Source organism: Fusarium poae (assembly GCF_019609905.1).
Source record: "Fusarium poae strain DAOMC 252244 chromosome Unknown contig_6, whole genome shotgun sequence".
Classification (NCBI taxonomy): Eukaryota; Fungi; Ascomycota; class Sordariomycetes; order Hypocreales; family Nectriaceae; genus Fusarium; species Fusarium poae.
The window spans coordinates 1,103-140,407 of record NW_025408663.1 but is presented as its reverse complement, the minus strand read 5'-3'; the positions used below and the strand labels follow the sequence as shown (position 1 = coordinate 140,407).

Here is a 139,305-nt window from a genome sequence, read left to right as displayed (position 1 = left end):
GTATGGCATCAATGCTCAGCATCTTGAGTATCCCAATGATCCAGAGACTCAGAAGCTCGGAACAACTTTTGTTGTCAAGAAGTTGACTGGGTAAGGGACTCGATTTGGAAGGGGAATGTTTATTTGTGTATCTAGTGTCGGGAATGGCGATGTACATAGTGTTTTGAGTTGTTCAGAAGTTGAGTGGGTTGTGTCGCGTACCCACTTTCCGCGCACCCCCACCGTCTGCGCACTCCCTGCGACCGTAATTTCCCAACCCCTTTTCTGTAAATATCATCACAACACCATTAAATAATATCAGAAAGAAATCCAAATTTTTAATATGAGTACTTCTGATGACGCTCGACATTGTGGTCAGGAAGAAATCCGTGAAAGAATCAATAGTGGCGAGTCAATTCGCAGTTGCGCAAAATTTTACAGGAAACGCGAGTCCACGCTCCGTGGTCAATTGAAAGGCGCGTCACAACCTGAGTCTGAGCCCGAATCTGAACCTGATCCTGGGGGCGCTATAGCTATATATATGAGAATGCAGTGTAAGGTCAGGGACCTTACATCCTAGTCTTTTGCCGTATAGCGCAGCAGGGGTCTATTGGTCAATAACTTACGCAATTGTTTCACGGCAATGATTAACATGTAAGCTCAACTGTTTAGGTCAAACGCATTTGATACATTTACCTAGTTGCAAAATTGTGACGGTTGGGGTTCCCAAGGGATAAACTAGTCCGTACTAGGTTTATGTTGGCAGATGCGTAGGGCGTTGTGATACTGAGCGTTGCGAAGTGTCACGTCTCTTAATACTGAATAAAGCGGGTAAGGCGTATTCAGGTAAAGATGTTTTATTGATAGCTGGTGAGCTAAGTTATATCTAGTGCTAAAGGAATGTATATATACTTGATGGTATGCAAGTCGTATGGCGTGCGTTCGACTTCTACAGGGTAGGTAACTACTTATTGGTGCGAAAAATGGGGATGTCCACCTTACGTGCGTGACGACTTGTTGGGTCGTAACAAAAAATCTTCTTATCTTACACTGAGAACACTCCGTCTCCTGCGACTTGTTTCACTCCTCCTCTTGCTTAGGGTTAACAACATCGGCAATCTCCTTGATTGCCTCGCTCAGAGACCGCATTTTCAATCTGCAGCACTAAGATCTCTTCCTTCAGAGTCTTGATCTCAGCGTCCTTCTTCGCAAGTTCAGCTTCATAATCTTTCTTCTGACGCAATGCCTCTTGTGTCTTCCTGGAGAGTTGTTCTTCCAGGTCTTTAGCCTCCTTGAGGTGGGTTTGGTGGGAGGGTCGACGAGATGATGACATGTTTATTTAGTTGTCGAATTGCTTAGGTGCTGGTGTCTGGAAATGATACTGCATCCCTTGGGGTATTTATACACATAACTGATTGACCCCGCAGAGCATTCATATAGCGATGTTGGGGCTCGGGATGACCGGCCGTTCAGAGAACAGAATTTTCAGAGAACGGCACGGAAGTGATACCGGGATTAAAACAGAATTTTCGTAGGTCGTTGAGACCAGTCCCATATTTTTTACTACTTTGTGGCATGAGTTATGAGAGAGTTTGAAACAATCATCTGATTGACACAAGGAAGTCTTGGCTCAGAAAAAAACCCAAACAGAAAAAGCGCGGATCCACTATAAAGCCTTGGCACAGGGCAAAATCGAAAGCGGAATGGTGCAGTCCCGCTTAAAATGTCTTGGCTCAGAAATATTCAAGAAAGGAATAGCTTGGCTACCCCGTATCGTATCGGCTTGCGAAGAGGCGATAGTAATGTAACGGAGCCATAAATGATACATTGATTCATCGATTCATCACTTTATTAATTGAAGCGACCAGCTCAACAACAACCGATTCTGCAATAGTGCACAGACCCCGCCCACGGACTTCCAGGCGAACAGCGCGTTGAAGCTTCCCAGCAAGGTTTGGACAACGTCCATATCTTTCCATTGTCCATGGAGAAGGCCTTCATTTCGAAGGGCATTATACAGATGTGCAGGGTACGTGATCGAGCCCCAGGAGTTCATGATGGCAATGCCAAGATTATACATCTTAGATCGAAAGTGGTATAGCACAAGCCCGCAGAGTATTGGGGAGTGAACAAGTACGCGGTGTCTTCCAGATTCCATGGCTAGGCTTCCAGCTCCTTGCGAGACTCTTTATTTGGCAAGGAAGACTGGATCTAGAGCCAACCATTGTAAGGAATTCTTAAACACGCGGAGAGCGCGCTCATTTGAAGCAGGTCAGTTTTTAATTCTCAAGTTCTCATGAAACTCGATATGGCTACTCAGCTCGCAAGCCATCGCAATCGTGTGTTTGAGCAGACTGTCTAATGCACTGGATGCGTGATCTCTGATGATGTGATGAACGTCCAAGAGGATTTGGTCGGCGTAGACAAGGTGGAAAGGTACGTTTCCAGTGGCATCCAACTCTCGGATTCCTCGAATGAAGTTGTCTTCAACTGGGTAGTTAGGAACAAGACGAGCGAGCGTGGCGGCCTCGGTGAAGAACTCGGATAGGATGATCTGATCCTCTTTGAATTCGGCTCGACCTTTCTTGGACGTTCGATCACTCTGGGGATCGTACGTTCCAAAAATGCCTTCCTTGTAGATTGGTGAATCATTTGGAGGTAAAACCCTAGCCAGGCCATCAAGCAACAGACTGGCATTCAGGTAGGTTTTGTCCGCGACCTCATAAATATTTTCATTTTTACCGGCTGGGCCCCATGAAAGAATATCATCCTGTGAAAATCTATCTCGTCTACGACAGATAAAAGAAAACTTCCCCAGCATAGTACTGGTACCACCATGATCTTTAAAAATTGAGAGGACTTGCTCAATAAGATTGCGTGCCAGATCGATCCCAGTATTCGTGGCAACAGCATCGTTGGCGAGATCGAAACATCCATCTCGGTAATTGGACCAAATCCATCCGATGTAGGACCTAATCTGGTTGAGATCGTTCACCATGATTGTGTACGCTACCAAAGCATCTTCATCTCCCTGTGCGTTCTTGGGACGCTCGATATCAGGGACATCTAGAAACTCTGGGGACGATTCGAAAATTTTGAGACTGCTGAAGCCAGTGATCAGAATGGTCTGGTATGAGTTGGTATTGGTATGGTAAATACCGCCAAGACTTGGTATGGTTTGAAGAAATCTCAATACCATGGTATTACCGGTATACCAAGTCATACCAGTAAGGCTAAAATGGGCTAAAAATAGGCTGAGTTGGTGGCGCTAGGCGGTTGGGTTAAGGACCAAACTGGCTAGCGCCTCAAGGTCAAGAATTTTCTCGGCTTAAAATTACAATCCTACAACACGTAGTTGACCTATTTACGGTATTGAGGTATCACATATGGAATATCCAGTTCCAACCTCGCCGTCCTCTCCGGCTACGAGCTCAACGCCATTATCCTTCAAGACTCCTACACCGTCGCCTGCTCCCACACTACTTGTCTCGACGCCATCACCTGCTCCCCTTCAGTATCCCGAGCCTCCAGACGAATTTGTACAAGACAACATCACGTACTTGAATCGCGAAAAGACCACAAAGAAAGCAGCCCGTCTGGGCTCATCATATGTATGGAAGTATGGTCTTCGCTACATCCGAGACAGTGATAAGAAAGAAGTGTATTACTGCCACGAGTGTGCAGCCGGAAAGCATAAGCAAGAGCTATTTATTATCAATGGCAGAATCGATTCCCTGAAGATACTGACCTTCCACCAGCGTACTATGCAGCTCAGATACTCGACCCATATCGAAAGTGGGCATGGTTCAGGCAAGAATGGGTACTCCAAGCCGGAAAAGAAAAACAAATGTAGTTTGATAACGCACAATCTGCGGTGAAGCAGCTCTGGGAGACAGGGTATAACAGACTTGCGTATTTTGATATGCTAAAGTGATATCACACTGTGCTAAAGTGCTAAAGTGATATATATCACCGTGAATATATATCACACTTTTTTCAGCTAAATGTGATATCACGATAGCTAAAATGCTATCGGCCGTGTGGCATGCTTATCCGATAAGATTAGATAATCTTATCTACTTTTGTTGGATCTACTCTAATTAGCTTTTGCAACACCCCTATTGGCTTGTGTCATCGTGCACAGACCATCGAGGCGCACAACGCGACATTTCCAGGTTGAGGATACACGAGACATGTGAGACTCCAAGGTCGAAATGGTCTTCTGACCGTGAGAACATTGGCACGGATAGAAAGCTCCTGACGGGAGATATCTAAACGGGCCAGTTTTGTTTGCATTACTTCCAATCTACGGAAAATCAGCATGTTTTGAAGTTCATCGTGGAAGTTTTTTACAAGACGGGCCTACCCTATATCTCAGTGCTTGAAAGATACCAGAGTGCTCACGTATTCCCCCACACTTGCGCAAGTACCCTCTAAACAATATTAGTCGCATTTCATGGTCACAAAGATTCGCTTTTCAACCTCCCCCACGCTGGACATAGTCCTTATGGGAATTGGGAAATGGTCTCATTCAATAAATTACCGTTGAAATTTAGAAAGCAGTCGTTTATGGGCTGCGGGGAAATATGATTGCTGCAGTTGCACGATACTTATCCTGACGTGTAAGCTCTTAATATGAAATATGTAGTTAAAGGGGTTATAAGAATACTAAATGTTCTAACGTGGTTGATAAGCGAGTAGGTCAGCGCACTGTATACCTAAAAATAGCCTACCCTATAAGACCTAGCTCCTTTAAATAAAATAGCTCAAACGAACTCTCTCCTGTAAAAATTTTTCCTTGCCACCCGCTGTTAGCGTTCTGCTAGGGCAGAAAATTACAGGCCAAAATGGCAACAAAAGCAGCTGTGGGACTAGCGGGACCCTAACAGCCGCCTGAAGAAAGGGATTCAGAGAGTTGACGTTTCTTCGTGACATGTGTCTTCAACGACACTGAGCTTCGCGAGCTCTTGACACCGCCTCCGGGCACTATTTCATTTGTCTTATCTGCGACTTCTTCCCACCTCGTCATTTCGGGGCCAATGACCCCCCGGACGAAAATATACATAACATAATATAACATGATAGACCAATCAGAACATGTTCCGATCATCTCAGCGAACTTCATGCTAAGACGGTTTGTAATCTGTGTTGTGCGAAACCCTGACGTACAGAACTAAATGGATGGGAGCTGCGACAATGCGGCAGTGGCAATTCGGCCAGCGAGGATTAGAGAACAGCACTGAGTTCGTGTCTTCTATTTACAGTTGAGGCTCGTGGCTAAGAGCTTAAATCAGCAGACAGAACTTAGAGTTCGCGTCTGCATAATTTCTATCATGTCTTATGCTATCGAGATACAGACCTTTCCAATAAAGCCTTGCTCGCTGATATGTGTAAACGCAGCAGGTGCGTCTTCAAACTTGAAAACACGATCAACATATGGCTTAATATCATGCTGCTCAATAGCCTCCTTCATTTGCAGCAAGTGCTCCAGGCTTCCACAGTGGATAGCACGGAACGTGGCCATGTTGAAATACATGTCAACTGTTGTAGGCTGTTGCTCTGCGAGGCCAGCGATGAAGCCCACAACTGCCACCAGACCATCCGACTTAACAGTCTTCAGTGCCTGAGACGCGATAAGTTTCTGGGAGTAGGATAGAAGAGCGAGGGAACCCACCTGAGTCATAGTATTGCCGCCAACGACGTCTACAACGAGATCCACACCTTTCTTTCCGGGGGTTTCACTCTTGACAGCGTCAGACCACTCGTTCACCTCCTTATAATTGATAACATGATCAGCACCAAGCCTCGACAGCACCTCGGCCTTTCTGGCGGAAGACGTAGTGGCGATGACTTTTGCTCCTCCAGCTTTTGCAAACTAGAAAAAGACTTCGGTAAGCATAAAACAGATAACTAGATGGGGGTTTGGGCGCTCCTAACCTGTAGGCTGAAAATGCTCACGCCGCCCGTGCCCTCAGTTAAGACGCACTGGCCTGGTCGGAGCTGATGATCGGGCAATCCATATAGAGCATTCCAAGCGGTGACCCCGGCAACGGTTAGTGTACTGGCTTCGATGAAGCTCAAGTTACTAGGCATAGGGGCCCAATATTCCTCATCAAGCACGACGTACTCTGAAAGGATGCCTGGGACGTCGGGGCTTGCAAGGTTTGAAACCTCAAACTCCCGCTGAAGACGGCCGGAGCGCCACATAGGCTTGAAGACTGAAAACACTTTATCTCCAGGCCGCAGACTCCTCACTCGTTCTCCAATAGCAACAACCACTCCAGCACCATCCGAGAGTGGAACAAAAGGCAGCGGCAATGGTACTGGATACAGACCCTAGCGGACTTCAGTGTTTGCTCAGAATCCTCAAATAATCAAGTCAATGGGCCATACCTGAGACAACGCGAGATCGCGATAATTCAGGCTCCAAGCAGCCACTGGAGAAAACAAAAATTAGTTTCTAATGCGCTCTTGCGGAATGGATCATACTCACTCTTGACGACAGCCTGGTTAGGTGCAGGAGGAACAAGATCGACAGATTCAAGCTTCAAAGATGACGGGCCATCGAGTGACGGCAGTACCCATCTTCTCGTAGTCTTCGGAATCGTCATCATCTAGATGATAATAAGCACGTAGAATAAACGATGTTGTTAGCAAAAATGGTTGGTAGACTGATAAGAAAAGAAAAGACAATTGTTAAAGCAAAAGTAGAACTTATACTTCTTTCTCAGTGCCTCTCAACTAATACATTGATCCGAACTCTTAGACACAACATTCCGGGAATCATGAAATTCTATTGGCTCGGGTTCTGCGAATTCCCCGTTGAATACGCGGACCGGGGGAACTGCCGCCCGGTACTGTATAAAAAGTCGCCGAAACTCCACAACGTTGTGGTTTAAGCTTTCGGCGATAGCGCATGACATCTAAACTCCGTCAAGAGCAGAGTGGAGGGACTGCAAGGCTTGAGTCTGAAGGTTGTAATTCAGAGAGCCAACTCAGGTGATTGGACACGGCAGTTCTTACGGCATGGTGACCTAGACAAAGCCGCAGATCTTGTAAGAAGTATAAATCTCGCTCCCAGCATCCTCCCCCCTCGCAGATTAATTACCACAAAATCACACAGTCCTACACCAGGTGCATCTGTTTGTGCGTACAAGATCTCATTCTCAATCCAATATAAACCCAGCAACTCATTCCCCTTTTAGTACACCACATCCCTTGTTAGCTAGTCGGACTAGAACTAACGTTTTCCCTTTATACATACCTACTACTAACATCACCTCAACTGGCAAGTCGGAAATATGTTTGGGGGGAGCACCAGCATCAACTTCAATCCTGATACGGATATCCCTGCATTGACGGGTAAGGTGATCTTGGTCACAGGAGGCAACAATGGACTCGGCAAAGAATCAATCTTGCAGCTAGCAAAGAATGAGCCTGCTGAGATCTGGATGGGGGCCCGCAATGCCGAGAAAGCACGCACGGCCATCAACGACATTCAGAAGGAGATACCTAAAGCAGTGTCTATCAACTTCCTCCATATGGACCTGGGATCCTTTGCAAGTATCTCCAAGGCCGCAAACACCTTCAGAAAGCAAGCATCGCGCCTGGACATTCTGATGCTAAATGCTGGCATCATGATCACGCCTGCTGGATTGACCGAAGATGGATACGAGATCCAATTTGGCACCAACCATATGGGGCATGCCTTACTCACCAAACTATTGCTGCCAACTCTTATCAACACTGCCAGCCTGCCAGACTCCGACGTTCGCGTTGTTGTGCTTTCATCCGAAGCCCATAACATGGCGCCAAGCGAAGGCATACTATGGGAGACACTGAAAACAGAAGCCAATGGCATCGCTACCCGCGCTCGATATGGACAGAGCAAATTGGCAAATATCCTTCACGCCCGGGAGCTCACTAAGCGATATCCCAAAATCAAGGCCGTCTCTGTCCACCCCGGCATGGTGAAGACAAACTTGGGCCATGAAACAGCCAGCCAGAGCATTGTGATAAGAACCGCCCTAACTGTTGCTAGAGCAGTTGTTGGCGTAGACGCCGCTACTGGAGCGCTGACTCAGCTATGGGCAGCGACAGGGAAAGGCGTTAAGGCTGGAGAGTATTATGAGCCTATCGGTATTACAGGCCGTGGCAGCAAGTGGACCACGGATGAGGAACTAGGGGTTAAGCTGTGGAAATGGACCGAGAGTGAGATTGAGGATTATAAAGTGGAGAAGTAATCCCACGTCCAGTAACATACGGTCAAGCTTTCAGCATAAAGGTATCCAGGATGAACGGGTCGAGTGGCTTTAATAAGTGTGAGGTACGACATATCAAGGGCCAATCTCTACAATTGTATAGCAATTCTATACGCAAGGCAGCATCTGTGTTGATAATTACTGGTCATAGGTCTAAATTGAGTGTGTTGATAAAAGTCAATATCAAAATTAATGTTTGCCTCCAGGGTGGGGAATCTATTTACCAATATAGACGAGATGTAGATAGATGTAAATCTACATCTATCTATCTACCAGGGGGCCATATGGGTCATCTATCTCAGCGTTCGACATAAGTAAAGTAATTGCAAGTAAGTAACCAAGTAAGTAAGTAATAAGTAAGTAAGTAAGCCCGGCAGCGAAGTAAGTAAGTAAAGCCTCTAAGAAGCAAGTAAGTAAGTAAGATCTAAGTAAGTGGGGCAAAACCGCAAGCACCGTGCGAGCGGATGTGAAACGCGGCCCATACGTTGGGGTCATGTATCCGGTTTCACATCCGGTTTGTCGCATCAAGTGCTCCAATCCTAACGACATGAGCTTAAATAGCCATACCTGAACACATGGCTATTCAAATTTCTTTTATTCCTAAGATATTTCTCATCAATTAACTGGTGCCATCTCTGATCCCTGTAGAGCCAATTGTCTGACAGGATTCCTTCCCACAGTTGGTCCTTATCGCGCAACAATCTGCTGCAGCAACGCGACAGTGCATTGACGCAGCTGATATCCCCGAACCTGGATACCGCATTTCGCTCTATTTTCGAGATGCCTGACAAAGAATCCATTGCGGGAACTTCCTCTTCCTCCTCCTTCGAGACGACCCAGTCCGTGGCTGGCAATAGTGCCCTTTCGAACCTTCGGCGCACGAGAAGCATAGCAAGCCAACTGGCGACCGTTCGGCCTGAGCATCTCGACGTCGCTCAACCTTCTTCACTCCCTTCGCTATACATCGACGGTCTCCGATATGTCCTAGAGGACTGGATACACAAAAGCGAAGGAGAAGCCTTTCATGGATCCTTCGGTACGGCAAATACGTCATCAGGCTTAGCGACGACGGTACAGCAGGTGGCCGATACTGGGTTTGTGGTCTATGTGACCCACGGAACCAGGTTAAGATATTGGAGGCTAAGGCAACCAGGGTTCAAATCCACGACACTCCACGACACATTTGTGAATATGGCGTGGATATGGATGCTGACTAATAACTTCGATGTGGAATGGGTGGAAATGGATCCATTATGGAAATGAATCCATATTGTGGAATTTGTGGAATGAAACCTACTTTGTCCAACAATGGTAATTAGTGGGCCGCATCCAGGTCTTGGTCGTCGACGTTTTTGTCACTCGTCCATTAGAATCCTATCTAGCGACCCGATCAAACCGGCACGCAACCAACTCCGTAGTGTCTGACAAAGCCCAATTGTACTGGCATCTAGCCTATTGCGGCTCTTGGTAACCATGCGGCCAGTGGTCGAGAATAGCCTCTCACACTCGGCTGACATTGGTGGCACAGTAAGCAGATCCAAGGCCATTCTAGACAACCGGGGGTATTTGAGCCGCCTTATGTGCCAGTATTCGTAGGGATCTGTGACAGAAGCATCAGCATCCTCGATATCACGCTGCCACTGCTCGTATTCATCAAGATCCAGACCGCCAACCGAGGACCTAGGGGATTGAGCTGGGGATTGAATTGGCGACTCGGTAACAGAAATCCCTCCAGCCGTCAGTCCTCGCTTCTTTGTGCGCCACGCTGTGAACTTGTTTCTTGAGGTCTTCAGCCGCTTATTGGCAGGCAACTCAATCTCTGGGTCATCAACCTCCAGGTCCCTATACTCTCTCTCCCAGAGATCCTGGACCATCTCCTTCGCCTTGGTAATCCACAACTGTCTTTCGTCGTCGTCTCCCCACAAATCGTCAAACAGTGCCCACCGGTAGGCAGGATGAAGAACTGCGGCGCCATAGATCAGGGGGCTGTCGTTCAGATGCTCGTAGTATTCGTTCAATTTGAGCCAGCCCAGGTTGATGTTGACAGCGAGATGATGGCCGTCCGGAAAATTGGCGACTGCTCTTTTCCCGGATTCGAGGGTTTCGAGAAGAAATTCGTACGCGTGAATAAGATCCCAGCTTGTTCCTGTACAAGTCAGCTGTTAAAATAGGAATCAGGCCGCTTTTGAGAAGTCTAAGGCTTACCAGACAGTGGAGGGTCGATCTCGTTTTCTTCGACCTTTCTCTGGTGTTTTCCCTGTCCATCACCCTCAAGGCCTCTCACAACCAGCTGGAAGTCAAGCAAAATGTCGTAAAGAGTCCCGAGCACATGCCAATCATCAGCTGTCATGCGATTCTCTTCCTTCAGGAAGAAGGGCAGCTTGGAGCCCTTTTTGATGTGGCCAGCTCTCGTCAAGTTGACCTTCTCCCACTCGTTTGATGCTCTCTGGACAAAAGAATTATAAAATGGCCTCAAGGCGAGAGCGCGCTCAATCATCGAGAATTGAGAAAGCCACCGGGTAGCATTGTCGACCACAACTCCAACTGGACGGTGTTTCTTGAGCTGAGCATCATCAGAGAGTTGGCTCTCGACAGCTTGTACCTTCTTGAGCATATCGGTCCACGTGTCCGATCTGCTCACCTCCTAGGTCTTCGTGAGTATAACAAATAAAGCAGGTGACTCAGCCACCTACAACAGCAAAGTTATGCCATTTTCCAACAGAGCCTCGCCTCCTCCAGACTTCATGCTCCTTCGCTGCCGTGTGAAGTCCTTCGAAGACCTCTTTCTCGAAAGCATCCGGGTTCTTGCCATACAGCATCTGTTTCACTACTATGTTGACAACGTGGCCAACGCAGCGAACCCATCGCTTCGCCCAGTCGAAACCAAATTCTAATCCAATCTCCCCCATCGAGGTTTTATTGTTACCGGCATTATCCAGTGTAAAATATCCGAGTTTATCGCTGATCTCGTACTCCCGAATGATCTCGATAATTTGCCCGGCGATATTCTCGCCTGTGTGCCGCTCCGTAAGCTCAGGCAGTCCGAGAACGCACTTCTGCGGCCGATTGTTTGAATCCCGAAACACACATGTGATGCCGTATAAGGCGTGTCGGTTACCAGACTTCCAGCCATCGTACTGGATATGGATCTGTCCCGGACTCTTTCGCAAAGCATCCTTCACTCTTTCCATATTGTTGGTAAATTCTCGTTCTGCGATGGCACGCACGGTCACGTCAGTAATGTTAGCTTTTGTGATCTCAACAGATGGATTGAGGTAGTTGAAGATGTCTCGAAGATCTTGATCGTTGACGATCGAGAAGGATTGGTTAGAATTGACAATCCAGTTGACAAGTTTCTGCTGGAATACAGTTTTGTCGAAACGTTTGATCAAGGTATTGATCAAATCTTGTTCCTTCGGCTCCTTCGGGTTCAACTGTAGGATTGTTGCAATGGACTGATGTGCTTTCTCGGATGCCTTCGCAGGCTTTTGCCTCTTGCCTGTCGGATCCATGATGCCATTGTGGTCCGTGTACAGGTGACCCTCAGCGTTCTGCAACCCTTTGATGGCATAACTCTTTGGCCTCGGCCGCTTTTGCTTGATGCAAAGGCAACACACCCATCGGCGTTCCCCCTTTTGGGCATGCTGGATATCGTAGCCGAACTGATATACCCATTGACGCACTTGGCCGTCTCTCTCCGTCAAGGTCCAGCCTTTGTAGAGCTGGAAGAGTCGTTGATTGTCTTCTTCTGTACGTTCTGGAACGGGTGTGGTTGACTTGGTAGGATGAAGGGTGGCCATTTCGATTTGGGATAGTAAGGGCGTGAGTAATAGTAAACCGTCCTAGAATAGACTTGTTTGAACTTTGTGTACGGGTAAAACGGAGTGGAAAATTGTTGCTGTTGCGTTGTTATTGCCGATGGAAAGTACTTAGGGTATGCGCTATTTCATAAGGAAATCCAGGTATTTTCAAACCCCACCTAAATTTCCATTCCTTGCCACAATTTCCACATGTGGAACATGTGGAAGGGATTCCGTGGCGTGGATATGGAAATGCTGAAGCCTACGTGGAATGGAATGGAATGGATATGGATCCACATTATGGATCCATATGTGGATTTCGTGGTATGGATTTGAACCCTGGGTGGCGGTGTCGCCTGCGCTTCGACTACCCTATACCCGAATATTCGGCCGCGATGTTGGCGATCGGAATATCTTCACACGGCTTGCCGGCAACTTGACGACCTCGCAAAACCTCTCTACCTCGCCGGGCGGTAATGTGGCCGTTAAAAAAACCTTTTGCACACCCCATTCGTTCAAAACCTGACCCAACTCCATCATCTGCGGTCGAAATCGGGCGGTGCTGTCCAACATTGTGTGGCACTCATCCACTACAACTCGTGTGGCACTCATCCACTACAACTCGGTCTAATGCACACCGTGCTTGTAATCGGTTTACGAAATCGCCAAACTCCTTCGTCACCGCTGACTCGGGCGTCACGAATATAATTGGGGCAATCTGGTGTCCCTCGCGGCTCTTCCAACTATATGTCCCGATTTTGCTCTTATCACAACGACCGTGTAAATCATCCCGTAATGAAATCAACGGCACGATCACGATTGTCGTCCCGCCGTTGTCGTTGGCACAATATGCTGGTAATAAAAACGACATACTCTTGCCCTCACCTGTGCCTGCGATCTGGATAATCGGACTCTCGCCCCGTATGATCGCCCGGATCACCGTCTCCTGCTGACCACGGAACGCCGCCGACGGCCCCATCATCTGCCGTAACTGACCGGCAATATCGACCTGCTGCAATCGTCTGAACCGCTGCATCCGATTATACTCACGCTCCGTGTCATACGGGGCTCGTTTTCGCCGGGTTGCGGCCGACGCCCCACTCTCCTCGCTGTCCTGGAACTCGAACAAACGGTGCCACTGCCTGCTGACGGCTCGGAACTTGTCCCGCATCGATGCCGTGCTGAACAATCCCTGCTGCAACTCGCGTGCGTATACCATGCCCGCCACGTGCGTTGCGTGCCCGGCTTGCAAATCCACCGGGTTGTCATCCAAATCGTCATCTTCATCCTCCCCATCCAATGTCGACTCTTTAAATGCACCGTTCAAATACCGACGGGCTATGGCGATCGCAATCTGCCTCCATGAACTGATACCTAACGTCACGCCTAATAATCGCCTGCTGTGCCGTTGGATGATTCGACGGACCCGGTCTGATGTCCACTTCCGCTCCTGCACCCAGCTCTGGAACCCAATATCATCGGCGTTCGCGGGGTTATCGGGGTCATGCGGGTTCTCTGTACTACCTCCGCTGTTATCATCGTCTTCTTCATGCATGCCGCCGCCATTCTGACTGTGCCTCTCCAATGCCGCTCGTCTTGCCTCCCTCTCCTCTACGATACTGCCTTCTGCCTTGCGTACCACTTCATCCGGCCACATGAACGGGCTGCGGATACCGGCATCTTTGACGATACCCTGAACCTGCTGCCAAAATGGCAAAACCAACCATAAATACCACACCAATAACTCTCCCACGGCATGCGGTAAATACCGGTGAATCACCTTGGCCTGACCCGTCAACCGGAATCCCTTGTGATATAACGTGACCACGCACATCATGCCGTTGTGCGCCAATATGTTCCTGACCCCTCCATTCATGGTGTTCTGGTGCCGGATGCCCGACATCTCGGGTATCCGTGCTGGCTGGCTCATCATGTACATCAACATGAACATTCGTTCCATGAACCCGTTGAATGTCTGGCCATATGACTGTACCGCCCGGGCCTGGAATGGCTTTCCGTCCCTTCTGCCGTTGTCGATCCACACCTTGCGTCGTGCCTGGCCCTGCCCGTCCGGTTGTGTATCGGTGATCTGGTTCATCACCCAATTCTTACCTCTCTTTACCCACTCGCGGTTCCGTTCATCGGTCAAAAATGAATACCCCATCCGGTCCTCACTGTGATCGTCCTCCACCTCCTTCCACGGGATTCGCGGTAACTGGTCCACGTCTTCCACCATCGTCAACGTCGCTAAATGCTCCCTCGCCTCCCTCGTCAATGCATGCAACATCTCGGTCAACGCGGCCATCCGGAACCGTGTCTTTCTATACGTGATATGGTCGCCATCCCAATCCACGGTTCCGCCTGCTGGCGTGTTGAACCGAATATACATGCCGTACGTGCGTGCCTCGTATATCCAATCCATCGGCGTCGGCTCGGCGTATGTCTCCTTCGATGTCACCGTCATGAACCTCTGCACCTTCTCACGCACGATCCGGAACATGCTGGTCGCCTCCTCCTCGGCCTCTTCCTCACCTAAACCCTTCTCCTGCTGTAATCGGGCCACCTCTTCCTTCCTCTCCCGATACGACTGATACACGACCATGGCCCGCGCTACTTTGATCACGGCTGAATACATGGGCGTGTAATCCATCACATCCATCCATCCACCGTCTTTGCGGATGCCCAGCACGGCCAACCCACTGATAATACCACTGCGGTATTCACCTGCCGTTAACCTGTGATCCAACAATGCCATAACGACCTGCAGCGTCAACTCGTCCACGCGCTCCTCATCTAATGGATTGGCTTCGGGGTCTTCAACATACTCCTCTATTAACTCCGTCAACTCGTCCATCGTATCCCCCTGTCGTTTCGTTAATCGGAACCCGGGCCTCTCGTTGTCCTCCATGGTCTCGGCACGGTATACATAACATATCAACTTGACCCAAACTGCTGTGTACCGTGCCCATGTGTCTTCTTCGACTCGGTTGTCGAATGGCCGCCGCGGCTTCTTGTCTACCTCCTTCCGTTGTACTTCGAATAATGCCTGGCTGCCGACCGTGCTGGGCGTGGCTGTAATCCGTGCCTGCAACATGACCCGCATGATACTGTCCTGGATCAACTGTAAAACATGCTCTTCTTCGCCGACCGGGTCTGTCAACTGTCTCATGGCTTCCGGATCTAAACCCTGCAAATGGTCGGCCCATCCTACACGCTCTAACCACGCGTTCGCATCTGTCTTTGCGTCGGCGGCTTTGATGCACTCTCTATCCTCTCGCTCGAACTGCTCTTGCTTCTGCTCCATGGCACGCACCGCCCGCTCCATCATGGCGGCCTCATCGGCCGTCTGGGTGGCCGGCGCCCCAAACCCGACCTCGAACCAACTACTGGCCGGCCCGTTGCTGAAAAACCGCTGGCTTTGGACGCCGGTGCGCCATGGGACCAGCTGGGCCTGTATCCTCCGCGTTTGCTGACTTCCGCCTCTCCCGCGCGGGTTACTCCAACCGTGTTCCTTACGGTAATGCTCCTGCATGCCTCGCGGGGTGTCAACCACGGTCCAACACCCTTCCTCGCCACAACCTAAGTTATCGGGGACCGGCGGGTGGATATATGGGATCGGGTCGGTCGTCGGCGGTGGCGTTGGCCACGTTAACAACCCTCTTCTGTCATCAATCATGCCGGGCAAATCCCTGACTTGCTGGGTAATCTCTCTTCTGACTGCTGCTTTGATGCTCTTATGGTGCTTCTTTAAATGCGATTCAACCTCCTTGGTGACATATGCATAACGGCATACTGTACAAATCACAAATGGGTACTCGGTTAATTTAATAAATGGTAACATTGTGGCTGGATGTCTTTGGTTTTTATCTGATATGGATGGCTGGTTGTTTTTCTAACTATTTACTTATCCTCCTTGGACCCCTGTTAAACTTACCTCTGCTGTTGCTATGATACAAAACCTTAATTGTTGTCTGCCTCTTTACCCTTGCCTTGACCTCATGGATGACTAATGGCTACTGCTGAACCTTGGCTGTGTCTGATGACTAATGTGGCCTGCTGGATCCCGGTCTGTTAACTTCAATTGATCAATTGACTCAAACTTCAAACCAGTCGCAATGCCGCAAAAATGATTTTCGAAGGCTGGCAAGCCATATATAAGCTTCCCTCAAAGTAATAAATCGATGCATCTACTTGAAATGCATTTTACTGATAAAAACTTATGGGTGACCTGAATCCGTTGGGGTGCAATGGATTCAGGTCGTCATTTCATTAGCGTCTTTTTTTTTAATATGGGAAAGCCATTGGATTCAGAGCTGTATCCGCCATGCAGCTGGGATAGGGCATGGGGGTTGTTTCATCAACTGTGGCGTGAACTCTGACATCAAGTCTTCGAGTAAACGTGCGCTCAATACTTCCTCGGCGCATGAACGAATTTGTTGAACCTTTTCCGTCCTGCAACTGAATATCGCGGCAGGCTCTTGGCTTGCTGTAGTGATTAAATCCCTGACGACCTCGTCAATAGCTTCGAAAGTGCAGCATGTATGGGTCATGTCAAGGGCCTCAAACGTAAGAAGACGCAAAACCTCATTGACGAAACCACATGGTGAGGATGACGAATCAAGTATTGAATGATGAAAAACAATATGCCGCAGTACATCGAAATCCATTACTATTCCAGGCCGGCGATCGTCAAGATGAGATTTGAGAAGTAGCTTGGTGGGTGAGCATCCATGAGTTGTCGCATTACACCAGTGATCGGAATGGTCTGGTATGGTCTGGTATGGGGGGTCAAACCAAACCATACGGCGGCCAATACATGGGCACCTAGGTGCCCAAATAAAGTTAAGCGCACCCAGGTGCGCCGCCTGACTAAGCGTGGCACCAATACATAGCCTACAACAGGACGGTTAGGGCTACTTTGGAGAGCTGTTGCGGGACAGATAGGCGGGGGATGAGCTCAAAGATACAGCTGTAGCCTAACTGTGGGTTAATGGGTGATTAAAGTCTTGAACACATTATTTTGCGGTGAACACGATTCTATAGGTCCACGGAGCGTTGCAGAGTCGACAGCATGAAAACTGATCCAAAGACCGCCCTGTGAGGAGTAAGAGCACAGCACACATGTCAATCCAGCGCGCAAAACGACTTGATTATTAGATAGGAAGTGACTATATTCTTTGGTCCATATACGTTTAATTCCAATGCAATATCATCTCCAGGTATCAATGACGGTGTTGTAGTTGAGTCGATGAAGCAAATGTCTTAACACAATCTCAGGTGTTAGTGCTGTTGTACCTGCCGTACGAGTCATGAAGGCCGGCTGAGGCTTTAGTGCTTTGTCAAAGTGTGGGGAATTTTGAGCCAATAATATTGCGTGCCCTAGGGGGGATGCCCAAGGTTATTTGGGCACCTAGGTGCCCATCATGTATTGGCCGCCGCTCTACAGGGGCTGATGACTAACCTGGCGGGCCAAATCCTGGTCTCGATTCAACTTCAATCGATGAATTGAATTGAACTTTGAACCGGTCGCAATGCCACAAAATTGACTTTCGCAGGCCGGCAAGCCAGACATAAGCTTCCCTCAGTATAATGAATTAATGCATCCACTTGAAATGCATTTTATCGACTGAAGCTTTAGGGGTGCAGCGATTCCGTTTATGTTAAATGGAATCGCTATACTTTCATTAGTGCCCTTTTTCTTAACTATGTGTTTGCAATTAGAATCGCTGGCATTTCTGCCTGGATGCTAAGATAGGGTTAAAAATGCAGTGTAGATGGATTACAGATCAGCCACGGACAGTTAAACCTGGGGGTCGTAAATGTTACAGTTGTCGTAGAATGTAAATGTTACAGTCGCGTCACGTAACCCCAAGCTGACGCTAGCTAACCCCAAGTGTGGGGTTGGGGTTATTTTAACCAATTAGCTACTCGATCGAGCCTCAGACGATCCAGCCTAAAAGTTTAAGCGAAAATCTCCATTTTGGTGAGCGATTCATGATGAATCGCCTCTTAATCGCCTGTCACAGATGGCTCTCGATGTGCTCTCCGTCCTTCCTATGTCTGCCGATGTTGAGAGGCTCTTCTCAACGTGTGGTCGAATGGTTCGTGACGATCGTGCCAGGCTGGACGCTAGTACGATCGGGATGACACAGACGGTGAGGTCATGGCATTGCGGAGGCTATATGAAGAGCACTGAGAAGCTCCTTGAGGATATAAAGGTGCCAGGGACTGATGTGTTAGCTGAAATGAGCTTTGCAGAGGCCCGGGAGGCAACAGGTGGGAGGATCACGTGTATTGTCCCTTTATAGCGTCCACGCATTTCCATTTCCACGTCCATCCATTCCACGGGCCCACTCTTAGCGTCCATTTCCATCCATTCCATCCACGGTGGGCCTACATGGACGCCCATCCATTCTACAAGAGGCTGCGTGGATGGAAATGGAATGGACCGCCAGCCTGTTTTCACATTTGGTGTGATATCGATTCTCATTATTAAAAACTATCACGGTTCGTGCGAACAATATTCGAATTAAACCAAAGTTTTAAATCATGCCTGAGACGTTTGAGACCTTTCACCATGCCAGCCCATGTCTATATCCCTCATAGGCACAAGATGCATCTCATCCGTTTGGCCATATTCCACCTCATATGTGCGGTTGCAAGTAATACCAACAGGGTCGATACTTGATGGAGGTGTTTTGTCGACATGAGAAGTTGTACCAAATTGTGCTCGCAAACGGGATCGGCTTGCATTCGTACCTCCATTAGTAGGCTTGTTGCTGCCATACTTATCATAGGCTTGGTAGCCGCGCCGAGATGTGCCAAACACCTTGGGGAAGATTTGGACGAGAAGCATACGGAGAGAGGGCATGCAGGCGCACATAATTCCGACGCTGCATTCGATAGTAGACCATTTGGTAACAGCAAGGTATTCCCATGTCGGGTTATTTGAGCCCATCCCTGTGCCCGCTCGGATGGTGGCGGTAAGCCGAAGGATGCTCATTATGGTGACGCTTGGGAAAGGTTAGTGATAAATAAAACAGATACGAGGAACACTTACATAATGCCAATGCTAAACATAATACCTACGCCAATTTTCTTCCTCGAATCCAAATTCATCTTCTTCAATTGTGAAAGAGGAATAGCCAAGATCCAAATGTCAAGCGCAATGTTGATAGATGCGCTAGACCATGTGATAGTGTTCATATGAATACAGGTTCCAGTATGTGTGTGATCCCACTTTGTCCAGAAATAGCTGATAGGCCTGCACTGGAAGATAGTGATAAAGACGTAAACCAGGCCAAAAATCGATGTAAATATGACCGTGGCCCAGAGACTTTTTCGAACGCCTTTTGTGGGGAAGATCCGCAATAAAAAGAAAATCATAGACAGCTTGAGGAAGGTCTGTAGGGAAAAATATAGGATAGCCATGATATAAAAATACCGGCCAAAGTTAGTGACTTGCTGGGGTGTTATAGTCCAGATATCGCGGCCTATGCCATTAGGAGCCAGACCGTATGCGTTGATGATATTAGACGGGACAGCAGCACACATAACCAAGACAATAAATAGATCATCGAGGCCAAGAGGGAGATTAATGAAGAGCTTCGTTAGGAATCGTTGGAGCACAAAGAGGCCTGAAAAGATCCCCATTACAGCATTCAAGGAAACGAATTGGTTTCTGCGGTTTCGAACAGGCGCGCTGCATGCTGTTAAGGTGGTGTTCTTGGTACCTAGATGATGTGAGTAGATGTATTATACATTGACTTCTGGACATACTCATAGATTCCGAGACTGTACAAGATGACAAGACACACTTTTCAACTTCTGCTTGAAGCGCAGCATTCGTGCATGTACATTTTGTATCCCCGAGTTCACAAATTGAGGCTTCGATTGAGTTAATCATGCATTTTAGCTTGGATGTTAGCGATTCCCAAGACAAGAAAAATGAGCGCTTACAGCACATTCCGGCAGTGTTGACAATGCAGAAAGGGCATAGTCCCGAGCCAAAGCCAAAGGCAATGTTGCCACAAGGCAGGCCAAAAGACTGCGAAACAGCATCATTGTAATGTGACAAAAACGACAAGTCAAGCCAGACGGGGACAGAAGGCTTGTTTACGATACATGCAGGAGACACACCTTCCTCTTAACCTTCCCAAGGGGGCGGTCGTCCCCAGATATATAATGATATCATCTGCAGGGACACTCGACGTGACACCATGACACTTGAACACTTTCAGCTTTAGAATCCAGTCAGTGCACGTCTGATCGCGAGACTAACTATACTAAGTGTTTCGGACCACAAGGGTTACGAGGTTTAGTACCCGCTATAACCCTCACTAAGATATTGCAGAGAAGCCACTTGTAACGCTCGGCTGATTCGTTGGCTGTCCATAGACTTCCCCTCGCCCGCCCGAGAGTCCGGTTAAACGGCAGTTTATTCCAAAAGTTTAATCTAGTTAACACGTGGGCTCGTAAGCCCAACCAAGACTCGATTGGGAAAGTCTGCTCCCGCCTTAACCCTGGAAGATCGGCCAATCCCGGCCGTGTCAATCAGAGTGATGAGCAAACATTCAGAATAACTTTCATTGACCAATCACAGTGAAGCATATATCCTGAAACAGAAACTGTCTGCGAGTGACACGGATTCTTATTATCAAACCGTCTACGCCTGGAATGTGATAATTCAATCGACAATCATTCGTAAATAGATGTCCAGATCCTCGGAGTCGGTCTATCAGTATGCGCATGTACCCACAGTCTGCAGATCAGATCTTCACTAGTCGTGTCTCAAGGAACAAAAGAGTATTACCTAGCTACAGCGGGGAAAAGGAAAGAAAAAAAAGTGAAGCTTGTGGAGACATCCCTTCCCCTCATAGTGGATCTCAAGCAAAACTCAAGACTGAATTAATGTAAACATTTCATCAGCACAAATAGCGCCTTGGCCTGACCCAAGCAAGAACTTGACTGGGTCTAGATAGACCACCCTAAGCAGTTATTTCCGTTTGCTATTTGTTATTTTTAGATACTATAATAACCATCGGAGCCAACAACCAACGGCTTATTATTAACCAGCGAGTAGCTTCAGCTTTCCAAGACAAAGAGACAGGTGGAGAAAAGCCCCTGAGCCGAGAAAGACTTTATCGGCGCTAGAACAACACTTAACTCGTGTGGCATCAGACTTTTTCCCAGGTCAAACTTTAACCTACCTTGGCATACATGATTCATCGAGTGTTTGTGCGCCTGTGGGTGGAACTCTTGAGTCAAAGTGATGAGCGAGACCTCCACAGTGACGAATACGATCTTTTCGCTCTTGCTTTCACTCCTATTCTTCTGTCTCTCTCATGCTAGCCGGCCTCTTAGAGTCCAGAGGTCTGCTCATAGAAATGTGTATTGGGCTTCGAATTCGTGCATCTACATATTTGGAATTATAGGTGGCCTCGCTACAGGGCTCAGAAACGATATATACGCGGTCACTTGCTTCGGAAGGATCGCAGCGCTATTGTCCGCATTGAGTTATGAGGTATATACTACCCCCCTTTGCTGTTGCTGTTCATCCGCTTATATACCGACAGATAATCTATCTGATCTACCCGCTTCGAAACAAGCTTAATAACAATTTTTATATTGTCCTCTTCCGATGGCGGGTCATCACATCCTTGGGTATTATCGTCTTTTGGGTTCTACTCTTTTGTCAAATCGCCATATTGGCCGTTGGCACTTGGGTTTTGGCCAGCCGTGAGGTCCAGATTGTGTTCTCGGTTGCAACCTGCTCGCACCTTAACTTCTTTTCGTCACTGTACAGTTCTTCCTCGCTCAGTATCTGCAACAGGACGGCGAACGGAGCCCTACTGCTACAGTCGTGAGACTCTATATGCGGGTGGCCTACATCTGGCCTATGATCGGCTTCTTAAGCCTCTTCTTTTCTCTCCTATTACTGGTACTGGAAGCGACGGGAAAGAAAACCTACCTGCCAGCATCTTGGCAGTGTCTCATCATCTTTATAAAAACCCTCACCATATGGTTAATGACGTGTAAGGAAGACAAAGGAACGCGAGAATTAATATTAAACGCCGAATCTCAACGAGGGGACGATATCGAACCAGGTCAGGGCGGCGTGGGTGTGGGTATTTCTCCTTTAAAACCCGTTGGGACAAGTATTGTCGTATAGTCAGCCGTATATTTTCACTACTGCCGCGTAAGTCCTGAAGTTAGGGTATCTTCTACCGGTCCCAGGCACTAATCGTCGTGTTTGTGCGAATCGCCTGTATTGTATTTATTTACTAGCAGTGCCTTCATAACACCTAACCCCCTGCGATAACTGGCAACAGGCCTGGTCAATATAAGGATGAGGGGAGGGGAATAAGAAGTCATTCAACCAGACAATCGTGTGCGCACTAGAGTTCTCATATTGCTGTGTGACACTGAAGCCAGCCGGTCATCCAAGGGTCGACGCTCTACTTATAAAACACTCGACCGCTTGCATGACCTAGATGGTCAGCAGCGCCTTGTGATGTTAAAATGGCGTGAAAGGCTTATAAAGCTTTGAGTGAGCTGCTGATTGATAACGGATGGTTGGGTCCATAGCAAGTCAGGCAGGGGTCCTTTAAGCTCTTGGTGATTTCCAACTGGCCCGGGGCTTAATGCCTGTTATTACATCTATTCAGCTCATCGAACTATGCTAGACAGCGCATTTATGCGAAGTTGCCTTTTAGCCAGCCACAGATTGGCCCGAATGACTCCTTATTGTCCTAAATTCACACCATCTCCCAGCCTCGCTTGTCCCTGCGACAGGCCTGCTTGAAGGCCAACTTCTCCAAGTGTCCAGCGTCCCATCTTCAGCGGCTGAAGCCTGGTTTATCACACCAGAAAATGTTGATTGTGAAATATACGATACTATCGCTGTATATTACACGGAATTGTTCTTCCCGAGAAACTGATTCCGTAAGTAGTAACAAAAAACAAAACTGCCAGTACCGGCATTGGCTTTGTAGTGTCTCCGACATATTTCGGCTCTGCACTTGTCAGATATTAAGGTGAATCGTGTGTATTCCTTCATCCTCTCGAAATCGAAGGACTATTGAGACCTTATATCTTCGGCTGGTTCCTTCTAGGACTTGAGTCCTAGAAAGTCCTAGATGAAAGTCCTAGATGAAAGTCCTAGATGAAAGTCCTAGATGAAAGTCCTAGATGAAAGTCCTAGATGAAAGTCCTAGATGAAAGTCCTAGATGAAAGTCCTATGATCTAAGTTTAGGATTTCAAACTTTAATCCTAAACCTTAATCCTAAAGCTGAGGGTGAACCCTCCAACATTCAACAGCACTGCTGATCCTTTCCTCTTGTTACCCTCCCCCATAACAGCTGGCACATGTCACGGGCTGGTCTCGGGAATACAGGAGGTGAACGGGGAACGCTTCTGGCGGAATCGGTTCTATTGAGATAGGCACTGCAGGCAGGTCAGGCTCTATTGACAAGACGTAGCTCGAGGAGCTACGTGAAGGTTCTGTCAGGCGGGGAGCTATATCTCTGGCGATAACGTATCGCCACGTGCTACGGATCCACCCTATACGACTATAGGGTAAGCTGTCCAGTCTTGGGCTGTGACAGCACAAGGATGAGGTTGTATCGCCGACTCAGCAAGATTGTGTCGGAAGTGACATACATAGATACATACATCATGTCAACCAGTGGGGTTGACGAGTTATTGGATGCGAATTTGCATGAATTTCAGAGGATTTGCAACGCTGAATCCTGATCGACTTGTATCCCTGGCTTGTTTGTACGTCGTTTGCCCACTGGTGGCATGTCTAAGCACGACCAACATTATGTGACCCTGAAAGTTTGCAGTACCTGTTGCTTCAGTTCCAGCTTCAGGCACAAATAGATATTTCCTCCAATGGCGTACGTGTTCCCCCTCTGTTTTCGAGACGCATGGAGCGGAAAAAAACCCGTGAGTTATTTGATGTTGCAATGCCGATCTCTCTCCACGGTAATCTCCTGGAGAGCCCACAAGGTGCTACCAAAGCACCAGGTGCACCGCCGTAGGCAAAAATTCGGCTGCAGGGGCAGAGGGGAGAAGGGGCATTGTAGTGTAGAGAGGCACAATGCATTCAAGCATTGGGATAGCACAACAAAACGAGTTTTGTGCTGCCATGAATACGTTTCCACGTATCACCATGTTTGAGTCAAACAGTGAGGACCTGACTAATGACTGTGCGCTCTGACTCTACTGTAGCATAGAATAGCCGTTATGTCAAAAGAGCATTGGGCAGCAAATGAGAAGACGGACGGACACGATGATGGAGGGTTTGACGCCGGTACAACAGATGACTGCTTCAAATAGGGCTATGACGACAAGACTTGTGTTGATCATCTTCTCCTTTAGCGCGTAGTTGTTTTAGACTGGGTCTTTTAATCTGCACTGGCGTGTTGGTAGGCTATCGAGAGTGGGTGATCGTAATAAAATCTGCCACAATCCAGCCAGACTGGGGTCTTTCTTTGCTAGACAAGACTCTAGGTGCGGACCACGTTGGCAGCTACTGTCAGACATGAAGTGGGTATCTTGAGTGAGGGGGAAAAGGAAGAAAAAAGAAAGGAGATGAACACCTGTTCTAATAATGACAGTAACAGATTTGAGACATGTTAGAGCGGATCATGGAACATAGTGATAGTGACAGAGGCTGGCTGGAAGTTACAGTGGCTCATATATACTGGGCCTTCCACTATAACTGTCCAATGTAACCCCTTGATCCACTTCAGCTGTTCGTCTATCGCGTTTCCGAGGAGATGCATACGGGGATGATAAAATGTAACCCCCGATAGATTTCGCAGTTGTTATTGCTTTTTCTGGACAATTACATCGATCAGAAAGTTAAACAGATTAAGTCATGTTACAGTCTCTGCCCATAACCAAACATCAGCTCATAACCTTATCCAGGTGAACCCGACGCCTGCAGGCCAGGAACCAACGGTGACTAGCCCAGTCCCAAGCTACTGTATTTAATCACAGTGGATACAGCGCCTAGTCCAGTAAAACATGCATCGTAGTAGGCCTCACTCACGTTGCCTCTCTTCAGTCTCTGTCACTCTGGATCGTGCAAGGGAGACGGAGAGTCATCTTCTGAAGTAAGGAAGATTGATAACAGAGAGCGGTGTCTTCTACTGTCAATTATCACCAGCCATCAACCACACCACGTCAAATACTGACCTAATCTTGCTTGACCTGGGAGACGTTTGTTTGTGACAGCTCAAGACAAGATCTTTCCGGCTGAGGGAGCATAACGCACACAAACACAAGCCTTTTTGTCTCTTACTTTACGACCGATTTAAAAGAAAGTTTACTAGCCTCGGTGGCTGCCCATCAAAAGACTAGATAGAGCCCCCAATCATTCTTCGTCATGGCTACAGTCACAGAAGGGTAGAGAGACACAAAATGTGGCCGATGACAAGACATGCATAATGACAGATCAAATGACGAGAACCGTCGATCTGCAATTTACAAACAAAGGAACCCATCTGTTCGCCAGGGTCCATTTCAATTACCTGACTACCTGTTAATCCATTCACGTTCAGTTCAATTCTGATGAACCAAGGACTACCTCCTGTTAGTGTACAGTAAAGAGCACGTTCCTCATCTGTGCACCGTCTGGTGAACAATTAATTCCGAACTATGAGTCGACCAATGGGGACTTGCAAGGTTCCTTACGTCCAGGATCAGAGAGTAGCCCTATCTTAGTAGGGCCAAGATCAACAATGATCGGACAGGCAGAGAGAGGAAGATCGACTGATCCGTAAAAGACTGCCGCTAGCACTACCTAGTGATCAGTCTCCCCTCCCCAAGCTTACCTAAGTGCCGAACCCCGACCTTGAATATTGTGTGCGCTGCCCGGCATCGTGCATTTCTTCCAACCATGTTCCTTACAAGATAAAAAACTATACTTGACTATATTATACTTCCCTTTCTCTCTAGTGTCGAACACACATCGATCCCTACCGCTGTTTCTTTTTTATCGTCGCTTCAACAATGGCTTACTCCTCTATGCCAGAGCCCAACCTCGATGGGCTGGGCATCTTCTGGATTGTCTGGACCTTCATCTGGACCTTCATCGTTGTCAGCGGCATGGCCTTCCTTTGGCGCCATCGCGACATGCCCATGCTTCGAATTCGCGACCTTCCACTTACCTTTGTCGCCATAATAATGCTCCACATCTACTGGGGCGCCGTTCAGACTGGTTATGTCTACTTCCCACTATTCACTCCCGGGGGCGAGTACTGGATCATGAGTATTTATTTCCCTATCGGTATCGCCTTGTTTCACGCCTCGAATAGCCGCTTTTTGCACGTCGCCAAGCACCAGAAGGAGCTATTCGCTTCGGATGAGAATACCTATAGCAGGCCTCGTGCGAGACGGGACTCTTGGCTTGGAAAATTTCAGGCCCTGGGTTACACCAAGAAGATTCTCGTGACAATTGGGTTGGGCATGATTGTACAGGTATGCATTCACCTCTATTCGCGACACCTTGTGTACCAAATTAACATGGACAGTTCATCCTCACAATCATCATGTGGTGCATCTCCAAGAAGTTCCATCCCAGCTGGGGTGTTGCAGGTACTGAAGTCCATCCGGGTTCTAAGGAGTACGAAAAGTCTCAGATGGGCAAAGGTTGGGAATGGTAAGCATACTCTCCTTCATTAAATGGCCTCCAATATACTGAACCTCTACTACTAGGTGGCCTTCTGTATTCTGGCAATTTGTCTGGGCATGGATCGTCGCTCCTTACATCCTCTGGCAGTCTCGTGGGATCAATGACACACAGGGATGGAGGACTCAGACCATTGCTTGTTGTATTGCCAAGTGAGTCACCCTTGACAAAAGTAATTAATCTAAACTCCACTCTAACCAAGACATAGCCTTCATGCCACTCCTATGTGGCTCGTCAGCTTGTATGTCCCAGCTATGGAACCTATTAACGCCTACTGGATTCCTCCCCAATGGTAAGTCCAAGCCACCTACCCCAGCCCCGTTTAACATCTCCTCCATAAGGACAACTCAAACTGACATCTACTTCGTGTAGGCTTGCCACCTCCATCATGGCCATTGAGATCTTCACAATCTTCTGGCCCTGCTGGGAAGTCCTCCAGCACCAAACCCTACGACAAGAGACTCTTGACTCCATTGCCCAGTGGCAGCTTAACAAAAGGCTGTCACTCATGGTGCCCAATCTGTTGCCACAGGATCCACGACCGTCGCTGCTTCAGCTCTCACCTCTTGGTCCAAGGGCGGCTCAGGCAAGAGCAGTACTTCAGGTGAGAGTATTCTCACCATGGAGGCTCTCGAGTATGTCCTTGAGCGAAACCCCGAACCTCTTCAGCAATTCTCTGCCCTTCGCGACTTTTCTGGCGAGAACATTGCCTTCTTGAGAGCTGTCACCGAGTGGAAGTCTTCACTACCGCCCTCGGTCCGCGACCCCGAGAACATCAAAGGGCCTGCTGTCCAAGAACTCGTCCGTGAACGCTTCAACAGTGCTCTACGCATTTACACCAACTTCATCAGCCCGCGCGACGCCGAGTTCCAGATCAACATCTCCTTCCAACAGCAGTGCAAGCTCGAGACAGTGTTTGAGAACTCTGCTCGTACCCTTTTCGGCGACAAGGGCACCGTCGACCCAGCTCTGCCATTTGAGACATTCCAGATGACCACAACAGCGAACAAAGCCAAGTCTTCTGGCGCTTCATTAAACGGTTCCGAGACTGTTATAATGTCTACAGAATCCGCCAACGACTCTGGAAGCTAGAGCGACAAGGCTCTCTTCTGGGGCGACATCCCCGAAGGCTTTGACGCGACCATCTTTGACGACTCGGAGGGCCACATCAAGTACCTTGTGCTAACCAACACGTGGCCCAAGTTTGTCAGAGACCGACAATGCTCACTTGACTCGAATGATACCCTCAAAGCTGGAAATGGAATCCCTGCCGGTCGATAGAAATGGTAGAATGGACATGGCTAAAGGATGTCACGGATTTAGTGGAGTTTGATGATTGCAAGTGATTCCTTATTACTCTTCACTTTTACTGGGAAGGCTTTCTATGTATCTATTTATGCAACCACGACGTACTGTCAATTCTTGAACAATGAATATTCAATTCCGATGAGTTCGTAGCATATAGAAATGGAGTGACAATGCGAACGCATCGGCTGTACGTCCATCTTGGGATTGTCAACTGCCATGCCTTCTCGCGATGCTTAGGAAAGCCACAACAGCTGACCCGTGCTGGTTTACAGAACACCGTCCACTAAATTCTGGCTTGAATAGCGGATGGTCCCGCCTGAATATCCCTGTAGCTTTAGCGCCATGGTGTCTCCGCCATAATATTAAAGCATTGATCAGGCCGGTGTGGGTGATCGCCTGTAAGTTTAAATGGTAAAATTTTGCCGCTATTAAAGATTCTTTCCAACAGCCTAGAATTGTCAGTTCGTGGCGTAGATCCGGTAATTTTTTCCGTGGCCAAGCATGGGGTTTTGCTTTGAGCCTGCACCAGCACAAGGACCTTGCTCAGGTGCCTTGTCCTGCTGAACTTGGCGTTGTTTATTACACTCTATTTTATAGCCTATTTCTGCTGGGAATCTTATTGCCCCTTTGACCGACTCAAATAAAAACACTGTGACGTCCTAGAAGCATCGGAAAATAGCGAACTGTTGTTAATTACTCGTGTTTCCAGTTGTAGTGAGGAGTTGTAGTGAGCAGTCGTCGGGGCAGGGGATCAATTGGCACGTTAATCTGATCAATTGTTATTGCTGCCCACGCCAACTTAATGCATTCCACCAACTTTGCCCTATCGACCTCGTTGTTTTTTCAAGAGATCTAAATAAGAGAACATGTTCCAGATATTAAGCTTTAATTGATTCTAAATATGCTCAATTGGGTTGAGATCAGGGGAGTGTGTAGGCTTGTCAATCTATCTAATTGCATGAGAAAGTAGCCACTTTGTTGTTGACTCCGGTGTATGAATACGGGCGTTATCCTGCTGGAAATTCGTCGATCTATCGTATATAGGAAGTAAACCCTCTGATAATGCCTATTGATAACTCTTAGAAGTATATCCCTTCTTTTCGGCGGTCTGGTCACGGATCATAATAACGATATCAGATTTTCCTCCTCTCTAGATCGCTCCCCATACCATAATAGATAACTTGGGCTTCCCGTGTATTGTAATGTTAACTAATTCCTTCATGAACTTCTCGTGAGGTTTCCAGAAGACCCAGCCTCGTTTATAATTTGGTTGGGATTGAACTAACGATTCATCGGGGAAAATGGTCTGAAGGTATCGAGAAGTCAGTACCTAGTGGATTCCTGTTGTGATGTGAATGATGAGATTGATTGATGTGTAGATTAGAAAAGACTAACTACTGACAAGAAACGTACGTCTAAGCTATATGACAGACGGATCGGACTATCCATGTACCATCCTTCATGTTCAATCTTCAACTTCAACACTCCCACTCGATCCAAAGTCATCTAGCTCGTGTATGTTCTATCTTCAATCTCAGTAAGTTCCAACATAGGACTGAAAACCCCAAATGAGAGTAAAAACACCTTCATGGGTGAAAGATATCTTGGGAAAAGCTTTCTCCTGTGTTGTCCAAGCAGTCAATTTGCCAGTCTGCTCCCACTGGTTCCATAGTCACATTCCCGGGTCAATCACCACTCCCGAGGCTTGTCTAAACTCCTCAAACTTCAGGTTAGATAGTCCTTTTGCCAGTCCGTCAGCAATTTGCTGGTGTGTCGGTACGTATGTAAACTTGACGTCTCCAGCCTCTGTGAGTTCCCTGCAGTAGTGATCCCTGATGGCCATGTGTGTTCCGTTCTTCCATGGTGTTGTGGGTTATTTTTGAGTGCAATAGTTCCTTGGTTGTCTCCAAAAATTATTGTTGCAGTTAGATCTGGTTGTTCTTCCGATTTAACAATTAAATCTTGTAGTATTTTTCGTAACCACATAGCTTCTTTTGCGGCATGTGTTTGTGCCAGAAGTTCGGCTTCACACGTTGGTAGGTAATGCAACGGTGTTTTGTCGTTTTGAACACTAGCTGATTGCACCACTTCCAAGATGAAAGACGTATCCCATAGTTGATCTTCTTGTCTCTGGGTCTGCTCCCCAGTCTGTATCACAGTACCCTGAGAGATTCTTCAGTTGTCCTTCAAACATCAGGACATAGTCCTCAGTTCCTTTGAGATATCTCAGGACACGTTTCACTCCTGTGATGTGTTCTTCTGTTGGATTCTTAAGATAACGACTCAGTAAAGAGACTACATATGCAATATCTGGTCTTGTTCCCAGCATTGCATACATTAATGAACCAATTGCTCTTGCATACCAGTTCTTGTTGTCATCTCATACATGGCTATATGAATATTCACACCGATTTTCTTATATTCATATTATATTCAACTTATCTACCAAGACACATATTCATAGAACATATTCATGCATATTCATATAAGGGTTCACGTAATGCCAAGCTAATTACCGCAGTGAAGTGAGAGGAATCTATTGGTGTAGTTATATAGCCCGAAAACTTCTCAAACGCTCCCGTTTGGCCTGTTCGCTATTAGATATCACACTCTATAGCCTCTGGATCACACGTGAGGCGTATCCCGCCCTCAGCTGACGGTCTAATATGTCCCTCTCGCAGCCATTTGCCGATACACTCAATCTTCTCAATGCTCTCAATCAGCAATCGTATCCTATCCCATCTAGCTGTGCGCCTAGCCCCTGAAAAGGTCCGCTCTGGCTCTGCTGATTTTGCTGGTACAGACAAGATATCGATAGCCATGCGGCTAAGCCGTGGATACGCTGTACTAACGTCCTCACTACACCGCCATTGAAGGGGCGTAGTATCCTCTGCAAGTGTGATAGGAGCCTCTGAGACAAAGCTATCGAAATCATCCTTGCCCCGTGCTCTCGCCATCGTCTTATTTCGCACCTCTAAGCGCATCTTTGAGAGCATCGTATCCTTCTTTCGCTTTAATAATGCAGGCACAGCCAAAGACTGCTCTGAGAGATGTATCTCGGCATCGTGATTGTATTCTTCCTTCCAGAGACTACGGGCTGCGGCAAACGCGCCCTCGTGCCATTCCTCGGGCCAACATTCTTCAATATAGCTCTTGCGTTTAGAAGGATCGAGAAGGAGGGCCGCGGCATATACGGGGACATCCTCGGTCATAGTGTACCTAATACTTATCGAGTATGAACCAGCACATATCGATAGAGTGAATTATCCCTCCAATTGTGGAGGAGCTCCGGCCAGGTCACGACAAGGGCTCCTAATAGTCCAGACTGCAATCCAAGATCAATGATCAATCCACGACTGGCGTTCATGGATCAATGACTAGGATGGTGCATCCCTTGAAACGAGCCTTATTGATCTGGATCGCACCAGTAAATTGATCAGGAATATCCAAAAACAAACGGTTGGCACAGCAACAACCATGGTTTTGTAACGCCATGCCAACAACCTAGCGTACTTAGCATCCACACCGGGCGTCCGTATTCCCTGCCTTGATCTGTAGTCTGGACTAATAGTCCAAACGGTCTGGACTATTAGGAGCCCTGATTCTTGACATTCTTCGTGCTCGACGCCGCCTTGTAGGAATCCTTCAGGCGCTTCCCTTCTGGAAGACTTGCCCATTCCACTCTACCCGCCCATCTGCGGCCAAAGCAAAGTTCCAATGGGCTGCTGCGATAAGCGGGGTTTCGCTGCCTTTGTCTGCCTGCAGATACCATGACCGGAAGCCATAGGCGTCACACGCGGTTAAGTACTGTTTCAGGACACTCAAAGCCGTTGTAGCGGAGTGGCCAGCATAGAACCAGATGATATTGCGTGAGTAGGCGTCGATTGCGGCGTATATCTCGAATCCGTATGCCTTCAGCTTGTCGTGACCGTCAATGCACCACTGATAGTTTGGTCCCGGCACAAGGAATTGCCCTTTTCCGCCGAAACATCCTTTTCCGGATCTCGACCTCATTCGGGAACATGAAAACTCGGCGGTGTCGGTTTCGAATCCGACTACCGCATCTCAAGGACAAGGATCACGACCATCGTGAATGGATGGCTTCACGGTTGGAATGAACTCTAAACCACGAGCAAATTACTGTTTAGACGATTAGCAGACTAAGCATGGGTATGAAAGGTCATCTCTCATCGCTCCTTTACATTAGAAAATCAAGCGGTCATTTACTCTTGGCTGTCCATACATGCATGCGGTACCACATGTGCAGTACCACGAGACCGCATCTTGCTTTGGTGGAACTGACGCGCAGTCTGTTGGTTCGGTGCGAACTCGCTGCTATGACAGCATCTTCCATGCGGCGCCCAGAATGTAAGAAATTTAAGCTGAGGTACAGAGTGCAATGTACTGCGGGGCCAAGTGACTATACCGCTAACCCAATTTAGCACATTAGCGGTGATTTTGGGGGGCTATGCAACAGTCACCTATACGGCAAAAGACTAGGATGTATGGTCCCTGACCTTACACTGCATTCTCATAGGTATATATAGCTATAGCGCCCCGAGGATCAGGTTCAGATTCGGGCTCAGACTCAGGCTGTGACACTACATAACCAATACGGAGGTTTTAGCACCGATTATTATATATTTTTACACGCTAAAATCGAACTCAGTATTAAGTCGGGTTTCTTAGATATTGCATAACGTATAACGAACTGGTATCCACATCACAAAAGAACTTCATAACGGACTCAGAAAATTAGTTAGTAATGTAGCGATAGAAGAGTAAAGTGTTTTATTCAGTGCCGAATTTAAGCCTACTTTCGCTGTTTAATAATATCGTCTGCAATCTTCTCCGCAAAAGCATAGATAGTGCTTTGCGGATGACCAGGAGGCAGCAATGCCATGGAACTTGCATCAACTACTCTCAATCCTTCGACACCAAACACACGGGCGAGATTATCCACAACAGCTGTTTCGTCTCCCTTTTTACCCATTTTACAGGTACAAGCAGCATGCCACACAGTCATGAGAGAATCTCGAACCATGTCTAGGACCTCTTCGTCTGTCTGTACCTCCTTTCCAGGCCAGTATTCGGAACCAATCGCAATTGACTTCAACTCCTTTGTTTCCCAGACGTCTCTCATTCTTCTAAACCACGCGATTGCGGCTTCTTGATCGGCTTTAGCTGTTAACCAGTTAGGGTTGATGACAGGCTTATCTAAGCCTGATGTTGATGAGATGGTGACATTTCCTCGGGAGACAGGAGCTACCATTGCACCGAGCATGGTTGCATATTGCTTTCCGTCTAAAGGCTGCTGGATAATGGGCCATTCGAAATTTCCAAGAAATCCATTCGCCCCCAGATACTCAACTTCAGGCCAATCATCAGGAAACTGAGCAAGAGCCTTTTCCGTTTCAGGCGAGAACTTGGTACGGTATTTCTTGGGCAGTTTCTCCCAGCCAATGAATTCGATGATGTTGGAGGTTAACGGGCCGCTCTTAGTGAGAGCATATTGGGTGACTGCTTTGACAAGAGAAAGAGGAGATCGCAGTACCGCATTCAGGGTTTCGAAGCTGACTTGATATGAAGGTCCGAAAAAGATGTGATCCCACATGTTTTGACCGACGCCCTCGAGGATGGACACAGGTTTGATGTCGAATTTATTGAGAGTCTCTTTGGGGCCAATGCCGGAAACCATCAAGAGCTGTGGCGACTGGAAAGCACCAGCACTAAGAACAACTTCTTTCTTGGCCTTGAGAGTGTATTTGACATCCATGAAGCTGACTTCAAGTCCGATGGCCTTCTTATCATCGTCAAAGAGCACCTTGGTAGCTTGTGTTCTGGTAAAAACCTTGAGGTTATCCAGGCCCTCGGACTTTGCCTTGTATATATATTCGTTGGATGAACTTCTCGTCGCTGTCTTTGGGTTGATTGTAGTCTGCGTATAATGATAGCCGAGCAATTCGCCGCTATTGAAGCCGGCAATGCTCTTCAGGCCGACAGCCTTCAGTCCTTTCTCTAACCAAGTTGCCCAAGCTGAAACCCAGAAGCTGTAGCTGACCTGCACAGGGCCGCCCTCTGGTATGGCCTTGAAGTCCTCGGCAATGTACTTCGTGCCGATGGTTGCGTTTGCTGGTCGCTTTCTTGTGTTGGGAGGAGTGAACGTCGTGCTGTTCTTGAAGTACGCTTGGAAGTTCTCCAGTCTGTAGTAAACGAGATTAGTACTGCGTCAGAACTGTCCAGGCAGGTAGCGTACCTATAGCTATCGTCACCCACAAGATCTGCCCATCGATCGTACGTGCCAGTTGATCCTCGATGGTAGATCATGAAATTCAAGGCTGACGAGCCACCAAGACATTTCCCACGAGCATAATGGAACTTTCTGTTATTCGCACCAGCCTGGGGTTCTGTCTCGAAAACCCAATCAACAGTTGGGATAGAATCTAATGTATTGAATCCAGTGCCAATGATATCGCCTCCCGGGGCAGTGCTTAACAATGGCTTACTGATTTCGTAGAAACCACCAGCTTCGATGATAGCGACTTTGTAACCAGCCTGAGCTAGACGTGTGCCCACGGCATTTCCTGCAGTACCGCCTCCTGATACTAAGTAGTCAAACTCTTGGTCTTGGCCAAGAACGCCACCAATCACTCCTAAAGTGGCTTCGGAAAGCCCGTCACCTTCCAGAAGAGAGCTAATGCTATCGTAAAAGGGGACAGGACAGAGTTGGTAAGGTCGAGAGTGGCAGCATAATGCACAAGCGCCAACGACGCGCACACCGAGAAGAAGGAACGCATTCCGGGATGTAATAGTACAGAAGGAAATCAAGGGTTAAAGATACACAGTTCTTCCATATGGATTTTCTTACATTTATATATAATCCATAGCAATAGATTAACCATTCCAGACTTTGCTTCTATATAGACATATACTTTTCTAGTGTCGTACTTAGTATTAAGTTCGGTCGATTATTATTTCGGCTGTTATTACCTTTACCCTATTATATTGGGATGTTTCTACGGCAGAGGTAATAACCAAGCCTACAACAGGGGTTTTCTCGTATTTATGGATATGTTAATAAAACCTTAGGTGATCTTAGCCCATTGCACGGACATCTAATCCCATTGGGGTAATTTGCTCGCGGGCTGTTAGTTTCAGGTCTGCTTCAATGTGAAAACAGCGCTCGGACTCCATACTAACTTAAGTTGACTCAGGGGTGTTGTTATATTGCGCAGTAGTGCTGGGTGAAAATATATTTTATTGAGCTTGATTGTTCATTATCGAGTTTATATCTCCAGATGATTCCATCTACGACTTTGAACTCTAAATCTAGGACTTTCTGACTAATAACAGTCTAAGCCCTGAATGGAAGGGGGATCCTCAGGTTTTTCCAACAAGGGGAAGACCAACCCCCGTAGAGACCGACCCCATGAAAAGATCTAATAATTACCCGTTGGCTCGAGGCCCGTGGGGCGGGGACAACTAAGTGTTGAACCCGATTGCTGGTCATTTATCTGTATTGTCTTGTGTCTTGGCCAGCGTGCTGGCACAACTTAGAACTGGAATTTGTTGAATGTTGGAGGGTTCACCCTCAGCTTTAGGATTAAGGTTTAGGATTAAAGTTTGAAGTCCTAAACTTAGATCGTAGGACTTCCATCTAGGACTTTCATCTAGGACTTTCATCTAGGACTTTCATCTAGGACTTTCTAGGACTTAAGTCCTAGAAGGAACCAGCCGAAGATATAAGGTCTCAGTAGTCCTTCGATTGCGAGAGGATCAAGCAATACACACGATTCACCTTAATATCTGACACATAGCCAGTAATCAGAACGTGAAGGTCAGAGTACTATATGCCCCTTCCAATATTCTTCATATAAAGGTGACTACCTTACTTCGTACTAGCAAAAGTCTTGTGGCTGACCCATGAAGCGTATCTATCGGCATCTCCCCAAAGTGATAGTAAAGGAGTTGCGGATTAGCCAATCGGACCTGAACACACGAAGAATGCTGGATTTGATGGCTATCAGCTCGATTAAGGGCGGAGGAATGCCACTGTATCTTCACGTTGTCAGTCGCATCCTACGTGATATGCGTATTGCACAGCAGCAAACCAACTCGGCCTTCAACTACAAAGCTTTTAAGACGGCTATTAGCACAGAACCCTTGACAGAAGGGCAGCTACTGCCATTGCAACAACGTCTGGAGACATTGGAAAGCTTCATGGTCGCAGAACAAACTTGCGCGAATGGTTCTGCTTCTAGATCGAAGGAAAAGGGGAGCACCTCTACTCAAGGTATAAAATGGGACTTGCTTGTGAGTCACTTTTATATCGTGAATTGGTATTTCACTAACACTTACCTAAATCATAGGCTGGAGAACTCACGATTGTCGATCTCTCATGTCCTCGTGTCACGGTTGAGACGGCTTGTTCGCTCGTTAACATTTGTCTCAGTTTATTTCTGGAACGAGAACATACTATCGGACGCGTCGTTGCTTTGGATGAAGCCCACAAATACATGAATGACAGTTCCGAGAGCCAGACACTGACAGAGTCCCTGCTTTCGGTCATCCGTCTAAAGCGCCATTTAGGCACCAGAGTTATTATTTCTACTCAGGAGCCCACTGTATCGCCCAGGCTCCTCGATTTATGCTCCACTGTCATTGTCCATCGCTTCACATCACCGACCTGGTTCCAGCGCTGCCCACAATTCAAGTTCAAGTAACTTTAATGCAAGAATCCGGATTTTTAATTGGATAACTTGAGATAATTGAATTGAACTTGATCAAGTTCTCCAATCATATTGCTGCATTTGGCCTTAAAGTTACTTGAACTTGAATTGTGGGCAGCGCTGCCTGGTTCGCCACTTTAAAGCGACATTTGGCTGGTGTTTACTTAGTTTCTGAGGCTAATATGAAAATCCGTGATCAAGAAATGGTAAACAACACAAACGCCGAGAAAGAAAATGACAGCCTAGGTTCTTTCCCACACCTGAACATCAAAGATGAAGATCTATTCTCTCATATCGTTGGTCTGGAAACTGGCGAAGCACTCCTGTTCTGTCCAAGTGCACTAGTCGACCTTCGTGCCCCTAGAGTATCGAACTCTAAATCATTGCTGATTCAGCTTGGAAGCAGCACAATGAAAGTACGCATCAGAAAGAGGATTACCGCAGACGGCGGTCAGAGCATGGCGTCGTCTAGGCGCACAGGACCTGTGTGCTCGGGGCACAGACCCCCTGTCAGCAGGCTAGGGGCACAGCCCCCTGACTAAGCATTTCCCGTTGAATTAGAAATTGACTGTGATTATTGAAATAGGGACGGGAAGGGCTAACCAAATTATACACAGCTATGACAGCCGGAGAATGTTCAATAGCTTTGCTACCGAGTGACCGTCTAACACCCATGACTTCCAACAATGATACAATCTTCTGTGCGCCCACTAGCTAAGTGCAAAGCTTCTTGTTCCCTACTGTCTGCTTCTATTCTCTCCCAAATTTCTTTGACGCCTCTTCTTCTATTGGCCAAAGGATTGTCTCCCATCTCCTCGGCGACCTGGGCTTCAATCCGCTCATCCTCCGCCTTACTCCAATCCAAATACGCCATCATCTCCTCTTTCGTCCATTCTCTTGATCCTGTTGACGTGATACAGCGCTTGGACATCTGTTTGTAGTCCAGGCACCACTCGTAGCTCTGTTTGTCATACCTGAGTGGGAGCCCCATCGCCCTGCGATATTGTTGGTTCGTCTTGATGCTGCCAGCTGGCTGCACTGCGTACCACGCGCTTCTTGCGGCAACATATCTTTCATATATTTCCTGTGGAGAATCGTACCTCGGTGGTGATGGCGATGGCCGGCCAAGCGAAGGGGTTGCTCATGAACAGGAGATTCCGGCCGCTGAGAGGCGCCACCGGGCGAGTCTTGCAAGGTCCCAGTCATAGTCTCCGGCTGAGAGGCGAGGACTGCCGGTGCCGCTGTCATTGCCGATGCTTCTGTTTCTGCCAGTGCCTTTGCCTCTGCTGCTACCTTTTCCAAGAGCTCTTGATGCCGCAAGGGACATGCCTTCGAATTCATTTGGTGACCGACTTCATGGCATTTGCTGCATTTTGGCGGGGCCTTTGCCCTTACCTTTCCTGTAGTCGCAGCGGCTTCAAAGGAGCTTGGTAGTCTTTTGTACTTGACTGTGGCAGATTTGATATAGTAGCCCTTGCATCTATGCGAGTGCGAGGCTCCAGAAGTAACTGTTGCTGCCCTGGGCGCTTCAGATGCCAATGCTTGTGGAAATGCTCAAGAAGAAGAACTTGGCCTTGTTCTTGTAAGGTCTGAAGTAGGTGAGCGCAAGGCAATCCCAGTGTACGCATAAAAATACCAGTACAGCGAGGCAGAGGGGTTTTTTATCCAAAAGCCGCTTTCGTTGCTCTTCAACCTTCCTCAACGCCTCAAAAGATACCCAACCTTGAACAGCACTATACAGAGCTATACGAAGCTCAATTGGTTGTCGAAGTTGCTGTTGGGCTTGATTTGACTGTAGCTGATGGACCTGATTGGTAACAGCTCGTGTAATAGCACCCCAAGCCTCAAATAGATCTAGTGTCGATGTATTTAGATAGCTTTTAAGTAGACTATGAATACCTTCCACACGAGAAGTAACGACAGTACCAAAGTGAAGATGCTGATCAACCCAAGCTTTTACAAGCTTCTCCTTGTGAGGGTTTAGCCACGTTGCATGCAAATATCCAATCTCATTGGCGTAGGCGGGTAGATATCGCTGCTCAAGCTGCTGAACCCGCTGATCAAAGGTTACCTGATCAGCTGATTGAATGATTAAATGCCACTGGTTATAGAACTCTTGCCAGCTAAGAAGCTCTGCCTCGATTGTCTTTGGATCTGTTCGGTGTTGAATAAAGGCCGGCCGACAATAAGCAAGGACTGCCTTATTAGCATGCCAAAGGCATAATAGAAGGACTGCAGATGGAAAGCAGATAGCAACTGCATTTATACAAGCTAAAGCACAGTCCGTAATAATGACAGATGGAAAGCTTGTATTGCAGACCTCATATAAAGACTTCAGTCGTTCGAGAGCCTATTGGTAGTCTAGTTCCTCTTCGCCGCTGAGGAATGCAAAAGCAATGCAGAATGATCGTTGACAGGCATCAACGCCGATAATGTCGAGAAGCGGCATGCCATACCGATTCGTCTTATATGTGCAGTCTAGAAGAAGAAGGTCAGGATATGCTTGCAGATAGGTAAGTGATTCAGGATGAGCAAATAAAACTGCTGTAACCCGTCCTACGCTATCTACCTGCATACGATTCCAAAAGCCTTCTTGATCTAGCTGGTTAATAAGAGCATGCATTGTGTTCTGGCCAAAACGAGATGATCGTCGAGCTTCTGCAATGCTGTTGGAGATATCCTTCTGAGTTGCAATGGAATTTGAATGTTGTCGAATATAGGTTCTAATCTCTTTTGAGCTGATTCCAGCCTTTGTAAGATTGCTGATTGTTGATTTATCGTCCTTCGAGAGCCTTCGAAGAACAGGATGAGCAGTGGGATGGGTGCTTGGCGTGTGGTTATGTGTAGCATATTGACTATCCGATCGATGTCGTACAACCCAGCCAGATGCATCGGGTAACTCCTTTGCGGTGATAGAGAAGGGGCAGAGGGTGCTTCGAGTGCAGGTTGCTCGAATACGGCTTCTTGAGTCGCTTGGAGGCCGACGGGCACGATCGCAAGTGAAGTAAACTGTAAGTCTCCCAGACTTGCCTTTGTTGGACCTTCCGGTAACAAAAGCATAGCCTCGTGGTGCTGCCCAGCGATTGATCGCTTGGAATAGATCATCTCGAGATGCATATGTATGCTCAGGAGGTAAGCAGTCATCCGGAAATTGATCCATTTAAGTTAATTAATAAAATGATACAGAGATCAAGATAAAGATGCTTAGCCCCTGAAAATCGCTCCCCAACATCCCATAAATGATGAATGCTTAGTCAGGGGTCTGTGCCCCGAGCACACAGGTCCTGTGCGCCTAGACGACGCCTCAATAAAGGACCGACACTTGCAGGACCGACGGCGCTCCAGGACCGCGTCGCTCCCACCACAACACCAGTAGTATATATACATTCGCTTAGCGCTAGATAGTACGATGGCCTACCAGCTATCAATAAAACTTCCTTACCTGAATACGCCTTACCCGCTCTATTCACTATTAGGAGACGTGACACTTCGCAACTGCTCAGTGACAACGCCCTACGACTCTGCCAACATAAACCAGTACGGACTAGTTTATCCCTTGGGAATCTTCACCCGTCACACAAAGTGAAAGAGCAGGCCGCTCCTTGCAGGGGTGTTTAGAGAAGCGGAGGATATCGACGCGGCTGTAAGGATACTCCAAGAAGATATAGAGATAAGTAAGGGGCAGAAAGTGATGGCGAGCCTAGGGAATTGGTAGTGTAGGTAGGCAGACAATGCCAAACATCTTTGGGGTACGGTACTTGGAGATAAGGTGCATATCGATGCCGAGCTTGTCAAAAAAATTGGACTGCAACTGGATATTGCTTCATATGAAACTGAAACCAGTTCATATGAAACTGAAACTATACTGACGTCCGGTGTCATGAAACTGAAACTCCCCCCAGTTTCAGTTTCATAGCGTGGCTATCCAACACTGTCTGCAGCCGACTTCTTTTTTCGTACGTACAACAAGGCATTCCACTCGTTCTCGCAGTATCCCTACTCTAATACCGGCCTGATCAGCATTCCAACACTCAGAAGGACCGATATTATAGTTAGCAATGACTTCGCGAAGTCTTTGAAACCACTCTTTGGTCTCTTCTATGCCTGCGGCTTCATATTCGGCACGAGAAACTTCCCTTGCCTTCAGTATCGATTTCTGAAGCTCAGGATGATTATCTTGGAAGCGGCTGTACCACATCTTGCTCAGAGGCTCTGCTTCAGGATCTCTGCGGCGGCGCAAGGTATTTGCTGCATCTTCAATCTCATACTTTGCGGCAGGCAATCCTGACCTATCCATCCATATAACGAAGCTCACGATAGCTTCTTCTTCTTCATCCGTCAAAAGTCGTGGCCGCCCTACGATTCCATCTACCAATTCCGAAGCATCAAGAGTATTTGCAGCTTCTAGCCGCTTAATCACACGTGAGATGCTCCCGCGATTAGAGCCGCGATATCTCTTTGCAGCTTCACGAACCGAGAGAGGCTGCTGCAGAGCTCCTGTAGCGCTACTAATCAGGCCCCTTCGGTGGCGAACGCGTGACCGAACAACGGCCTGACCGGCGAGGAGATTTACTTGTGAGGTCATATTGAAGGTTGGACAAATTTTCGTTATTTTCACTGATTTATGTCTAGCTTTTCATGTGTTTTTGTTTTGGTGCAAGAAGCCGCCAAAGTCAGACAGCCGGCCGTGCGGAGGTGTCACGCGATTGTGTTGGTGTCACGCGATTTTGTGGCCAACTAAGCTTACTTAGTTGGCCCCCAGCTCGAGCCAACGGGTAAAGCTATTCAAGATGCCAAAACCTCTTCAGGAATCACGAGTCCTATTACCAGCTACCCTAAATCCACCACCTTCAATCCATTCAATCAATGATAACCCAAAATGGATTGATGTTTATGTAATCCGTATTCGATGTTGATTGACGTTGAGTTGACGTTGATCGTCAATCCATTCAACATATTGAAATACGTTGAGTTGAGCACACCCTTGATTCTGACTGTTTAAGCGTTTTTCCTTTTGAAAAAAGGAGATATTCCAAAACTCCAAATCCAGAGCCATTCTTGGGAACTCGCCATGTCATGTCCCTTCTCCTCCGAGTCCTGCTCAATAGGACCAACCCTCGCCTGTAACAACACATCCTCCCAAATCGGCGGTTTACATCTCTTTCCAACGCCTACGGCCTCGGCTTCAACACCAAATTCCAAAAGCGCCTTTTCGCTACACCACTCCCCGTCGCCATCAACCCAACTGGTATTTTTCCAACCGTCTCTTTATCCGCTTCTTCACCCGCCCTCTCCTGTCCCTCAGGTATCACAAACCCAGCGGGAACGGATAGAGAAGGCATGCCGCATAAATTGGCCAGCCAGACATACGTCATACTCTCTATCGTGAGGTTTCCGTCATTCAGACCGCGCTTTAGTTCACTGGCTCCGCCGCGGATCGGAGCGCCAGGGCAGGCTGTTGTGGGGGTTATTATTATCATTCCTGGGTAGGTTTGCCATAGGTGGGAGAGATGTTGCATCAAGAGGTTGCGGAGCTTTTGGGCGAGGACATAATCGCCTGCTGGGATTGTACGGCCGATAGCGAGGAGAAGTTTATTTGCGGGAGTTATGTTGGCGGGTTTGGGGAGGAGGGAGGCTGCGTCGGCTAAAACGGTCATAGCGTGGGCGATTTGTCCTTCTTCCGTGAAAGGAATGCTAATAGGGACGATTGTGTAGCCATATTCCGTGCAGAGCTTTCTGATCATGGCTTTTGTTACACTCTTTACGCCGGGAGCTGCAAGGTCGAACCAAGGTTCGTAAATACCAAGCAGCTTTGTCCGTGGTCTTGAGGGCTCCTTGTATAGGTGTGGAAAAGTTGAGGTTGGGTGGGGATCCGAAATGACATTATAGACTGCTGTTAGAGAATACATGTCTGCTGCTATAGGTCCCTGCACACAGCAGGTTGGAGCTGGATTCGGTGTTGGGAATGATGAGAGACGCCCGTGAGTTGGTTTCAGACCGAATACGGAGCAGTAAGATGCCGGGATGCGAATACTTCCGCCTGCATCTCCACCAAGAGCAATGGGAATAAGACCTGCTCCAACTGCGTATCCTGAGCCAGATGAGCTACCTCCGGTGTAGTAGGTTGGATTGAACGGATTAAGTGGTGTGCCGTGATTGGGGTTGTTTCCGGTTGTATCTTTTACATCACGTTAGCGTACGCATCCAGATAACCAGATCTCCAACTTACCCATTCCAAATTCGTGCAAATTGAGTTTCCCCAGAACGATAACACCTGCCTCCTGCAGCTTTCTTACATTCCAATTTGTAATTGACCCAGTGCTGACTGTTTTGCCGGCATAGTTGGTCTTCGAACCCATTGTCATATCATACCCGTCCATATCAAAATCATCCTTGATAGCTGCGGGTACACCATCCAGAGGACTGAGAGGTCTACCCTCACGGTACCGAATGGTTGATTCCTTGGCAGCTTGCAAAACGAGATCGACTCTTGTGCTGATCCAGGCGGCTGAATGCTTTCCTGGAGGGCTGATGTCTCGACGAATGAGACGCAGCAATGTATTCGCGACATCTGTTGGAGTTGTTAAGCTCGACAGATACATATCTCTGTAATCAGCCACTGAATAATATGGCGTGTCAACTAGTAGTGATTCTATGACAGGAGTTGGTGGTGTTTCTGTTGGCCCCTGGCTCTCTTCATCCAGCTGAGTTGGAGTGTTTGATATGGGCACCACTGTTGGATCATATCGCGCCTCGTACAACTCCAACGATTCACGAATATTCCGTAGAGAACCAAAACCTGCATTGTGCCAGACGATTTCCCGAATGAACCGGATAAAATTGATGCTTGATCGGGTCAGTTAAGTCCAGGGATGTATGTAAGTTAAACTCACCTCAAAGCAACAAAGGCCAATAGACGGCCCCTCACAACTGGGTTGTCAAGCTTTCTAGGCTGTAACGGGGTATCCGGTCTTCTAAATGTTAGATCTCACTCAATAGAGTTACTAGTTTGTGACTGACCCTTGTGTCGGTTTTGGATAGTTTATAAAATGCTGGCGTTGGTCCACTAAGACGGGACTTGTTGTTGCTACCATAATCGTTCAAGATTCTTGATGGTGCGCGGAAGGTTCCAAGACGGGGTTGTGAGATATTGGCGAATTGAAGAAGCAAAACTCAAGAAGGGGCCATTAATTATCATGAAGAGATAAAGGGCTTTCAGTGAAGATATCAAATTTGGCCATCTGGTCGAGATGACGGAGCAATGGTATTTAACAAGAGCACTAACACGCTAGATAGGGCAGGGCGTCACAGACGTCACATGTGACGGCCTACCATGCCATGTGCCTTGAAGTGTGTCACGTTATGGCACTGGGCTCAATTAGGAAGTCAAATCGGCCACCAAAATGGGGTTGTGGGGAGCTGAAATTTGGTCCAAATCGCTTTGGTCGAAGCCGAGTCATTCATTGGCTGAAAGTAACCCCAATCCCACACTTGGGGTTAGCTAACATCATTGATTAGCCCCTCAGACTGGACACTAAATGTAGTATAAAACTTATCACTATATAAATACATACATTATAGCCTTTAGACTTAACTTATTTATATTCTTATGAGACTTTCTAGCTTGTTGTTGGTATATCCGTCTTGGAAGTTGCTGACCTCGTCGTCGGTCTCAAGCTTTGCAGCCAATCAGAATTTTGTGGTCAAGATGTGGCCGTTTTGGATATGTGGGGTCGTTACTCAGCCAATCATGAGTTTTGTGGTCAAGATCCATCCATTTTCAGAAGCGTATCACCGCTAACTCACGTAGGGTCTAGCGCAGCATTCAAAAAGCTAGGCCAAATGCGAGGGAGATCCGTTAATTGTCCTTCAATGTCTGTATGAGTTTTCTTGTCGGTCATGTTATTGCAGGAGTTAGAACATTAGAATACGAATCAGCCCAGGCTAATACTCTACTTCCTGCGTTATAAGAGAGTAGATGTCTATATTGTAGGTATACTTACTGTAGCTAATCTAGCCCGCCGTAAGAGGTATTCTCGTGTAGTGATGCAATTTCTTGTACACGTACGTACGTACGTACTGTATTTTAGCCGCTGTACGTACAAATATGTACCATACAAATTTCCCCCTTCCTTTTTAGGTAATACTGGTAACTTAGTAGGCTTTTCACGGTCCTCGTCTTGTGCCATTCTGGCCTCAAACCTCTGATTCTGTTGAACAGTAGGATGGCCGCACGGGGTATCGTGTGACCTATCGGTCAGCTGTCGGCGACCCTAGACCCATTCAGGAAAGCATAATAAGCAGACCTCTCTCCAAGGAAGGCGGGGGAAAAAACGTACGACAATACACATACAATTAAGGACATCAAGGCGCACGCGATCCGTTCAACAGATTCAAGTGCTCAATACTGTAGCAAGTAAAACTAACTGGAATTCAATTTCCCTCAATTTAACGTTTTACTAGTAGTTAATCAATAACGTTATTTCATTATTAATATGACGTCCGTCATATATTTGTATAGCCTTGACTCAATCTCACCATGTCATACAGGCTGGTCCTCTACAACAGGCTTTCTATCCATACTCCATACTCCATACAGTGCCTTATGGAATATGGAATGCAACCCATATGGAAACAAAGAAATGACGTCATTTATATTATTAGCTAAACCGAATCTGGGTTGGAGCTCTGCCAGTCAGCCGAATCATCTAACCCCTCTACGTTGTTGTCCATAATACCTTCCGCTTTAAGTAAATCTTTATCAATCATCTGGAGGATATCGACAAGATCCTTCCCAGAAGCCCGTATACTCTTAGCAGCTGGGTCAAAGAGAAGTGGCTTGGCGATAGCGGAAGACGCGTTTGGCTAAGGGAAAAGCTCCATTCCGCCAAAGGCAAGGTCCATATCTCGATGGATGCATGGACATCTGAAGAAGGGACAAACTATCTTGCCGTTGTCGCTCACTTCCTAGATGAGCGCCACAAGCTGCAGACAGCTCTTCTAGGCATCCGCTGGATCTCTGTGTATTTCATGATTGAACGAGCCCTGAAGCTCCGCCACGCCATTGATCTATTCTTTCTCAATTATCGCCACATCGGCGCCGAAGGATACGATATCTCACAAGATATCCTGACTGCGCAGGATTGGGTCGATCTCGACCACTTCCTCAATATCCTCAAACCTTTCAAGGATCTAACAAAACGCATGGAAGGTCGGGCGAACAGGGCTGGCTCGGAAGGATCACATGGCTCACTGCACGAGATTATCGAGTCACTAGATGTGCTTTTCAAGAAGTTCTAAGATGCTGGGAAGTTTGCAGATGATCACCCTGACGTAGCGTCAACATACTATTCCCATGCCATTGATGCTGCTCGTATCAAGCTTGAGGAATATTTTGGCCTTACTGATGCCACCCCTGTATACCGGTGTGTAGTTGCCCTGCATCCGGCCAACAAGTTTACTTATTTCGAGCTTGAATGGAGTTACAATAGGCAATGGGTCAGTGGTGCAAGGAGAGTGGTACAGGAGGTATTCGCACAATACGAGGCAGCAGCTGCGGAAGCGGATCTAATGGACAGAGCACGACAGGAGGAGGAGCCGGAGGAGCCGGAGGAGGAGGCTGTTGTTGGACAACAGTATGACTCTTGATCCACTTCAGCAAGCTCGTAAACGTCGTCAGAGGCTGGCTGTCACCGCGACGTCAGCTACGTAAAATTGACGTCTGAGCTAGATGAGTTCATGGCAAGGACTAATAAGGCTGATCTGGATGTTGAGGATCCTCTGGAGTGGTGGGTTCGCCATGCATCTGACTATCCTATCCTGGCGAAGATGGCGTTTGAGTTGTTCAGTTGCCCAGCAATGAGCGCTGAGTGTGAGCGCGTCTTCTCACAGACAAACAAGGTCACCGCGGATGAACAGAACCAGCTCAGTTCGGACACAGTGGCAGCGATTGAATGCCAGAAGCACTTGCTTCGAAGCGGAATGTTGGCTTAGACTCCCTACCGCCGTAGCCATACAGGGAATGGAAAATAGTCGAGTAATGTCATCTGGTGGACAAAAGATTAACCAGTGAACCGTGCGAGCGTGCATGTCCCATAAAAACACACCGTGCCACCCCTACTTCAACTCAATCAACACCCCAGATTGAGTTGATCGCCACCTATAATCGATTGACACGATTTTCTGCACCCTACACTCATCTGATCTGCCACAAGCCTAAATACCGATATATGACATATCATTGTCATCCTACAAGGGTTGTTTCTCAGCTTACGCCATGCATGCTTCAACGCTGATGTTGACTCAGAAAAGCACGAGACGTCCCTTTTAGTTAGGAAAAATGCCCCTCAAAGTAGAAAAGATCAGCACTATAGTGGCGGTTACAATCGCCACACCAGCCCATCATCTCTTTAGGACCCAAAGTTGTTCCTTTTAGCGTGTTTGATGACCGGACCTGCCTACCCTAGAGCTACAAGTGGATTAGATCACGTGGCGATACGTTATCGCTGAGACTTTAGTTCGCCGACTAGATAGATCCTGAACGGTAGCTCCTTGAGCTACGTCTTGTCAATAGAGCCTGACCTGCCTGCAGTGCCTATCCGTAGCAATAGAACCGATCCCACCAGAAGCGTTCCCCGTTCACCTGTACTACCGAGACCCGCCCGTGACACATATTGTATCATTTGTAGGGACATGACAGGGTTCTCTCGATTTTATAATGCATCGTATTGGCTATCCATGGACCTGGCAAGGTTCTCTTCGTTTTATACTTCCTCTCATTCGTTCATTTCGCAAGCCACTTATCAAGGATCGAGACTACTCTACGATAGGTCAGCCTATCTAGGTACTATTCACAGGCGATTCATCATAAATCGGCCACCAAAATGGAGATTTTCGCTTAAACTTTTAGGCTGGATCGTCTGAGGTTCGATCGAGTAGCTAATTGGTTAAAAATAACCCCAACCCCACACTTGGGGTTAGCTAGCGTCAGCTTGGGGTTACGTGATGTCACAGGCTGGTCTCGGGAATACAGGTGAACGGGGAACGCTTTAGGCGGAACGGGATCTATTGCTATGGATAGGCACTGCAGGCAGGTCAGGCTCTATTGACAAGACGTAGCTCGAGGAGCTACGTGAAGGTTCTGTCAGGCGGGGTCCCGTAAAAATGACTAAGCACAGTGCGTCTACCCCTTCCTGCACGCCACAACAAGTGGAATTAGACAATTAAAGCCGAATGCATGTTACAATTGTACTACAATACATCCCTCACTCTGCCCTTCGGCAGAATGACGAGCCTGCTGAGTCTCGCTGTCTTCCTCTATCCTTTTCCAGATCTCTTTGACGCCCCTCCTTCCATTTCTCATGGGGTCGCTCCCTACTTCTTTAAGTACCTGAGCCTCAATAAGATCGTTCCCATTGTTTGAGGATCACCGCTGAATGTCGTTCTTCGGTGAGCGCACTGTGGCCCAGCCTTCGCGTCCTGACGCGACGGCGTTAAAAAGCAAGACAGTGTGTTTTCATCGACTCGTAGGTTGAAATCAGGACTAGGCGCACTGTGCTTAGTCATTTTTACGGGACCCGTGAAATGAATAGAATCACGGGTTACCCGTGAACCTATTGGCTCCCGTCAACATCGTATACATAACGTAAGCTGAAAAATAGCCTTTGTAGGATGACAATGATATGCCGTGTCATATATAGCAGGCACTATTAAGAGGGGTATAGGTAAGTTAACTTATCAGTTAAACCAATAGGTGACCAGATTTAGCTTGTTAATACTGATCACTGATCGATAGCCAGGTAACATACTTTTAGCATGAGGGTGTATGTACTACGGTCCACTTACACTCAATGGGATAGAAGACATTCCAGTCCTTAAAATGCTCCAACAGATATTCCATTCCTATCAGCACCCCAGCTACTGGGTATCTTGTCAAAGAACTCCGCTGCGCCTCTCATATCACATCGATTGCAGCACCAGACGTGACCTGTCCATGTGCGTGATGAACACAACGCTAAGGCTTGGATTCCACGGGCCCACCCCTAGCGTCTATTTCCATTGGTGAATTGTGCTGCTTTAGTCATTTAGAGATCACCGTATCGGTCCATCACAGCCTAACCTCGATGGAAGAGCCAGCTGATGACCCTCGAGAATAAAGCCATCAGGAGATTATCAATTCTCACAATGAGACATTCGGCTGCATGTGGCCATTGTCTTAGGTATGAAGGGATGAACCAGCCTCACCGGAAGCGGCTATATTTTCAACCCTTGCAGATAACAATTGAGTCGTAGAGAAAAGTGGGCTCTTTGCAATTCAGATAAACAGTCGATATGTGATCACCGAATCTACTTATGTTTACACCAAAAATACACTAAAATCAAAGTATCCCTCAGTAATTTACCAACCAAAGCACACTTTGCTTCTCAGCAACCCCCTACCTGAGGTACGAGGGTTAGGGGGGTGAGATGAACCCCCTTAGTAAGGTTTAGGATTCAAGTTTTGTTGAATGTTGGAGGGTTCGCCCTCAACAATATGATTAAAGTTTAAAGTCCTAGGAGGAGCCAGTCGAGTATATAAGATCTCAATAGTCCTTCGATTGTGAAAGCATAAAGCAATACACACGATACACCTTCATATCTGACAGCTTTCTTTGTTGTCGGGAAGCCCTTCGTTATCTGTACTAGAACCGAATACCACTCGATCACACAGGAGATCAGGCTTTCGTCATGTCTCAGTCTGAAGATATTCTGAATCAAGACATCTGGAATAGCCGGAACGACATCGTGCCGCCTGCCTCTAACCATGATATCGCCATACACTACAAAAGGGCACAGTCAATTTGTGTCCAAAGTGGTATGCCAACCACACGTATTGGGAGAGATCCAAAAGCTGACGTTCAAGGCCTGTCACAAGATGATATCATGAACCTGACCCCGAAATATTGGGATTTCCATTTCGATTGTGAGTTCGATCACTTTTCGTAAACGTTTGTATAGTTGCTAAAACTGGCAACGAAGTGATTGCTGCTCGCGATATGACTGCGTACATCATCGCGATGATACACATCAATCTTTGCATCGGAACGTTATGCTCGTTCATTCCACATCGCCCCGATCTACAGCCCCTATTGGACAGACTCTTGAGATTTGAGGTCTGTGGGGGGTTTATGCTAACTGAGGTCGCCCATGGCCTGGATGCTCGGAACCTTGAAACAACAGCAACACTACTTCCAGATGGCTCGTACGATCTGCATACTCCCCATGCCGGGGCTGCAAAGGCAATGCCCCCAAATACGCCTTACTGCGAGATGCCCCGTGTGGCTGTAGTATTTGCTCGCCTTATGGTAGATGAGGAGGACCGCGGTGTGAAGCCATTTCTAGTGTTGTTGAGCGACGCAATGGGTATGCGACCTGGCGTCACATCCCTTATGCTTCCTACAAGGCCGGGCACAAAGCCATTGGATCATTCTTTGACCTCTTTCAATCACGTTTCCCTACCTTCGACCGCACTGCTCGGCTCTAGCTCTAAGCCAGAGAATGGCCGCATCGAGTTCCTGCGTCATATCCGGCGCGTGCCTGTGGGAACAGTGTCCTTTTCTATTCTGGGTATCTCGGCTATCAAAGTCGGGACACGCATCGCAGCTGTCTACAGCGAGAGGAGGACTATAGCATCGGTCGACGGCGGTAAGGGGCGGAAACGGATCATGGACTTCAGCACTCAGCAAGTTCCAATTGTTGAGGGATGGGTGCATGAAAAAGTCTTGAATGCGTTCGCTCGCTGGACTATAGACATGTGCCCAGATCTGACTGACCCTACACAGCATGCACTGGCTACCATTTTCAAGGCGACGGTGGTCAAGGCCTCTCAAGTCTTAAGGCCACTCGCCGAGAGGTGTGGATGGCAAGGCTTCTTTGCGTTCAACCAGATAAGCGAGCTGGACCTTACATTCCAAGGGAACACCGTCTCCGAAGGCGATACGTTGGTTCTATGCATCCGTACGTTCATTCGCATCTTAACATTGTTGATCAATTTGAAACTCTATAATGTGATAACTAACAGCTTGCTATGTAGGCTTCATGCCAGAAGTATTGGCGGGGAGTTTGGTCCTTCCACAGGCAATGAATAGATCATCTCGCTTAGCACAACGCGAAGAAGATCTAATTAGAGACATGAAATCGCGACTTGAAAGAGTCGGAGGCTACGACAATCATCGCGGTCCTGCCTTCGATCGCTACATTCTGCCTCGGTGCAGATTACTAGCAGAGGCCATTGGGAATCGTATGGCTTACGAGGCGGCTGAGAAGTCGGGCATCTCTTCGGGGTGCTCACGCTGTATGAGAGGATCTGTCTGTGTGAAGACTTAGATCCCCTACCCGCACTTGAGCCCTTGGTCCAGGCACGGGCGCCATCTCGGTCTTGCAGCTCATATAGCGCTGTCCTCGCCCAGATCAGATCAGAGTCTGTTACTCCATCTGAGGTAGACGATTACATAACAGCCCCTATCACCTCCGATAAGTCTTGGGAATCATTCATGAAGGGTCTTCAGATGCTTAAGAGCCCGCTAGACGTGCTGACCTCTCTTTCGAAACTATAGACAACTCCCGGTATATATCGGTATATATATATATATAAGCAGTCCCATCCGGGTCATCGTCAGGATGAAATTGGCTATGCAGACAGGCAGGCAGCACAGAAGCAGATCAAGGACAAAGAAATGCAGCAAAATTATAAATAAGATCAGATTTTAATACACTCTTCTATCAACATCTAATCAGGTAGTTAACTACTAGATTCCCAATAGTATAGCAATTTTAAGCTTAAGGAAAACATAGGAAATCAATACAAAGAAGGCAAGAGCAAGATTCAGGTCCAGTATAAGCGGCGGTCAATAGGCGGACGGGTACCCGTCCTTCTAAAATTGGACGGGTCCCGTCCCAATTGCCATATCTGGTATAGCTCACTCCGCTATCGGTCTCTTTCGCGCCGTTTCGAATGTCGCGTTTTATTGCACTCGTTGCTAATCGTGTCGAGACTATGGGCTTACGACGACTGCTTGGCTATGACCATCAACCAATCTCAAAGTCCAACACCGTTTCCTGACGATTGTCTCCCTCCCGAAGGCGAGTATGAGTCACGGGAGGCGTTATTCGAGGCAATTAACGCCTGGGCGGCGACCAGGGGCTACGCGTTCATAACTGGAAGGTCAACTAAGGAGAAAACCGGCAGGAGGACAATCACGTACATGTGTGATCGTCGCCGTAACCATCCGATCGTTTCGAGAGAACGTCAACGCAAGACAACAACTCGAATAACAGGCTGCGAGTTCTCTATACTGGCGAAAGAGAATAAAGATAGAAGTACCTGGACTCTGCGGCACCGTTCTGACAGCCGATTCTCACTACATAACCATGAACCAAGCCAAGATACCACTGCCCACCCAGTACTTCGAACAATGTCCAAGGAGCACCTGTCTCAACTGACTGGCCTTGCCAACGCTGGGATAGCCCCTAAAGAAATTAGAACGTACATGCGGCAGAACACCGACACGATAGCAACACAACATGACATCTACAATCGTATTGCAGATGCTAGACGAGAAGTGTGCCAAGGACAAAGCAGCATTAACGCACTTGCTGATCAGCTGTTTAGAGAAGGATTTTGGAGTCAATTTCAAACCGGTCCAGACGGTCGAGTCAAAGCTGTTCTATTTGCGCATCCCGAGTCAGTGGCATACCTACAGGCATATCCGGATGTCTTAATCTTAGACTGTACATATAAAACCAACAAATACGGCATGCCACTTTTGGACTTGATCGGTGTCGACTCTTGTCAACGTTCGTTCTGTGTCGCGTTCGCTTTCCTGAGTGGGGAATTTTTGGGCGTTAGATCGATTCCGATCGTTGTGCGAAAACCACAGGATTAGGCATCCCTCAGTCATCTTGACTGATCGCTGCCTAGCATGTATGAATGCTGTCGATACTTGCTTCCCATCGCCAAGGCCGCTGCTATGTCTCTGGCATGCTAACCAGAGACCCAAACAACTCAACCAACTCAACGGACGACCTATATTGAGTGAATTGGCTTAGTAATCGCCGACCTCTCGTTGAGTTGATTGACGTTGAGTTAGTGTGAGAGAGCGATCATGTGACTTTCATACTTTATGAATATTCTCACTTTATGAATATTGTGCAAATAGCTTAAGTCAGAGTTCTCATTAGGAATCTCTTTCTCTCCTCGTAAACAGTCATTTTACCCAAGTCGCACTCGACCTCGTTCGTGCTCTTGTCCCGTCCCAGTTGGCCTAATTGACGAGATATTCGCAACATGCCCCACCAACTATTCCCACCCTTTCTCCTCTTCTGCCAGCTCTCTCGCTCGGCCGAGAAATGACGCCATTGACTCTCTTGCGCCCGCCTCGCTTCTGGCGCTGCTCTCGACCTTGATTTGCGTGGGAACGAACAGAGGATCCAGGTCGTCGATTATCTTGGCTTGTATCCACGAACGCAGCACTAGACACATCCCGATTATGTCGACTTCAAGGCGGCTGCGCAGGGAGTCACCAATCGACCTGCGGCAGAAAAGAGCCTCTCGCACTCGGCTGACATCGGCTGGATCGTGAGGAAATCAAGAGCCATTCGAGAGAGGCGGGGATATTGAACTCGGTCATCCTGCCAATATGCGATGGGGTCCCGAATATCGGTGTCTGTTGGCAGTGTTGCGAATAATATGGCAGTAAAGTAGTATATTGCAATACATACCATATAATATGCCTTTTCTGGTATTGTGATAATATGATATGAAGTCTACGATATTGTGACAATATAATATGAGGATGTCCATATTGGCAATATATTATCTATATTGGGCTGTTAATTCTTGGGTGAATTAGCCCCGTGAAAGCTGCAGAACTCGGCCTTACCCTATATAAGAAGCAGGGATAGCTGGCATTTTATTGGCCATCGTTCACTTCCACGCACTTCTTTGTTGACAATTAGACCTAACACACGATCACGCATGAAAGAAACGCGTGAGGGAGTGCAGACCATGTTGGGTTGGGCCATCTTCGCCTCTGCTCCCCTCATTTTTTTTTTTTCAAAATCACTCGTCGAACTCAACTTTACAAATCTAACTGCCATGCCTCAACAACGCCTCTCTTTTGCGCAATGGTCACAACGAAGAGGGTCGTCAATTTCTGGCGACCTTCTGGAGTTTTCCAGCCAGCAATCGGATGATCTGGACGTAAGCCAAAAGTCCAAGTGCCTGTCATCTCAACCTCGCACCGTCTCCACAACCTCCTCTACCAAGCCCAGAACATCATGGGTCTTCTCTCATATGCCAGACGAGGAGGTAGAGACGAGATACTACAATCAGAGGACCGGAAAGGAAGAGTGGCGCTGTAAACATTGCGACAAAACCTATGCCTCTTCAGGGGGGTACTGCAGCTCCTGCAAAACATCTCATGGACCCTCCTCCTGACGGTCACGGCCTGCCAAAAGGAGCCCCGCGAACAGCGAAAGTTACAACTATACGAACTATTATCGAACAAGCTCGTGTTGCGGCAGAAGAAAATCCCCGAAAACGCCGTCGACTCAACGATCAATCCGGAGACTCGATCGAACCTGACCAGCTCGAGGCATTATACGTGAGGTTTATCACGGCCTGCTCTCTCCCATTTCGGCTCGTGGAATGCCCAGAGTTCCGAGCACTCTTGGCCTACATCAATAACGATATCGAGACTTGGCTTCCGGATACGCATGATACCGTCAAGACATGGATTATGCGCCAATATGGATGCCAGAAAGAGAGGGTCAAGCAGCGCATACAGCCGGCAAAGTCAAGAATTCACATCAGCTGCGACCTTTGGACTTCTCCCAATTCTTTGGCCATTTTAGGCGTAGTCGCACACTATGTGACGGAAGACGGTCAGCTGGAACACCATGTTTTGGCGTTGAAAGACATCGACAGTGAGCACGACGGTTCTCATCTCGCTGTGGCCGTTTTGAAGGTGGTTGACGAATGGGGCTTTGCTTCCAAGCTTGGATATTTCGTGATGGACAACGCTGGCAATAACGACACCATGATGAGATCCCTTTCGCTTGGTCAGTACAACTCACTATTTCTCCTGACTGGCGGCCCTAACATCCCACAGGCCTCCTACGCCGATATGATATCCAATACGATCCCAAAGTGCACCGACTCCGCTGCCAAGGCCATATCATCAACCTCGCCGCCAAAGCCTTCCTCTTCGTCACCGATAATGAGAAGCTCGAACTCGACGATCCTGGTGTGCATAATGTGACACTAAAACATATTGAAGCGTGGCGGAAAAAGGGGCCTCTTGGCAAGATTCACAACTTCGTCGTTTTCATCCAACGAAGTGTCCAGCGCAGCCAAAAGTTTCTTACTATTAGCCATAACCGTAAGCTCGCACGGGACAACGACACAAGATGGAGTTCGTGGTATAACATGCTGCGAGTGGCCCTGAACCTCAGAGATGCGATTGACGGCGGCTATTTCAACAAATGGATGGAATTAGATTGCGCTGGAGACGAGCTCTCTTCAGAGGACTGGATCATCTTGGAGAAAATCAAGTCTTTCTTAGAGAAGCTGAAGATGACGACCAAGGCTCTCGAGTCATCGTTTGCAACACTCGATAACGTCCTCTTGGCTATGGATTTCGTTTTGGCACAATTCGAAGCAGGGAAGGAGGCATATATTGACGATCCGATAATGGCGCCCATGTATAACTCTGGCTGGGCCAAGTTGGACAAGTACTACCGGCTCACTGATGAATCGCCTGCCCACGTTGCCGCTATCGTGCTCCACCCTTCGCATAAATGGCACTACATACAGGAGAACTGGAAAAAGGAGTGGGTTGAGTCGTCAAAGAAGTTGATGGAGACGCTGTGGAATGACTATAAACCCGTGGAATCACCTCTTCCTCTCTGCGAGGTCCCATCGACGACCACGAACGAGTTCTTGAACTGGAGGAACAAGCACCTGCAGCCGTCGCTCGTCACGGATGAATATGAACGATATTGCAACTCTGAACGGGTTTACGGGTTCACAAGCGCCCTTGCATGGTGGCTAGAGGAGACACAGCAGAAAAACTACCCAAACTTGAGTAAAATGGCGGTGGACATACTGTCAATTCCCGCAATGTCTGCGGAGCCGGAGCGGCTCTTCTCCGGGGCCAAGATAACCATTACAGATCGTCGAAATCGGCTTGGTAGTGATGTAGTTGAAGCTCTGGAGTGCCTGAAGTCATGGTTTGGGATACGAGAGCTTCAAGGTGATGTACTTTAGCTGCCGCAGTAGAATAACCCAGATCACGTGCAATATATGGGATGTATTGTCATACTGGCAATATATTGGGTTCTTGGCAATACAATACAATACCTATAGGCCAATGTCATATGGCCTAATACAATATGCACCACTTGGCAATACAATAATATTGCGAGGCTTCCATATTGCCAATATACGTATTGTTTATATTATTCGCAACACTGTCTCCAGACTTGTTATTTTTAGACAAGATGCGACTTTACTCCCAACCCTAGGGTCCTGGTCAGTTTATCGGCAGGGTTGGGCAGAGTGGGGTCTGTACGTTCATTCATTCGATATTCTATTGGTTGGATGGGTCGACCGTTCAGTTAAACGCAATACCATTGGTCTTTGGTATCAGCCACTCAAAATGTAGGACAGACGTACTGACAAAGGATAACACGATTTAGTTATTATAATATCTAGCTAATGCGAGGTACCATGGCTTTATTGGGCTAAATAGAGTAATGTTTATTGGGCCTTTATTTATACTGATATTATATGGTCGCTACCTGTAAAATATGCTGACACCCTCACCAGCGGTGGGGAGGGTGTAATACAGTCCGAAGGATGTATCTCTATGCGTGACATTTTTTCGAACTCTCTGTGTACTATAGCGACGTCATCAAGAAAAAACAGGTTGGAATAGTGGCCGGTCAAGTTGCTGTTGCTTGCGCCGGTCCTGGTCCCGGACTTTCATCAAAACACCTGCTAATCTGTTAGGACTTATAGAGCCTCAAGCGTGAATAACATTATAGAACTATACTTGCCATCAGGTAGCTTCTCATAGTGGAGAGATGCCCGTTCAAATGGGGCATCGATCATTAACCCGTCTAACATCTTGACCCTGGAGACTGCAACATAGCTGAGCCCTGTCTGGAAGTCCCGTTCAGACAGATCCGTCACCATCTTGTCCACTGTGATGCTCTGTGACTTATGAACCGTAATGGCATATGATACCATAAGGGGGAACTGCTTTCGTGTACACGCGGATGTCCCCAGAAAGAAGTCTCGCTTTACTGGGAGTATGGGTACTACCTCGCGCCCGTCGTCTGTGGTTAAATATGACGGCCCGGCATACTTATCCATCACCATCATGATGGCACATGGCGGGTCACGATGTGCATCAGCACCAGAGGCCCAACCGATGTCATATACTGTTCCTCGGGCGCCATTGACTAGGCCTGCTGGTTGCCAGATATTCTGGGTTAGCATGAGACGAGCACCAATACATACCGGAAACTGGCCAGCCAGGTTACCAGCTTGTTCCGATGTTGCCTTGTCAGCACCATTACCAATGTTCTTCGCCATGGCTTTGATTGCTGGGTGCTTCAAGCGGATGAGGTGCTCGTAGTTGTACTCGTCAACACGAGCCTTCTTACTATAGATACGAAGAGCAGCGTCAAACGTATCTACCTCGCGCTGGCTTAGCTTGACCCGCACACGCTGGCTCAGGAGTTTCCATGATTCGATGGATAACTTGAGACCACGTACCTCTGAAAGCGCGAGACGAAAGCCGGCCTGGTCATCGCCCTGCTGCCGCTGGACCTTCTTCAAGAAGACGGTGTGGTTGAATGCCCTATATGCTGTCTGGCCAGAGACCTCATGCAGATCCTTGAGTGGCCCATCAAAGTAGAGAGGCTTGTTCGCAACCGGCGGGAGCTGGAAGAAGTCACCAACGAGGATGATGCTCATGCCGCCAAAGAATTCGGTTGCTCTGCCAGGAAAGACTTGGCGAAGGCGTTTGTCGATCCACGAAAGCTGACGCAGACCCAGCATGCTTTTCTCATCAATCACAAGATACCTGACGTCGCGTAGCTTATTCTGGACAGCATTAGCATCTGCCGGGGATAGCCCTGTAAAAGCCCTATCCACGGGTAGCCGGAGGAGAGAGTGTAATGTTGTCCCCATGATCTGGTTGCTTGCAACTCCGGTGGGTGCAACTCTCCAGATTGGACTGGGCCGGTTACCTGCAAGCCTCTGAAGATGCGAAGACAGGACTTTGATCATGTAGGACTTGCCTGTCCCACCACCACCGTCAACATGGAGTAGAATCTGCTCCTCACTGCCGCTTTGGAAGTGCCCAATAAAGGTATCGTATACTACACGCTGCTCCGGGTTGAGCGTATCACGGACGTCTAAAGGCAGGTCTTCAACATCCATATAGAGACAATGCTGCTCAATGAAGTGGCGCCAATAATCGCCTTGAACGATTCCTGGGTCAGCGTAGCGGCCGACATGGGGCGCCCAGTCGTATTGGATATCAATATCCGTCGACCCAGAAGATCTATTGCCTCTTGGCTTGGTGGGCAGTCGGGAAGCTGGCGGGCAAGTTCAAGCCAGTCCTCCTCTAGAAGTTCAGGCTCGTGAAATTCTTCCTCGAACTCGTCCGGATCTGGTCGACGTTCTTCAGCGTCAGGTGTGCCATAATAGTCATCAGGGTGCTGGTGCTTCGCATAACAGACTTCAGCGGCAGACGCATACGAGTCATACTTAATGCCGTCGATCTTGCGTAGTTCGCTGGGATCGCGATGTGAATGAGCCAGCATTAGCTTCACACGACAAAAATCATCGTATTGGTGATGTCGGGGATTGAACTTGTACCGCGGGAAGTAGTAGGTATAGCACGCGAGGCTTGGCTTGACGACTCCAGCGTGTCCACTTTCTCCCATCCCTCTTGCTTGTATTCCAGTTGGCTAGAAAGTCGAAATAAGTGAGTTCTTCATGAAGGCGAAGGCGAGAAAGATACTTCTCATATATTCCAACGACCTCACCGTCGTTATGGTCACCTTGGAGGCGAAGCGACCGTCCCTGTTGCTCGTAGGGACGGCAATCGACGGCTCTTATAACACGGGTACCCTCCTGCAGCTCGCAGTTGAGCAAGATATGGCAGATCTCCTGTCCCGAAAAGTCTCTCTCACCAAGCAACTTGTTCATCAGACGCGAGGCAAAAGATAGAAGTGGATTCTGGTGGGAGACATAGGGCAAGATTTGCCGCCCCAGGCCGGCATAACTGTCAGTCCGCTTCTCCATCTTACTGCAATACTTGGCTGCATAATTAATCACAGCTTGGAGGCTGGTACAGGGGGGAGATATCAATGTTGGCTAACCAGCCAAGACTCAGGCACCGGTTATAGTGGTTCATAAGGCTGTCATTCCTGGCCGCCTCGAAGGAGAAGTAGGATTGTCCTTGTCGTCGAACAACCTCAGCCGTATCTCTTGTGTCTCGCGGGAAGAAGAAGCGGCAAGAAATCTCTTCTGAACCCTTCTTCTTTCGTAGGCAGTATGCCTCACTGCAATGGTGGCGTTGGCAGCGGTTCAGAACCTGTGAGAGCCATTGAAACGTCAGGGGATGCTGTAAGGGATTTACAGCCAACGGGTTACCTTCTCCCTGCTGTAGCACTCGAGCTGGCTCAGGATTGAAAGCTGTGACGTGGAATCTCCAGATACGGGCGAACTCCTTACGTGCATCCTCGTTTTCCAGGTCGACACCGGGCGCACCGTCCATCCAGAATAGGCCATGGCAGTGGCTACTCCCACGACCCTGCCATTCGTACCTGTTCCAATAATCAGTGACGTTGAATTTCTGCTTGAGAACGATATCTCTGAATAAGCCAAACCGCCTGTAGAAGTGCCAGGCTGCAATATGTGGGTTGTCCCTGAGAAGTTTGCTAGACATGCCCATTCGCTGTTGCTCGGGCAGCTCCTGCCAGTCTTGAAACTGGGGCAAATGTTGATATAGGCTTCTCCAGTGTAGGTCTGCTGGACTGAATGTAATAAAAGCACCAGGACAGTCGAGGTTGTAGGCGTAAGACTCAAGTTCTCGACGCTTTCGGTACCAATAGGGGCGTGTCCCGCGAAGTTGTGCTGCCTGGCGGTTGATGGAATTGAGCAACTGCTGAGCTTCTGCAGATTCGGGGTTCTGGAAAGCTTCGAGTAGATCATCTCGCGTTGTTAGGCCCTGCCTTTGTTGGTATTGCTTGACGAAATAGCTGCTTTTCGCCCGTGCCTGTGCTCGCATCAGCGTGTTGAAAACCACAAACCGGAAAGTGGGATGACGGGCAAATCTGCCATCGTGCCATCGAAGGGCATGCTGTATGTAGTCCGCATACTTGATAGGCCGTAACCTTGGCTCAACGAAATCGGCTTGACCGCGAGGAAATAGTGTTGGAAAGGCTAGGGACAGGAGTGCCTGTGACTGGTTGAACTCATTGATCGGCGTCCTCTGAATGTCTGGCATATCAAGCTGACGTTGTTGCGTCGGTGGCCGTACAGGAAGCGGCTCATCGCGCTCTTCGCCGAGAACGTGCAAATGTAATGTTTCCATCTCTGTGGAGGAAGCTGGAATATCGTATGGGATCTGCAGCCGACACACGGAACACGGATTGCAAGGCAGCACTATGCCGTACATATCGGATTCCCGGGTAAGCTGCAGCCGGAGATGATTGTGACGTTCAAGGAGATCAGCAAGCTGTGGCATCAGTTCTTAGAGAGTGCAGAAGAAGGAAAGGGGAAGAAGGCACCGAAACGCAAGCAGGGCAGTCAGAGTCAGAAGACTGATAGCAAGCAGCAGCAGCAGCAGCAGCAGCAGCAATCAACTAACAGTCTGGCCCAAATGACTATAAGGAGCAGCAAGCGAAGCAAGAAGACTACTCAAGAGCAAGAGGAGGCACTGGCTCAGAAGAGGAAGATAAGTGAGAAGAAAAAGAAGAAACTAGAGGACGAGATGACGGATGGGCTGCGAAAGCTACTTGGACCGAAGGCGACTTGGCGATCCGATAAGCAAGCCGAGAGCATGCGATCGATCATGGCACTCAAAGCAGATCAGACGGCAATCAGTGTACTACCGACAGGGGCCGGCAAGAGCATACTATTCATGCTGCCGGCCGTAATGGAGAATACAGGGACAAGCATTGTGGTCGTGCCGTTTGTTGCACTAATGGACGACTTGGTTACAAGAGCAACAGATATGGGGGTGGACTGCATCCGATACAGATCATCGATGAGTTCGGGACGAGAGGGCATGCCGAGGGCAGCACGGTTAATCGTCGTCAGCGCCGATGTTGTGTCAAGTGCCGAGTTTTGCGGGTACGTTGATGGGCTGTCATGCACAGGGCTGCTGCAGCGGATATTCGTAGACGAATGTCACACTGTGATCATGGATATCGGCTACCGTGCTAAGCTTGGCGAGCTCGTAGGGTTACGCCGGTTTGGCTGCCCATTGGTGCTGCTCACAGCAACGCTGCCCGTTGTGCTAGAGGACTGGTTCCGCGGCGAGATGCTGGCAAAGTCGGCAATCATAGTGCGGGATCGGACGGTCAAGCTGAACTGCCGGTACGAGGTTCAGCAGGTCGAGCCCGGGCGTGGAGCTGTTGAGAATCGCACGGTTGAGGTGATCGAGCAGCTGGATCAAGAGATGACGGGCTGTCAGAAGGGGGTCATATACTGCCGATCGAAGAGTCAATGCGAGGCGATCGCTGACGAGATCGGGTGCGGGTTTCATCACAGCGGCATAAGCGAACAGGACCGTCACGAGGCGCGGACGACATGGGCAGAGGGCCGTAACGCAAGCCGATGGATCGCTGCAACAACCGGGTTAGGGACAGGCATCGACATCGAGGGGATCGTGGCCGTGGTTCACATGGAGAAGCCGTACGGGCTCGTCGACTTTGTGCAGCAGATTGGCCGAGGAGGGCGTCGGGCAGGCGAGGTGGTGCGGTCCGTCATTATACACGATGGACGGCCGCAACGAGAGGATCAGCATCGGAGCTTTGTGGATGATGTCAATCAAGCACAGATGGAGGCATTCGTGTTGACGCCGGGATGTCGAAGGGCCGTGATATCGGCGTTTATGGACGGGGCAGCCGGCGAAACGTGTGAGGATGTAGATGGGGCTACGCTTTGTGATCGGTGTGAGCTGCTTCGACGGGATGATGACAGTAGTAAGGGTGCAGGTAGGGCCGAGGAGGAGGTGATTGAAGGGGAAAGTGATGGAGAGAGTGAGGAAGAGAGTGAGGGAGGCAGTGAGGGGGGGAGTATAAATGGAGAAGAGAGTAAAGAAGAGAGTGAAGGAGAGAGCGACAAGATAAGGAAGGGTGGGAGGATTTGGAAGGCATTCAGTAAGGAAGAGGGTACACGGGTTAGAACGCTTTTCCGATGGTTAGATGATGTCGCAGAGGAGTGTCCGGTGTGTCACGTCCGACGTCATCAGAAGGGACTGGAGCTAGGGGAGGTCCCAGATGAGCCGCGGCATAAGAAGGCCGGGCAGTGGTGTGAGACGGTGTCAGAGGAAGGGTACGATACGGCACGCAGGGCAAGCAGGTTCAAAGAGCTATCATGCTGCTTTATATGCAAGCTGCCACTAGACTGGTGTGAGGAAACGCGGGAATGAAGAGGGCAAGTGTGCGTATAAGGATAAGCTACTGCCGGTGGTGTTGATGGGCTTGAGGAGCTGGCGAGTCAGAAACATAGTTAAGGCTGAGTTTGGGGTTGATATGGAGGATAAGAAGGGATTTTATTGCTGGCTAGGGGTAGAAAGGCGGTTTCACGGGATGAAGGGGACAAATGCACATGCATTATGGGAAGCTATTATTTGGGAGACATATAAGGATTGGGTTTAGGGTAGGGTTTAATATAAATCAGGTTAGGGTTAAAAGGGTTACTATCCCAGCTGCATGGCGGATACAGCTCTGAATCCAATGGCTTTCCCATATTAAAAAAAAAAGACGCTAATGAAATGACGACCTGAATCCATTGCACCCCAACGGATTCAGGTCACCCATAAGTTTTTATCAGTAAAATGCATTTCAAGTAGATGCATCGATTTATTACTTTGAGGGAAGCTTATATATGGCTTGCCAGCCTTCGAAAATCATTTTTGCGGCATTGCGACTGGTTTGAAGTTTGAGTCAATTGATCAATTGAAGTTAACAGACCGGGATCCAGCAGGCCACATTAGTCATCAGACACAGCCAAGGTTCAGCAGTAGCCATTAGTCATCCATGAGGTCAAGGCAAGGGTAAAGAGGCAGACAACAATTAAGGTTTTGTATCATAGCAACAGCAGAGGTAAGTTTAACAGGGGTCCAAGGAGGATAAGTAAATAGTTAGAAAAACAACCAGCCATCCATATCAGATAAAAACCAAAGACATCCAGCCACAATGTTACCATTTATTAAATTAACCGAGTACCCATTTGTGATTTGTACAGTATGCCGTTATGCATATGTCACCAAGGAGGTTGAATCGCATTTAAAGAAGCACCATAAGAGCATCAAAGCAGCAGTCAGAAGAGAGATTACCCAGCAAGTCAGGGATTTGCCCGGCATGATTGATGACAGAAGAGGGTTGTTAACGTGGCCAACGCCACCGCCGACGACCGACCCGATCCCATATATCCACCCGCCGGTCCCCGATAACTTAGGTTGTGGCGAGGAAGGGTGTTGGACCGTGGTTGACACCCCGCGAGGCATGCAGGAGCATTACCGTAAGGAACACGGTTGGAGTAACCCGCGCGGGAGAGGCGGAAGTCAGCAAACGCGGAGGATACAGGCCCAGCTGGTCCCATGGCGCACCGGCGTCCAAAGCCAGCGGTTTTTCAGCAACGGGCCGGCCAGTAGTTGGTTCGAGGTCGGGTTTGGGGCGCCGGCCACCCAGACGGCCGATGAGGCCGCCATGATGGAGCGGGCGGTGCGTGCCATGGAGCAGAAGCAAGAGCAGTTCGAGCGAGAGGATAGAGAGTGCATCAAAGCCGCCGACGCAAAGACAGATGCGAACGCGTGGTTAGAGCGTGTAGGATGGGCCGACCATTTGCAGGGTTTAGATCCGGAAGCCATGAGACAGTTGACAGACCCGGTCGGCGAAGAAGAGCATGTTTTACAGTTGATCCAGGACAGTATCATGCGGGTCATGTTGCAGGCACGGATTACAGCCACGCCCAGCACGGTCGGCAGCCAGGCATTATTCGAAGTACAACGGAAGGAGGTAGACAAGAAGCCGCGGCGGCCATTCGACAACCGAGTCGAAGAAGACACGTGGGCACGGTACACAGCAGTTTGGGTCAAGTTGATATGTTATGTATACCGTGCCGAGACCATGGAGGACAACGAGAGGCCCGGGTTCCGATTAACGAAACGACAGGGGGATACGATGGACGAGTTGACGGAGTTAATAGAGGAGTATGTTGAAGACCCCGAAGCCAATCCATTAGATGAGGAGCGCGTGGACGAGTTGACGCTGCAGGTCGTTATGGCATTGTTGGATCACAGGTTAACGGCAGGTGAATACCGCAGTGGTATTATCAGTGGGTTGGCCGTGCTGGGCATCCGCAAAGACGGTGGATGGATGGATGTGATGGATTACACGCCCATGTATTCAGCCGTGATCAAAGTAGCGCGGGCCATGGTCGTGTATCAGTCGTATCGGGAGAGGAAGGAAGAGGTGGCCCGATTACAGCAGGAGAAGGGTTTAGGTGAGGAAGAGGCCGAGGAGGAGGCGACCAGCATGTTCCGGATCGTGCGTGAGAAGGTGCAGAGGTTCATGACGGTGACATCGAAGGAGACATACGCCGAGCCGACGCCGATGGATTGGATATACGAGGCACGCACGTACGGCATGTATATTCGGTTCAACACGCCAGCAGGCGGAACCGTGGATTGGGATGGCGACCATATCACGTATAGAAAGACACGGTTCCGGATGGCCGCGTTGACCGAGATGTTGCATGCATTGACGAGGGAGGCGAGGGAGCATTTAGCGACGTTGACGATGGTGGAAGACGTGGACCAGTTACCGCGAATCCCGTGGAAGGAGGTGGAGGACGATCACAGTGAGGACCGGATGGGGTATTCATTTTTGACCGATGAACGGAACCGCGAGTGGGTAAAGAGAGGTAAGAATTGGGTGATGAACCAGATCACCGATACACAACCGGACGGGCAGGGCCAGGCACGACGCAAGGTGTGGATCGACAACGGCAGAAGGGACGGAAAGCCATTCCAGGCCCGGGCGGTACAGTCATATGGCCAGACATTCAACGGGTTCATGGAACGAATGTTCATGTTGATGTACATGATGAGCCAGCCAGCACGGATACCCGAGATGTCGGGCATCCGGCACCAGAACACCATGAATGGAGGGGTCAGGAACATATTGGCGCACAACGGCATGATGTGCGTGGTCACGTTATATCACAAGGGATTCCGGTTGACGGGTCAGGCCAAGGTGATTCACCGGTATTTACCGCATGCCGTGGGAGAGTTATTGGTGTGGTATTTATGGTTGGTTTTGCCATTTTGGCAGCAGGTTCAGGGTATCGTCAAAGATGCCGGTATCCGCAGCCCGTTCATGTGGCCGGATGAAGTGGTACGCAAGGCAGAAGGCAGTATCGTAGAGGAGAGGGAGGCAAGACGAGCGGCATTGGAGAGGCACAGTCAGAATGGCGGCGGCATGCATGAAGAAGACGATGATAACAGCGGAGGTAGTACAGAGAACCCGCATGACCCCGATAACCCCGCGAACGCCGATGATATTGGGTTCCAGAGCTGGGTGCAGGAGCGGAAGTGGACATCAGACCGGGTCCGTCGAATCATCCAACGGCACAGCAGGCGATTATTAGGCGTGACGTTAGGTATCAGTTCATGGAGGCAGATTGCGATCGCCATAGCCCGTCGGTATTTGAACGGTGCATTTAAAGAGTCGACATTGGATGGGGAGGATGAAGATGACGATTTGGATGACAACCCGGTGGATTTGCAAGCCGGGCACGCAACGCACGTGGCGGGCATGGTATACGCACGCGAGTTGCAGCAGGGATTGTTCAGCACGGCATCGATGCGGGACAAGTTCCGAGCCGTCAGCAGGCAGTGGCACCGTTTGTTCGAGTTCCAGGACAGCGAGGAGAGTGGGGCGTCGGCCGCAACCCGGCGAAAACGAGCCCCGTATGACACGGAGCGTGAGTATAATCGGATGCAGCGGTTCAGACGATTGCAGCAGGTCGATATTGCCGGTCAGTTACGGCAGATGATGGGGCCGTCGGCGGCGTTCCGTGGTCAGCAGGAGACGGTGATCCGGGCGATCATACGGGGCGAGAGTCCGATTATCCAGATCGCAGGCACAGGTGAGGGCAAGAGTATGTCGTTTTTATTACCAGCATATTGTGCCAACGACAACGGCGGGACGACAATCGTGATCGTGCCGTTGATTTCATTACGGGATGATTTACACGGTCGTTGTGATAAGAGCAAAATCGGGACATATAGTTGGAAGAGCCGCGAGGGACACCAGATTGCCCCAATTATATTCGTGACGCCCGAGTCAGCGGTGACGAAGGAGTTTGGCGATTTCGTAAACCGATTACAAGCACGGTGTGCATTAGACCGAGTTGTAGTGGATGAGTGCCACACGAGTTGTAGTGGATGAGTGCCACACAATGTTGGACAGCACCGCCCGATTTCGACCGCAGATGATGGAGTTGGGTCAGGTTTTGAACGAATGGGGTGTGCAAAAGGTTTTTTTAACGGCCACATTACCGCCCGGCGAGGTAGAGAGGTTTTGCGAGGTCGTCAAGTTGCCGGCAAGCCGTGTGAAGATATTCCGATCGCCAACATCGCGGCCGAATATTCGGTATAGGGTAGTCGAAGCGCAGGCGACACCGCCACAGCCGAAACGACGTCAACAGCAGGGGGGAGGGGGTATAAAAATCAGGAAGTCGGGCCGGAAGAGGATGCAGAAGACAGGCAGGTTGTCAAGACGGTACGAGATTGGTTATATCAACACAGTAACGGCCGAGTTATCGTATATGCAAGCGCGATCGAACGGGTTGAGCGGTTGGGGGAAAGGTTGGAGTGCGATGTATATCATTCAAAAGTAGATACAGCAGTCGGTAAGGAGCAACGATTACGAATGTGGATCGAAGGTGGGCATTTAATTGTGGCGACAAATGCGTTGGGGTTAGGCATAGACGTGCCAGACGTTCGGTTGGTCATACACGCCGGCATGCCGAGTCGATTACGGGATTACGTGCAAGAGAGCGGACGGGCGGGAAGAGACGGTGAGCCGAGTGAAGCAATTGTCGTGGTATGCCGGCCAAAGGGAAGAGAACGAGAGGATAAGGCCGACAAAAGAAGGTCGAGCGAGCACGGGCGACGATAAGCAGCAGTTGGCCGCCGAAAGAGGCGGCGGTAGAGAGGCTTATCAGCGGAAAGTGGTGTCGCCGTGTGGTATTGGATCAGATGATGGATGGTCGATTGGATCGCGCGGGTTGCGACGACAAGGTGGAAGAGATATGCGATATATGCCGGCGACAGAGAGATCAGTTGATGTTTGAAGCGGATATATCGTGGGTTGAGAACGAGGACACAGGTAGTGGGAAAGGCATGGAAATGGCAGATCAATATGGAGGACAGGTAACAGAAGGAGAGATCCAGGCACGATTTGAGCAGGCCGGGCGGAGCATACGATACGAGCAATTCAAGGCGAGGCAAGACGAGATACGCATCCATCAGGAGGTGGAGACATTCGAGCAAGAGTTGGGACATATGGTCGGCCGGTGCATAGGTTGTTTCATGGCAACAGGCGTTATAGAGGAAGATCAATTACACAGGAGAGATGAGTGCCCGTTATGGGACAAGAGATGGTGGGATGACATGGCGCGAGCGGAAGAGAAGTGGCAGAAAAGCATGTTTACAAAAGGGGTCATGGCGGATCATTCCGGTTGTTTTTGGTGTGGCATGCCGCAAGCGATTTGCACACATTGGGAGCCGTTGGACAACGATCAAGGAAGATTCAAGTTAAAGAAGGATGGGGTATGTCAATATGCAGGCGTATTGGTATGTGTATGGGCAGCCGTCGGTCGGATGCATCCCGACATAGCAGATGCAGTGGTCGGGGAGTTAGATGCAGCACGAGATTATGAGTGGCAAGAGTCAGAGGATAAGGTAGTATATGAGAAGGGATTAATGAAATGGTTAGGGGAGAAAGTTCAATGGGGGCATTTAGAGACAAATAGGTTATGTCAGGGATTTCATAGAATTATACAGGCAGTGCAGAAAAAAGCAAATAGGAATAGAGTATAGGGAAAGAAAGGGAGATTAGATTAGGATTACATAATATACAGCATGTTATTTACATAGTTTGGGAAGTTGGTTATGTAAGGAGGACAAGCAGGAGGGAGGATACAGGCAAGCGGGTTATATTAAGTAGTGATGAGGATAAAGGAGAGATAGGCAGGGAGAATAGTTAGGGGTAAATGTTTAGAGGGGGTGATGGTTAGGGGGGAGGGATGTATGTGATGGTCAGGGGGAGGGATATATGTAATGGTTAGGGGGGAGGGATGTATGTGATGGTCAGGGGGAGGGATATATGTAATGGTTAGGGGGAGGGATGTATGTGATGGTCAGGGGGAGGGATGAGTTTCAAAAAGTCAGCATGAGATAGCATGCGTTTTTTGGGTTTAGGGCCGAAGACCGCGTAGAGCGCAGTGGCGGGATGGGATTGAAGCGAGGTCAGATAGAGTTTGAAATAGAGCGAGAAGAGATACGGAGGCGGCGGTTCGAGCGATTGCATAGGGCCGATATGAGAGGGCAGTTAAAGCAGATGATGGGCGAGTCAGCCGAGTTTCGAGGGTTGCAGGAGGCCGTAATCCGAACCGTGGTGCGCGGGGATGGGCCGATTGTGCAGATAACGCCGACCGGAGGTGGCAAGAGTTTGACATTCATGTTGCCGGCGTTTTGCACGCCGGACGGCATGACAATTGTGGTGACGCCGTTAGTGGCATTAGAGAACGACATGGAGGAGCGGTGCAGAAAGATGGGGATTGACGGATATGTGTGGAAGAGCCGGGGAGTGCAACGGGGTGCATCATTGGTGTTCGTGACGCCGGAATCGGCCGTGACGAAAGGGTTCCGATCATTCGTGGAGAGAATGCATGGGCAGGAAAAGTTAGACCGGGTCATGGTGGATGAGTGTCACACGGCATTGGAGTGGACGAAAACATTCCGGCCGCGGATTGGGCAGTTGGGGTCAGCATTACAGGAGTTCGGGTTACAGGTCATTTGTTTAACGGCGACATTGAAGAGGACAGAAGAGCGGTTGTTATATGCACAGTTAGGGTTTGAAGCCGAACGCGTGCGTTTATTCCGAGAACGAACGACACGGCGGAATATTGAGTACCGGGTGGAGATCATTGAGGATAGGGAGGGGGAAGGAGTAGGCCGCCGCAGTGGTGGTCAGCGATCGGCGCAGGAAGGGGCAAGACGATGGAAGCAGAATGGATCAGCAGCAAAGAACAACAAAGGTGAAGAGGAGGATGAGGTTATAGAGCGTGTTTGTGAAGTTGTAAAGACGTGGACAGAAGTAAATCACAATGAGGGAAAAGTGGTTATATATGGAGGCACAATCGAGAGGGTGAAGAAGATCGCAGCATCATTAGATTGTGTTGGGTATTGGAACAAGGCGGGAAGTGCGGAGGATAAAGCAAGATGGATGGAGGAGTGGAGAACAAGTGTTGGGGGAAAGTCCGGTTGGATCGTCGCGACAAACGCATTGGGATTAGGGGTTGATGTGCCGGACGTCAGGTTAGTAGTTCATGCGGGAATGCCGCGCAGATTACGAGATTTTGTCCAGGAAAGCGGTCGAGGGGGCGGGATGGAAAGAGGAGCGAGTCCGTTGTCGTAGTGCAGAGTTCATGGATGAAAGAACAGCAGGAGATTTGGACAAAGAGGAGAGAGGAGAGAGATCGAGGCGGGGACAATGGTGTCAGTGAGGAGGGTGCGGTCAGCAAGCAGGCGTATGAGTGGGAGGAAGACGTTGTGGAGTTTGTAGAAGGCAAGGAGTGCCGGCGTGAGGTTTTAGACCGCGAGATGGATGGGTTTATGGGACGGGTAGGGTGTGAAGTAGGTGAAGAAGAGCGTTGCGATGTGTGTAGGGAGCGTGCATTGCGGATGGAAGCACAAGTATCAAGGAGAGGTACATCATGGGTCAGCATACAGAGTGAAGAGGAAGAGGAGTTGGCGAGGGCAGCAGCAGCAGTTGAGGCAGATTATGAGAGGAGCAAAAGGTCAATTCAGTGGGCAGAGATGGAGCAGGTAGCACGGGTAATGAAGGAAGCAGAGGACGCGGCAGATTTCGAGGCGGAGTTAGACGATTGGAGCGGGCGTTGCATTGTATGCAAAGTGGGAGGGAGCGAGGACGAGGTTTAGCATGCATTAGATGCATGTCCGATGAAAGGGTCGGAAGCATGGGAATTATTTGTGGAAGGTGTTGAGGAAGTTGAAAAGCAGATGTTTAAAGGGAAAAGGTTTGAGGATTTTTCAGGTTGTTTTGGTTGTGGTTTGCCGCAGAGGATATGTCGGGTATGGGAGGTAGCAGATGATGATGGACGACGGTTTAAGAAGATATATGGGAGAGAATGTCAGTATATAGGGTTATTGGTTCGGATATATGTCGGGTTGAGGATTCAAATGGGTGAGGAGTGGGCGGATGAGATATTAGGCATGATGAAAGCGGACGGGGTTGATATTGGTGATGGGTTCACGACGGATAGTATATATAAGTGGTTAGGGGGTTTGGTTGAGTGGGGAGGGATGCAGACGAATCGGATGTGTCGGGTTGTATATATGTTAAGTTGTAAGAGAAGAAGTTAATACAAGTATAGAGTATTTAATATATAAGAATAAGTAGACAAGACAATTAGAGGGGTAACAGAAGTAGAAGAATAGTAAGTAATAAAGGAGAAATAATATAAAATATATATAAAGTAAAGGAAAAATAATATATAAGAGTAAAGAGTAGTAAAACAGTGGGGATGTAGGGTAGTGAAAAGAGGTTAAAATAAAGAGTGGGGTACAAGGTATTAAAATAATTATAGAGTAAAGAGTAGAGATATAGGGTAGGCAGGTGAACCCGTGTTTTTAGCTCCCGGCAGGGGTGCGGTAGCACGAACGCGGAGCTAACGTCAAATTGCAGCGGTGTTGCCCCGCTACATGGCTTCTTTTTACATACAAAATCGGCGCCCCACATTTGAAGGCCGGGGGGCAACATGATTGGGTTCCCAGCAGTTAAAATCGAGGAGGGTAGTGCCAGTAGATAGATATCGCCATTCATAGGAGTTTGCAAGTTCGTTTTTTCAATTTGAAGAAGAATTGCAGGAATGTAGTCGATTATAAGTTTTGCAGTTATTTGTTCGATGTAGTTGATCATCGCAATATAATTGGTCAGAATATGTGGCCCGTGCGGCGATATACATTCAGAAGATCCAAGATGGCCCCATTGCCAGTCAACAAAAGCAGGATTATATGCAGATTTAATCAGTCAGGGTTAAGTATGAATTTGGTACGTCAAGTTAGGGTTAAAGTCAGTTCAATACGATAACAGCATATTGATCCGGCCATATTTACATTTACAATCCAGCCCGATTTATATAGTGTTATCAAGAGTAAGATAGTGGCAAGCCCATATTTAAAATATAAGTAATAGATTAGCCACAAGATATAGCATATAGAAGAGAATAGGCATTGTACCCATCCGTTCAATGTAAAGTGAAAGGTAATAAAGAAAGAAGTAGGGCCAAGAGGGAGACCGTATTTGACATCCAGCGATATAGACATAAAGGACAGATGCAGAGAGAGGTAAAGAGATACAGCATTATGGCCATAGGTGGCAGCCATAATAGCAGTAACAGCAGGCATGCCATAGATAAGGGTCAGCAGAGTACAGTTTACGACAGAAAAGTAAAGTACCCAATGTGAAGTGTAGAGGATAGACAATGGGTTTAGTTGTTTATTGTCAAGTAGAGAGATGGAAAAGGAGAAGATAAGAAGAAGGGAAAAGAAGAAAGATTTCAAGTTTAAATAGATAAAGATATTACAGTAAACGATATTCGACCAAAAGATATTTGACCAAAGGATGTTCAAGCAAAGGATATTGCACCAAAAGATGTTGAACCAAAAGATATATGAGAGAAGAATACAGTAAGCCGGATGATCGTATATAACAATTAAGGTTTGCAACCGTAGCAACCACAAAAGCAATTTGTCAACAAGATACATACAGCATCAATAACAGGATATCAATCCAGCCAAATTTACACCCAGATAAAATACCGTGCGATTCATATCCGGTTATTCAGCATACATTTATAACCGTCATGGAGCCGTTTATTTATTTGCCCGAATACCCGTTTGCATTTTGTACACAATGCCGCATTGGGTTTGTGGCCAGCGAGATTGTACATCATATAAAAGTTAAGCACAGCACAAAGACCCGACAGGAAACGAAGCGCATTGCGCAAAAGGTGGCAGCCATTCCAGGTATAGCCAAGAATCAGGACGATTTGAAGAATTGGATATTGCCGCCGCCAACCATCCAGATCAACCCGTACATCCAAGCCCCACGAGACGATGGATTAGGATGCAGCCATTGCCAATACGTAGTACGGGATAAACAGCAGATGCAGAAGCATGGCCGGACCGAGCACGGTTGGGTCAGCCGTCGCAAGAGAGGCGGACAGCAGCAAGCCGTGCCCGACGAACAAGATGCAATGTTGGCCGTGCCGTGGAGAGACCACGTACAATGCCAGCAGGTATGCAATTGGGGGCACGGCAAGCGTTGGTTTGAGGTTGGCCGCAACGATGAAAGAGCGACACAGGAGGAGGCCACCGACGGTGAGGGTGATGCCGATCACGAGGCCAACGTCGCGTTTTTCAACATGGTCCAGGAGGAAGGCAGGAAGGCGTTTGAGGATGAAGCCAGCGGCCGTCGCGTCCAGGATATAGACGACAAGAATGAGGCCCATCAGTGGTTGGGTCGATGCGGTTGGCCCCGCCATTTGGAGGGTATCCGCATCGACCGGTTGAGGACATTGTTGGAGCCGATCAGCGATGACGAGCCGGTGTTGCAGAGGATGTGGGAAGTGTTGGAAAGCGTCATGGATGCCGCGTATCAGGCGACGGCCCGCCAGTGTTACCCAGGCACGGCCGAGTTGTTTGAGATTGCACGTAAAGAAGCGCATATGACGACGACAAAGCCGTTCCAGGGATTGATGGAACCCGATGCATGGGTGCGATACAAGTCATGGTGGAAGCAGTTGTTGTGCATTTGGAAGCGATACGACGAATGGGATGCAGAAGATGGTTACGACAATGAGAGATTCAGTAACGGCGGAAGCAGCAGCAGCAGCAGCGACAGCGACAGCGATACCGATACCGACAGTAACAGCAATAGGTCCGCGTATGATGATGATGCGGTCAGCCGCCGTTATGGCCCATCCGACCCACGTCCGCCGTATAAGATGACAATACAGCAAGAAGAGTTGTGGAAAGCATTCGACAACGGCATCAGGCAGGTCGTCACGGGAGCCGACAGGGCAGGTCGGTACACAGCCGATCGTTTGCAGCGGAGTTGCTTGGACGCCATGGTGCAGTTTTTCGACCATCCATTGAAGAGCGGCAACCATTACGAGAGCATCGTCATCAGCGCGTTGGCCGTTATGGGGTTAGACGAGGGCGGCGGATGGAAGCCCGTGGAGAATTACACGTCAATTTATCCAGCCGTCATCAAAGTGGCGAGGTATTTAGTGTTGTACCAGTCCATGTTGGAGCGTCAAGCACAGATTGACCAGTTGGCCCAATACGCAACCATCCGTCAGGCCGAGGAGGAGGCCGAGGGATTATTCAGGATCGTGCGACGCAAGGTGCGGCGGTTCATGATCCGCATCCCCGAGGGAGAGGATATCGAGCCGTCGCCGATGAATTGGATCATCAACACGCGAACATACGGCATGCACATTCGGTATTCGATGCCCGGTTCCGAGATGATCGAGTGGCATGGCGATCCGATTTCATGCAACAGGGTCAAGATCAAGATGAGCGAGATATCCGACATGTTGCATGCATTCATCGGGGATGCACGGCAGACGTTAGTGCAATTGGCAACCGGCGGCGCCATTAGGAAAAGGGAGGTGAAGGGGAGAGAGAAGAGGAGGAATGACGGCAGCAACAGGAACGATCATGAGGATGAGGATGACAATGACAGCGCCAATAACAATGACAGCAGCAACAACAACAGCAATAACGGTAACAGCAGCGATAATACAATATGGCCACCGCCGCAGAACATATTGCCCGCCATTCCGTGGTCCAGGATCGAGGATAGGCATGGCGAAAGCGCGTTGGAGCATTCATTTTTACAGGATGAAGCCAACCAGAGTTGGGTCATCAAGGGCGACAGGTGGGTGCAAAAGCAAGTTGCAGCAAGCAAGGCCAAGATGGAGGCATGGATCGCCAAGCCGCACAATGAGGCGTGCCCGTACCGAGAAGAGGCAATCCGACGGTACAGCCGTTTGATAGAGGAATTCAGGTCACAGTTGTTCGTCGCGATGCACATGTTGGGAGGCCAGCCGGCACGGTCCACCGAGATTTTGGGGATACGGATGTGGAACACGATGAACGGCGGAGTGCGCAACATATTCATCCACGACGGCATGGTTTGTTTCGTCACGATGTACCACAAGGGATTCCGGCAGTCAGGCAAGGTCAAGGTCATCCACCGGTATTTGCCACGCGAGGTAGGTGAGTTGTTGGTGTGGTACATGTGGATCGTTTTGCCGTTTTGGCACACAGTCCAGGTTGGCATGAAGCAGCAGCAGGAGAAGAGGCGCCGGAGTGCATTTTTATGGGCCGACGAGATTGTCAGCAAGGAGGGAGGGAAGGAGATGGATGGCGAAGGAAAAGGAGGAAGAGGGGAAGAGGGGAAGAGGGGAAGAGGAGGAGGAGGAGGAGGAGGAGGAGAAAAAGCATGCAAGAGGGAAGATAGAAAAGGAAAAGCAGTAGGCCAGGAGAGTTTGGGGTTGTTAGAGGAGAGGGAAGAAGAGGCCGTATTCATGCAGTGGTTCCGCGAGGCCAAATGGGGGAACGACCGGGCAAGAAGGGCAATGCAACGATACAGCAACATGTTTTCCGGTAAACAGATCAACATCAGCATGTGGAGGCATATGGCCATCGCCATCAGCAACCGGTATTTAAACAAGGCGTTCGGCGAGATCGACGCAGGCGGCGGTGGCGATGACGACGATGACGGTGGTGAGGATAGTTTGGTGGACAGCATCCACGATTTGCAGGCCGGGCACGGTTCACACATAGCCGGGTTGATATACGCCCGGTTGTTCGGGCAGGGAGATTTAAGCACGATGAACAGGCGGGACGGGTTCCGCAAGGTAAGCATGCAGTGGCATCGGTTTTTCGGGTTTGGGGCCGAGGACCGTGTAGAGCAGTTGGGCACGAAGCGTCCCCGTTACCCGTTCGACGAAGAGCGGGAGATGACGAGGCGCAACAGGTTCGGCCGGTTGCACAGAGTGGACATGCAAGGGCAGTTGAAGCAGATGATGGGGGCGACGGCAGCGTTCAGGGGGCAGCAGGAATCGGTCATCCGGGCCGTGGCGCGAGGCGAGTGGCCCATCGTGCAGATCGCACCGACGGGTGGCGGCAAGAGTTTGACGTTCATGTTGCCAGCATATTGCACACCGGATGGGGTGACGGTAGTGGTGACGCCGTTGGTAGCGTTGCAGGACGACATGGCGGTGCGTTGTTCCAAGTTGGGGATCGAGGCATACGTATGGAGAAGTCGAGGGGTGATACAGAGAGCGGCATCGTTGGTGTTTGTGACGCCCGAGTCAGCCGTCAGCAAGGGATTCAGAACGTTTGTCGAGCGGATGCACGGGCAGCAAAGGTTGGACCGGGTCGTGGTGGATGAGTGCCACACGGTTTTGCAGTGCAGCAAGGGGTTCCGACCGATGATGATGCGGATAGGGGAGACATTGCAGGATTTCGGCGTACCCGTGATTTGTTTGACGGCAACGTTGAAGCCGAAGGACGAGATGGCGTTGTTCAGGGTTATGCGGTTCGTGCCGGAGAGGGTAAGGATGTTTCGCGAAGCGACAGGGCGGAAGAATATCGCGTACAGGGTAGAGGTGATTGACGACACGAGAGAGGACATAGCAGCATACCGATCCGGCCGGATTCAAAGGAGGCAGGCGAATTCAGGCCGGAAGAGGATCAGGGCGAATTTAGATGGTGTTATCAAGAGGAGCAGGGCGAATTCAAATGGTATTGTTATGATCAGCAGAGAGAGCGAGGCAGAGTTTAGTGTTCAAGAGACAGAACAGGAACAGGAACAGGAGGAGGAGAGCGAGGAAGATGATCAGGTGATGATTGAACGGATATGCAAGTTGGTGAAAGAATGGACGGCAGAGCATACCGAGGGCAAGGTGATCGTATACGGGGGGACAATCAAGCGAGTGCAGATGATTGCAGACGCATTAGGATGTGTAGGGTATTGGCGAGGGGCGGGGGACGCAGCCGAGAAGGCAAGGCGGGTGGCAGAGTGGATGAGTAGCCGGGGAGGCGAAAGCGGATGGATGGCAGCGACAAACGCATTAGGGTTGGGGGTCGACGACCCGAACGTGCGGTTGGTGGTGCATGCAGGGATGCCGCGGCAGATGGTTGATTTTGTGCAAGAGAGCGGACGAGGGGGCCGGGATGGGCAGAAGAGCGAGTCGGTGGTTTGCATCAGGCAGTCGTGGTTGGAACAACAGAGGGAGAAGAGGACAAGCAAGAGGGTTACGGGTGGCAGCAGCGGCAGGAGTGGGATTGGGATAAGGATGTGATTGAGTTTGTAGACGGGAACCGATGTCGACGAGAAGTGTTGGATCGAGAGATGGACGGCAATATCGACCGGTTCGGATGCGAAGAGGATGAGGAGATGTGCGATGTGTGTTGGGAACAGCAGCGAGCAAGAGATGTAGACGATGCAGGGGTTGAATTGCGGTTTGCAGCAGAAGAGAGGGCAGACGATATGGTAGAGCAGGAAGAGGAAGGAGGAGGAGGAGGAGGAGGGAGAGAAGAAGAAGGAGGAGGAGGGAGAGAAGAAGAAGAAGGAGGAGGACAAGAAGAAGAAGAGCAGGATTATCAGCGCAGTCGTCAGTTCATACGGCAGGCAGAGACAGAAAGGAAAGTGCAGGTGATGGAAGAGGCCCGAGAGGTGGCCGAGTTGGAGGATATATTGGCAGAGTGGGCAGGGCATTGCGCCGCATGCAAGGTGTTGGGAGTAGAGGAGGACGAGCACGAGATGGAGGCATGCCCGTATCGAGAGGAGGAGGTGTGGAGGAAGATAGAGCAAGGCGCAAGGCAAGTGGAGGAAGAGATGATGGGAAAGAAGCGGTTTGCGGCGTTTTCGGCATGTTTCGGTTGCGGGATACCGCAGGCGTTTTGTGACAGATGGGTGGCAGCAAGCGACGACGGGCGATTATTCCGCCGAGCAGAAGGGAGAGCGTGTCAGTACGGTGGAGGATTGATTTTTAGGATCATGGTAGGGCAGAGTGCACGGGAGGAGGCATGGTGGAGGAGGGAGATTACGACGATGATGGGGGATATAGAGGAGGGAACAGAGTGGGATTATATCATGTACGGCAGGTTGTTTGCATGGTTAGGGGAGTTGGTCGAGTGGGGAGGACAAGCAGGAGGAGGGATAGAGGCGAGTCGGTTGTGTCAAGCGGTTACAAGGATAGAGAAGAGGTGGGCGGCGAGGATGAGATTATAGCGGTAGGATGAGTATTTGTAAAGATGAGTGTCATGGTTAGGGGAGGGATGAGTGTCATGGTTAGGGGAGGGATGTGTTTCATGGTTAGGGGAGGGATGTGTATCATGGTTAGGGGAGGGATGTGTATCATGGTTAGGGGAGGGATGTGTATCAGGGTTAGGGGGAAAGATATACATAAGGGTTAAAGAGAAGGTAAGCAGTTTATATTTATTAGTAATAGTAGTATTTATATATAGGAAATAAATAGGTTATGTATTTAAGATTTTATATATATAATAATAAAGATGAAATAATTATAGTTAAATATAAATATAAAAGGATTTAAAAGGATAAATAAAGCAGGATTTATATAAGATTATAAATAAATATAATTATATAGTTATTAAAAAAGGAAAAAAGGTATATTATAGTATATTTCCATACAGTTATAAAGATATAAAAAAGGATATAAATAAAAATAAAAGATATTAAAGTAGTAATAAAGTATTATAATTGTTAAAAAGATATTAAAGTAGTAATAAAGTATTGTAATTGTTAAAAAGATAGAAATAATATAAAAAGGTAAGAAAGAGAAGAAAAGAAAAGAAAAAAAGAGAAAATAGAGAGGAGGCAGTATAAAAAAGCCGCAAAAGAAGTTATTTTAAAATATATAGTATGTCACGGGCTGAGTCCGGCGGTACGGGTGGACAGGGAACGCTTCGGGCGTAATAGGTTCTATTGCTACGGATAGGCACTGCAGGCAGGTCAGGCTCTATTAACAAGACGTAGCTCAAGGAGCTACGTTCAGGATCTGACTGGCGGTCTAACTAAGGTTACGGCGATAACGCTATCGCCACGTGATCTGATCCACTTGTGGCTCTAGGGTAGGTTGGTCTGACTTCGAGCTGTGACACTTTAAGTATAATAAGTTCTATTACTATAAATAGGCATTATAGGTAAATTAGGCTTTATTAATAAAATATAGCTTAAGGAGCTATATTTAAGATTTAATTAGTAATTTAATTAAGATTATAATAATAATAACGTACATGATAAGCGGGTGCAACAGACAAGCGAGTGCAACAAAAAATCCCGCAATTTACATCTTCTCAACTTAATCAATTAATTTTCAACCACCAAATATGCCAGACCCAAATATTGAGGCTAGGATTCTTCTTGCACTTCGTGCCCTTCAAAATGACCCAAAATTAAGTCTCCGACGCGCCGCAGGCATCTACCAGGTCCGTTATTGGACTTTATATCGCCGACAGAAGGGTATCCTTTCTACGCGTGATTCTATCCCAAAATCACGCAAACTATCTGATCTAGAAGAACAGATCATAGTTCAGTTCATTCTCGATCTGGATTCGCGAGGGTTTCCCCCGCGACTGCGTTGTGTTGAGGAGATGGCTAACCGATTGCTCGCCGACCGCGAGACGCCGCCTGTCGGCAAGCGCTGGGCCTCTAACTTCGTCAAGCGACACAAAGACCTCAAGACGCATTTCCCCCGTAAATATGACTACCAGAGAGCCAAATGTGAAGATCCGACCATTATTCGCAACTGGTTTAGGCTCGTAGCAAATGTAATTGCGAAGTATGGCATCCGACCTGATGAAATCTACAACTTTGACGAGACTGGCTTTATGATGGGCGTTATTGCGAGCGGAATGGTCGTCACAGGTGCTGAAAGGCGTGGAAGACCAAAATCAGTGCAGCCTGGAAACCGGGAATGGATTACAGTCATTCAGGCGATCAATGCCGAGGGCCAAGCGATCCCGCCGTTCATCATAGGTGCGGGCCAATATCACCTCGCCCACTGGTACCGAGAAAGCAACCTCCCGGGCGATTGGGCTATTGCGACGAGTCCTAATGGCTGGACAGATAACGAGATAGTCCTCGAGTGGCTAAAGCACTTCGACCGGTGTACTACCAAGCAATCAAAGAATCGCTATCGTCTCCTGATCCTCGACGGACACCAAAGTCACCACTCGGTCGACTTTGAGAGATATTGCAAGGCAAATAAAATCATCACGCTTTGTATACCGCCTCATTCGTCTCATCTGCTGCAGCCTCTTGATGTCGGGTGCTTTGGCCTGCTTAAGAAGGCTTACGGGCGAGAAATCGAGCATTTGATCAGATGCTCCGTAACCCACATTTCCAAAACCGAGTTCTTGCCGGCTTTTTACACCGCCTACCAGGCCACAATGACAGAGAAAAATATTAAAGCAGCCTTTAGAGGAGCCGGACTTGCTCCTCTCGACCCAGAAAGTGTAATCTCGAAGCTCGATGTGCAGCTGCGGACTCCAACGCCTGTGGAGGAGGTAGTTAGCCCCTCGACCCCTTGGGTCTCAAAGACCCCAAAGACTATCCTTGAAGCCGACTCTCAGCTTGAATATCTTGAAAAGAGAATCAAAAGGCATAAAAGTAGCTCTCCAGAGTCAATTCTAGAAGCATTGAGGTCTTCTTCCAAGGGAACAAAGATAGTTATGCATAAGGTTGCCTTATTAGAGGCCAGGGTCCAAGATCTTGAACAGGCAAATAAGATACTAAGCCGGCGGCGGAGGGCAAAAAGAACCCGGCTACAGAAAGGAGGGGTGATGACAGTAGAGGAAGGAAGGCAAGTAATTGATCAAACGGATGTTGATGCGCAGGCGGTGGCTGGACCATCGAGAAGTGGTGGTCAAGGAGGGCCTCCGCGAATGAAGGAAAGGCGCTGTGGAGCGTGCGGCAAGACAGGACATAATGCAAGGACCTGTCAGATACTTGTCGCTATGTCTATGGAAGAATATAGCGATTAATTTTACTTAATTAATAGTCTGTTGTGTTTTTATTGCTATTTCTATCTGAGATGTTGTGATGTTGTGTTGCACTCGCTTGTCTGTTGCACCCGCTTATCATGTACGTTATTTTTATTTTATTTTTTAAGCTCTCACTGATCAAAGAAGCAGAAAATAGACACGGCGGAGGCGGATGTTGTCCTTCGCAGATTGAGCAACTTTTTTGATGCTCTTCATCTCTGCGTCTGTGCTTTCTGGTTTGTCTATCCACTTTCATGCTTTCATGGATCCATGATGTGTTTCACTTGGATGAATTGCATGCGTGTGACCCCCAGTGACCGAGGTCGAACGAAGCGAGGCGCTGAAGAACTGGCGCCAGACCATGTAGATCGTCCAAGCTAGACTGAAGCTAGGCAAGTTACCCGGAATGACAGCACGCGCACCAGCACAGGGGTATTATGGCAGCCAGAATCTGTGTCAACAAGCAAAACCAAGCGGCCCAGCTGCCGAACTAAGAATGGCCTTGGCGAAGAGCTACCGAGGCTGTCGCTGGTTCTATGCTAGGCCTGTCAGCGGTCGCTGGTGGCATACCGGTATACTTCGCCAGCCAAGATTCCGCTTCTCGACTCTTGGCAGCTTTGCGGCGCAATGATTAGCCCGCTATTTTTGTGGTGAAGGTAGTTCAGCATAACACGATTCATTACGCTCGGCGGCTTATCTTGGCCGGTAGGGGTAGAGTGGCACAGTATGTAGCCTGTTATAATTGGACAGGTGCTGGGGTGTCGCATGAAAACAGGGGATATTTCAAGATTACGCACCGGAATGGCAGTACCTTCAAGGGGACAGGATTTGGACAAAACACAACATGAATACACCAATGTGCATCAATGGACCGAATACAGGCAGGGTCTGACAGTTATGGGCTTCAGGAAACGGGTCACAATTTGGACGATGCAAGGCAAGGAACAGCATGAGCATGGGCTTGGGGAGACGAGGACGAAAAAAGTAGGCAAGGTATGTAAGCATGGATTAGAGACTGGGCTGTCTACCCTCGCATACCCTACAACTATGAAAGCTATCCACTCCGCAACAAGATGTGTTCAGGTACGATCTCTTGAGGTAACAGACGAAGATGTATGCGGCACGCGTTACGAGACAGATGCCTCCCAAAACGGGCTTTATGGATCATTCTGTCTAATGTCCCTCTCCATTGTCCTGCATAAATTCACTGGTGGTAGTCGGGCTGTGCTCGTGCACTTTAGCTTTATAACTTCTACCACAACCTTGGTGTGACCATGCTTCCTGGACGGCTCACATCGGCTCATCCACCATCTCAGTATGTAATGTTGATGTGACGAAGAATTCTGTTAATCTTTAATTTTCCTTCTAATCTCGTTCCCGACAGCATAGACATTGCCGATATATCTACGATGGCATTGCTACATGCCATGGTCCAAGCTTCGCGAACTAGCCGGGCCGCTCCGATGATGGAACATGGCCAATCTTGGAGAAAGAAAGCCATGTCGCAAAGGCCTGACTGTGACTGTAACGGACCGTATAAATGGAATTTTCTGATCGACCCAGAGCGATATGACGAGGATAATGGAGAGGGTAGGGATAGGCTTATTTAGGTAGGTAGGAATTGTTTCAGGCGGTAACAACGTGATTCGAAGTGGCTGCGCTCAGCCTGACTAGTGGGTATATCAACCACCATTAGCACATAGTATGTACCAAGGGGTAATGTAATGGAAACTGTAAGCTGGCTCAAGCCCTAGTTACTAATGTAGCATTATGCACAAGCAATCTTGACAATATCAATAGCTCCCGTGAGGGGTGAGTGTAATGATACAACGGAGGTTTGGCCGCGGTATGTAAAAGGGAGCGGAGGGTCGACCTTGATTAAAATCAGAAACCGCTTTCCATATATTGATAATACAGTCTTTCGCAGACCTTCTACAACTATTCTTTTCGTCATTTAAGCTTGCGCCACCAGACATTCGAACGACTCGTGCCATGATGAGTTACCCGCAGTCCTCCAGCCTTCCATTCACTCCGGACATGGAACCTCCATGCCCATGCCAAAGGGATCCGTCGTCCAATATCGATTTGAGAAGTGCAGCGGCGAGCTCCAGCGCTCCTCCTCAATGTATTGATAATGCTTATCAATAGCGATTCTCATTCCAAACCCATGGAGTCACTCAAGACTCTTGCCAGTCCCGGCAGCTTGATACACTCTTAAGATTATACTCGGAATTGAAGATGGAAGTCACAAAGCTAAAGGACGACAACCGCAAGCTCAACCGACGGGTCCGACTTTGCGAGAAGTACAAATATTTTCAAAGCAATCGTAATCGGCCGTGCTTGCACACGAGGAGACTGTCATTGGCTATCAAAAGAGGAGGAGGAGACGTCCAAAGACGGATGGATCACCTCACTTGTCTTCACAAGTTATTCCTTGCACACCTACCATCGAGCATGTTGTGCATGAAAGCGGAATTTACCAGACGGACTCTGAGGATGAGGTCAACTAGGGTTCTTTTGTCATTTCATCGTCAGTCCAATATTATTTGCATCGGAAAACGTCATGAAAAGAAGCATGATCATTTTCGAACAACAAAACCGCGAATTAATTGAAATAAGATGGCTTCTTCCTTTACGAAACGCTCAGTTCTGGTCGATCATCTGGTTTACAATTGACACAAGGGGCCACTACTGCATCGGGTATCATTCGTATTGACTTATGCATATTTAAGTGTAGTTAGAGGACAAGATAGGTAGCTGTCAAGGAAGATAGAGTGAAACTGCGGGCGCACTCCTCGTCCATCATGAGGTTTTACCACGTTAAACTGTAATCGGTTTAATTCAGCATGCCATCCTTACAAATCCCATGGAGATCCTAACCTACACATATTGCAAGGTCCTCTAACAGAAAGCAGGATTCTGTACCTTGACTGCTGTTCTTATGACATGATGATCGAGCTTGACCTATTTAGTACGCCACAGGGAACATTGTAGGAACCACTGGAAAGACCTCAAGCTCAATGGCCAAATACAGGCTTAGTTCTTCTATCCTGGTATGCTTCCGTCTTCTTTGAACTTGGAAAGGTCCAGCTGCTCCACGCCATGCCTATCCAAAGGAAAGCCTTGTTGTTTCAATTCCTGAATCAGCCATAGCATATAGCCAGGGACGTGATCAAGAAAGTACCTTACTGCCCAGCGTCCTGCCAAGGCTGGGCAGTGCAAAGAATGACTGTGTACAAAGTCGAAACAGTGCAGCAGTCCAGGATGGCGACGGAGGCAAAGCCGGATGTTCTCCTCGAAGACTGAAGAACGTAGGACCTTGTTTAAGCGAAGATATACTCCTGTCTGGATCGTCGCACCCCAGCTGTGGAACAGGCCGGCGAGGCGTGTATCTGTGTAATCGATTGACAACACCATCTGAAGGAGAGCGTCTAGGAAATCGCTAAAATTCCTGGCAGGGAGTGATACGGTATTGCCATTCATTTGTCCATCTCGGTAAAGCAATTTCAGAAGTCGCTCCAGCGCAACGACTTGCCGGCTAGTCTGTACTGAAGACACCCGCTCCGTGGCAATCGAAAATGCAAGCTCCAGCATCCCGCCGAGCTCTAATGATTTCAACAAATGCGATGAGGCTGAGTCCAGCATCCAGAGGATAGAAAGGAAGGCGTTGTCACTGCAAAACCTCCGCATCGCAGGTAGTGCATGGGCGCCAAGTTCCAGTAAAGCTGTCATCACCGGCCCTTTCCTGTGACAGACAGCTAACGCCAGTGGAGTACATCCGTATCCAATTTCAGAATTGACATCTAATGCATTCCGCTCCACCATGACTCTTAACAGGTATGTCATGCCTTCTCGTATAGCGGCTTGGAATGCTTCCAAGTCGGGAGGACGCAAGCCTCTCGAAGCACCTCGCCGGACTATGAGCACGGCTGTCAGTTCCTGGTGATTGAGGATGGCTTCCATAAGCGGTGTTCTCCTGGAGAGGTCTATACCCTCTTTGTCGTCGATATCAAGACCATGGTTGATAAGATAGGCGACAATATCGTCCAGCCCTCTCCGTGCTGCTAGATGAAGTGGCGAATAGAGAGTTGCGTCGATGCGGTGAAAGGATAGTGGATGCCATTTTTGAGCATCTTGACATTTTGTAAAGGCAGCTCCACCCTCCTTCGCCGCCTCAAGGATCCTCAGCGCATCGCGCCGGTCTCGGCAGTAGACGATAGAGTAAAAGACGGACGAGGATCTGTGGTTGATCACGTCGTTTCTGTAAAGTATGGGTTTGCAAATGTTGTAGAGCACGCGACACGACCGGGCTAGTGAGGCCTGGGCACCGAGAGAGCATAACTCGGTGATCATGCAAATAAGCTCCGACGGTAATAAGGAAATCATGTCAGATCAGCTACCCCGCGCCTCCTCGTAGCTGACCTACCGAAGATCTGTTTTTTTCTTCTTCTTCTTCTTCTTCTTCTTCTTTTCTTCTTTTCTTGTTCGGAAATTCTAGAAGCTGCACGTAACTGCTGCGAACTTTGGGAATGGAGACAGCCAACGCATGAAGATATCCATGTCACACCCGAGAACAAAGAGACTGCGATGTAGACAAAGGTTTCAATTACCAAACATTTATTCAAAATAGACACGTACGATTATGGTTGTACGATCAATCCCAGTATAGACCAGAAAACCCCAAACAGGACGTTAATCTTCAAGATTCGCTCGCTACATAGCATGTTTGTCGTCAGAATGTTGATATTCTCGTAACTTTCGAATTGAGCGTCTAAATGCCTTTTCTATCCTTTTGTCCGAATGACATTTAAAATACGTGAACGCAGCGAGGCCTTGGCCAAAATAAGTCTCGGCTGAGTGATTGCTAATGTCAGGTTGTTCAAGTTTTAAAACGTTCTTGTTATGCTAACCAAGCCCTAGCATCAGGAGTGTAGTACAGAGTGGTGCGAGTTCAGCGTCAGTAACTTGTTATTGTAGTTTTATTGAGAGTGCCCCAAAATGGACTAAACGTGGCGCATGCCCCGCGTACTGCCGACGATGGGATGATCCCTGCCCTTCGTACTCACTAACAGCATTTAGATGGGTATCAGTGATCCCAAGTGAATTTGAACTCCATGCATGACCGGAAGAAATGATGCGGATAGTTCGAGCTGGCTCTTATGAAAAGGGAGTAGTTGTAAGTCGATTATACTACGGATCTTTGAAGCCCGGACGCCGAAATAACTGGACTCTGTTATGTCTGATACCTGGCGGGGTCGATTTCGACTCTGGCTGTGTACATGGCATGCGCCACGCTTAGTCCGTTTTGGGGTACTTCCATTAAAACTAGAAACTACTGACGCTGGACCCGCACCACCCTGTATTAATTTAGTTGGATGTCATGTTTGTCATGACAGGCGTTGATAAACCAGAGCCAGAACTTGATGCACTGCCATAAAGTGCTACCTTGCCTGAACGTATAACTAAGCACCAATCAGAAATTCAAATCTACCCCATGTAAAACGGGGCAAGACAAATCAATTGAACAACAAACAACTGATTTCGGACTGTAGGACTACGTACCTAAGTCCCAAAACCGACATCCCATCAATACTGGAGTCCAATCTAAAGTTTTGTACTGCCCGTCCTTGTCTTACACTCCAAGTAAGAGCCTTTAACGGCCCACATAACATGCCGGAATCGATATCGGAGCATTCTAAATTTTGTCGACTCTTTCACCTATCGTAAGTGATCTTTCTTATTCTCATTCAAATTTCAACTGGCGGATGACGTCATCAATGTTTCCTTATTATATGAGTGTGCACCATGCCTGCGTCAGTTCCCTTCTTTAACTAACCTTCATGTCTTAGATCGCGGCTACTACAGTTTTATTACATACACTACCTGCCAGAAAACTCCCCCACCACCATTTGACGCCAAGTACCTCATTTCTTCTTCCCGTCCAGTCCGACAACAACGATGACTGAGTCGCAAGCGCTAGATTTGCCAACATTTCTAGGGTTGGAAGAAAGAATAGAAGCCAATCCGTGGCCTAGTGCTTGTCAAGCCTTCAAAACAATCTCGATTTCGTACGATGACTCAGTAGGCGAGGATGCAGAAATAGATAGTGCTCATCTGTCGACGTCGTCTCTCCCGCAGTGCTATAGTCGCTTAGTCGAGTCGAAGAACGCAATTACGCAAGCAGAACACCAGTTGCGTTTGGCCGCTTTCGAACATCGGGTTGATGGGGTCATGCTAGCCATGGAATACAACGAGAAGCTAAACGGTGCTTATGAAAAATACCAGCGAGAATTGAAAGGCGCGGACGCCAAACACACCGACGACTACGACTGTCTTCAATCTGACACAGTCATCGATGAGATAATACAGGAAGGCTTTCTTTCAACGCCGTTTGACGATTATTCAGTCGAGGAAGTGGAATTCTTGAGAGAAAAGCTACCTGCGTCGATTGGTTTGGGCCAATTTTTCCTGAAACTGATTGCGGAATTCGGTTGGGGTGCGATGGTAGTTCCAGGTCTCTTCATTGAGCTGGACGAGTAAGTTACGAGTCGGAATTATACAATATGCCAATACTGACTACATCTTCTAAAGCTTGAAGGAGATTGGACAGGGGGAGCTTGATGAGATCATGGAATTGATCCACTATCATTACGGCACCAAAGCCTGGAGAAAAGAGCTGCTTGATATATCCCCCACGGTCTTTACATTGATAACGCAGGGAATTCCCGAGGGCCAAACGCTGAAGATCCTCACTGTGCCAGATGGGGGTGAGACCGGACTGGCAGACTCGCCGCTGAGCGAATGGTTTCGCTTCATTCCAATCACCAACGGAAGGCCATATAGGGCACCTGAGAGCCGATTCTTGCCACGAGAAGAGAGCATACTGCGACGAGTACCTTGCCCAGCCTCTACAATCCCTGAGTTGGAAGGCCAAAAAAATACTTCAAGTGTTTTCACAGCAATTTGACGACGGTCTCGCAACGCCTGAGACCCTCACCCCTAACCTACTCTTCTATTCTTAATTGTCGCGTACCCCTGGCCACTACCCATACATATACCTATACGCACACATGGTCTGGTGTGTATTGGTATTCGTCGGGGATGAGGTACCGATCACAACAGAATTGCCTGTGCGGATACAAGAGGTCCATACCCCCGTGTAACGGCTCTATGTTCGTTTATTCGCCAAAACTCCCAGCCTTGCTACTTCAATATGATAGTATTATATATTTTGAAAGCCAACTTATTTACATTTCAACGTTAATAAACAGACTCTGTCTCTGCGTCCGTGCCTGCATGTACAAAAATGCAGTCCTGGAAGTCGTCCTCGGGCTCTGGGAGCAACTTCACGTCAGCCGTCTCCCAGGATTGGCTGTTGTTATGATGCGCAGTCAATGCTGGGTGCACTTGTGTGTAAGAATTCAGTTGTTAATTGTTGTTCTTCTATTCAAGAATCATGAAGGTCTTTTACCCAAAGCCAGAACTGTGGGAACTAGAGCGGTGCGGATGGACCGATCTGGTCGACCAGTGCGAGATGGCGCGGGTGGTGGTGGCTCGGAGCCATCCGGCCCCGGCGATCATTTTCTCTTTGAGCCTGCAACCTCTTCCGTCTATAAGCCTCCTCTAACGGCAAAGGTGGGCTTTAATGTTTGTGGTTTTGCTGGACGTAGCTGTAATGGTGGGAGGTTATATAGAAAGTGCCTAACTACAGTAATCCATTCACGATTTCCAGGCTGCACTGATTTTGGCCTTCCTTGCCTTTCTGAACCTGTGACAACCATTCCGGCCATAATGACGCCCATTATAAAGCCAGTCTCATCAAAGTTCCAGATATCATCTGATCCGATAATATAGCTCTATGAAATTCTTATAAGACTTCAAAAAAAAAAGAAAAAACCTGCCTCTGAGATGAAAAGTGGGGTGTTGTTTTGTTCACTTGTCTCTCGCGTTCGCTTATCCTATACGCTAACCTATAACTAACTATTCGATAAATCATTTGTGCTGGGTACTGTGAATCTCTTTTACCCTATACAGTTCCGCAGGTGGTCACCGGCTAGCTCTGATGTCAGTTTTACTAATAACAGCGGCGATTTCGTTACTTGAGAATGGTAGAGGGGACACCATAACGCAACATCCAGAACGCGCCACCGTTGCATTGTAGGAAACGTTGGATGGTTCTGAGCCAAGGGCGGGGACTACTCTCTGAAACTTGAAATCCTATTTTAACTTTGACCAATATAGACGGTGCTACGTACAGCCGGGAAAGGTAAGTTCGGCTATGGCAGCCATTTTAGTCTCTTCAAAAACCAAGAAGAGAAAAAAAGGGTTTATAGGTCACGATTGATTCACATCGCTGTACGGCGGTAAAAGGAGAAGGAATTTTTAATCAAAAGAAAAAAGGCGAGAAGAGGCGATGTATAAGACCAACGACAACCGGCTAAGCAGCAGACGAATTTATAACCAGTTTCAAAAAAAGTCGTGACATTGGATCAACCCTGATTCTCCTGCCATGGATCAGAATCAAACGCGGGCATCTGGGTTTATCGATACGTTGTGGGAGGAAGACGACTACTTGGAAGACATCATAGACCATCTTGCTTATATGGAGGTAGGGATCTGCAAAGAGAACCAATCATGATTTCCCTATAATTGACATTGAGCAGGATGTGACTTTGCCAAGCATTCTCATGATCGAAAAGCAAGAACAAATCACGTGGGACCTACGGTCAAATCTCATCGACTTTGTCACCCGATCACATCAGCACTTTCGTCTTCCCTCGCACGTGCTATTTTTATCTATCAATCTCATTGACCGATACTGCTCAAGGAAGCAGGTCTTTGAAGAACACTACTGGTTGCTTGGGAGTGTCGCACTCTTTGTTGCCTCCAAATATGGTGATAAGACTGACCGAGGTAGAAATCTCATACCTCTGTCGGTTCGTGATATAAGGAAGCTGTGTCACGACATCTTTGATGAACATATGATAGCGCAAATGGAAGTCTCAATCTTGTACACTCTAGACTGGGTGATGGGCCACCCGACAACGGACCATTACCTGGACTTTTGCTCGTAGGAGAACCTAGGGGCGGCGAGCTAGCTAGTATGGCAGCATACCTGTCGGAGATCTCGCTTTATCATCCAGAGTTTGCCGGGATCAAGCCTTCTGTTATTGCTACATCATGCTGCATGCTTGCCAAAAGTATTCTTTTCGGAACTGTGTCGATAGGAACAAACACAGAAATCGTGGTCATGGAAACTTTGAATTCCCTTTGGAAACGCCTTCGTCAGCCTCCACCAGCTATTTCAGACAAATACTCAACCCAGAGCCAACACTACGTAGCGCAAACTGTGTTTTATCGGCTGGCCGGTTAGGATCGCATGCAATGTGGAACAGATGAGGCGAAGGGAGGTCGCAACGAGCCACTGCTTCTAGGAGCCTAGAAGCATTACCATGTCAGCGTCGTATGGATAGACTAGATATTATACCAGTGGTCTGAGCTCTGCCATTAGAGTGATGATTTGCGATTTATACGGTGTTGTTCCGATTGTGCGATTTTCTCAACGTATATAATAAGGCAATTGATATACGGGCATGACACTTTTACTACCCGGGCATGACTCTATCCGGGCATGACTTTTTACGCGCTTTAATTGGCCAAACCCCATATTTGTTACTGCACCTTAACCCTTTCTCTAATACCCAGATATGTATTTGTTTTAGTATTGTCATAAACGCCGCCATCTGACCCCTCCGTCTTAGAGATGGCTATGGAACATTGCGAGAAAGTATAAGACGACCGACTACAATCGACAGGCCAAAGCATCCCATATGATCGCAGACGACCTATACAGGGACGAGTTGACCAGTGCCGTACGCGACATTCTTGACTCTAGACTGCATTGGGGGAGGATTACCTAAGACACTGGGACAGCTTGGCTGATTACTTGTAGCTAGGTCGAGGTCGCATCTCTCATCTACCCCAAACTTGCACAGGGGATCGTTTATGTTATACAATTGATAGTTGTTTGCGACCCAACTCGAAGACTGACTAGCACATAGAGCGACGTAATTCATACTGTTAGCCGCTGACAGAGGCAACTTCCCCTCATGGAGTAGGTGTTGACATTCTTCCAACGGCAAGGGGCCAATAAGCGATCCGATTCGTATCAACCTTGCAGCCTAGGACTCCTACCGAGCTAGAATACGCTGCATGTGGAGTAATGAACACAGAAGCTCCCGGAGTCGGTAGAATAGCGTAGACAACTGCAATCCAGGAAACAATAATGTAGGCCACGAGGTTTATCCCATGTCGAGAAGCGGAGGACATGTTGGGAAAGGAGCACAGCATGGTAACGTGGCAAACAAGTTGTCCGGGGAGTCTTGACAATAAATGTACAGTGGGGTGCGGTTTCAGCGTCAGCAGTTTATTATCGTAGTTTTGATGGAAGTGCACCAAAACGGACTAAGCGTGGTGCATGTCATAGGCACTCAACCCTGCCACGTATTAGTCACAACAGAATCTGGATATTTCGGCGTCCAGCCTTCGAAGACCCGTATTATAATGGACTTACAACTGCTCGCTTCTGCATGCTGTTAGTAAGCACAAAGAGCAGGATCATACCAGCGTCGGCAGTGCACTGGGCTTGCGCCACGTTTAGTTCATTTTCGAGCACTCTCAATAGAGCTACAGCAATAAGTTACTGACGCTGGACTCGCACTATCTGGTGGGGATGCATCCAATAGAATGTCTTGTGGGGTCCCAGAGCTCGATGGCAAAGGTGCCGCATAGTTTGCACAGGTGGACGTCTTCGAACGTTCGCACCCAGATTAGACTCAATGATGATGGTGGAGTCCATGACCGTTGCCACGTCCTGATCAACGGACCACGTTCAACCAGCAGTTTTTTCTAGTCGGGTCGCGGTCTCGGAATTATCGGCTGCGTGTCTACGCTGTTCGCGCAAAAGAGTCTAACACCACTTTCCGCCAATTCTTTCGCACACAAAAAGAGACTCTGTTGGTCGCTCGGAGATACAATGCTGATTACGCGCAGGATAGGGGTGATAAAACAAAAAGGGGTTAACCCCAGAAGACTGTTGAGGCTTATACTTCAACAAGGGGGCCATAAGCACTCTACCAGTGATTCTCGTTATTACCATACGATTAGTATCTCCGTTCGAACGGTAGGTTACAGTCCTGGTTGATATTAGACGCCGCTTGCCTAATCCAATAAAGGTCAGATAAGCCTTCGCACACGAACCATACTAGTTAGTGGCTATTGTGGCTTTTACAGTGTGTATGACCGGAAATGCCGGGAATATGTCCAAGTACTTGCCGTAATCTCCACGTCCAGAATAGACCTCAGTCAAAGCGAGATGTTGACTTTCGTTGTCGGCTGATTATCCATATTGACGTCACGAAGAGCCAGATCTTGCGCTCGATCTGGCCTTTCTTTTGAAAGGCTTGTTCTGGATGCGTCCGCAAGTAATCAGATGATTTCTACCACTTGGGAGCCATAATTGGCCAGTGTTGATGACAGTATGCGATCTTGACAGGCATTACAAAGAGATAGGATCAGCTATCATGGTTCTTGCAGCGCTCCGTGCAACGTCGTAAGCCCGTGCGCCAAAGTTTATCTTGACTTTGTTGAATTAGGCAAGCAGCCTCTAAATTCGACCGGGACTGTATGCTGTCCTCCATGCGAACGTGACAGGTTTTGGGGCCAATACCAACCATTGCCGTTGCCTATGATCGGGGTATGGAAGGAACTTCGACAAGGGGCGATGGTTCGCTATTACCTAGAGAATTGTTCGCCATCAGCTCTGTGTCACCTGATTAATCAAAGCATACTAAAGCCCCGTCAACTGAAGTCCGCAGGCTCAATGCGTGAAAGACTTGGGTCTGATACACCTAGTCTCCAGGGTAGCTGTTAAAGCCAAACCTATGTTTGAGCATCCGCTAGCTGCTCTTCCAAGCTGTCCGCAGTGTAGCTTTCCGGGGTGTGTGGATCGTGGACTTTTGCAGCGTGTTCAAAGTATTTTGGGTTTCGGATCGTGTTAGAGTCATTGCTTGAGACCCTAACGTGACCGAGAAAACCTCTTTGTATGCGCGAGTTGTTGAACATTCCTTGTGTTTGTTCTCACTCCTAAAATGTCTTGTGAACTGTAAGCCTATAGAAGCAGGCAGGGACATCTTACGAAGGGTAAGAGATGCAGAGGGGTTTTAGAGAACATCACAGCTGTAGATGAGGCGTCGCAGAACATTTTCAATTGTGCAAGACAGGTAATAGGCAGATTAAATGTCACTCGTCCCCTTCAGCGACGCAAGTGCGTCAACCCATTGATCATCACTGAGGCTAACCAGCGGCAGTGAAGGCGTGTAGATTCCAGCTTTACTCCACGATCGAATGCACTGAGCCATCGCTACTATCTCCTCCTCAGCCGGCTTCTCAATGGTGCCGTCATACGCCCTGCACTGCTAAACGTCCTCTCGCTCTCCGCAGACGACGATGGGATGGTGAGCATATCAATCGCCATCAGAGACAGCCGCGGGTACCGATTCCTGTTGATTTTCCACCAGTCAATCGGTCTACTCCTGTAGTGGTGACTGTTGACAACATCCTCAGCACAGTACCGAGCATATTCGTCATCGGCAGTCGCTCCCGCTGTCGTGTGTTTCGTCTTCCGGGTGCTCTTGCGGCCACTGGACGCTGCCAAGGACGAACCCTGGGCGCATGGCGGCCCAGCTACACTCCTAGCAAGTCTCCGCTCAATGTAATCCATTGAGGCCTCGTCAGACGTAGCGAAGACTTCGCAGTCAACATCGCGTTCCCTGTAACTCTCCCAGATCTCTCTGAGCTTGGCTTCGTACTCTAATCGCCAACTCTTAGCCTTACGAAAAGGCACTCGAGACCACAGTTGATCGAGAAGGCGCCACTTCTTCGCCGGGTTGAAGACAACAGCGCCGACATAAGCAGCGCTAGTCAGACGGTTATAATACTTGTGCAGCTTCTTCCATCCGAGCTTGATAAAGACCTTGAGCAATCTACGGGTTCTGCTATCGAGCCCGTCGTAGATGGAGACTTCGACGTCCTTCTTCTCCTTGCTCACTGGATCCTCAACTTCTTCAAAGATTGTACCTTCGATAGCACCTTCGAGGTGGTCAAGTAGGATCTCGAAGACAGGGAAGTATTCATCGAAACTACCACACGTCAACCTCGCGCCGGGAATACCGTCGCCCTGAAGTTGCTTGGTGGCGATTTCAAAAGGCTTCAGAAGCTTGACAAGTACCTCGATAACCTTCCGGTCGTACGCGCTTAAGCGGTATTGCAGAACTGCCGGTTTCGGTTTGTCACCAAGGCCCTCAGTTTCCCAACGGTTCTGAACGTCATTGAAGAAGGTATTGAGAGCCGAGCGGAGACGAAGTGCCCTCTCCATCATCCGCATGTCCGAGTTCCATCTGGTGGCATTGTTGAAGACCCAGTGTAGTGTTGATTCATGGCCAGATTCCTTGCGTTGAGACTGAAGAAACTGCTCGTACAGCTGTTGACTCGCTCGCAGCTGAATCCCGGTGTTGTGAAGCATTCCTGGGGCGCCGTTCTGGCTGTACTCCCTGAAAGTGGCTCCATTGATCTCCTCCGGAGCTGGGTGGGATGATAGGAGGTCCTCTTCTGGGATACCAACGGCAGTGTTCGCTTCAAAGTCTTCGTCCGTGCCGTCTTCCATCTCTACATCCAGGGCCTCGTCGATAGCTTGATCAACAAGCTCCTCATCGTCATCTTGATCGTCACCATCCGCAGCGATGATTGCCGCGAAGTTCTCCCGCTTCGAACCGTATAGCATTGCCCGCACGCAGAGGTTGAAGATATGCGCAGCGCAGCGAATCCGTCGCTCTTCAGGTGAGAAGCCGTGTTCAAAGGCAAGACTGTCCATGCAGGTGTCATTGTTGGCAGCATTGTCCAGCGTGAAGTAGCCAATCTTGTCCGGGTCGTTGATTTGCCAGAATGCGAGCGTATCAGCGACCTCATCAGCAAGTGAAGCACCATTGTGTCTGCCCGAGAGAGGTCGAAGGCCAAGGAGGATTCGGTGTTGGACAAAGTGGTTATCAATGAATTGAGCGTTGATCCCAAGAAACGAAGTGTACGACTTGGATGTCCAACCGTCGAAGGAGAAATGCATCTGGGATCGAGCGCTGCGCAATACTTCGGTTACCGGCCCAACGGCACCCCTATACTCGGATTCGAGCATGCGAAGCAGTCGGCACAGATCCACTTGAGCTTATTGCCCTGCCGCGAGGTGGAATGGTCCTCAACACGATACCCATATTGCTGCCACCACGCCCTCGTGTCCTGACCGCCAGTATAGCGCTCGAATCCGGGCCATTTGGCCCACTCTTGGCGGCCCCAAAGTGTCCAATCAACCTGAATAAAGTCGGCAGCCGTTCCGCGAGAACGGAGTGATGGTGTCGCTGGTAACGAGATTCCTGGAGAAGACACAGGCGGCGAAGACGAGTACTCGACGCACTCCATTGCGCCTGACCCAATCGATGGGGGACGGCTTGAAGAGAATGGTTCGGGCATCGTGACGTTAGGTCGGTCGCGCGAATCGAGCCAGCTTGTAGAGGAGGGTTGGAGTCATCGAGGCTTCGCCGGTGCCCAACTTATTTATACCGCTTCCATGACAGCAAAACTCAGTGAGGCCAGCATAACGCGTATGTACGCGCGTTGTCGACGCGAAAACGAAAAAAAAATCCCAGGTCGCCATCTCCGTTACATTGGCTAAGTCTTGTACGAATGAAAGGGGCATCCGCCAGCAATGAGAATAATGACCTCGCGCACCATGTCCGACTACCCACGCGAAGACGCCTCTTGGCTCAATCACTGGTGCTCGACGGTTCTCCAGGTGCTATATACACCTGCGCTAGCAACCAATGAAATCGAAGGTCTTGTCACTCAAGTTCAGTCTGGTATGGTCCCTGGTCATCTGGTTTCAAAGTGCCCCTATTGGCTCATGTCGTCGTGCACAGACCACCGAGGCACACAACTGGAACTTTCCTTCCGCGCTGGCCCGTCTCGTTCCATCCTGGCGTCGCCTCTGAATGGGCTCTTGAGCTCGTTTGAGCTGGCCGGAGCTCGTCGTGTTGCCACGTGAGGTGTAGCGGTGAGGGCGTAGTTTTAATGCTGTAAGTGGTCGCAGCTGCGGGAGGATTATGAAGTCGCTAGTACATCCACCTAGGGGCTGGCTGGGTTTGGCCGCAAGTTCCTGTGACCAAAGCGGGGAATAACTATGTTGGGTCTGGACAGTTAGTCGACCAATACAGGTTGAAGATGCAACAGACATGTGAGACTTCAAGGTCGAAATGGTCTTCTGAGCGTGAGAACACTGACGCCGATAGAAAGCTCTTGAGGGAGATGTCTAAATGGAGCAGTTTTTGTTTGCATTACTTCCAATCTACAGAAAACCAGCATGTGTTTAGATGGATGTTCATGGGGGAGTAATTGCAAGACGGGCCTACCCTATACCAATGTGCTAGAAAGATACCAGGGTACTCACGTATTCTTCCACAGCTACGCAAGTCAAGTAACCCCTAAACAGCATTTCATGGCCACGAGGATTCGCTTTTCAACCTCGCCCACGCTTGACATAGTCCTCGTGGAAATTGGGAAATGGTCCCATTCAATAAATTACTTTTGATATTTTAGAAAGTAGTCGTTTGTGGGTTGCGGCCAAGCATGATTACTGCAGTTGCACGATACCTATTCTGACCTGTAAATCTCGGGGGTTTAGATGTACCGGTATACACTAACACATCTTAGCACCTACACGGACCCTGGGCCTTCAAGACGACAAATCACGCTCGGTCGCGTCAGGTACCGCCAGGGGCCGGTTGACGGGTTCAAGAAGTGACGCTAAAACGAGCCGCGTCACTCGTTCGACCGAATCGATCGATTTTCGATCGAACGCTTGGGCCCGTTCGATTCGATAGCGAATAAAATGTGCCGTGTTCGATTCGTATGTCGAATGAGAAACACCACATTCGATTCGCATCGAATCGAACGCCAAGAAATTCGATTCGATATTCGTAAGACTTGGCATCGAATGAATCTATCGATTCGATTCCCGTTCGTAAGATGTCCATCCCTGATTCCGATCACTGACTGGTGATGCATCGTGATCAGTAAGGAGTCGATTGGCCATTTCTTCAATAATACGTATTGTTGAATAGTGTCAAAAGGAAGCTCATGGAAGTAGCTTGAAAGGCTATTGTCATCAAAGATGACAGTTGCCACCTATTGCCACAGGCTTAGCAAGCAGCTTCTAGTTGATTCCACATAGCACAGAAAAGACATATAGAGCTTGCTTTACACCTCAAGTAGCAGCAGCAACAACAATAATTCACCTGAATATCTGACACTTATCGACTCAAGACCTCTTCTAAATCAGACAGCTTCCGCGAATTTGGTATAATATCGCGTCGTGATCGAATGCCACGTCGGCGCCGTTGTAATGTACGGGGATTGACTTCATATATCTTTGCAGCGCGTTGGGCACTTAGTTTTGGGTCATTTTGAAGGGCCTGAAGCGCAAGAAGGATTTTACCCTCTTGATTAGCCTCTGGCATGTTTTTGGGTTGAAAAGTAGTTCATCTGATAGTGATGATGCAAGGTGAGGGATTTACGCGACACTCGCTTATCAAATAGTTACATTACTTTGAAGTTATCTCGGTTGGTGCGCGAAAAGGGGTGGCGCGCGTAAAGTGGATACACGACCCTAGTTGGTAAAATCTAACAATAGTGGCTCACTCGCTTATCATATACGTTATATGACTCTGCATGAACCATCTAAGTATGTCTAGCTCAATTACCACTTTGCCAAGCCGGTTCGATTCCGCAGTCGTCTTAACCTCGGGCTGCCCCTCGCTGCTGAGGCCTTGCTGCCATGTGTTCTGTAGATCGCTAATCTTATTCATTGAGAGTGGGGCTCTGTTGGGTGGCCAGGATGCATAGCGGGGAAGTGTAAACAGTTTAGCATAGACACAGGCCCTCTGAGATCCGTTCTCCCGGGCGTAATGAACACTGCTACTACTTGTCTTTTGTCTCGATTAATCTTCAACATTTCCTTACCCAAAGTTCACTACTTGTCATTGCATCAATCTCATGATTTTTATTTATTCTTTCTAAACCTGGTGCCTTTAACGTCTAACTAATCTTGAGCCCTGCAACGGTCAATAAGCGAATGTCTGAAAAGAATTATGCTGTAGCTTGACAGCGATTTGCCTAATTTCTACATACTACTCGCACTTTGCACTGTTTTGCACGCACGCCTCAAAGGAACACTAATATTTGGCAAGAATAATCATGGCACTCACGGAATTGGTCGTGAACGAACCCACTACCCGTCCTTTCCAGTGTGACTGGCAGTCGTGCACAAAGGTTTGTTGCTCAAGGGTCCGCGTGCCGACCTTTCTTGCTGACCTCTGACAGAGTTTTAATCGAAAATCTGACTTGCAAAGACATTATCGCACACATACTAATGAACGGCCTTACGCTTGCTCTATTCCTGGATGCGGGAAGAGGTTCATTCAGCGAAGCGCGCTGACTGTTCACATTCGGACACATACAGGGGAGAAACCCCATTCATGTCAACACATTGATTGTGACAAACGGTTCTCTGATGTAAGTGCAATTCGTCGAGTGACTGGTAAGAAACTAACTAACTAACTAACGCAGTCTTCGAGTCTTGCACGGCACCGACGTATACACGCTGGCAAGCGTCCATACAAATGTGCCCACGATGGTTGCCCCAAAAGGTGGGTTGTGTCGGTTCCATTAAATGAACCACTTGCTAACGTGGAACTCAGCTTTTGCAGAAAAGCCACCATGGCCAAGTCCCCCTCAACTCCCCAGCACTCCTCCATGACCTCGTCGCCTCACGACGTGGTTTCCATGGGCCAATTAGTCCACAACAGCTCGCTCCCTCATGCATCCTCATACGCCGACTTCGAGTCTCCGGTTCATGGTCATCATACGCCACCCCATTATGCTCACAGACATGGAATTCCCACCACTGTCCCTTACGAGTATCACGGACATACAGTGCCCGGTCAACAGGCTCACGATAAAATTGTTCATCGAGCCGCCGCCATATGGCGCCAGGCATACTATGTAACCGAGCAAGAGAACCCTGGCGCTGCTACAATAACAAGCTCCTTGCGTGCTCACTACCACTTATCACAACAAGTGGAACAACCTACTATGGAGATGCTTTATTCCGCCTCAGGAATTCCAACGTGGATCCAGAGCAGTCATAGCACCTTCTCTGCTACTTCAGTTCCGAGCCCCATGGTCCAGGATGGCTTCTATACTCACCAACCGACTACAAAGCCAGCATACCTAACAGCGGAAGCTCAGCTAGCCATGGTTCAGAACCACCAACCCGTTCAGCATCGCATCGCACAGCCTCAGAAACCTTTCGTATCGCAGCCACAACATTTGCTTTCCACGGCCGAACACTACCGTCCACCATCATCGCACCCCCAGCAAGAGCAATAGTCTCATAACGATCCTCTGTGACGGTTGGGTTTCCCAAGGGATAAACTAGTCCGTACTAGGTTTATGTTGGTAGGATTGTAGGGTACCTATAACACCATACATGGCTATATGAATATTCACACCGATTTTCTTATATTCATATTATATTCAACTTATCTACCAAAACACATATTCATATAACATATTCATGCATATTCATATAAGGGTTCACGTGATGCCAAGCTAATTACTGCAGTGAAGTGAGAGGAATCTATTGGTGTAGTTATATAGCCCGAAAACTTCTCAAACGCTCCCGTTTGGCCTGTTCGCTATTAGATATCACCCTCTATAGCCTCTGGATCACACGGGAGGCCTATCCCACCCTCAGCTGACGGTCTAATATGTCCCTCTCGCAGCCAGTTGCCGATACACTCAATCTTCTCAATGTTCTCAATCAACAATCGTAACCTATCCCACCTAGCTGTGCGCCTAGCCCCTGAAAAGGTCCGCTCTGGCTCTGCTGATTCTGCTGGTACAGACAAGATATCGATAGCCATGCGGCTAAGCCGTGGATACGCTGTACGAACGTCCTCACTACACCACCATTGAAGGGGCGTAGTATCCTCTGCAAGTGCGATAGGAGCCTCTGAGATAAAGCTATCGAAATCATCCTTGCCCCGTGCTCTCGCCATCGTCTTATTTCGCACCTCTAAGCGCATCTTTGAGAGCATCGTATCCTTCTTTCGCTTTAATAATGCAGGCACAGCCAAAGACTGCTCTGAGAGATGTATCTCGACATCGTGATTGTATTCTTCTTTCCAGAGACAACGGGCGGCGGCAAACGCGCACTCGTGGCATTCCTCGGGCCAACATTCTTCAATATAGCTCTTGCGTTTAGAAGGATCGAGAAGGAGGGCCGCGGCATATACGGGGACATCCTCGGTCATAGTGTAATACTTATCGAGTATGAACCAGCACATATTGATAGAGTGAATTATACGATCATCGCGATTGCTCGGCTGCGAGTAGTGGGCCTAGTTAGCTGATTAGCATGCCGTATACGCTATAGATAGAGCAGGAAGATGTAAAACTTAGCCATATACCTTCCACTTTTCGCAGTGTCCTAGGAGAAGGTCCAGCAGCTCAAGTGACTGTGAGATTGATGCCATAGCGCCTTCAGCTTCCAACGTGGCCTCATAGAAAGGTTGAAGGAACTCTAGCGTTCTTTCTAGCATTTCCCAATCCCTACTGCTAAGAGTATTGCCTTCGAGATCATTATCATGTTCAGCGGTAAACTGGATGATCTGTGGCTTCTTCTTTAACGCAACAGTGATCACTCTATGCCATGAGGACCACCTCGTGATATTATCGATGCCTAGTTGCTTACCTACAGCATCGTACCACTGATCGTTGTGTAGAGCCGAGCTCCGTATATAGACTGCAAGAGCATGAAGCTTTGCTAGCGCTGGAATGCCTTGCCAGCCAGCGAAGCGCTCATCGACGTTGCTGGCTTGCTGATGCGTAGTTGTGGCTCGCTTGCCTCTCGCGTGTGTAAGTTTTCTCGTGGGCTGCTCCTGCCGCTCCTCCTGCCGTTGTTCTTGATGCGTCGTGGTGTCCGAATGTGCCACAATCTCCGCCGGATCCAGCTCATGTAATTGCTGCGAGAACTCCTCAAGCATAGTTGAACCGGGCTCATCGGCAGTAGCTTCTAGAGCCGCTCTAAGAGCCTCTTTTGAGCGAGCGAGAAGGAATGCTTGTAAGGCGAGATTGATAATATGGCCGATGCAGCGGATTCTGCGGCGTTTGTGAGGGTACTCAGCCTATACTATAACTCAGTATAGGCTACAGCTCTATTAGCGGCTAAGAGTAACTTACACCTGATTCCGCCTCCAAAATCTTTGATAGCTCCTCTAAACAGGTTTCGTTTGATGCAGCATTATCGCCTATATAGTAGCCGAGGCTTTGAGCAGTAATGTTGAACTTCCGTAGCGTACCGGCAACCAACTCAGCCTGCGTAGCACCAGAATGGCCGTATTTGCACTCTGGCAGTCCTAGTAATGCTTTCTGAAGCTTGAAGTCCTCATCGACCCACTGAACGCATACAGCGAGTACGCCATGGCGATGTGGCGATGTCCAGAGATCAGAAGATATGTGTATCTTCGACTGTGTTTGAATCCTCTCGGCAAGTTGTGAGCTGTATAACGAGTAGTTCGAGTTGATATAGCCCATAGCCTGCTTTCGATCGTTGATGAGAAGGTCCCCGATGGCTGGATTACATGCCAGAGCCAGATCTCGCAGTTCGGAGTGCTCAACTGCCGAAAAGGGCAGCCTGCGCCTCGCTAGAAGCCCCACAACTGCCTCAATATAGGCTTGCTTATTAAAACAGTTGCGGAGAGCAGCCTGCGAAGGACGAGAGACGATATACGAATCGATAGCGCCAGACAAAACACCCGAGGCAAATGTACTAGGAGTATCATTAGCAGCCTCGCTTGCTCTTATAAGGGCTCGGTGAGCCGTTTCTGCATGGTGTATAGCGTTGCCAGGCACTCGATTTGACCATGGAGGATTCTGACAGTGAAGACAAACGTAAGCACGGTGTCCCTTGGTCTTTCTGCGCTTCGGGCCAAGCTCAGCTTGGAGATGTTTCTTCGGGATAATCTATGTAGAAAAAGGCATTGAAATTCCATGAAAGTTTCGATGCAAACGAGCCTATAGAAGCGTTGTTAGTCCCTGAGGCTGATATCTCAGAAGCCTGAGAAGCCATAGATGCTAATAAGCAGTACGTTGCTGCATGGTATGCGACAACTGGAGAGTTTTCTTTAAGATTTAATTAAGAGATTTTCGGGTAGAGAGATTGGTGCTGGCATGAAGTGTATTTGTAGTTTGTCACATCCAACAGACCAAAGGTGATACATTTGGTCAAACTGGAAGGAAAGTCTTCCAGCTGTTCAAACCGGCTGCTCAGACCGGCAAATAGAACAGCTTTGACTCGACCGTCTGGACCGGTTTGGAACTGACTCCAAAATCCTTCTCTAAACAGCTGATCAGCAAGTGCGTTAATGCTGCTTTGTCCTTGACACACTTCTCGTCTAGCATCTGTAATACGATTGTAGATATCCCAGCGCTCATCATATGTCAATCAAATCAACTTCGGGGCCAAAGTTGATTTGATTGACAGCCCTCGAGCCTCAAAGTTGATTTGTTTGATTTGATTGATACCCTTTTCAATTCCGTGAGTGGAGACCCCTACCCGAAGTCCCTCGTGTACACCAACACTCAGCTACCCACCCAACTACCTAACCTTACTCCGCCCTGCCTGACCCAGTTCTTGAGGCATTGAACATGTTCCAATGTATCTGCGCCCATCGAGAGCCTCTGAGAAGTCAACGTCAGCTTCGCTAGGCTGAATTGTCTCTCACAATCGCTCGCCATCGCTGGAATAGCAAAGACATCCAGGGCAAAGCTGCTCAGTGAAGGAAACGAAGCCCTGTGGTCTCTCCACCATTGGATAGCATCCTGCGTATCCTGTGGCTCGAGACGGAGGTACCTTTCGAGCTCGCCGACACTGCCACCCGTCGCAAACGCTTTCTTTGTCTTGCTATTAATCCACTGAGTGTACTGATCATCCTCTTGACCCATCGTCCTTGGCGCTGCGTCGTACTTCGTTGTTTCCTCGCACAGTCCCTGGTTCGCGTCGTACCAACGGGTGAAGTAATCCTTGATTCCAGCCTTGGCATCACGAACCCAAGCGAGTTGCTTCTCAGACACCCAAGTCGCCTCTAACCAGCTGATCCCGAACCTCGGGTGAAGAATGATTGCTGCCGCAAACAAGGGAGATTCTCCGAGCTTGTCATAATACTCATTCAGCTTCTTCCACCCGTTGTTGATTGATGCCCGAATGTAGGCTCGATGGTCCGCTGGTAATGTGCTCTTTGCGACGTTTCGGACGCTGATCGCTTCTCCGCCGTAGAATAATCAGCCCGAGAATGCGACGGTAAGGCAGATTCTACGAATCTCGGAGGTTGACTCCGCTATGGTAGCGCGTAAACCTCATCCTCCTCAAAGCGGGCAGGGAGACGGCGAACGCGGCTTGGCCGACCGTTGGACTCTCGGAAATTTGCTGACGCCGTTACAATCCGCTCCGCAGCATCCACTTGAGTTTCTCCCGTCGTCTCCTCCGTAACCTCACTATAGAAGACCTTCCAGTCCTCAAAATGCTCCAACAGATATTCCATTCCTTAGGAAGGTCCCGTGCGACCTAATCCAGCTCTTCCTGCCCTTTGCACCTTTTCGAGCTAACAAATCCTCCTGGACGAAGCGACGGTTCTTCCAGGTAATCCTGGGCAGATTCTCAATGGTCGGGTTGGGAGGTAAAGCTCCAACGGCTGCTTCTTCCAACTGCTTGGCGACCGTTTTAGGCTGAGACAATCGTGAGAAGACGGAAGAAGGAGGTGTAGGACAAGGTGTCAATCTTGTTGGCGGAAAGCCAGCTGGCGACGGGGAGAGTGGCGAGTTCGACAACCACGTGTAGAAGGGATTATTTTGATGGCGCGACATGGTTGGAAAACGCGTTCCACATTGCATACGCGCGCTGGGGTCATGCGTTAGATCACGATAGCAGACACTTAGCTTTGCCGCTAATCACCCCGCTATTTGAGAGTAGACTCCTATCTGCAACTATCTAGTATAGGGTAGTGGCTCGAGAAGATGTGGATTTTCCCTCGAGATTAGACGATCACATGATACATATGTAATATGTCAATTATTTCAACTTTAGAAATGTGTGATTTGATTTGATTGAAAGGAAGAATTTGACGATTTGATTGATTTGATTGGGGTGATTGATTGATTGAGTTGACATATGAATTACTATGCCGCAACTGTCCTCCACCCGGCGATTCGGTGGGACTTCCTTCATAGGGCTTATCGAGAGAGGCCGGGTTGGATCGGAAAAGCTCAGCAACTCATTGACGGCCTCTGGCAGGAGTACAAGCAATTGCCGGTCCAATTTGAACGAGGCAACTATGACCAGCTACGTCCAATCAAGAGGGCCAAGGAAGTAGAAGATTCGTTCTCTTCGTACCTGGACAGTTTCAAGTCAACGACCACGGCGCGGTTGGAGGGAAATGAGGGTGACGAGCTCGACCGGTGGCTACAGCTCACCGGTCCTGTTGAGAAAGACTCTGGCCCATTTTTATATTGGTTTAACAAGAGGTTTGAATACCCACGTCTTACACGGATGGCTATAGACATCCTCTCTGTGCCTCTAATGGCGGCGGAGTGCGAGAGGGTATTCTCTTCCTGTGGGAACATGGTGTCGGCCAAACGCTGCCGGCTGCAGGCGGAAACAGTTGCCGTAACGCAAACCGTGAGGTCCTGGTTAAAGGCGGGTTTGCTGGACGATTATGACGGATTGCTCAAGGATGTGGTGGCAGAAGAATGAGCCTAGACTTAATCGCGCTCACTAGGTATGGCCGGGATGTTTCGTTCATTGAATCATTTCAATCACTATCATTTCATTCCTTGCCCTTCAATGATCATTATCATTGTGGTCCTGCTTAATCAGCAGCCATTTCATTTCATTATCCCCTTCATAGTGATTGATAGTGATTGATGCGCCACTCTGGTCCTGAGAGATATGCTGAACTCCGACCTCCGTTATTTTCTCTTGTACAGCTTCAGAATATGAGGGAAGATAGCTGGCGTTATCTCGAGCTTGACGCTCTTGTCGCTGCTTAGCTTGCCATTTGTCACACGTAGCGAGGTGCTCTTTCGGCCTCCCAACAGAGGTCGCTGCAAACTCCTTCTGGCAGTGACGGCACCTGTATCGCTTGCTTTTCTTGCAGTTAGACCGGCCAAGGTCGATAAACTGTCGCTAAACGAAGGCCGCGTCAGCTTTAATAGGCGGCATCTTTTGACGCTACCCTCATTGAGGAGAGAATGGCAGAGATTTTGTACAGCTCCGTACTTGTAAGATATGGCCCACAAATGACCTCGTTGGGAACATTGTGGGTCGTGCCGTACGTACGCAGTACACGTACGTACAACACGGTTGTATCGTTTGATGTTTGGCGAAGTGGGGCGGCACGGATGAATATTCGGGGCGCGTCTCGGCTGTCGGCCAAACCCCACTAGCCGGGCATGGCTGCTGTTAAAAGCGGCTAAAACCGAGTAGGAATACAACCAACCAACCAACCAACACAGAAAATGACAGAAAGCATTCAGTACCAACCAGTTACAACACGCTCAACAAGAGCGTGTCTGCCGTGTAGGACAAGGAAAGTAAGATGTGATGCATCGCATCGTGGAGTTCCATGTACCAACTGTTGCTTGGATGGGAAAGAATGCCTTGTTGCTGAACGGAAGTCAAGACGGTAAGTGCTCTCAATGTTCCTTATATATTTCAGTTCTAATTTCAGAATCTGTAGCCAAATTCCCTGTCTAGACAGAACGGTTCTGCCTCTTGAAGACAACCAAGGAACATACGCTGCGGTTGAAGCCACGCAGCCACTCGAGACAGCTCAACAACAGCCGAACAATCCCAATACAACACCGGACTCTGGAAGTTTTGAAGGCATAAACATGGATTCATCCAATAGTGTGTATTACAAGCTCCCAGTTTCATGTGGTTTGAAGCTCATTCACCAATAGCATACATCTACAGTAACATTCATAGCGCCTCTCGCGAGTCTATGACCAAAGATACCGAAATACCAAGACCTATTACAGAATCACATATGTGCTATCAAGACTTTCGCGAATATGGGTTTATTAAACTCGGAAATATGGAAACTCTTTCGTCGGAGGACTTGCATTATCTGCAAACGCAGCGCTGCTTTCATCTCCCAAGTAAACTCCTGCTAGATGAACTCATCAGGCGTTACCTATTCTATGTCCATCCCCTGCTCCCTATTCTTGATGATCAGTCGTTCTGGTGTAGCTATTTTCAACCCAGGCAAGAAGGGGGCGTCTGTAAGAGCCAAACTCCACTTCTACTCTTATGGTGCGCTCTCTTTGCTTCCAGTGGTGTAAGTATGCATCTTTCGCTTGGCTGACTGCAATGCCTTGACATCTGACATTTCTTTTTCTTACATCAGTTCCTTTCCCCGGCCTCTGCTGCATCTCTAGGCTATGGCAACGTGCGGAATGCACGAACTGGATTTTACAAGAAAGCCAAGGTGAAATTCTTCCTCCACTCTTCTCTTTCTGCAACCACAAGCACGGACAGCTAATGGTTTCGAATCCTTAATAGATATTATTCGATATTGGATCAGAATCCTCACCGGTAATACTGGGGCAGAGTGCTCTTCTTCTTTCTTTCCAAACATATTCGCCCAGAATTAAAGTCGCCAAAATCGACAGCCCTAGTATAAGATCCAACACGATCTGGCTCAGGACTGCAATTCGACATGCCCAGCAAGCGAATGTGGAAACAATATGTTGTTCTCCGTTAGTTTCCACTATTGCGTCTCGTAAGGCAGACTCGATCACCCTGATCAGACTATGGTGGTGCTGCATTCTCCTTGATAGAATAATAGCTCTAGGACAGAGGCGGGATCTTCTAATACCCAAACAGTACCCGTTACCGAGTCATACTTGGTTCGAGGACGATGTGCCTTGGTCGAAAGCACAAATGACGGAAATTAAACAACATTTTACGGTTCGCCTTATGCATGCACTCAAGCTTTGCATGGTTGCGACGGATATTCTCCTACTGGAATCGTGTCCCCAACAGCTTAAGACCAAGCCGCTACAACAACTCAAAGAGGCTATGGTGATACTCGAAGAGAGTGGTAATTCACTCAAACAGTGGCATGACGTAGCTATGCTCGATATTCCAGGATTAGATGATAGCCAAAATACTCTCACGAGCTTCCAGCACCCGCCACTGGCGGCATTCACGAGGGTGATAAGGATAAGCTACAGGTATAATCGTTTCACTTACGCTACTTTCATGTTCTTCGAGTGACTAATATCTAGCCCGAAGTGCTGCAAGGCTGTGCGCTGGCCATCAGGAACTCCTTTTACGTATAAGTATTTCAGCTACTATTTCAGCTACTGGAGATGAGACCTTGTCTGCTTATTCGGATCTGTCTGGAGCAGCCCACGGAATTCAGAGTGCCATTCTAGACATCTCGAATTGCATCATCGAGTTTATGCAGCTGGGTCTTGTGCCTTACCTCTACATTGGCATGTGAGTAACTTTTGCTAAAACGATGGATAACGCTTCGCTGACTCAATCAGCGCTGCATTTGCAGCACTGCCGTATTTGATGCAAGTACTAGACTTGAAAATCACCCGTCGATCCTGTCCCGAAGTCGAGTTGACGGATCAATACCATCGTCTCTGCATACTCACTAGAGCTGTGAAAGAATACCAAGCTCGCTACAACGGCCTGGACCATTTCGGCGGAACTATACAGTTTATCAGCACGAATTTCCAACTCATCACTCGATATTTACCAGAGAATGTGAGAATCACTAGTTGGCAGGATGTTTTGATGCATGACCCTTGTTGCTACATGAGACTTGCATTGGCTCTTGAACACTGCTCGAGGACAGCAACGATTCCTACTGTTGAACAATTAGCTGAGGATTTAGAAGGATCTTTGACCATACCTCCACCTCAAAATCTTGATTCGAAGCAGGGTGACAGTCCGGACGACTTCATGTCGCTGTCGAGCTAGTATAGGGGTAACGTACATGATAAGCGGGTGCAACAGACAAGCGAGTGCAACAAAAATCCCGCAATTTACATCTTCTCAACTTAATCAATTAATTTTCAACTACCAAATATGTCAGACCCAAATATTGAGGCTAGGATTCTTCTTGCACTTCGTGCCCTTCAAAATGACCCAAAATTAAGTCTCCGACGCGCCGCAGGCATCTACCAGGTCCGTTATTAGACTTTATACAAGGTTCCGATCAACTACACCAACTACACTTTTCGACCCAGAGTAACGTACATGATAAGCGGGTGCAACAGACAAGCGAGTGCAACACAACATCACAACATCTCAGATAGAAATAGCAATAAAAACACAACAGACTATTAATTAAGTAAAATTAATCGCTATATTCTTCCATAGACATAGCGACAAGTATCTGACAGGTCCTTGCATTATGTCCTGTCTTGCCGCACGCTCCACAGCGCCTTTCCTTCATTCGCGGAGGCCCTCCTTGACCACCACTTCTCGATGGTCCAGCCACCGCCTGCGCATCAACATCCGTTTGATCAATTACTTGCCTTCCTTCCTCTACTGTCATCACCCCTCCTTTCTGTAGCCGGGTTCTTTTTGCCCTCCGCCGCCGGCTTAGTATCTTATTTGCCTGTTCAAGATCTTGGACCCTGGCCTCTAATAAGGCAACCTTATGCATAACTATCTTTGTTCCCTTGGAAGAAGACCTCAATGCTTCTAGAATTGACTCTGGAGAGCTACTTTTATGCCTTTTGATTCTCTTTTCAAGATATTCAAGCTGAGAGTCGGCTTCAAGGATAGTCTTTGGGGTCTTTGAGACCCAAGGGGTCGAGGGGCTAACTACCTCCTCCACAGGCGTTGGAGTCCGCAGCTGCACATCGAGCTTCGAGATTACACTTTCTGGGTCGAGAGGAGCAAGTCCGGCTCCTCTAAAGGCTGCTTTAATATTTTTCTCTGTCATTGTGGCCTGGTAGGCGGTGTAAAAAGCCGGCAAGAACTCGGTTTTGGAAATGTGGGTTACGGAGCATCTGATCAAATGCTCGATTTCTCGCCCGTAAGCCTTCTTAAGCAGGCCAAAGCACCCGACATCAAGAGGCTGCAGCAGATGAGACGAATGAGGCGGTATACAAAGCGTGATGATTTTATTTGCCTTGCAATATCTCTCAAAGTCGACCGAGTGGTGACTTTGGTGTCCGTCGAGGATCAGGAGACGATAGCGATTCTTTGATTGCTTGGTAGTACACCGGTCGAAGTGCTTTAGCCACTCGAGGACTATCTCGTTATCTGTCCAGCCATTAGGACTCGTCGCAATAGCCCAATCGCCCGGGAGGTTGCTTTCTCGGTACCAGTGGGCGAGGTGATATTGGCCCGCACCTATGATGAACGGCGGGATCGCTTGGCCCTCGGCATTGATCGCCTGAATGACTGTAATCCATTCCCGGTTTCCAGGCTGCACTGATTTTGGTCTTCCACGCCTTTCAGCACCTGTGACGACCATTCCGCTCGCAATAACGCCCATCATAAAGCCAGTCTCGTCAAAGTTGTAGATTTCATCAGGTCGGATGCCATACTTCGCAATTACATTTGCTACGAGCCTAAACCAGTTGCGAATAATGGTCGGATCTTCACATTTGGCTCTCTGGTAGTCATATTTACGGGGAAATGCGTCTTGAGGTCTTTGTGTCGCTTGACGAAGTTAGAGGCCCAGCGCTTGCCGACAGGCGGCGTCTCGCGGTCGGCGAGCAATCGGTTAGCCATCTCCTCAACACAACGCAGTCGCGGGGAAACCCTCGCGAATCCAGATCGAGAATGAACTGAACTATGATCTGTTCTTCTAGATCAGATAGTTTGCGTGATTTTGGGATAGAATCACGCGTAGAAAGGATACCCTTCTGTCGGCGATATAAAGTCCAATAACGGACCTGGTAGATGCCTGCGGCGCGTCGGAGACTTAATTTTGGGTCATTTTGAAGGGCACGAAGTGCAAGAAGAATCCTAGCCTCAATATTTGGGTCTGGCATATTTGGTGGTTGAAAATTAATTGATTAAGTTGAGAAGATGTAAATTGCGGGATTTTTGTTGCACTCGCTTGTCTGTTGCACCCGCTTATCATGTACGTTATTATTATTATAATCTTAATTAAATTACTAATTAAATCTTAAATATAGCTCCTTAAGCTATATTTTATTAATAAAGCCTAATTTACCTATAATGCCTATTTATAGTAATAGAACTTATTATACTTAAAGTGTCACAGCTCGAAGTCAGACCAACCTACCCTAGAGCCACAAGTGGATCAGATCACGTGGCGATAGCGTTATCGCCGTAACCTTAGTTAGACCGCCAGTCAGATCCTGAACGTAGCTCCTTGAGCTACGTCTTGTTAATAGAGCCTGACCTGCCTGCAGTGCCTATCCGTAGCAATAGAACCTATTACGCCCGAAGCGTTCCCTGTCCACCCGTACCGCCGGACTCAGCCCGTGACATACTATATATTTTAAAATAACTTCTTTTGCGGCTTTTTATACTGCCTCCTCTCTATTTTCTCTTTTTTTCTTTTTCTTTTTCTTCTATCTTTTAACAATTACAATACTTTATTACTACTTTAATATCTTTTTAACAATTATAATACTTTATTACTACTTTAATATCTTTTATTTTTATTTATATCCTTTTTATATCTTTATAACTGTATGGAAATATACTATAATATACCTTTTTTCCTTTTTAATAACTATATAATTATATTTATTTATAATCTTATATAAATCCTGCTTTATTTATCCTTTTAAATCCTTTTATATTTATATTTAACTATAATTATTTCATCTTTATTATTATATATATAAAATCTTAAATACATAACCTATTTATTTCCTATATATAAATACTACTATTACTAATAAATATAAACTGCTTACCTTCTCTTTAACCCTTATGTATATCTTTCCCCCTAACCCTGATACACATCCCTCCCCTAACCATGATACACATCCCTCCCCTAACCATGATACACATCCCTCCCCTAACCATGAAACACATCCCTCCCCTAACCATGACACTCATCCCTCCCCTAACCATGACACTCATCTTTACAAATACTCATCCTACCGCTATAATCTCATCCTCGCCGCCCACCTCTTCTCTATCCTTGTAACCGCTTGACACAACCGACTCGCCTCTATCCCTCCTCCTGCTTGTCCTCCCCACTCGACCAACTCCCCTAACCATGCAAACAACCTGCCGTACATGATATAATCCCACTCTGTTCCCTCCTCTATATCCCCCATCATCGTCGTAATCTCCCTCCTCCACCATGCCTCCTCCCGTGCACTCTGCCCTACCATGATCCTAAAAATCAATCCTCCACCGTACTGACACGCTCTCCCTTCTGCTCGGCGGAATAATCGCCCGTCGTCGCTTGCTGCCACCCATCTGTCACAAAACGCCTGCGGTATCCCGCAACCGAAACATGCCGAAAACGCCGCAAACCGCTTCTTTCCCATCATCTCTTCCTCCACTTGCCTTGCGCCTTGCTCTATCTTCCTCCACACCTCCTCCTCTCGATACGGGCATGCCTCCATCTCGTGCTCGTCCTCCTCTACTCCCAACACCTTGCATGCGGCGCAATGCCCTGCCCACTCTGCCAATATATCCTCCAACTCGGCCACCTCTCGGGCCTCTTCCATCACCTGCACTTTCCTTTCTGTCTCTGCCTGCCGTATGAACTGACGACTGCGCTGATAATCCTGCTCTTCTTCTTCTTGTCCTCCTCCTTCTTCTTCTTCTCTCCCTCCTCCTCCTTCTTCTTCTCTCCCTCCTCCTCCTCCTCCTCCTTCCTCTTCCTGCTCTACCATATCGTCTGCCCTCTCTTCTGCTGCAAACCGCAATTCAACCCCTGCATCGTCTACATCTCTTGCTCGCTGCTGTTCCCAACACACATCGCACATCTCCTCATCCTCTTCGCATCCGAACCGGTCGATATTGCCGTCCATCTCTCGATCCAACACTTCTCGTCGACATCGGTTCCCGTCTACAAACTCAATCACATCCTTATCCCAATCCCACTCCTGCCGCTGCTGCCACCCGTAACCCTCTTGCTTGTCCCTCTTCTCCCTCTGTTGTTCCAACCACGACTGCCTGATGCAAACCACCGACTCGCTCTTCTGCCCATCCCGGCCCCCTCGTCCGCTCTCTTGCACAAAATCAACCATCTGCCGCGGCATCCTGCATGCACCACCAACCGCACGTTCGGGTCGTCGACCCCCAACCCTAATGCGTTTGTCGCTGCCATCCATCCGCTTTCGCCTCCCCGGCTACTCATCCACTCTGCCACCCGCCTTGCCTTCTCGGCTGCGTCCCCGCCCCTCGCCAATACCCTACACATCCTAATGCGTCTGCAATCATCTGCACTCGCTTGATTGTCCCCCCGTATACGATCACCTTGCCCTCGGTATGCTCTGCCGTCCATTCTTTCACCAACTTGCATATCCGTTCAATCATCACCTGATCATCTTCCTCGCTCTCCTCCTCCTGTTCCTGTTCCTGTTCTGTCTCTTGAACACTAAACTCTGCCTCGCTCTCTCTGCTGATCATAACAATACCATTTGAATTCGCCCTGCTCCTCTTGATAACACCATCTAAATTCGCCCTGATCCTCTTCCGGCCTGAATTCGCCTGCCTCCTTTGAATCCGGCCGGATCGGTATGCTGCTATGTCCTCTCTCGTGTCGTCAATCACCTCTACCCTGTACGCGATATTCTTCCGCCCTGTCGCTTCGCGAAACATCCTTACCCTCTCCGGCACGAACCGCATAACCCTGAACAACGCCATCTCGTCCTTCGGCTTCAACGTTGCCGTCAAACAAATCACGGGTACGCCGAAATCCTGCAATGTCTCCCCTATCCGCATCATCATCGGTCGGAACCCCTTGCTGCACTGCAAAACCGTGTGGCACTCATCCACCACGACCCGGTCCAACCTTTGCTGCCCGTGCATCCGCTCGACAAACGTTCTGAATCCCTTGCTGACGGCTGACTCGGGCGTCACAAACACCAACGATGCCGCTCTCTGTATCACCCCTCGACTTCTCCATACGTATGCCTCGATCCCCAACTTGGAACAACGCACCGCCATGTCGTCCTGCAACGCTACCAACGGCGTCACCACTACCGTCACCCCATCCGGTGTGCAATATGCTGGCAACATGAACGTCAAACTCTTGCCGCCACCCGTCGGTGCGATCTGCACGATGGGCCACTCGCCTCGCGCCACGGCCCGGATGACCGATTCCTGCTGCCCCTGAACGCTGCCGTCGCCCCCATCATCTGCTTCAACTGCCCTTGCATGTCCACTCTGTGCAACCGGCCGAACCTGTTGCGCCTCGTCATCTCCCGCTCTTCGTCGAACGGGTAACGGGGACGCTTCGTGCCCAACTGCTCTACACGGTCCTCGGCCCCAAACCCGAAAAAACCGATGCCACTGCATGCTTACCTTGCGGAACCCGTCCCGCCTGTTCATCGTGCTTAAATCTCCCTGCCCGAACAACCGGGCGTATATCAACCCGGCTATGTGTGAACCGTGCCCGGCCTGCAAATCGTGGATGCTGTCCACCAAACTATCCTCACCACCGTCATCGTCGTCATCGCCACCGCCGCCTGCGTCGATCTCGCCGAACGCCTTGTTTAAATACCGGTTGCTGATGGCGATGGCCATATGCCTCCACATGCTGATGTTGATCTGTTTACCGGAAAACATGTTGCTGTATCGTTGCATTGCCCTTCTTGCCCGGTCGTTCCCCATTTGGCCTCGCGGAACCACTGCATGAATACGGCCTCTTCTTCCCTCTCCTCTAACAACCCCAAACTCTCCTGGCCTACTGCTTTTCCTTTTCTATCTTCCCTCTTGCATGCTTTTTCTCCTCCTCCTCCTCCTCCTCCTCCTCTTCCCCTCTTCCCCTCTTCCCCTCTTCCTCCTTTTCCTTCGCCATCCATCTCCTTCCCTCCCTCCTTGCTGACAATCTCGTCGGCCCATAAAAATGCACTCCGGCGCCTCTTCTCCTGCTGCTGCTTCATGCCAACCTGGACTGTGTGCCAAAACGGCAAAACGATCCACATGTACCACACCAACAACTCACCTACCTCGCGTGGCAAATACCGGTGGATGACCTTGACCTTGCCTGACTGCCGGAATCCCTTGTGGTACATCGTGACGAAACAAACCATGCCGTCGTGGATGAATATGTTGCGCACTCCGCCGTTCATCGTGTTCCACATCCGTATCCCCAAAATCTCGGTGGACCGTGCCGGCTGGCCTCCCAACATGTGCATCGCGACGAACAACTGTGACCTGAATTCCTCTATCAAACGGCTGTACCGTCGGATTGCCTCTTCTCGGTACGGGCACGCCTCATTGTGCGGCTTGGCGATCCATGCCTCCATCTTGGCCTTGCTTGCTGCAACTTGCTTTTGCACCCACCTGTCGCCCTTGATGACCCAACTCTGGTTGGCTTCATCCTGTAAAAATGAATGCTCCAACGCGCTTTCGCCATGCCTATCCTCGATCCTGGACCACGGAATGGCGGGCAATATGTTCTGCGGCGGTGGCCATATTGTATTATCGCTGCTGTTACCGTTATTGCTGTTGTTGTTGCTGCTGTCATTGTTATTGGCGCTGTCATTGTCATCCTCATCCTCATGATCGTTCCTGTTGCTGCCGTCATTCCTCCTCTTCTCTCTCCCTTCACCTCCCTTTTCCTAATGGCGCCGCCGGTTGCCAATTGCACTAACGTCTGCCGTGCATCCCCGATGAATGCATGCAACATGTCGGATATCTCGCTCATCTTGATCTTGACCCTGTTGCATGAAATCGGATCGCCATGCCACTCGATCATCTCGGAACCGGGCATCGAATACCGAATGTGCATGCCGTATGTTCGCGTGTTGATGATCCAATTCATCGGCGACGGCTCGATATCCTCTCCCTCGGGGATGCGGATCATGAACCGCCGCACCTTGCGTCGCACGATCCTGAATAATCCCTCGGCCTCCTCCTCGGCCTGACGGATGGTTGCGTATTGGGCCAACTGGTCAATCTGTGCTTGACGCTCCAACATGGACTGGTACAACACTAAATACCTCGCCACTTTGATGACGGCTGGATAAATTGACGTGTAATTCTCCACGGGCTTCCATCCGCCGCCCTCGTCTAACCCCATAACGGCCAACGCGCTGATGACGATGCTCTCGTAATGGTTGCCGCTCTTCAATGGATGGTCGAAAAACTGCACCATGGCGTCCAAGCAACTCCGCTGCAAACGATCGGCTGTGTACCGACCTGCCCTGTCGGCTCCCGTGACGACCTGCCTGATGCCGTTGTCGAATGCTTTCCACAACTCTTCTTGCTGTATTGTCATCTTATACGGCGGACGTGGGTCGGATGGGCCATAACGGCGGCTGACCGCATCATCATCATACGCGGACCTATTGCTGTTACTGTCGGTATCGGTATCGCTGTCGCTGTCGCTGCTGCTGCTGCTGCTTCCGCCGTTACTGAATCTCTCATTGTCGTAACCATCTTCTGCATCCCATTCGTCGTATCGCTTCCAAATGCACAACAACTGCTTCCACCATGACTTGTATCGCACCCATGCATCGGGTTCCATCAATCCCTGGAACGGCTTTGTCGTCGTCATATGCGCTTCTTTACGTGCAATCTCAAACAACTCGGCCGTGCCTGGGTAACACTGGCGGGCCGTCGCCTGATACGCGGCATCCATGACGCTTTCCAACACTTCCCACATCCTCTGCAACACCGGCTCGTCATCGCTGATCGGCTCCAACAATGTCCTCAACCGGTCGATGCGGATACCCTCCAAATGGCGGGGCCAACCGCATCGACCCAACCACTGATGGGCCTCATTCTTGTCGTCTATATCCTGGACGCGACGGCCGCTGGCTTCATCCTCAAACGCCTTCCTGCCTTCCTCCTGGACCATGTTGAAAAACGCGACGTTGGCCTCGTGATCGGCATCACCCTCACCGTCGGTGGCCTCCTCCTGTGTCGCTCTTTCATCGTTGCGGCCAACCTCAAACCAACGCTTGCCGTGCCCCCAATTGCATACCTGCTGGCATTGTACGTGGTCTCTCCACGGCACGGCCAACATTGCATCTTGTTCGTCGGGCACGGCTTGCTGCTGTCCGCCTCTCTTGCGACGGCTGACCCAACCGTGCTCGGTCCGGCCATGCTTCTGCATCTGCTGTTTATCCCGTACTACGTATTGGCAATGGCTGCATCCTAATCCATCGTCTCGTGGGGCTTGGATGTACGGGTTGATCTGGATGGTTGGCGGCGGCAATATCCAATTCTTCAAATCGTCCTGATTCTTGGCTATACCTGGAATGGCTGCCACCTTTTGCGCAATGCGCTTCGTTTCCTGTCGGGTCTTTGTGCTGTGCTTAACTTTTATATGATGTACAATCTCGCTGGCCACAAACCCAATGCGGCATTGTGTACAAAATGCAAACGGGTATTCGGGCAAATAAATAAACGGCTCCATGACGGTTATAAATGTATGCTGAATAACCGGATATGAATCGCACGGTATTTTATCTGGGTGTAAATTTGGCTGGATTGATATCCTGTTATTGATGCTGTATGTATCTTGTTGACAAATTGCTTTTGTGGTTGCTACGGTTGCAAACCTTAATTGTTATATACGATCATCCGGCTTACTGTATTCTTCTCTCATATATCTTTTGGTTCAACATCTTTTGGTGCAATATCCTTTGCTTGAACATCCTTTGGTCAAATATCTTTTGGTCGAATATCGTTTACTGTAATATCTTTATCTATTTAAACTTGAAATCTTTCTTCTTTTCCCTTCTTCTTATCTTCTCCTTTTCCATCTCTCTACTTGACAATAAACAACTAAACCCATTGTCTATCCTCTACACTTCACATTGGGTACTTTACTTTTCTGTCGTAAACTGTACTCTGCTGACCCTTATCTATGGCATGCCTGCTGTTACTGCTATTATGGCTGCCACCTATGGCCATAATGCTGTATCTCTTTACCTCTCTCTGCATCTGTCCTTTATGTCTATATCGCTGGATGTCAAATACGGTCTCCCTCTTGGCCCTACTTCTTTCTTTATTACCTTTCACTTTACATTGAACGGATAGGTACAATACCTATTCTCTTCTATATGCTATATCTTGTGGCTAATCTATTACTTATATTTTAAATATGGGCTTGCCACTATCTTACTCTTGATAACACTATATAAATCGGGCTGGATTGTAAATGTAAATATGGCCGGATCAATATGCTGTTATCGTATTGAACTGACTTTAACCCTAACTTGACGTACCAAATTCATACTTAACCCTGACTGATTAAATCTGCATATAATCCTGCTTTTGTTGACTGGCAATGGGGCCATCTTGGATCTTCTGAATGTATATCGCCGCACGGGCCACATATTCTGACCAATTATATTGCGATGATCAACTACATCGAACAAATAACTGCAAAACTTATAATCGACTACATTCCTGCAATTCTTCTTCAAATTGAAAAAACGAACTTGCAAACTCCTATGAATGGCGATATCTATCTACTGGCACTACCCTCCTCGATTTTAACTGCTGGGAACCCAATCATGTTGCCCCCCGGCCTTCAAATGTGGGGCGCCGATTTTGTATGTAAAAAGAAGCCATGTAGCGGGGCAACACCGCTGCAATTTGACGTTAGCTCCGCGTTCGTGCTACCGCACCCCTGCCGGGAGCTAAAACACGGGTTCACCTGCCTACCCTATATCTCTACTCTTTACTCTATAATTATTTTAATACCTTGTACCCCACTCTTTATTTTAACCTCTTTTCACTACCCTACATCCCCACTGTTTTACTACTCTTTACTCTTATATATTATTTTTCCTTTACTTTATATATATTTTATATTATTTCTCCTTTATTACTTACTATTCTTCTACTTCTGTTACCCCTCTAATTGTCTTGTCTACTTATTCTTATATATTAAATACTCTATACTTGTATTAACTTCTTCTCTTACAACTTAACATATATACAACCCGACACATCCGATTCGTCTGCATCCCTCCCCACTCAACCAAACCCCTAACCACTTATATATACTATCCGTCGTGAACCCATCACCAATATCAACCCCGTCCGCTTTCATCATGCCTAATATCTCATCCGCCCACTCCTCACCCATTTGAATCCTCAACCCGACATATATCCGAACCAATAACCCTATATACTGACATTCTCTCCCATATATCTTCTTAAACCGTCGTCCATCATCATCTGCTACCTCCCATACCCGACATATCCTCTGCGGCAAACCACAACCAAAACAACCTGAAAAATCCTCAAACCTTTTCCCTTTAAACATCTGCTTTTCAACTTCCTCAACACCTTCCACAAATAATTCCCATGCTTCCGACCCTTTCATCGGACATGCATCTAATGCATGCTAAACCTCGTCCTCGCTCCCTCCCACTTTGCATACAATGCAACGCCCGCTCCAATCGTCTAACTCCGCCTCGAAATCTGCCGCGTCCTCTGCTTCCTTCATTACCCGTGCTACCTGCTCCATCTCTGCCCACTGAATTGACCTTTTGCTCCTCTCATAATCTGCCTCAACTGCTGCTGCTGCCCTCGCCAACTCCTCTTCCTCTTCACTCTGTATGCTGACCCATGATGTACCTCTCCTTGATACTTGTGCTTCCATCCGCAATGCACGCTCCCTACACACATCGCAACGCTCTTCTTCACCTACTTCACACCCTACCCGTCCCATAAACCCATCCATCTCGCGGTCTAAAACCTCACGCCGGCACTCCTTGCCTTCTACAAACTCCACAACGTCTTCCTCCCACTCATACGCCTGCTTGCTGACCGCACCCTCCTCACTGACACCATTGTCCCCGCCTCGATCTCTCTCCTCTCTCCTCTTTGTCCAAATCTCCTGCTGTTCTTTCATCCATGAACTCTGCACTACGACAACGGACTCGCTCCTCTTTCCATCCCGCCCCCTCGACCGCTTTCCTGGACAAAATCTCGTAATCTGCGCGGCATTCCCGCATGAACTACTAACCTGACGTCCGGCACATCAACCCCTAATCCCAATGCGTTTGTCGCGACGATCCAACCGGACTTTCCCCCCAACACTTGTTCTCCACTCCTCCATCCATCTTGCTTTATCCTCCGCACTTCCCGCCTTGTTCCAATACCCAACACAATCTAATGATGCTGCGATCTTCTTCACCCTCTCGATTGTGCCTCCATATATAACCACTTTTCCCTCATTGTGATTTACTTCTGTCCACGTCTTTACAACTTCACAAACACGCTCTATAACCTCATCCTCCTCTTCACCTTTGTTGTTCTTTGCTGCTGATCCATTCTGCTTCCATCGTCTTGCCCCTTCCTGCGCCGATCGCTGACCACCACTGCGGCGGCCTACTCCTTCCCCTCCCTATCCTCAATGATCTCCACCCGGTACTCAATATTCCGCCGTGTCGTTCGTTCTCGGAATAAACGCACGCGTTCGGCTTCAAACCCTAACTGTGCATATAACAACCGCTCTTCTGTCCTCTTCAATGTCGCCGTTAAACAAATGACCTGTAACCCGAACTCCTGTAATGCTGACCCCAACTGCCCAATCCGCGGCCGGAATGTTTTCGTCCACTCCAATGCCGTGTGACACTCATCCACCATGACCCGGTCTAACTTTTCCTGCCCATGCATTCTCTCCACGAATGATCGGAACCCTTTCGTCACGGCCGATTCCGGCGTCACGAACACCAATGATGCACCCGTTGCACTCCCCGGCTCTTCCACACATATCCGTCAATCCCCATCTTTCTGCACCGCTCCTCCATGTCGTTCTCTAATGCCACTAACGGCGTCACCACAATTGTCATGCCGTCCGGCGTGCAAAACGCCGGCAACATGAATGTCAAACTCTTGCCACCTCCGGTCGGCGTTATCTGCACAATCGGCCCATCCCCGCGCACCACGGTTCGGATTACGGCCTCCTGCAACCCTCGAAACTCGGCTGACTCGCCCATCATCTGCTTTAACTGCCCTCTCATATCGGCCCTATGCAATCGCTCGAACCGCCGCCTCCGTATCTCTTCTCGCTCTATTTCAAACTCTATCTGACCTCGCTTCAATCCCATCCCGCCACTGCGCTCTACGCGGTCTTCGGCCCTAAACCCAAAAACGCATGCTATCTCATGCTGACTTTTGAAACTCATCCCTCCCCCCTGACCATCACATACATCCCTCCCCTAACCATTACATATATCCCTCCCCTGACCATCACATACATCCCTCCCCTAACCATTACATATATCCCTCCCCTGACCATCACATACATCCCTCCCCTAACCATCACCCCTCTAAACATTTACCCCTAACTATTCTCCCTGCCTATCTCTCCTTTATCCTCATCACTACTTAATATAACCCGCTTGCCTGTATCCTCCCTCCTGCTTGTCCTCCTTACATAACCAACTTCCCAAACTATGTAAATAACATGCTGTATATTATGTAATCCTAATCTAATCTCCCTTTCTTTCCCTATACTCTATTCCTATTTGCTTTTTTCTGCACTGCCTGTATAATTCTATGAAATCCCTGACATAACCTATTTGTCTCTAAATGCCCCCATTGAACTTTCTCCCCTAACCATTTCATTAATCCCTTCTCATATACTACCTTATCCTCTGACTCTTGCCACTCATAATCTCGTGCTGCATCTAACTCCCCGACCACTGCATCTGCTATGTCGGGATGCATCCGACCGACGGCTGCCCATACACATACCAATACGCCTGCATATTGACATACCCCATCCTTCTTTAACTTGAATCTTCCTTGATCGTTGTCCAACGGCTCCCAATGTGTGCAAATCGCTTGCGGCATGCCACACCAAAACAACCGGAATGATCCGCCATGACCCCTTTTGTAAACATGCTTTTCTGCCACTTCTCTTCCGCTCGCGCCATGTCATCCCACCATCTCTTGTCCCATAACGGGCACTCATCTCTCCTGTGTAATTGATCTTCCTCTATAACGCCTGTTGCCATGAAACAACCTATGCACCGGCCGACCATATGTCCCAACTCTTGCTCGAATGTCTCCACCTCCTGATGGATGCGTATCTCGTCTTGCCTCGCCTTGAATTGCTCGTATCGTATGCTCCGCCCGGCCTGCTCAAATCGTGCCTGGATCTCTCCTTCTGTTACCTGTCCTCCATATTGATCTGCCATTTCCATGCCTTTCCCACTACCTGTGTCCTCGTTCTCAACCCACGATATATCCGCTTCAAACATCAACTGATCTCTCTGTCGCCGGCATATATCGCATATCTCTTCCACCTTGTCGTCGCAACCCGCGCGATCCAATCGACCATCCATCATCTGATCCAATACCACACGGCGACACCACTTTCCGCTGATAAGCCTCTCTACCGCCGCCTCTTTCGGCGGCCAACTGCTGCTTATCGTCGCCCGTGCTCGCTCGACCTTCTTTTTGTCGGCCTTATCCTCTCGTTCTCTTCCCTTTGGCCGGCATACCACGACAATTGCTTCACTCGGCTCACCGTCTCTTCCCGCCCGTCCGCTCTCTTGCACGTAATCCCGTAATCGACTCGGCATGCCGGCGTGTATGACCAACCGAACGTCTGGCACGTCTATGCCTAACCCCAACGCATTTGTCGCCACAATTAAATGCCCACCTTCGATCCACATTCGTAATCGTTGCTCCTTACCGACTGCTGTATCTACTTTTGAATGATATACATCGCACTCCAACCTTTCCCCAACCGCTCAACCCGTTCGATCGCGCTTGCATATACGATAACTCGGCCGTTACTGTGTTGATATAACCAATCTCGTACCGTCTTGACAACCTGCCTGTCTTCTGCATCCTCTTCCGGCCCGACTTCCTGATTTTTATACCCCCCTCCCCCCCTGCTGTTGACGTCGTTTCGGCTGTGGCGGTGTCGCCTGCGCTTCGACTACCCTATACCGAATATTCGGCCGCGATGTTGGCGATCGGAATATCTTCACACGGCTTGCCGGCAACTTGACGACCTCGCAAAACCTCTCTACCTCGCCGGGCGGTAATGTGGCCGTTAAAAAAACCTTTGCACACCCCATTCGTTCAAAACCTGACCCAACTCCATCATCTGCGGTCGAAATCGGGCGGTGCTGTCCAACATTGTGTGGCACTCATCCACTACAACTCGTGTGGCACTCATCCACTACAACTCGGTCTAATGCACACCGTGCTTGTAATCGGTTTACGAAATCGCCAAACTCCTTCGTCACCGCTGACTCGGGCGTCACGAATATAATTGGGGCAATCTGGTGTCCCTCGCGGCTCTTCCAACTATATGTCCCGATTTTGCTCTTATCACAACGACCGTGTAAATCATCCCGTAATGAAATCAACGGCACGATCACGATTGTCGTCCCGCCGTTGTCGTTGGCACAATATGCTGGTAATAAAAACGACATACTCTTGCCCTCACCTGTGCCTGCGATCTGGATAATCGGACTCTCGCCCCGTATGATCGCCCGGATCACCGTCTCCTGCTGACCACGGAACGCCGCCGACGGCCCCATCATCTGCCGTAACTGACCGGCAATATCGACCTGCTGCAATCGTCTGAACCGCTGCATCCGATTATACTCACGCTCCGTGTCATACGGGGCTCGTTTTCGCCGGGTTGCGGCCGACGCCCCACTCTCCTCGCTGTCCTGGAACTCGAACAAACGGTGCCACTGCCTGCTGACGGCTCGGAACTTGTCCCGCATCGATGCCGTGCTGAACAATCCCTGCTGCAACTCGCGTGCGTATACCATGCCCGCCACGTGCGTTGCGTGCCCGGCTTGCAAATCCACCGGGTTGTCATCCAAATCGTCATCTTCATCCTCCCCATCCAATGTCGACTCTTTAAATGCACCGTTCAAATACCGACGGGCTATGGCGATCGCAATCTGCCTCCATGAACTGATACCTAACGTCACGCCTAATAATCGCCTGCTGTGCCGTTGGATGATTCGACGGACCCGGTCTGATGTCCACTTCCGCTCCTGCACCCAGCTCTGGAACCCAATATCATCGGCGTTCGCGGGGTTATCGGGGTCATGCGGGTTCTCTGTACTACCTCCGCTGTTATCATCGTCTTCTTCATGCATGCCGCCGCCATTCTGACTGTGCCTCTCCAATGCCGCTCGTCTTGCCTCCCTCTCCTCTACGATACTGCCTTCTGCCTTGCGTACCACTTCATCCGGCCACATGAACGGGCTGCGGATACCGGCATCTTTGACGATACCCTGAACCTGCTGCCAAAATGGCAAAACCAACCATAAATACCACACCAATAACTCTCCCACGGCATGCGGTAAATACCGGTGAATCACCTTGGCCTGACCCGTCAACCGGAATCCCTTGTGATATAACGTGACCACGCACATCATGCCGTTGTGCGCCAATATGTTCCTGACCCCTCCATTCATGGTGTTCTGGTGCCGGATGCCCGACATCTCGGGTATCCGTGCTGGCTGGCTCATCATGTACATCAACATGAACATTCGTTCCATGAACCCGTTGAATGTCTGGCCATATGACTGTACCGCCCGGGCCTGGAATGGCTTTCCGTCCCTTCTGCCGTTGTCGATCCACACCTTGCGTCGTGCCTGGCCCTGCCCGTCCGGTTGTGTATCGGTGATCTGGTTCATCACCCAATTCTTACCTCTCTTTACCCACTCGCGGTTCCGTTCATCGGTCAAAATGAATACCCCATCCGGTCCTCACTGTGATCGTCCTCCACCTCCTTCCACGGGATTCGCGGTAACTGGTCCACGTCTTCCACCATCGTCAACGTCGCTAAATGCTCCCTCGCCTCCCTCGTCAATGCATGCAACATCTCGGTCAACGCGGCCATCCGGAACCGTGTCTTTCTATACGTGATATGGTCGCCATCCCAATCCACGGTTCCGCCTGCTGGCGTGTTGAACCGAATATACATGCCGTACGTGCGTGCCTCGTATATCCAATCCATCGGCGTCGGCTCGGCGTATGTCTCCTTCGATGTCACCGTCATGAACCTCTGCACCTTCTCACGCACGATCCGGAACATGCTGGTCGCCTCCTCCTCGGCCTCTTCCTCACCTAAACCCTTCTCCTGCTGTAATCGGGCCACCTCTTCCTTCCTCTCCCGATACGACTGATACACGACCATGGCCCGCGCTACTTTGATCACGGCTGAATACATGGGCGTGTAATCCATCACATCCATCCATCCACCGTCTTTGCGGATGCCCAGCACGGCCAACCCACTGATAATACCACTGCGGTATTCACCTGCCGTTAACCTGTGATCCAACAATGCCATAACGACCTGCAGCGTCAACTCGTCCACGCGCTCCTCATCTAATGGATTGGCTTCGGGGTCTTCAACATACTCCTCTATTAACTCCGTCAACTCGTCCATCGTATCCCCCTGTCGTTTCGTTAATCGGAACCCGGGCCTCTCGTTGTCCTCCATGGTCTCGGCACGGTATACATAACATATCAACTTGACCCAAACTGCTGTGTACCGTGCCCACGTGTCTTCTTCGACTCGGTTGTCGAATGGCCGCCGCGGCTTCTTGTCTACCTCCTTCCGTTGTACTTCGAATAATGCCTGGCTGCCGACCGTGCTGGGCGTGGCTGTAATCCGTGCCTGCAACATGACCCGCATGATACTGTCCTGGATCAACTGTAAAACATGCTCTTCTTCGCCGACCGGGTCTGTCAACTGTCTCATGGCTTCCGGATCTAAACCCTGCAAATGGTCGGCCCATCCTACACGCTCTAACCACGCGTTCGCATCTGTCTTTGCGTCGGCGGCTTTGATGCACTCTCTATCCTCTCGCTCGAACTGCTCTTGCTTCTGCTCCATGGCACGCACCGCCCGCTCCATCATGGCGGCCTCATCGGCCGTCTGGGTGGCCGGCGCCCCAAACCCGACCTCGAACCAACTACTGGCCGGCCCGTTGCTGAAAAACCGCTGGCTTTGGACGCCGGTGCGCCATGGGACCAGCTGGGCCTGTATCCTCCGCGTTTGCTGACTTCCGCCTCTCCCGCGCGGGTTACTCCAACCGTGTTCCTTACGGTAATGCTCCTGCATGCCTCGCGGGGTGTCAACCACGGTCCAACACCCTTCCTCGCCACAACCTAAGTTATCGGGGACCGGCGGGTGGATATATGGGATCGGGTCGGTCGTCGGCGGTGGCGTTGGCCACGTTAACAACCCTCTTCTGTCATCAATCATGCCGGGCAAATCCCTGACTTGCTGGGTAATCTCTCTTCTGACTGCTGCTTTGATGCTCTTATGGTGCTTCTTTAAATGCGATTCAACCTCCTTGGTGACATATGCATAACGGCATACTGTACAAATCACAAATGGGTACTCGGTTAATTTAATAAATGGTAACATTGTGGCTGGATGTCTTTGGTTTTATCTGATATGGATGGCTGGTTGTTTTTCTAACTATTTACTTATCCTCCTTGGACCCCTGTTAAACTTACCTCTGCTGTTGCTATGATACAAAACCTTAATTGTTGTCTGCCTCTTTACCCTTGCCTTGACCTCATGGATGACTAATGGCTACTGCTGAACCTTGGCTGTGTCTGATGACTAATGTGGCCTGCTGGATCCCGGTCTGTTAACTTCAATTGATCAATTGACTCAAACTTCAAACCAGTCGCAATGCCGCAAAAATGATTTTCGAAGGCTGGCAAGCCATATATAAGCTTCCCTCAAAGTAATAAATCGATGCATCTACTTGAAATGCATTTTACTGATAAAACTTATGGGTGACCTGAATCCGTTGGGGTGCAATGGATTCAGGTCGTCATTTCATTAGCGTCTTTTTTAATATGGGAAAGCCATTGGATTCAGAGCTGTATCCGCCATGCAGCTGGGATAGTAACCCTTTTAACCCTAACCTGATTTATATTAAACCCTACCCTAAACCCAATCCTTATATGTCTCCCAAATAATAGCTTCCCATAATGCATGTGCATTTGTCCCCTTCATCCCGTGAAACCGCCTTTCTACCCCTAGCCAGCAATAAAATCCCTTCTTATCCTCCATATCAACCCCAAACTCAGCCTTAACTATGTTTCTGACTCGCCAGCTCCTCAAGCCCATCAACACCACCGGCAGTAGCTTATCCTTATACGCACACTTGCCCTCTTCATTCCCGCGTTTCCTCACACCAGTCTAGTGGCAGCTTGCATATAAAGCAGCATGATAGCTCTTTGAACCTGCTTGCCCTGCGTGCCGTATCGTACCCTTCCTCTGACACCGTCTCACACCACTGCCCGGCCTTCTTATGCCGCGGCTCATCTGGGACCTCCCTAGCTCCAGTCCCTTCTGATGACGTCGGACGTGACACACCGGACACTCCTCTGCGACATCATCTAACCATCGGAAAAGCGTTCTAACCCGTGTACCCTCTTCCTTACTGAATGCCTTCCAAATCCTCCCACCCTTCCTTATCTTGTCGCTCTCTCCTTCACTCTCTTCTTTACTCTCTTCTCCATTTATACTCCCCCCTCACTGCCTCCCTCACTCTCTTCCTCACTCTCTCCATCACTTTCCCCTTCAATCACCTCCTCCTCGGCCCTACCTGCACCCTTACTACTGTCATCATCCCGTCGAAGCAGCTCACACCGATCACAAAGCGTAGCCCCATCTACATCCTCACACGTTTCGCCGGCTGCCCCGTCCATAAACGCCGATATCACGGCCCTTCGACATCCCGGCGTCAACACGAATGCCTCCATCTGTGCTTGATTGACATCATCCACAAAGCTCCGATGCTGATCCTCTCGTTGCGGCCGTCCATCGTGTATAATGACGGACCGCACCACCTCGCCTGCCCGACGCCCTCCTCGGCCAATCTGCTGCACAAAGTCGACGAGCCCGTACGGCTTCTCCATGTGAACCACGGCCACGATCCCCTCGATGTCGATGCCTGTCCCTAACCCGGTTGTTGCAGCGATCCATCGGCTTGCGTTACGGCCCTCTGCCCATGTCGTCCGCGCCTCGTGACGGTCCTGTTCGCTTATGCCGCTGTGATGAAACCCGCACCCGATCTCGTCAGCGATCGCCTCGCATTGACTCTTCGATCGGCAGTATATGACCCCCTTCTGACAGCCCGTCATCTCTTGATCCAGCTGCTCGATCACCTCAACCGTGCGATTCTCAACAGCTCCACGCCCGGGCTCGACCTGCTGAACCTCGTACCGGCAGTTCAGCTTGACCGTCCGATCCCGCACTATGATTGCCGACTTTGCCAGCATCTCGCCGCGGAACCAGTCCTCTAGCACAACGGGCAGCGTTGCTGTGAGCAGCACCAATGGGCAGCCAAACCGGCGTAACCCTACGAGCTCGCCAAGCTTAGCACGGTAGCCGATATCCATGATCACAGTGTGACATTCGTCTACGAATATCCGCTGCAGCAGCCCTGTGCATGACAGCCCATCAACGTACCCGCAAAACTCGGCACTTGACACAACATCGGCGCTGACGACGATTAACCGTGCTGCCCTCGGCATGCCCTCTCGTCCCGAACTCATCGATGATCTGTATCGGATGCAGTCCACCCCATATCTGTTGCTCTTGTAACCAAGTCGTCCATTAGTGCAACAAACGGCACGACCACAATGCTTGTCCCTGTATTCTCCATTACGGCCGGCAGCATGAATAGTATGCTCTTGCCGGCCCCTGTCGGTAGTACACTGATTGCCGTCTGATCTGCTTTGAGTGCCATGATCGATCGCATGCTCTCGGCTTGCTTATCGGATCGCCAAGTCGCCTTCGGTCCAAGTAGCTTTCGCAGCCCATCCGTCATCTCGTCCTCTAGTTTCTTCTTTTCTTCTCACTTATCTTCCTCTTCTGAGCCAGTGCCTCCTCTTGCTCTTGAGTAGTCTTCTTGCTTCGCTTGCTGCTCCTTATAGTCATTTGGGCCAGACTGTTAGTTGATTGCTGCTGCTGCTGCTGCTGCTGCTGCTTGCTATCAGTCTTCTGACTCTGACTGCCCTGCTTGCGTTTCGGTGCCTTCTTCCCTTTCCTTCTTCTGCACTCTCTAAGAACTGATGCCACAGCTTGCTGATCTCCTTGAACGTCACAATCATCTCCGGCTGCAGCTTACCCGGGAATCCGATATGTACGGCATAGTGCTGCCTTGCAATCCGTGTTCCGTGTGTCGGCTGCAGATCCCATACGATATTCCAGCTTCCTCCACAGAGATGGAAACATTACATTTGCACGTTCTCGGCGAAGAGCGCGATGAGCCGCTTCCTGTACGGCCACCGACGCAACAACGTCAGCTTGATATGCCAGACATTCAGAGGACGCCGATCAATGAGTTCAACCAGTCACAGGCACTCCTGTCCCTAGCCTTTCCAACACTATTTCCTCGCGGTCAAGCCGATTTCGTTGAGCCAAGGTTACGGCCTATCAAGTATGCGGACTACATACAGCATGCCCTTCGATGGCACGATGGCAGATTTGCCCGTCATCCCACTTTCCGGTTTGTGGTTTTCAACACGCTGATGCGAGCACAGGCACGGGCGAAAAGCAGCTATTTCGTCAAGCAATACCAACAAAGGCAGGGCCTAACAACGCGAGATGATCTACTCGAAGCTTTCCAGAACCCCGAATCTGCAGAAGCTCAGCAGTTGCTCAATTCCATCAACCGCCAGGCAGCACAACTTCGCGGGACACGCCCCTATTGGTACCGAAAGCGTCGAGAACTTGAGTCTTACGCCTACAACCTCGACTGTCCTGGTGCTTTTATTACATTCAGTCCAGCAGACCTACACTGGAGAAGCCTATATCAACATTTGCCCCAGTTTCAAGACTGGCAGGAGCTGCCCGAGCAACAGCGAATGGGCATGTCTAGCAAACTTCTCAGGGACAACCCACATATTGCAGCCTGGCACTTCTACAGGCGGTTTGGCTTATTCAGAGATATCGTTCTCAAGCAGAAATTCAACGTCACTGATTATTGGAACAGGTACGAATGGCAGGGTCGTGGGAGTAGCCACTGCCATGGCCTATTCTGGATGGACGGTGCGCCCGGTGTCGACCTGGAAAACGAGGATGCACGTAAGGAGTTCGCCCGTATCTGGAGATTCCACGTCACAGCTTTCAATCCTGAGCCAGCTCGAGTGCTACAGCAGGGAGAAGGTAACCCGTTGGCTGTAAATCCCTTACAGCATCCCCTGACGTTTCAATGGCTCTCACAGGTTCTGAACCGCTGCCAACGCCACCATTGCAGTGAGGCATACTGCCTACGAAAGAAGAAGGGTTCAGAAGAGATTTCTTGCCGCTTCTTCTTCCCGCGAGACACAAGAGATACGGCTGAGGTTGTTCGACGACAAGGACAATCCTACTTCTCCTTCGAGGCGGCCAGGAATGACAGCCTTATGAACCACTATAACCGGTGCCTGAGTCTTGGCTGGTTAGCCAACATTGATATCTCCCCTGTACCAGCCTCCAAGCTGTGATTAATTATGCAGCCAAGTATTGCAGTAAGATGGAGAAGCGGACTGACAGTTATGCCGGCCTGGGGCGGCAAATCTTGCCCTATGTCTCCCACCAGAATCCACTTCTATCTTTTGCCTCGCGTCTGATGAACAAGTTGCTTGGTGAGAGAGACTTTTCGGGACAGGAGATCTGCCATATCTTGCTCAACTGCGAGCTGCAGGAGGGTACCCGTGTTATAAGAGCCGTCGATTGCCGTCCCTACGAGCAACAGGGACGGTCGCTTCGCCTCCAAGGTGACCATAACGACGGTGAGGTCGTTGGAATATATGAGAAGTATCTTTCTCGCCTTCGCCTTCATGAAGAACTCACTTATTTCGACTTTCTAGCCAACTGGAATACAAGCAAGAGGGATGGGAGAAAGTGGACACGCTGGAGTCGTCAAGCCAAGCCTCGCGTGCTATACCTACTACTTCCCGCGGTACAAGTTCAATCCCCGACATCACCAATACGATGATTTTTGTCGTGTGAAGCTAATGCTGGCTCATTCACATCGCGATCCCAGCGAACTACGCAAGATCGACGGCATTAAGTATGACTCGTATGCGTCTGCCGCTGAAGTCTGTTATGCGAAGCACCAGCACCCTGATGACTATTATGGCACACCTGACGCTGAAGAACGTCGACCAGATCCGGACGAGTTCGAGGAAGAATTTCACGAGCCTGAACTTCTAGAGGAGGACTGGCTTGAACTTGCCCGCCAGCTTCCCGACTGCCCACCAAGCCAAGAGGCAATAGATCTTCTGGGTCGACGGATATTGATATCCAATACGACTGGGCGCCCCATGTCGGCCGCTACGCTGACCCAGGAATCGTTCAAGGCGATTATTGGCGCCACTTCATTGAGCAGCATTGTCTCTATATGGATGTTGAAGACCTGCCTTTAGACGTCCGTGATACGCTCAACCCGGAGCAGCGTGTAGTATACGATACCTTTATTGGGCACTTCCAAAGCGGCAGTGAGGAGCAGATTCTACTCCATGTTGACGGTGGTGGTGGGACAGGCAAGTCCTACATGATCAAAGTCCTGTCTTCGCATCTTCAGAGGCTTGCAGGTAACCGGCCCAGTCCAATCTGGAGAGTTGCACCCACCGGAGTTGCAAGCAACCAGATCATGGGGACAACATTACACTCTCTCCTCCGGCTACCCGTGGATAGGGCTTTTACAGGGCTATCCCCGGCAGATGCTAATGCTGTCCAGAATAAGCTACGCGACGTCAGGTATCTTGTGATTGATGAGAAAAGCATGCTGGGTCTGCGTCAGCTTTCGTGGATCGACAAACGCCTTCGCCAAGTCTTTCCTGGCAGAGCAACCGAATTCTTTGGCGGCATGAGCATCATCCTCGTTGGTGACTTCTTCCAGCTCCCGCCGGTTGCGAACAAGCCTCTCTACTTTGATGGGCCACTCAAGGATCTGCATGAGGTCTCTGGCCAGACAGCATATAGGGCATTCAACCACACCGTCTTCTTGAAGAAGGTCCAGCGGCAGCAGGGCGATGACCAGGCCGGCTTTCGTCTCGCGCTTTCAGAGGTACGTGGTCTCAAGTTATCCATCGAATCATGGAAACTCCTGAGCCAGCGTGTGCGGGTCAAGCTAAGCCAGCGCGAGGTAGATACGTTTGACGCTGCTCTTCGTATCTATAGTAAGAAGGCTCGTGTTGACGAGTACAACTACGAGCACCTCATCCGCTTGAAGCACCCAGCAATCAAAGCCATGGCGAAGAACATTGGTAATGGTGCTGACAAGGCAACATCGGAACAAGCTGGTAACCTGGCTGGCCAGTTTCCGGTATGTATTGGTATCTGGCAGCAGGCCTAGTCAATGGCGCCCGAGGAACAGTATATGACATCGGTTGGGCCTCTGGTGCTGATGCACATCGTGACCCGCCATGTGCCATCATGATGGTGATGGATAAGTATGTCATATTTAACCACAGACGACGGGCGCGGTAGTACCCATACTCCCAGTAAAGCGAGACTTCTTTCTGGGGACATCCGCGTGTACACGAAAGCAGTTCCCCTTATGGTATCATATGCCATTACGGTTCATAAGTCACAGAGCATCACAGTGGACAAGATGGTGACGGATCTGTCTGAACGGGACTTCCAGACAGGGCTCAGCTATGTTGCAGTCTCCAGGGTCAAGATGTTAGACAGGTTAATGATCGATGCCCCATTTGAACGGGCATCTCTCCACTATGAGAAGCTACCTGATGGCAAGTATAGTTCTATAATGTTATTCACGCTTGAGGCTCTATAAGTCCTAACAGATTAGCAGGTGTTTTGATGAAAGTCCGGGACCAGGACCGGCGCAAGCAACAGCAACTTGACCGGCCACTATTCCAACCTGTTTTTTCTTGATGACGTCGCTATAGTACACAGAGAGTTCGAAAAAATGTCACGCATAGAGATACATCCTTCGGACTGTATTACACCCTCCCCACCGCTGGTGAGGGTGTCAGCATATTTTACAGGTAGCGACCATATAATATCAGTATAAATAAAGGCCCAATAAACATTACTCTATTTAGCCCAATAAAGCCATGGTACCTCGCATTAGCTAGATATTATAATAACTAAATCGTGTTATCCTTTGTCAGTACGTCTGTCCTACATTTTGAGTGGCTGATACCAAAGACCAATGGTATTGCGTTTAACTGAACGGTCGACCCATCCAACCAATAGAATATCGAATGAATGAACGTACAGACCCCACTCTGCCCAACCCTGCCGATAAACTGACCAGGACCCTAGGGTTGGGAGTAAAGTCGCATCTTGTCTAAAAATAACAAGTCTGGAGACAGTGTTGCGAATAATATAAACAATACGTATATTGGCAATATGGAAGCCTCGCAATATTATTGTATTGCCAAGTGGTGCATATTGTATTAGGCCATATGACATTGGCCTATAGGTATTATTGTATTGCCAAGAACCCAATATATTGCCAGTATGACAATACATCCCATATATTGCACGTGATCTGGGTTATTCTACTGCGGCAGCTAAAGTACATCACCTTGAAGCTCTCGTATCCCAAACCATGACTTCAGGCACTCCAGAGCTTCAACTACATCACTACCAAGCCGATTTCGACGATCTGTAATGGTTATCTTGGCCCCGGAGAAGAGCCGCTCCGGCTCCGCAGACATTGCGGGAATTGACAGTATGTCCACCGCCATTTTACTCAAGTTTGGGTAGTTTTTCTGCTGTGTCTCCTCTAGCCACCATGCAAGGGCGCTTGTGAACCCGTAAACCCGTTCAGAGTTGCAATATCGTATTCATCCGTGACGAGCGACGGCTGCAGGTGCTTGTTCCTCAGTTCAAGAACTCGTTCGTATGCGAAGGGTGGAGCACGATAGCGGCAACGTGGGCAGGCGATTCATCAGTGAGCCGGTAGTAGCTTGTCCAACTTGGCCCAGCCAGAGTTATACATGGGCGCCATTATCGGATCGTCAATATATGCCTCCTTCCCTGCTTCGAATTGTGCCAAAACGAAATCCATAGCCAAGAGGACGTTATCGAGTGTTGCAAACGATGACTCGAGAGCCTTGGTCGTCATCTTCAGCTTCTCTAAGAAAGACTTGATTTTCTCCAAGATGATCCAGTCCTCTGAAGAGAGCTCGTCTCCAGCGCAATCTAATTCCATCCATTTGTTGAAATAGCCGCCGTCAATCGCATCTCTGAGGGTTCAGGGCCACTCGCAGCATGTTATTTTTCCGCCACTTCAATATGTTTTAGTGTCACATTATGCACACCAGGATCGTCGAGTTCGAGCTTCTCATTATCGGTGACGAAGAGGAAGGCTTTGGCGGCGAGGTTGATGATATGGCCTTGGCAGCGGAGTCGGTGCACTTTGGGATCGTATTGGATATCATATCGGCGTAGGAGGCCTGTGGGATGTTAGGGCCGCCAGTCAGGAGAAATAGTGAGTTGTACTGACCAAGCGAAAGGGATCTCATCATGGTGTCGTTATTGCCAGCGTTGTCCATCACGAAATATCCAAGCTTGGAAGCAAAGCCCCATTCGTCAACCACCTTCAAAACGGCCACAGCGAGATGAGAACCGTCGTGCTCACTGTCGATGTCTTTCAACGCCAAAACATGGTGTTCCAGCTGACCGTCTTCCGTCACATAGTGTGCGACTACGCCTAAAATGGCCAAAGAATTGGGAGAAGTCCAAAGGTCGCAGCTGATGTGAATTCTTGACTTTGCCGGCTGTATGCGCTGCTTGACCCTCTCTTTCTGGCATCCATATTGGCGCATAATCCATGTCTTGACGGTATCATGCGTATCCGGAAGCCAAGTCTCGATATCGTTATTGATGTAGGCCAAGAGTGCTCGGAACTCTGGGCATTCCACGAGCCGAAATGGGAGAGAGCAGGCCGTGATAAACCTCACGTATAATGCCTCGAGCTGGTCAGGTTCGATCGAGTCTCCGGATTGATCGTTGAGTCGACGGCGTTTTCGGGGATTTTCTTCTGCCGCAACACGAGCTTGTTCGATAATAGTTCGTATAGTTGTAACTTTCGCTGTTCGCGGGGCTCCTTTTGGCAGGCCGTGACCGTCAGGAGGAGGGTCCATGAGATGTTTTGCAGGAGCTGCAGTACCCCTGAAGAGGCATAGGTTTTGTCGCAATGTTTACAGCGCCACTCTTCCTTTCCGGTCCTCTGATTGTAGTATCTCGTCTCTACCTCCTCGTCTGGCATATGAGAGAAGACCCATGATGTTCTGGGCTTGGTAGAGGAGGTTGTGGAGACGGTGCGAGGTTGAGATGACAGGCACTTGGACTTTTGGCTTACGTCCAGATCATCCGATTGCTGGCTGGAAAACTCCAGAAGGTCGCCAGAAATTGACGACCCTCTTCGTTGTGACCATTGCGCAAAGAGAGGCGTTGTTGAGGCATGGCAGTTAGATTTGTAAAGTTGAGTTCGACGAGTGATTTTGAAAAAAAAAAAAATGAGGAGCAGAGGCGAAGATGGCCCAACCCAACATGGTCTGCACTCCCTCACGCGTTTCTTTCATGCGTGATCGTGTGTTAGGTCTAATTGTCAACAAAGTGCGTGGAAGTGAACGATGGCCAATAAAATGCCAGCTATCCCTGCTTCTTATATAGGGTAAGGCCGAGTTCTGCAGCTTTCACGGGGCTAATTCACCCAAGAATTAACAGCCCAATATAGATAATATATTGCCAATATGGACATCCTCATATTATATTGTCACAATATCGTAGACTTCATATCATATTATCACAATACCAGAAAAGGCATATTATATGGTATGTATTGCAATATACTACTTTACTGCCATATTATTCGCAACACTGCCAACAGACACCGATATTCGGGACCCCATCGCATATTGGCAGGATGACCGAGTTCAATATCCCCGCCTCTCTCGAATGGCTCTTGATTTCCTCACGATCCAGCCGATGTCAGCCGAGTGCGAGAGGCTCTTTTCTGCCGCAGGTCGATTGGTGACTCCCTGCGCAGCCGCCTTGAAGTCGACATAATCGGGATGTGTCTAGTGCTGCGTTCGTGGATACAAGCCAAGATAATCGACGACCTGGATCCTCTGTTCGTTCCCGCAAATCAAGGTCGAGAGCAGCGCCAGAAGCGAGGCGGGCGCAAGAGAGTCAATGGCGTCATTTCTCGGCCGAGCGAGAGAGCTGGCAGAAGAGGAGAAAGGGTGGGAATAGTTGGTGGGGCATGTTGCGAATATCTCGGGCCACGGGACAAAGAGCACGAACGAGGTCGAGTGCGACTTGGGTAAAATGACTGTTTACGAGGAGAGAAAGAGATTCCTAATGAGAACTCTGACTTAAGCTATTTGCACAATATTCATAAAGTGAGAATATTCATAAAGTATGAAAGTCACATGATCGCTCTCTCACACTAACTCAACGTCAATCAACTCAACGAGAGGTCGGCGATTACTAAGCCAATTCACTCAATATAGGTCGTCCGTTGAGTTGGTTGAGTTGTTTGGGTCTCTGGTTAGCATGCCAGAGACATAGCAGCGGCCTTGGCGATGGGAAGCAAGTATCGACAGCATTCATACATGCTAGGCAGCGATCAGTCAAGATGACTGAGGGATGCCTAATCCTGTGGTTTTCGCACAACGATCGGAATCGATCTAACGCCCAAAAATTCCCCACTCAGGAAAGCGAACGCGACACAGAACGAACGTTGACAAGAGTCGACACCGATCAAGTCCAAAAGTGGCATGCCGTATTTGTTGGTTTTATATGTACAGTCTAAGATTAAGACATCCGGATATGCCTGTAGGTATGCCACTGACTCGGGATGCGCAAATAGAACAGCTTTGACTCGACCGTCTGGACCGGTTTGAAATTGACTCCAAAATCCTTCTCTAAACAGCTGATCAGCAAGTGCGTTAATGCTGCTTTGTCCTTGGCACACTTCTCGTCTAGCATCTGCAATACGATTGTAGATGTCATGTTGTGTTGCTATCGTGTCGGTGTTCTGCCGCATGTACGTTCTAATTTCTTTAGGGGCTATCCCAGCGTTGGCAAGGCCAGTCAGTTGAGACAGGTGCTCCTTGGACATTGTTCGAAGTACTGGGTGGGCAGTGGTATCTTGGCTTGGTTCATGGTTATGTAGTGAGAATCGGCTGTCAGAACGGTGCCGCAGAGTCCAGGTACTTCTATCTTTATTCTCTTTCGCCAGTATAGAGAACTCGCAGCCTGTTATTCGAGTTGTTGTCTTGCGTTGACGTTCTCTCGAAACGATCGGATGGTTACGGCGACGATCACACATGTACGTGATTGTCCTCCTGCCGGTTTTCTCCTTAGTTGACCTTCCAGTTATGAACGCGTAGCCCCTGGTCGCCGCCCAGGCGTTAATTGCCTCGAATAACGCCTCCCGTGACTCATACTCGCCTTCGGGAGGAGACAATCGTCAGGAAACGGTGTTGGACTTTGAGATTGGTTGATGGTCATAGCCAAGCAGTCGTCGTAAGCCCATAGTCTCGACACGATTAGCAACGAGTGCAATAAAACGCGACATTCGAAACGGCGCGAAAGAGACCGATAGCGGAGTGAGCTATACCAGATATGGCAATTGGGACGGGACCCGTCCAATTTTAGAAGGACGGGTACCCGTCCGCCTATTGACCGCCGCTTATACTGGACCTGAATCTTGCTCTTGCCTTCTTTGTATTGATTTCCTATGTTTTCCTTAAGCTTAAAATTGCTATACTATTGGGAATCTAGTAGTTAACTACCTGATTAGATGTTGATAGAAGAGTGTATTAAAATCTGATCTTATTTATAATTTTGCTGCATTTCTTTGTCCTTGATCTGCTTCTGTGCTGCCTGCCTGTCTGCATAGCCAATTTCATCCTGACGATGACCCGGATGGGACTGCTTATATATATATATATACCGATATATACCGGGAGTTGTCTATAGTTTCGAAAGAGAGGTCAGCACGTCTAGCGGGCTCTTAAGCATCTGAAGACCCTTCATGAATGATTCCCAAGACTTATCGGAGGTGATAGGGGCTGTTATGTAATCGTCTACCTCAGATGGAGTAACAGACTCTGATCTGATCTGGGCGAGGACAGCGCTATATGAGCTGCAAGACCGAGATGGCGCCCGTGCCTGGACCAAGGGCTCAAGTGCGGGTAGGGGATCTAAGTCTTCACACAGACAGATCCTCTCATACAGCGTGAGCACCCCGAAGAGATGCCCGACTTCTCAGCCGCCTCGTAAGCCATACGATTCCCAATGGCCTCTGCTAGTAATCTGCACCGAGGCAGAATGTAGCGATCGAAGGCAGGACCGCGATGATTGTCGTAGCCTCCGACTCTTTCAAGTCGCGATTTCATGTCTCTAATTAGATCTTCTTCGCGTTGTGCTAAGCGAGATGATCTATTCATTGCCTGTGGAAGGACCAAACTCCCCGCCAATACTTCTGGCAAGGCCTACATAGCAAGCTGTTAGTTATCACATTATAGAGTTTCAAATTGATCAACAATGTTAAGATGCGAATGAACGTACGGATGCATAGAACCAACGTATCGCCTTCGGAGACGGTGTTCCCTTGGAATGTAAGGTCCAGCTCGCTTATCTGGTTGAACGCAAAGAAGCCTTGCCATCCACACCTCTCGGCGAGTGGCCTTAAGACTTGAGAGGCCTTGACCACCGTCGCCTTGAAAATGGTAGCCAGTGCATGCTGTGTAGGGTCAGTCAGATCTGGGCACATGTCTATAGTCCAGCGAGCGAACGCATTCAAGACTTTTTCATGCACCCATCCCTCAACAATTGGAACTTGCTGAGTGCTGAAGTCCATGATCCGTTTCCGCCCCTTACCGCCGTCGACCGATGCTATAGTCCTCCTCTCGCTGTAGACAGCTGCGATGCGTGTCCCGACTTTGATAGCCGAGATACCCAGAATAGAAAAGGACACTGTTCCCACAGGCACGCGCCGGATATGACGCAGGAACTCGATGCGGCCATTCTCTGGCTTAGAGCTAGAGCCGAGCAGTGCGGTCGAAGGTAGGAAACGTGATTGAAAGAGGTCAAAGAATGATCCAATGGCTTTGTGCCCGGCCTTGTAGGAAGCATAAGGGATGTGACGCCAGGTCGCATACCCATTGCGTCGCTCAACAACACTAGAAATGGCTTCACACCGCGGTCCTCCTCATCTACCATAAGGCGAGCAAATACTACAGCCACACGGGGCATCTCGCAGTAAGGCGTATTTGGGGGCATTGCCTTTGCAGCCCCGGCATGGGAGTATGCAGATCGTACGAGCCATCTGGAAGTAGTGTTGCTGTTGTTTCAAGGTTCCGAGCATCCAGGCCATGGGCGACCTCAGTTAGCATAAACCCCCCACAGACCTCAAATCTCAAGAGTCTGTCCAATAGGGGCTGTAGATCGGGGCGATGTGGAATGAACGAGCATAACGTTCCGATGCAAAGATTGATGTGTATCATCGCGATGATGTACGCAGTCATATCGCGAGCAGCAATCACTTCGTTGCCAGTTTTAGCAACTATACAAACGTTTACGAAAAGTGATCGAACTCACAATCGAAATGGAAATCCCAATATTTCGGGGTCAGGTTCATGATATCATCTTGTGACAGGCCTTGAACGTCAGCTTTTGGATCTCTCCCAATACGTGTGGTTGGCATACCACTTTGGACACAAATTGACTGTGCCCTTTTGTAGTGTATGGCGATATCATGGTTAGAGGCAGGCGGCACGATGTCGTTCCGGCTATTCCAGATGTCTTGATTCAGAATATCTTCAGACTGAGACATGACGAAAGCCTGATCTCCTGTGTGATCGAGTGGTATTCGGTTCTAGTACAGATAACGAAGGGCTTCCCGACAACAAAGAAAGCTGTCAGATATGAAGGTGTATCGTGTGTATTGCTTTATGCTTTCACAATCGAAGGACTATTGAGATCTTATATACTCGACTGGCTCCTCCTAGGACTTTAAACTTTAATCATATTGTTGAGGGCGAACCCTCCAACATTCAACAAAACTTGAATCCTAAACCTTACTAAGGGGGGTTCAATCTCACCCCCCCTAACCCTCGTACCTCAGGTAGGGGTTGCTGAGAAGCAAAGTGTGCTTTGGTTGGTAAATTACTGAGGGATACTTTGATTTTAGTGTATTTTTGGTGTAAACATAAGTAGATTCGGTGATCACATATCGACTGTTTATCTGAATTGCAAAGAGCCCACTTTTCTCTACGACTCAATTGTTATCTGCAAGGGTTGAAAATATAGCCGCTTCCGGTGAGGCTGGTTCATCCCTTCATACCTAAGACAATGGCCACATGCAGCCGAATGTCTCATTGTGAGAATTGATAATCTCCTGATGGCTTTATTCTCGAGGGTCATCAGCTGGCTCTTCCATCGAGGTTAGGCTGTGATGGACCGATACGGTGATCTCTAAATGACTAAAGCAGCACAATTCAC

At 48.9% G+C, this 139,305-nt stretch overlaps 32 protein-coding genes across 32 annotated transcripts in view; 16 read left to right on the top strand and 16 right to left on the bottom strand.

The window, feature by feature from the left end:
- The window catches only part of FPOAC1_014058 (uncharacterized protein), a gene marked incomplete at both ends in the record, with an annotated part of 716 nt that extends 622 nt beyond the window's left edge, over positions 1-94 (top strand). Inside the window, one exon of the mRNA XM_044858382.1 lies at positions 1-94. This exon is cut by the window's left edge and continues 29 nt beyond it. Coding sequence (XP_044700668.1) covers positions 1-94 — 94 coding nt within the window.
- Positions 95-460: 366 nt separating this feature from the next.
- On the bottom strand, positions 461-1,312 carry FPOAC1_014057 (uncharacterized protein; the record flags this gene model as incomplete). The annotated part of the gene is made up of 3 exons (XM_044858381.1): positions 461-497; positions 553-586; positions 1,090-1,312. The coding sequence occupies 3 exons, from the start codon at positions 1,310-1,312 to the stop codon at positions 461-463; spliced, it is 294 nt and encodes a 97-aa protein (XP_044700667.1).
- Positions 1,313-2,251: 939 nt separating this feature from the next.
- Positions 2,252-3,178, bottom strand: FPOAC1_014056 (uncharacterized protein; the record flags this gene model as incomplete). The annotated part of the gene is made up of 1 exon (XM_044858380.1): positions 2,252-3,178. One exon carries the CDS (start codon positions 3,176-3,178, stop codon positions 2,252-2,254), a length of 927 nt encoding a protein of 308 aa, XP_044700666.1.
- Positions 3,179-3,365: 187 nt separating this feature from the next.
- Positions 3,366-3,857, top strand: FPOAC1_014055 (uncharacterized protein; the record flags this gene model as incomplete). Its single annotated transcript, XM_044858379.1, has 1 exon — positions 3,366-3,857. One exon carries the CDS (start codon positions 3,366-3,368, stop codon positions 3,855-3,857), a length of 492 nt encoding a protein of 163 aa, XP_044700665.1.
- A 1,460-nt stretch (positions 3,858-5,317) lies between these two features.
- FPOAC1_014054 (uncharacterized protein) lies at positions 5,318-6,590 on the bottom strand (the record flags this gene model as incomplete). The annotated part of the gene is made up of 5 exons (XM_044858378.1): positions 5,318-5,602; positions 5,654-5,854; positions 5,917-6,315; positions 6,373-6,416; positions 6,473-6,590. The coding sequence occupies 5 exons, from the start codon at positions 6,588-6,590 to the stop codon at positions 5,318-5,320; spliced, it is 1,047 nt and encodes a 348-aa protein (XP_044700664.1).
- A 690-nt stretch (positions 6,591-7,280) lies between these two features.
- On the top strand, positions 7,281-8,222 carry FPOAC1_014053 (uncharacterized protein; the record flags this gene model as incomplete). The annotated part of the gene is made up of 1 exon (XM_044858377.1): positions 7,281-8,222. The coding sequence occupies one exon, from the start codon at positions 7,281-7,283 to the stop codon at positions 8,220-8,222; it is 942 nt and encodes a 313-aa protein (XP_044700663.1).
- Positions 8,223-9,020: 798 nt separating this feature from the next.
- Positions 9,021-9,457, top strand: FPOAC1_014052 (uncharacterized protein; the record flags this gene model as incomplete). Its single annotated transcript, XM_044858376.1, has 2 exons — positions 9,021-9,334; positions 9,394-9,457. The coding sequence occupies 2 exons, from the start codon at positions 9,021-9,023 to the stop codon at positions 9,455-9,457; spliced, it is 378 nt and encodes a 125-aa protein (XP_044700662.1).
- Positions 9,458-18,587: 9,130 nt separating this feature from the next.
- On the bottom strand, positions 18,588-19,246 carry FPOAC1_014051 (uncharacterized protein; the record flags this gene model as incomplete). Its single annotated transcript, XM_044858375.1, has 2 exons — positions 18,588-19,053; positions 19,101-19,246. The coding sequence occupies 2 exons, from the start codon at positions 19,244-19,246 to the stop codon at positions 18,588-18,590; spliced, it is 612 nt and encodes a 203-aa protein (XP_044700661.1).
- A 6,817-nt stretch (positions 19,247-26,063) lies between these two features.
- FPOAC1_014050 (uncharacterized protein) lies at positions 26,064-27,834 on the top strand (the record flags this gene model as incomplete). Its single annotated transcript, XM_044858374.1, has 6 exons — positions 26,064-26,531; positions 26,585-26,712; positions 26,769-26,894; positions 26,951-27,034; positions 27,115-27,253; positions 27,319-27,834. 6 exons carry the CDS (start codon positions 26,064-26,066, stop codon positions 27,832-27,834), a joined length of 1,461 nt encoding a protein of 486 aa, XP_044700660.1.
- A 2,813-nt stretch (positions 27,835-30,647) lies between these two features.
- FPOAC1_014049 (uncharacterized protein) lies at positions 30,648-31,262 on the bottom strand (the record flags this gene model as incomplete). Its single annotated transcript, XM_044858373.1, has 1 exon — positions 30,648-31,262. One exon carries the CDS (start codon positions 31,260-31,262, stop codon positions 30,648-30,650), a length of 615 nt encoding a protein of 204 aa, XP_044700659.1.
- Positions 31,263-31,695: 433 nt separating this feature from the next.
- FPOAC1_014048 (uncharacterized protein) lies at positions 31,696-32,064 on the bottom strand (the record flags this gene model as incomplete). Its single annotated transcript, XM_044858372.1, has 1 exon — positions 31,696-32,064. The coding sequence occupies one exon, from the start codon at positions 32,062-32,064 to the stop codon at positions 31,696-31,698; it is 369 nt and encodes a 122-aa protein (XP_044700658.1).
- A 799-nt stretch (positions 32,065-32,863) lies between these two features.
- Positions 32,864-34,847, bottom strand: FPOAC1_014047 (uncharacterized protein; the record flags this gene model as incomplete). The annotated part of the gene is made up of 3 exons (XM_044858371.1): positions 32,864-34,253; positions 34,307-34,750; positions 34,828-34,847. The coding sequence occupies 3 exons, from the start codon at positions 34,845-34,847 to the stop codon at positions 32,864-32,866; spliced, it is 1,854 nt and encodes a 617-aa protein (XP_044700657.1).
- A 1,126-nt stretch (positions 34,848-35,973) lies between these two features.
- Positions 35,974-36,773, top strand: FPOAC1_014046 (uncharacterized protein; the record flags this gene model as incomplete). Its single annotated transcript, XM_044858370.1, has 2 exons — positions 35,974-36,363; positions 36,420-36,773. 2 exons carry the CDS (start codon positions 35,974-35,976, stop codon positions 36,771-36,773), a joined length of 744 nt encoding a protein of 247 aa, XP_044700656.1.
- A 188-nt stretch (positions 36,774-36,961) lies between these two features.
- FPOAC1_014045 (uncharacterized protein) lies at positions 36,962-37,321 on the top strand (the record flags this gene model as incomplete). Its single annotated transcript, XM_044858369.1, has 1 exon — positions 36,962-37,321. The coding sequence occupies one exon, from the start codon at positions 36,962-36,964 to the stop codon at positions 37,319-37,321; it is 360 nt and encodes a 119-aa protein (XP_044700655.1).
- Positions 37,322-49,505: 12,184 nt separating this feature from the next.
- On the top strand, positions 49,506-51,373 carry FPOAC1_014044 (uncharacterized protein; the record flags this gene model as incomplete). The annotated part of the gene is made up of 5 exons (XM_044858368.1): positions 49,506-49,632; positions 49,681-49,740; positions 49,797-50,774; positions 50,851-51,111; positions 51,144-51,373. 5 exons carry the CDS (start codon positions 49,506-49,508, stop codon positions 51,371-51,373), a joined length of 1,656 nt encoding a protein of 551 aa, XP_044700654.1.
- A 9,174-nt stretch (positions 51,374-60,547) lies between these two features.
- On the top strand, positions 60,548-62,497 carry FPOAC1_014043 (uncharacterized protein; the record flags this gene model as incomplete). Its single annotated transcript, XM_044858367.1, has 1 exon — positions 60,548-62,497. One exon carries the CDS (start codon positions 60,548-60,550, stop codon positions 62,495-62,497), a length of 1,950 nt encoding a protein of 649 aa, XP_044700653.1.
- Positions 62,498-63,266: 769 nt separating this feature from the next.
- On the top strand, positions 63,267-70,303 carry FPOAC1_014042 (uncharacterized protein; the record flags this gene model as incomplete). The annotated part of the gene is made up of 6 exons (XM_044858366.1): positions 63,267-66,471; positions 66,518-66,687; positions 66,735-67,181; positions 67,232-67,909; positions 68,541-69,679; positions 69,865-70,303. 6 exons carry the CDS (start codon positions 63,267-63,269, stop codon positions 70,301-70,303), a joined length of 6,078 nt encoding a protein of 2,025 aa, XP_044700652.1.
- A 1,946-nt stretch (positions 70,304-72,249) lies between these two features.
- FPOAC1_014041 (uncharacterized protein) lies at positions 72,250-77,696 on the top strand (the record flags this gene model as incomplete). The annotated part of the gene is made up of 2 exons (XM_044858365.1): positions 72,250-76,565; positions 76,616-77,696. 2 exons carry the CDS (start codon positions 72,250-72,252, stop codon positions 77,694-77,696), a joined length of 5,397 nt encoding a protein of 1,798 aa, XP_044700651.1.
- Positions 77,697-83,518: 5,822 nt separating this feature from the next.
- FPOAC1_014040 (uncharacterized protein) lies at positions 83,519-84,826 on the bottom strand (the record flags this gene model as incomplete). The annotated part of the gene is made up of 1 exon (XM_044858364.1): positions 83,519-84,826. One exon carries the CDS (start codon positions 84,824-84,826, stop codon positions 83,519-83,521), a length of 1,308 nt encoding a protein of 435 aa, XP_044700650.1.
- Positions 84,827-86,431: 1,605 nt separating this feature from the next.
- FPOAC1_014039 (uncharacterized protein) lies at positions 86,432-87,440 on the top strand (the record flags this gene model as incomplete). The annotated part of the gene is made up of 2 exons (XM_044858363.1): positions 86,432-87,009; positions 87,065-87,440. The coding sequence occupies 2 exons, from the start codon at positions 86,432-86,434 to the stop codon at positions 87,438-87,440; spliced, it is 954 nt and encodes a 317-aa protein (XP_044700649.1).
- A 1,542-nt stretch (positions 87,441-88,982) lies between these two features.
- Positions 88,983-89,846, top strand: FPOAC1_014038 (uncharacterized protein; the record flags this gene model as incomplete). Its single annotated transcript, XM_044858362.1, has 3 exons — positions 88,983-89,081; positions 89,137-89,405; positions 89,462-89,846. The coding sequence occupies 3 exons, from the start codon at positions 88,983-88,985 to the stop codon at positions 89,844-89,846; spliced, it is 753 nt and encodes a 250-aa protein (XP_044700648.1).
- A 5,463-nt stretch (positions 89,847-95,309) lies between these two features.
- On the top strand, positions 95,310-95,621 carry FPOAC1_014037 (uncharacterized protein; the record flags this gene model as incomplete). The annotated part of the gene is made up of 1 exon (XM_044858361.1): positions 95,310-95,621. The coding sequence occupies one exon, from the start codon at positions 95,310-95,312 to the stop codon at positions 95,619-95,621; it is 312 nt and encodes a 103-aa protein (XP_044700647.1).
- A 2,207-nt stretch (positions 95,622-97,828) lies between these two features.
- FPOAC1_014036 (uncharacterized protein) lies at positions 97,829-99,022 on the top strand (the record flags this gene model as incomplete). Its single annotated transcript, XM_044858360.1, has 4 exons — positions 97,829-97,903; positions 97,955-98,146; positions 98,201-98,280; positions 98,332-99,022. 4 exons carry the CDS (start codon positions 97,829-97,831, stop codon positions 99,020-99,022), a joined length of 1,038 nt encoding a protein of 345 aa, XP_044700646.1.
- Positions 99,023-105,208: 6,186 nt separating this feature from the next.
- FPOAC1_014035 (uncharacterized protein) lies at positions 105,209-107,687 on the top strand (the record flags this gene model as incomplete). The annotated part of the gene is made up of 7 exons (XM_044858359.1): positions 105,209-105,375; positions 105,430-105,599; positions 105,653-106,029; positions 106,099-106,179; positions 106,254-106,473; positions 106,982-107,195; positions 107,246-107,687. 7 exons carry the CDS (start codon positions 105,209-105,211, stop codon positions 107,685-107,687), a joined length of 1,671 nt encoding a protein of 556 aa, XP_044700645.1.
- A 3,125-nt stretch (positions 107,688-110,812) lies between these two features.
- Positions 110,813-111,925, bottom strand: FPOAC1_014034 (uncharacterized protein; the record flags this gene model as incomplete). The annotated part of the gene is made up of 1 exon (XM_044858358.1): positions 110,813-111,925. One exon carries the CDS (start codon positions 111,923-111,925, stop codon positions 110,813-110,815), a length of 1,113 nt encoding a protein of 370 aa, XP_044700644.1.
- A 506-nt stretch (positions 111,926-112,431) lies between these two features.
- Positions 112,432-116,256, bottom strand: FPOAC1_014033 (uncharacterized protein; the record flags this gene model as incomplete). The annotated part of the gene is made up of 4 exons (XM_044858357.1): positions 112,432-112,632; positions 112,830-113,438; positions 113,840-114,263; positions 114,488-116,256. 4 exons carry the CDS (start codon positions 116,254-116,256, stop codon positions 112,432-112,434), a joined length of 3,003 nt encoding a protein of 1,000 aa, XP_044700643.1.
- A 1,944-nt stretch (positions 116,257-118,200) lies between these two features.
- Positions 118,201-118,710, bottom strand: FPOAC1_014032 (uncharacterized protein; the record flags this gene model as incomplete). The annotated part of the gene is made up of 1 exon (XM_044858356.1): positions 118,201-118,710. One exon carries the CDS (start codon positions 118,708-118,710, stop codon positions 118,201-118,203), a length of 510 nt encoding a protein of 169 aa, XP_044700642.1.
- Positions 118,711-120,595: 1,885 nt separating this feature from the next.
- FPOAC1_014031 (uncharacterized protein) lies at positions 120,596-121,393 on the bottom strand (the record flags this gene model as incomplete). The annotated part of the gene is made up of 1 exon (XM_044858355.1): positions 120,596-121,393. The coding sequence occupies one exon, from the start codon at positions 121,391-121,393 to the stop codon at positions 120,596-120,598; it is 798 nt and encodes a 265-aa protein (XP_044700641.1).
- A 529-nt stretch (positions 121,394-121,922) lies between these two features.
- Positions 121,923-123,484, bottom strand: FPOAC1_014030 (uncharacterized protein; the record flags this gene model as incomplete). Its single annotated transcript, XM_044858354.1, has 2 exons — positions 121,923-121,948; positions 122,260-123,484. The coding sequence occupies 2 exons, from the start codon at positions 123,482-123,484 to the stop codon at positions 121,923-121,925; spliced, it is 1,251 nt and encodes a 416-aa protein (XP_044700640.1).
- A 47-nt stretch (positions 123,485-123,531) lies between these two features.
- On the bottom strand, positions 123,532-125,226 carry FPOAC1_014029 (uncharacterized protein; the record flags this gene model as incomplete). Its single annotated transcript, XM_044858353.1, has 1 exon — positions 123,532-125,226. The coding sequence occupies one exon, from the start codon at positions 125,224-125,226 to the stop codon at positions 123,532-123,534; it is 1,695 nt and encodes a 564-aa protein (XP_044700639.1).
- A 1,112-nt stretch (positions 125,227-126,338) lies between these two features.
- Positions 126,339-127,376, bottom strand: FPOAC1_014028 (uncharacterized protein; the record flags this gene model as incomplete). The annotated part of the gene is made up of 1 exon (XM_044858352.1): positions 126,339-127,376. The coding sequence occupies one exon, from the start codon at positions 127,374-127,376 to the stop codon at positions 126,339-126,341; it is 1,038 nt and encodes a 345-aa protein (XP_044700638.1).
- Positions 127,377-137,241: 9,865 nt separating this feature from the next.
- On the bottom strand, positions 137,242-138,057 carry FPOAC1_014027 (uncharacterized protein; the record flags this gene model as incomplete). The annotated part of the gene is made up of 4 exons (XM_044858351.1): positions 137,242-137,294; positions 137,371-137,545; positions 137,609-137,910; positions 137,964-138,057. The coding sequence occupies 4 exons, from the start codon at positions 138,055-138,057 to the stop codon at positions 137,242-137,244; spliced, it is 624 nt and encodes a 207-aa protein (XP_044700637.1).
- Between the last annotated feature and the right edge of the window lie 1,248 nt (positions 138,058-139,305).